This window comes from Vulpes lagopus, chromosome 17, assembly GCF_018345385.1.
Source record: "Vulpes lagopus strain Blue_001 chromosome 17, ASM1834538v1, whole genome shotgun sequence".
Classification (NCBI taxonomy): Eukaryota; Metazoa; Chordata; class Mammalia; order Carnivora; family Canidae; genus Vulpes; species Vulpes lagopus.
In genome coordinates this window covers 12,302,354-12,446,532 of record NC_054840.1, presented here as the reverse complement: position 1 = coordinate 12,446,532, position 144,179 = coordinate 12,302,354, and the positions used below count along the sequence as shown (strand labels likewise).

General features: G+C 33.3%; 1 non-coding gene across 1 annotated transcript; it reads left to right on the top strand.

Annotated features, from left to right (window-relative positions):
• The first annotated feature begins 6,309 nt into the window (after positions 1–6,309).
• Positions 6,310–6,416, top strand: LOC121477636. Its single transcript, XR_005984307.1, has one exon. It is a non-coding gene; the product is annotated as a U6 spliceosomal RNA (small nuclear RNA).
• Positions 6,417–144,179: the final 137,763 nt, after the last annotated feature.

Here is a 144,179-nt window from a genome sequence, read left to right as displayed (position 1 = left end):
GTAAGACCTGTTCTTGATCACAGCGTTGAATATTTGACATCTGACAACCCAATCAACTGGCCAGTGCAGGGTATAAGATGAAGAATGCTTGACCCATTTCTGAATCAAATAGTTATTTTATAAATGTCTGTTATTTTTCTACATTTTCTGCATTTACTTTTCTACATTTACTGCAAAACAACAACAACAACAACAACAACAACAAACCATAAGAATAGAATGAGGAAAAATGCTTAAGGAATTAAATAGGAGTATTAAGTGACTTCTATATCATTTTTCTGTTCCTTGTATAGAGACACTATATAGTACTGTTGTCTTAAGATATCACATTTTATATTGCAGTGACATCTAATGAGACTCAAATGTAACTTGAAAGCTCATAAAAGTTATATTTTAAAAGAGCAATGATAAGTTCATCTAAGCAATTTAATTATCATAATTTTTTTTCTGTTAAGAAGAAAATACATAAAATACATACTACAAAAAAAAAAATACATACTACATTTTTCTTTTTATCCTCCTAGATATCTTACACATCATTCTGTTTATAATTTTGGAGGTTGGTATCTAAATAAAAAGGCTATAAGGTTGGTGTGGATCTAATCTGGGATTTCTTAAATAAAAATTGTTGAGAATTTGCTAAATGTTAATTCTGAATAGCTTGCATAACTAGGCTTAAGTTAATTTTTTTTAAGTTCTTTAAGCTCTTCTGAGAAGGTATAATTTCAAGTTTAGTTTGGAAACTGATAATAATAAGAAGGTGTACTCCTATTTTGTGAAATGTTTAACCAAATGTAATTAAGCTACTATTAATGTAAATTTTAAGCCATGTGTAAACTGAGACTCAGGACCATACGTGTATGGTAGTTTTGCTGTTTACTTTCTATAAGGTGTCTTCAGGTTTTCAAATTGTTACTTTCAATGTGATTCTTGTCTATGTCTCATCTTGGTTTGTAATAGAACTCAATACTGAAATAGCCTTTTAGGGAAATGCAGGTCCATAGATTCTTAAATGTGAATAATTAGTGTATTTAAATACATAGTAATAATTCTCATATCTCATGATTTAAGGAATCACAATAAAGCTGTTTTGTGGTGGTGTTTATTTTTTTATTTTGCTAAGTTCAAAGTGTAATGCTGATTCAGCATTAGCATATTTAGATGCCTTAGGGCTTTTTCCATGAAGAATAAACACCGTTTGGCACTTTCTTTTCTTGTTTCTCCAAAATCTCAGTACTGATTTTCAGGGTCATGGGGTGAGGCCCATCTGTTTAATCAGGTTTTTGCCTGATGATGCAGGTAGATGGGAAAGTTGAAACTTAACTGTATGTTCCTTTAAGTATTGTAATTAGCCTCTTATATCTGCCCAGAAGCTAAGTAATGAGCACATTTTAAAATGCAGATAATAGCAGAATGTAAGTTTTGCTTGCTTAAGCTATTTCAAAATCCCCATGGGTTTAGTGTCTTCCTTCAGCCAAATTGGATCGGGTTTTTTTTTTTATTTGTTTTGTTTTAAGACTACGCTAATATATAACTAAAGGATGTGAGTCAATTTATCAACTTAGATGCCAGAATCATTATTCAAAGTCAATCTAATATACATATTGGATTATATGTATATTCCTTACTTAATTGTTTTTACGTAAGATATATGTATATATGTTTTACTTGATTGTTCAAAATCAGCGTGGATATTATCTCCCCTTCAAGAAAAGACTCTAGTGAAGTTGTGTTTCTTATATATTTTTTTCTTATGATTGTATGTAACATAGGGGCCCAGCTATATTGATTTGGCCATAAATATGTCTTTTAGGCAATAACTGGGTGATATAAATATTTATATAAGTATAAATACAAATACATGTATATTTGGGCCCCTGGGAGGGGAAAATAAGAACAAGTCTTACACAATAATTTCTTTGAGTTGACAATTCCTAAGGAACAGAATATTCAGTTAGATCCATAACTAATTCCAAAATCTGGATGGTTGAAATAGGTTGATTGAAAGGAGGTAATTTATTGATTTCTCTAGACCAGTGTTGTCCAATACTCTGTTAGCTACGTGTAGCTATTTAAATTCAAATTAGTTAAACTTATTTAAATTCAAATTAGTTAAACTTAAATTAAATTAAGAATTCTGTTCCTCAGTCATGCTAGCCAGCATTTCAAGTGCTCAGTAATCACATGTGTCTAGTGGCTAAGATACTGGGCAGCCCAGACATAGAAAATTTCTATTGCAGAAAGTTCTTTTGGAGTGAGCTGCTCTGGAATATGACACTAAACAAAATTTTTACCCTCTGTTTGGTTCCAGTGAGTCACAAATCCACACAGTAGCTGCCATCCTAATCTAAAAATTCTTGTCCATTTTGCTTGAAGCTGCCCTTAAAGAGAGTAATATTTTTAAATCACCTTGGTCCATTTTCAAGACTTCTCCATATTGGATAATTTTTCCCTATATATTTCCTATATCATAATCTAGTATTATTTATTTAAATTGTTCCCTTATCTATACTAACTACTGTATAAAGAGTAAATTTAATTGTAATACTACTTTTAACTCATCTTCGCATGGAAAAGCTTGGAATCTATGACATGCATGTGATAAATCAAGTTGGGTTGTTTTTTTTTTTGCATGTATTTCTTTAGGATCACCAATTCAGTTTATTTAATATATTTTGCTTACTTTCCATACATATTGCAATGTATAATTATTTTCTTTCACTTTTTAATCATCTGGGTTATCATTTATGACCAGAAACCTTCTCTATTACTTAAAATTATATTTCACTAGAAATCTTGTTTTTTTATCACCTGAATAATGATATAAGACTGGAAACATTCTTTCTCTATTACCTAACTTATTGTTTATGACTAGAAATCTTTCTCTAGCATCTGAGTTATCATTCATGACTTGAAACTTTCTCTAGAACCTGACTTATTATTTATGAATGCAAACCTTTTTTTCTATCATATAAGTTATTATTTATGACTGAAAACCTTTCTCTAGCAGATGAGTCGCTATTTATAATTGGAAACCCTTTTTCCCTATCATGTGAGTTATTATTTTTGTCTAGCAATCTTTTTCTCTATCATATGAGTTATCAAAAATAACTGGAAAAGTTCTTTCTCTATAACATGTCATCATTTATGATTGGAAACCTTTTGCTATCACCTGGCTTGTTTATGACTGGAAACCTTTCCCTATATCCTGAGTTATCATTAATGGCTGGAAACTGGTCTTTCTCTGGCACGTGACTTACCACTTGTGACTGAAAAACTCTTTTCTCTATTACTATGCACGGAAAACATTTTTTTATTAACTACATTATCATTTGTCATGGAAACTTTCATTCTCTATCACCTGAATTATCATTTATGACTGGAATTCCCCTATCTCTATGACATGAGTCACCATCTATCACTGTAAACAGTCTATCTCGGTCATCTGAGTCATTAGTTATAATTGAAAAGCCTCTATCATGTGAGTTTTCAGTAATGACTGGAAACCTTTCTCTATCACCTGTATTACCATTTATGACTGGAAACTCTTTTCTTTGTCACCTCACTTATTTATCATTGGAAACTTTTATTTCCTTATCTTCTAATTTATCATTTGTGATTGGAAAACTTTCATTCTCTACCACCTGAATTATCATTTATGACTGAGAGTCTTTCTGTCTCTATTATGTGATTTCTGTTTATGACTGAGAACTTTATTTCTACTTTACCTGAGCTATAACTGATGACTGGGAAACATTCTTTCCTATCTTGTGTGTTATCATTTATGACTGGAGACTTTTCATTCTTTATCAGCTGAGTTATTGTTAATTATTGGAAATTATCTTTCTCAATTGCCCGAGTTACCATTTATGATGGAAGTCTTTTTTCTCTACTCTCTGACTTTTCATGACTGGAAACCTTCTTTTTCTAGAACCTGAGTTATAATTCATGACTGAAAACTTTTTGTTTTCTCTCATCTGAGTTCTCATTTATGACAGGAAACAGTTTTTCTCTAACTCTTGCATTAGCAATTATGACTTGAAGTCATATTTTTTCTATCACCTATGTTAGCATTTGAGACTAGAAGCCATCTTTTTATTGTTTGTATTATTATTTAGGAATGGAAGCTATCTTTTTGTATTCTTTGAGTTGTCATTTATGACTAGATATGAATGTATAATCTATCTTCACTTTTTTTGATGATGGGAATTTATATACACACACACACTGGAATATTATATATCTTTCTTTTTATCACCTGAATAATGATGAAATCTCTTCATGAGATAGAGGAAAATCCTGACATTTGCAATAATGTGCATGGACTTTGAGGACATTATGTTATATCATTGATTTTTTTTCCTCATTTCTAAAACAACTACATGAAGTTAATCATAATGCCTATTACTGCTATCTCAGTCAACCTTACTTAATTTCTCTGGTTATATTCTATCTGGCTTTTTTCTTCTTCTTTTTTTCTTCTATCTAGCTTTTGACATTCCCAATTCTTTTTCTCTCTAATGTATTTTCCAACTTTAGACAGCATTCTTCTCCCTTTTTTTCTGTTCTAAATATCCTCTACTTAAATATTTTGTCTCTTCTTTAATAGCCCTTAATTTTTATTATGATCAAGGGAATATTAAAAGTATTTCAAAGTAGAGAATATAATGAACCCTTGTAGATTATCACCAAGCTTTGACAATTACCAACTCATGGTTAAATTTTTCATCTGTACTCCCACCCACTTCCACCAATTCCCAAGATTCTTTTGAAGTAATTAAAAAACATGGCATTATGTATGATTTCATTTATATAACATTTTCAAAAGGACAGAGCTATAGAGATAGAAAATAGATTAGTGGCTGCCATGGGACAGGAATGGAATACAACAGTTTTTTTGTAGTCATAAAACAGAACAGCTAATTTTTGTGGTGATTAAACAAATCATTACATGGAATGAAATTGTCTAGAACTGTACACATCCACGGACACAAATGTAAGTTAAAAACAGTAAAAATTGGATATGGTCTGTAGTCTAGTTAACAATGTTATACTAACATTATTTTTCTTGATTCCAGTGTTGTATTGCAGTTATAAAATGTGTCACCATTAGAGGAAGATGCACATGTTGCATTATTTCTTTTTTTTTGTTGCATTATTTCTGACATTTCCTGTGAGTTTATAATTATTTCAAAACAAAAACTTTAAAATTAATTTTAACACTATTGAATCAATAAAATACTTAGAAATACATTGAATAAAATAAGTGAAAGATGCAAAGCTACAAAATATTTCTGAGGAAAAGAAAGCTAAATATTAGAGATATATATGCCATACCTATGGTTTTGAGGGGACAATAGTGTGAAAATGTCAGTTTTTTTCTAAATTAATCTATAGATTCAAAGTAATCACAGTCATAATTCTATCAGAATTTCTCTAAAATTGACATCCTGTATGGAAGTACAAAGACTTAAAAAAGAAAAACCAATCTTAAAAAAATCTCACTTTACAAAACTATTACACAACTAGAATAGTAATACAATAGCCATATTGACATGAAGATAAAAAAAAAATCAAAAGCACAGAATAGACAGTCTGGAAATATACCCACTCTCATTTAGTCAATTATTTTTGACAGTTGCCAAAGCTATTCAGTAAATAAGGCCTTTCAACAAATATTTAGAATATTATATATCTGTGCCACAAAGAATATTAACCCTACCTCACACCATGTACAAAAGTTATGATAAATGATACACCTAAACATAAAAAGCAAAAACTATAAATCTCATAAAACAGAGGATAATATCTTCATGACTTGGAGACAGACAAATATTTCTTAGACAAGAGTCAAAAGCACCTTAAAAAATTTAAGCAAGTAAATAAAAAAATTAGACATAATTAATTTTTTTAAAAATGCTACTTGCCAAGTAACTGTTAAAAACAATCAGTAAATAAGCCACAACCTAGAAGAAATTATTTTTAAAATGTATAGCTTAAAAAATAAAAACAAATCAAATATATAAAAATCCCATGTGACAATAAAATGACAAGCCAATATATTTTTTTTTTTTTAAAGCAAGTGCTAGGGCACCTGGGTGGCTCACCCAGGTTGAGTGGATAAGAGTCTGACTCTTGATTTCAGCTCTGGTCATGATTTCAGGGTTGTGGGATGGAGCCCTCACATGGTGCTCTGTGCTCAGTGCAGAGTCTGCTTATCTCTCTTCCTCCTCCTCCAGTCACTTGCTCTCTGCCTCTAAAATAAATAGATAAAATCTTTAAAAAGAGAGAGAGAGAGAGAGAGAGCAAGTGCCCACTTTGGCAGCACATATATTAAAATTGGAACAATATACAGAAGATTAGCATGGCCTCTGTGCAAGGACGATATGCAAATTCATGAAACATTGCATATTAGAAAATGAGCAAAACTCTTGAATAGACATTTCACAAAGGGAGATATACAATGGGAGTTAAGAAAAAGAGAGAAAAACAAATAGGAAAATGAACATTTGTCATAAAGGAAATTCAGGTTAAAACCCTGATAAAATTGCTCTACAGAACTAGAAGTTTGGTGGAAATTTAAAAGTCTAGATATGAAAATGGTGCCAAGTAGGAAGAGTTTGTGTGTAATGGATTTGTAAATTGATATAGAACAATGGATAGTGCTTTGGCATTGTATTAAAAAGACAACCATATAGCTGTTCTATGGCATATAGATTCTACTTCTAGGTATTTATCCAAGAGAAATGAAAGTATATACCCATAAAAGTGTCATTATTAGTATATCTAATATATGGTAACTAATATGGTAAAAAACAACCCAGCAAACTGGTTGCTTTGGACATAAGAGCGTTGATTGGGAAGAGAATGAAAGAACGTTCTGCGATTATGGCTTTGTTCTATATCTTAATAGGGTCTGATTACACAGGTGTATGCATTTGTCAAAACGTATCAAACTGTAAAAATAATATTTGTACATTTCACTGTATATTTAAACTAAAACTACTATTAAAATACTGAATGTCACTTAGTTGATTTCCATGTATGGTGTCAGTGATTCTGAAACTACTTTATACATACATACATACATACACATACACAAATTTTATAGTGTGTGAACTATAGAAATGGATATTTCTATAAATATGGACATTTCTCTATATATATGAGATATAGATATCATACATGTATATATACACACAGAGTGAGAGAGAGAGATGGAAGGAGAGGGGGAGAGACCAGAAATGCCCCACCTGATGAAACATGCATAGTTTTGTATGTAGCATTCTGGAAAGTCTTTCCTAAATATATACCATTTTTATAAAGCCCTGGCAAAGGTTAAAGAATAAGACAAGCAGTAATCTAAAGGAAGGGTATTCTAGATCTGAGGAAAAACCATTGAAGTCAGTGGTGTGAAATGTCTGATGTGTTTAATGAGCAGGTAAGAAAGTCAGTGTGGGGGGAAAATCATCAGTGATAATTTTAGAATGTTAGTAGAGTGCAAAATATTATAAGGCCTTGTAGGTCTTTGTAAGAACTATGTATTTTACTCTGAGGGGAATAGAGAGATTATCATGTAGGTTAAAGCGAAGGATTGGTATGCGCTGTGGATAGGCTGTGGAAGGACATAGTGGAAGCACCGAGCCACTTCAGAGATGATGATAGCTTAGTGCAGGATGATGACTAAACAGAGGTGGTGAAAGTGGTTAGATTCTAGATTTTTGAAATGTAGTTTCATAGATATTAGGTGTATTTACTAGATATACAGTTTAGGTTTTAGATATTTAGATTTAGGTATATAGTTCACAAGATTTGCTCCTTTAAGAGATGTCAAATAAGCATATGGAAATGTGTCTGGATTTTATGTTCACAAGATTTGCTCCTTTAAGAGATGTCAAATAAGCATATGGAAATGTGTCTGGATTTTATGAGAGCAATCCAAACAGGAGAGATATTTTTGGGAAACATCATTATGAGGTTATATATAAAGGTATGAGCTTTAATGCAACCACCAGCAAAGTTGATGTAGATCAAGGTGATAAGAAAGTTAGGGCGGATCCCAGGGGCACTCCATGGTTTCGAGTTTGAGAGAAAAGGAGGAATATATAAAGAAGAATAAAAAGCACCAGACAGTGAGCCAGTAGTAGAAATAAGTGAGGTGGTGTCCCAGAAGTAAGAAGACAAGGTTTCAAACTAGAGGAAGCGATCACTGCTGTCAAAGATAGTGAAGAAATGTGAAGACTACAAAGTTTTGTCATTGGAGGTTGAGGCTGACACTAACCAAAACAATTTTAGTTAGTAGTGAAGTCAAAAGCCTAATGAGAGTGTCTATCAGAAATGACATACAGGAGGGTGTCATACAGAAATGACATACTTCTCTATTTTGAGAGAAGATAAGAGTAGAAAGACAGAATCATTTTTGAAGGGGGTGTAAAGTCAGGATAGAAGAAACTCCAGCTAATGAGAAAGATCAATTAAGGAAAAAATGTTTTAAAAGGCATGAAAGAGAGAGGAATTTCTGGGGGCAGTGTCTTTGAATCAGCAAGTTAGACAGAGTTAGTAGTGTTGGGGAATATCATTAAAAAAAAAACTTCAGCCAATTCAGAAAACCTTTCCACAAAAGTAGAAGAGAAAGAAAATAGCTTTGTTAAAGAATGGGCTTTAAACCAGAAAGAAATCTTACCTTTTTATGTTGTCAAGCAGATACAACCCCTATGGCATAGATGTTCTCATGATAAACAATAACTAGTCCTTAAATAAGAGGACTTGACAGCACCATTTGTCGCACTTCATTCTTCCTAGATTCACCTGATAATTGGGGTAGCCATCTGTGCTTGCTAATTGTTTCTTTCCAAAGAAAAAAATGAACTTTAATATTTTTATGATAAGAGGTAATTTGGCAACGTATTGGGTACCCACTGACTTAAGACACCTACCCTCCAACAGAAACCAGGAGAAAGGGATGCTGTCTTTCTTGATGATTACATTTCAGAGAGATGGCCCCCAGGTCCTTGAGAAAGACATTATAGTGTCATACAGCTGCTGGCAATTGGATTATTCAGCTTTTTAAAAGATTTACATACATTTTAAGAAAACAAAGAAAAAAGTTGCAAGTTTTCTACAGTAAGGCTTATAAGAAAATGTGAAAGGGTTAAGGGGTGCAGAGGTTTCTTCCCTTATTTTTAAAGGAAGAATTAAGCCTCTTATTTTTAGTTTATCTTTTCCTTATACTATACAAGAAGAACACAGATCTTATATACGGTCATAATTTCCTTCATAGAGATAGAATGTAATGTGGAAAGAAACAGAAGATCTATAATTATTATCCAAGACCTTTGTAGTCAGATAAGTCATAAAACATGAACTTTCTCAGTTATGGACAGGTAATACTGTCATATATTCTTTATGTATTAGGAAAAACCCCAGTAAGTCTTTTTTTTTTTAAGATTTATTTATCTGTTCATAATAGACACACAGAGAGAGAGAAAGAGAGAGAGAGAGAGAGAGAGGGACACAGGCAGAGGGAGAAGCAGGCTCCACGCAGGGAGCCCGACGCTGGACTCGATCCCAGGTCTCCAGGATCGCTGCACCACCGGGGATGCCCCAAAACCCCAGTGAGTCTTAACTAACACCTTGTAATCAAAACATTAATATACCTGTAGGGAAATAAAGGAATATTTGCACTAATCAGGATAAAAAAACATAAATAGCTATACATGTACGTCAATTTCAGGTAAAGTTTTAGCCAAATGAATTGGTCAGGTCAGGTCAAGTTACATAATCAGATGAGATAAAAATCTTCTGGTTTCCGCAGCCTTTTGACTTTGGCTTGTAGATAAAAGATTTGAGATTTAGAGGGGGAGTGGGGCTGTGAATGAATAAAGGACATGCAGTATGATTCATAAAAAACATTAAGAGGGCTCAGATGAAGCCCTTTAAATTTAAAGGGGCAATAGTCAATATAACTATATGTTTCTCTCCAACCACACTATCTGTGCATTAACATTGCAAAGAAAGCAGAAAGTTTGAAGAACCAGGCCCAGTTATTTCTAGGCAAATTGGGGAAGAAGGCAAAGGAATTGAGAACACCTGTCGGAGAACAATTATAATGAAGGGACCTGGACTTTCAGTTAGGTAAGAAGGGAAATAGGTTTCCGGATGGTGGGGAAAATTGGACTGAAATCCCTGCAGGCATAAAACTAGGGTGAGTATAGGCAGTGAGATGCAAAGAGATAGTATGTGGTATGGGATTAAAAATTAAGGTTATAGAGCTGTAGGTAATAATGAGAAGATCAGTGGAATATCCATGGAAATTAGTAACCAAGTCAAGATGGAGAATAAATTCATTGGAGGAGAGAAGCTTAAGGTCATTGGAAAGAACACCTGCAAGGAAATCAAAATTCTAATAATTATAGTAATCAGTAGGCTGGAGAGAGGAACAGTAAGTCAAGAACCAAAGTATTCACGGAATGAGGGGAATGATCTTTTGCAAATAATGCAACCAATTTTCTATTGTCCACATTGAAATGAAATATATTTTTTTCCTTTCTTAGATTTCTATTTTGGAAAACGAAGATATTTCTATGCTTTTAATTGGTACATTAGTAATTTGATTTTTACTGAAAATTAATATATCTTGTTGTAAATTTGTTTCATTAAACTAAGATAAACTGCAACTAGTAAAATTTTTATAACAAAAGAAAAATTAAGAAATTTTAATTTTAATTAAACCTATTTTCATACATACATTCTAATCCAATTTTTAAATATTCAAAGTGATGTAAATTATGCAGTATACATAAAATATGAGTTTGCATTTTCCAGGCTCTTTAAAAATGGATGCCATATATAAGTTATAAAAATATAACTTTTAAAGTTTTAAACAGTAGATATGGAGACTAATCAAGAAAGTTTAATGAACAAAGATTAATTAAATAAATTTAGTTTTAGAAATCTGTGTAAATTGTTAAGATTGGTGATAAGCTTTCCATTATGGATACTTGGTATAGAATTAAATGTTCATTGTTTTTTTTTGTTTACTTTTTTACTGAATAGGCTTGATGAAGGTAAGAAACCAGATCAGATATTAATCTTAGCTCTGTGATCTTATTGTCAAATAGTTAAATTATTTACCTTTCTTTCTTTGTTTCTTTCTTTTTCTTTCTTTCTTTTTCTTTTTCTTTCTTTTTTCTTTCTTTCCTTTTGACAGAGAGAGAGCATGTGAGTGGCAGGGAGGGGAACAGAGGAAGGTGGGAGAAGAGAAGAGGGAAAGAGAGAGAGAAAGAATCCTAAGCAGAGAAACCATGCCCAGTGTGGAGCCTAACGTGGGGCTCAATCTCACAACCCTGAGATCATTACCTGAATGGAAGTCAAGAGTTGGACACTTAATTGACTGAGCCACCCAGTTGCCCTATATTTACTTTTCTCTTATGACAAGGGTCCTCCACATACAATATTTCAAGCATTACATTGTCTAAAATTGTGGAATTAAAAAGCTACATTTTCTATCACAATGCAAATGTCATCAGACGTGCATGTTTGCATATTTTATGCTTCTTTAATAATGCATTCTTAAATTTGGTTTTAAGTTAAAGACAGTGTTTGCTTATTGATCATGATGCATTATCCACACCAGGGAAAGCACTTCGCAGTTTGCATCTTCTCAGTTAATTCTGAATAATTCAGGAAGTTCTATGAGTTGTATTTATTTTCATTAACTTTTTATCCATATATAGCTGACAGATAGTGACATATAATTTGCTACATCTAGTTACGAGCACGGTACTATTGTTTATCAGTTTACAAAGTTATAGTGGCTTTTGGGCACATATATGTCTAAATATATATAGATAGATTTTTTTTTAGTACATGCTTAGAATTCTCCTATAGCTATATTGTACCTTATATGGTTTATTACAGGATTTTTTTTTTTGTTAGAGATTTTATTTATTTATTTATTTAAGAGAGAGAGCAAGCAGAGGAAGTAGCAGTTAGAAGGGGACAGAGGAGCAGACTCACTGCTGAGCAGGAAGCCTGATGCAGGGCTCATCCCAGGCCCCTGGAATCATAACCTGAGCCAAAGACAAACACTTAACTGACTGAGCCACCGAGGCACTCCATTACAGTATTCTTTTATGGTGATTTTTCTTTTTTTCACACAAGGTAAAATTATAAACATGTACTATTGGGCATAAATTCTCTATAAAATAATTTCTCTTATAGAGAAAAAGATGCACATCTTTGGACAAATTAACTTTTCCCTGGTATATTATATTGTTGTCACTGTTATTTTAAAAGTATGAAGTCAAATTAAAAAAATATTTTTTGAATTTCATTGTGCTTTTAATAAAAAGCAATTTCAAAATGAACAGACCTGGGGAGTATTTAAGCATAATATTATGGAAAAAAGTCAAGAAATGGCATTATACTTTTTAAAGTAACACACCAAGCCCCAGGTTATCGCATGGATGTTAAGTAGACAAGCAAGTATAACAACCCTAAGGGAAAGCACATCTGACCCATTTATTTAGTTAGCAGAATCACACACAGGAATAAGAGGGTGATTTAATTATTGGCCTAGTAAGTATTTCTTGATTTCTAAACTTAAACATGCATTTAATTCAATGTGGCAAAAGTAGATGTTATATAATTTATATAATTTGAAGCTAATCCTCTCCAAATAATTTTTACTATACTGGAGCAAATAAAAATTATCATGGTGAAATATTAAAATAGAAGTTATAAAACCATATACTAACATTTTGTCATGGTTTGAAATAAGTGTATCTATTAAAAAGTATAAATTGCAGCATTAGGAGTAAGTTTAAGTTGTTAACTTGTACTAAAATAGAACTTTGATGAGCAGCTATATTTTTTCACCTTGCATGTCTTTTTCTATTCTTATGAAACTACTTAGAAACATAAAAACAAAAGTGCCGAAAATGTTGGAAATATATTTGAATTTGAATTATGACAGTAATAATTCAGATATTACTACTTTTTGTCTGAAATGTAATCTTGAGAGATGTTTACTGCCAAATTGCGAAGTCAAGAACCTCATTTTTCACTTATTTCTGTTCAGTTAAAGAATCAGCTAATATGCCATATTATAACAACACACTTTAAGCATGCTCTCTTTCATAAATAACTTTCAAGTTATTTTAATTGAAATCAATTTGTTTGAAGTTGTTCAGTGAAAAAGCAAAACAAACAGAAAGACAAACATCATCAATAAGATAAAATCTCATGCTCTGAGTTGGAATTATTCTTAAATTTCTGCAAAAGCAAACTATACCTATATCTATTGACCTTTCCTACATCTCCAGTCAACCTGTTCATTAACTTCTCACTACAGTATAGGGTGCATCCAGAATAATGTAAGAAGAAGAATTTATTTCTCTCAACAAATTGAGAAAAATCATCTGTTTCATTAAAGCCATTGAAACTAACATCTCTCATGTTTTATCTAATACATTAGTCATTCCCAAAAGTGAAATATGATCTAAGAGACCTGATTTCCTCACATTTTAGATACTTTTTCTGGTAGACTAGAGTAGCTTGCAACCTCTAGAACCAAAATTCTAAGAAAACTTAAGAATAATCCAAGTGCATTAAAATTATTAATCTTTATTTAGACATATCAGGTGATATATCTTCAAGTTCCAGATATTTTACATAAATTTTAAGAAGCACTTTTGCATATGAGGGAGAAAACTTTACAAATTGAAAATAAAGATCGGTCAAAATATCTTATCAGGATGAAACTTCTTATTCAGCATCTTCCACATTCATAACTTGACCATAAGAGTTTTAGAGGCTCTGTTTCTGTTTTTGGTTTCAGAAACTGCCATATGCACACCTTTGCGTTCTCAACATATTGTTAGAAGCAATGGGAAAAATAACAAGAAACAAAATTTTAATTAGTGACTTACAAATCCTGAGGACTTTACATTTCAGCCTTACTTACATATAAGCAGCCTTACTGAAACAGAAACAGTGAAAAGGAAAGTGAGCCACCTTGGCTCAAAAAGCTTATAGTTGTTGAACCAAGTGTGAACTGTTGACCTCAGTTTTCTAGTGCTTTAAAATCATAATTCTTAATTTAACAATGGATATATTTTGGTTGTAGTGATCTTAGAGTTATACTTATTCGACAAATGGAGAAAATATCTATATGTGTAATTTCTAAGTGTAGATACTTAACTGCAAATTGTTTTTTGAATGATAATTAGTAATATTTCCAGCTATTAAATGAAATGAGAGCCTTTTGCACTAAAGGAGAGACTTTGGTTACATAGATAAAAAGAATACATCTATATTTATACATATTTAAATAAAAATGTAATTGCAAGAAAGTAAAATACCCTCTTGAATTATACACACACAGCTAATTTCATCATCAAATTCATGTTAATTGTCATTAAAATTAATCAAAAGATTCTTAAAATATAACAAAAACAAGTCCTTTAAAATCTTATTTCTATCTAGGTGTTCTTTCTGTTACTTAAAAATAGGGAATGTTTCCTAAGAAAGTTACAAAACTAATGATGGCATCAATATGTATATATTCATATAACTTGTTTACATTATGAGTAATTTGTGTTACCAGCAGAAGAGAGAAATCAAAAGTAATGATTATTTCCTGTCTTTTCTCGTGGGAATATATTATTGTTATTATATTGCCATGGAGCCATTTACTACATACATGTGAAATATCACAATATAAAATTATTAACTTTAGCCCTCAACTATCTAAACTGAATGTTTTGGCATGGTGAGATTCAAAATATATTGAGTATTTTAATCTAAATTTAAATCGTTGAAAGCAAAATATAGTTTGAAGTGTTACTTACTAACATATTATTTCAAGCAAGCTTTACAAAATTATAATAGGGTAGTCATTTGGAAGTTCAGCATGGAACTTACTTCCTATTGAGGGACCTAATTACCAAACATTTTTGCTCACATTGCCTGAAGGTTATGATTAGAACACATTAAAAAATCAGCAGATTCAGATCTAAGTGAACAACAAGGTACATAAGGTGATGAAAGGTCTTCCGTGAAAGCACCAGGCCATAGCCATTAAGGATCTTCTATGAGAGTAAAATCATTTAAAAATCAATGCAAAATCTTTTAGAGAGTTTCTGTTCAGTAAAACAGGAATAAAATTGCCAGGAAGAATGAGAGCTCCTGAATTTTGTATGAAGTAAACTAGAAATTACATGGAAAATCATAGGGAGGAAAAAAACTTGAATATGTAGATTTTTAACGAATATAGTTGTCTCAACATTTTAAAGTTGTTACTGGACATTGCTGCAAACACTATTATTTTATTTCTAACACTAAAATTTCAATAGTATCTTATAAAGGTAATAGGCATACTTGATAAATTGGTAGAAACTATACAATGACTTTGCATATTTAAAATAGAGTATTTTAATTTTCTAGATGACATACTTAAGTCTGGTCTAGATGAATACGTCAATAGAACAAAATAGAGTCCAATAATAGACTTCTATAAGGACAAATGATTTTCATGAAGATGTGAAGTCAATTCAGTGTAGAAAAAAAATAGTCATTTCAACAAATAGTGCTGGAATAATTGGACATCCATGTAAAAAATAAACTTTGACATACACCTCATACTACATATGAATAATAAATAATTATTAAATGGATGATAAACCCAAATGTGAAATCCAAAGCTATAAAACTTTTGGAAGAAAACATTTTTTTGGCTTTTAGTCCAAGGAATCTTAGCTATGTCATCAAAAACATAGTCCACAAATGAAAATTTGATAATTTAACTTCATGAAAATTAAAAATATTGGCCTTCAAAAGAAAGACTGGGAAAAAATATTTGCAAGTCGTATCTTTTTTTTTTTTTAATTTTTTTATTTATTTATGATAGTCACAGAGAGAGAGAGAGAGAGAGAGGGGCAGAGACACAGGCAGAGGGAGAAGCAGGCTCCATGCACCAGGAGCCCGGATTCGATCCCGGGTCTCCAGGATCGCGCCCTAGGCCAGAAGGCAGGCGCCAAATCGCTGCGCCACCCAGGGATCCCTGCAAGTCGTATCTTATCCAAACTTGTATCTAGAATATACAGGGTACTCCCTAAACTCAGTAATAAGAAAACTCAAGTAAGTGGATAAAATTTGAACAATTTATGAAAGATGACAAACTCATAAAAATATATTCAACATTATTAGCATTAAGAAAATATAAATTAAAATCACAATATATCAACAGAAAATACCTTCTAGCTTGTCTTAAAGACTTCATCACAAGTACTGGCAGTACTGTGAAGTAACAGCTATTGCCATGTAATAGAGCAGGAATATAAAATGATACTACCACTTTGGGTAAAATTTCAAAAATCCACCTATCATAAAATCCATATGATTCCACACCTAGGGTTTCTCCAAAACAAATTAAAGCATATATCCATTCAAACACTTGTGTATGAGTGTTCATTGCAATTTCATTTGCATTAGCCCCAAACTGGAAACCAAAATGTTCATCTATCAGTAAAAATATAAACACAGGGTGATACACACACACACACACACACACACACAATGGGATACTGCACAGCAAAGAAATGAACTATTGATACATGAAACAACATGGATAAATCTCAGAATAATTACCCTGAGGAAAGTAGTTCAGCCTTCCCCCTTAAAAGAAAAAAGAAAAGGAGTACATACCATGTGATTCCATGTATATAAAACTCTAGAACACAAAACAATGTATAGTTACAGAAAGCACATCAGTGACTGTTGGTTATCTAGGGCTGGAGAGTTGAGAGGGGTTAAGAAGGATTACAGAAATGTGAGGGAACTTTGGGGGGTGTAGGACATATTTATTATAGTGAATTTAGCAATGGTTTCATGGTTTATACATATTTCAAAACATCAAATTTTACAGTTAGAATATTTACAGGGATTTGTATGTTTAATATAATCCAGTAAAGTTATTAAGCCAAAAGCTACCATCCCCATTAGCTTTGTGAGTAAAATTTAAGAAAAAGTAAAATAAGGCATTGAAAAATATAGCAGCAACAGTAGCAACAACAATAATAATAAAGAAGGAAGGGCCACAGCTATTTATAGGCTGCTTCAAACAAAACAAATAAAAAAACTACCAAATGTCTTGGTATAAGATGTTTCTTCAACCATGAAATGATTTTCCCTGTGTCTACTTCTCTACCTTCCACCGGAAATTGTTATTTTGTCCCCGGGGGATCAAAAACTGATGGTGGAGGTAGCACTTGGGACGATCTGAAGGAATAAATCATTCCCAAGTTTTATTTGGGAATGGTTCTTAAATTACTTTACATAATGTGTCTTAAAAGAAACCACCCAGGAAGCCAGTATAATGGATTTTGGAGAACTGGCTTCCTAATTGTTCAGGCTTTATGTCCCATGGGCAAGTAAACCTTGATTGAACAAACCAAAATTAGGTAAGTTTTGGTTGCCACTTTTTTTTTGGAGGATAAATATCTTGAATAAATTCACATAGAATTTTCTATTGTAATCCTAATAATGTACAAACATAGATCCTTGTACTCATTTGTACAAACAAATGAGTATATGGCCCGATGTTCATGAAAGAAACATGTTGACTTTGCGAAGCTTCTAGACTGGTATTTCCAGATGTCAGATTATAAATAGTACTTAGAATATTAACAAATTTTGCAAACAATGTGTGTAGAGTAGAAAAGTTAATAATTTTCTCAAACATTAAAATTTTTAATTTCTATTTAATCCTTTAATCTATAATCTTCCATTTATGCAGTGTCTACTCTATACCTGACTGATCTGAATTCTTTAAAGATAATCATCTCATTTACTCATTATAACAAAATTTTATGGAAAGTGTTATTAACCCTGTTTTAGATGAGGAAACAAACTCCAATAGGTTAATTTGTGTAGTAAGACATTTATAATACTAGAGCCTGAGTTTTGATAGTCTTCAAACTGGTCACCCTGTCATGATTCATTCCTCCCTGATGCCATTTCCACATTGAATCCTGAGCGATGCTACCATTCTTTCAAGATAAAGCACAAACCCCATAATTTTGTTTGTTATGCCCTTCATAATCTGGCCTTCCTCATGCCTGCAATTTTCTTTCTTACATTGTTCTAAACCTTTCTCTCCCATAGTAACCCCAATATCGGTTTTCCACAGGCTGCATGGCTTTGGTTGTACTTGCACATGGTTCCATCTGCCTGAATGTCTGTCTTTTCTCTTACCCCAGGCTAATTTCTACTTGGAATTCAGGATTTGCAAGGATCATGTCCTTTAAGAAGTGCTCTCTCACTTCTCCAAGTTCAAGTAGATGCCTTGTGTGTTCCCCTTTCCTTCTGTTCATATATGCCATTATCCTTCTCACACTACAATTTCTACTACTACTACTACTACTACTACTACTACTACTACTACTGTATTTTTCACAACTATTCTATAGTTTTCTCTTTGTTTTCTTTTCCTCCATTAATAGCTCATAATCCTCAAGGGAATTTTTTTTTTGAAAGGGGGAAAGAGAGAGATTGAGAGAGAAGAAGAGAGAGGAAGGGCAGATGAAGTGAGAGAGAGAGAATCTTAAGCAGGCTCCACACCTAGCACCCAACACAGGGCTCAATCCTACGAGCCCAAGATTATGACCAGAGTGGAAACCAAGAGTCTGAGCCTCAATCCACTGAACCACCCAGGCACCTCCTTAAGGGCATGTTCTATGTCCAGTGTCTAACACATTACCTGACATAATGAAATACTCAAATAGTATTTGTTAAATAGGTAAGTAAATAAATAAACAGAGCATAAGGAGAACATTTAGATAAATTGATAATTCTAGGAAGAAAATTCTAAAAAAAAATGGCAAATGCACATTGTAAAGATCTGTAATGGTAGTAAAAGTTAAACAGAAAATGTAAAAGTATTTGTACAAATGGACAAATTAAAAATTGTGTTTTTAAAATGACAAGAATTAAAGTTATTTTCTTTTTTTACTTTTTTTAAAAAGATTTTATTTATTTATTCATAAGAGACACACAGAGAGAGAGAGAGAGGCAGAGACACAGGCAGAGGGAAAGCAGGCTCCATGTAGGGAGTCTGCCACCACACTCGATCCTGGGTCTCCAGGATTAGGCCCTGGGCTGAGGGCAGCGCTAAACCTCTGAGCCACCTGAGCTGCCCAAGAATCTTACTTTTCTATTTCATTTTTTCCATACTTTTCCTCCACTAAGCATATTTAATTATAAGTAAAACTCTAAGCACGACACCTAATTAATAAATGGAAAATACAGTTGTGGGAAGCAGCAGAAGTTAAATAGCATGAGTATGAAATGTCTACACATTTTAAATATTAGTTTATCAAACAACTTCTGTGATTGTCACTCAGAGAAATATTGTGAATATAAAATCCAACTATTCAGAGTCCTTGTGTCTGTGTTTTTAGGGTCTAGTTGATTATACATGTATAGGAAGGATGATTATAAGACCATTAAATCATCAACCAACCTTATATTTTTTTCTAAATGTGCTAACAGAGCCACATCCATTTTGAAAAATAATAGCTATAGATATATCCTTTAAATACACAAGCATACATATAGAGAGCTCAGTGATCAAATAAACTATCCACAAAGGTTAGTATTAACCATCAAGAAAACACCAGGAAATGACAGATACACTCTGCCAATTAGGAAGAAAATGTTATTCTAGGTTATGTAAGGTGATCCTACTGTTTGCTCCCACAGAAAAGGATTCTGCATGGAATGCGGTATTATTCTGGCAACTGATTAGCATTTTGATATGCTCAAAATTTGTTCACATGGAAATGAAATATTAAAGCAGACAGCAATTCAAAGTAATAGATGAAACTATTGCACAAAAATGTTTTTCTGTATTTTTAGATAATTGGTTGCCAAGGAATATGCTCAAGATTATTTCTGCCTTTTCTGATTACCACAGAGATAAACATATAACAAGAAATATATGTGGCAAAGAGTATACCTTCTTTGATATAGTCTGTTAAAAATTAGTGCAAGACCAGAAGCTATTTTCCTGTTTAGTAAATGATGATAAAATATTATGTCTCAGGATTACTGGAGAGTGTTGAGATTCAGTTCTCTCTTTATATAGTGGAAATGAAGAGCTGAAAATATCATTAAACATATTTTATTATTATTGGAAGAGAATTTATCTCGAAATTGGTAAACTAGACTTCTATAAAACTTTTCCAGTTTGTAACATCTCATACTCTATTGGTTGCTATTAGAAGGTTACTTTAACTCTATAGTGATTGAAAACACCTGATCATTCTTGATTAAGTTCAAAATGGGAAATAAAAATGTTACATTCAGGTGATGAAGATGAATGCTCTTTCAAAAAAAAAAAGTGCAACATTAAAAGCAAATTTCAAGTAGTTGAAATGTGTCTAACCTGTTCTTGGTCCTAATTGTGAGAAGGGACTAGCAGCTTACATTTGGGATGTGCATTTACTCTTTCAGTTCACAGTCTATTTAGTAAATGACATATTCCAGCACAGGAAATGTTAATCACAGTGGTTCATAAATGCTAATGTACAGTCCAAAAATCACAAGCCCCCACTCCCAATGCCTAGAGCTTCGTTCACTTTTCAGCATATAAAAGCTAAATATCTTCAAGGTGTTGTTTTCATTTGGTTACAAAGGAGTTCAGTTTCTCCTTCATCACGCAAAAGGACTTTATTTGGGATCTCTTGGGAGGCACGTTGTAAAAATTTTGTCATCAGAGGAATTTTTATTCTTTTAAAATATGCTATGTAAGAAACGTCTTTGACTCCTAAACATATATTACAAAAATTAATTATAATATATTTCATTAATATTGTTGGTTTCCCTTTTCTTTTGACCTTCTTAATTCAATCCATTGACATTTGCTCATTTTTAAAATATTTCATACCCTCGAAATATATAGCGGACCAATTTCATCCTTATATTTCCTGAGACTAGCTATCCACAGTTTGAAAAGGATGCCACAAGAAGGTAGTGCAATCTCTTTTCAAAAATGTATATTTTATGAGCTTGTAAGATATTCTGTTGGCGAAGGTGGAGTGAATAATGCTTATTAAGACCAAAAATATAAAAACTCACATATAAATTGGAGCTGCTGCTGCCTGATGGAAATACAACCGAACATAAGGGAGCCCAATTTGCTGTGTAATGAACTTTGAAACAACCACCTACCATATACATTTATAGGCAACATTATTTGTATTTATTAAAAAGCATGCTTTGTTTCCCGTGTTGAGTTTTAGAATTTAATTAATTTTAGTAAATTCTTTCCTCTGAAGGATTTTAGTGTTTTCAAATTATCAGATCTTTGAAATTATCCTTAGAAAATTGCAGATTAAAAAAGCCCTATATTTAGCTAAGAGTTGTCAGGAAAAAGCATCCGAACAAAATAATTTGCAACCAAAACAAAATTCTCAATTTAAAGATTTTTTTATAATAATACGTGTTTTGTATAATTCCTAGAGGATTGGTGGTCATTAAAGTATTCAAATGCAGGCTAAAATAAAATGTTATATACTCACTGTTGAAAAATCCACAATGAGACAACATTTCAAAATATGACCTAGTTTGAAATTCATACTGACTTTTTTCTGAAACGTCAGTGGTGGTTTTGTATATTTAATTAGAAATTGCCGTATTTTATGGCTTTACAGTCCATATATGATTTTAAGCACCTTAGCAATAATATCATTGGTGTTCCAAAAAAGAAAAATGTGGTATATGGGAAAACCACAAATTTATTATTCAAGATTTGAGGTAGACTGTTTAAAATACTATTAAGCTGGATTAAAACTATTGATTTTGAAGATCTACAAGCAACTGCCTCAAATACATATATCATACATATTCACTTGATTTGATTATGAGTGATAATCTAGGCATGCTTTCTTTTTCTTTTTTTTTTTTCCCCAGTAGGCATGTTTTCTTATAAGGACAATGATTTGTGGTTTAATTCTAAATGCTCTCCCATCTTTTAATATGGCTTTACATATATAAGATACATATTAAATTATTAAACCATTCAATATCATGGTGAACTATGGTTAATAAAATTTTAAAAATAGGGATCCCTGGGTGGCTCCGCGGTTTAGCGCCTGCCTTTGGCCCAGGGCGCGATCCTGGAGACCCGGGATTGAGTCCCACGTCGGGCTCCCGGTGCATGGAGTCTGCTTCTCCCTCTGCCTGTGTCTCTGCCTCTCTCTCTCTATGTCTATCATGAATAAATAAATAAAATCTTTAAAAAAAAATTTTAAAAATAGTTTAAGAAATTACATTATTAGTTTATGGATTTATTTACTGTAGTTTCATAACTTTAAAAAGGGATCCAGCAATCAAGGTAAATAAATGCCTTTGTGAAAATACTGTGCATTTCAAAATACCTAAATGCATTTATTTTTAAAAAATATTTGTATATTTTACCTCTCTAGATTACATATAATGCTATTAAAATATATCATGGAACAATCATGGAACATGAATATTAACATAGCTAATTGTGTGAACCAATCACAAAGATATAATCACAAAGTGATAATATTTTCTGTGTACCACTAATATTTTTTTCAAGTTATCTGATTTCACATATATTACTTGCACCCTTCCCTCTAAAAAACCCAAAGAACTAATTTTGGGGACAGACAGAGTATTTAAAAAAATGTTCTTTTATCATTAGTAAAAAACTCAAGCTGATGTGTGGGTCCAAGTTTTATCTAAGGCAAAGTATTATTTAAACACACTTACTAGGTTTTTTTTAAGCATTTTATTTATTTATTCATGAGAGACACAGAGAGAGGCAGAGACACAGGCAGAGGGAGAAACAGGCTCCCTGCAGGGAACCTGATGAGGGACTCGATCCCAGGACCCCAGGATCACTACCTGAGCCAAAGGCAGATGCTCAACCACTGAGCCACCCAAGTGCCCCACACACTTACTAGTTTTATTTAAATGTGTAAAGTTTGCAAACACTTTTAACTAATATTATGTATTTCTTATTACTCCATCAATTTTGAGCTGGGATTCTCTGCACAATATCATTGAAGTATATATATTTCTAAATTTACTGAGTTTGGTCTCAAAAATGATATGCATTTTTCTTTTCTTGAATTTTTTTTTAAAGATTTAGAATTTCCATTTAAAAGACAAACTTCTAACACTGGTTCTCTGGCATCTAAACAATGAACTTTCTTGTAGCAATCAACAGTGTAGGACAAGCATACAGAATACAGGTGATTAAGAGAACATCAGACAGTAATGTATTGATTCTTTGACAAAAGCCACTTAGAAGGCAAAATTCTCCATAATCACATGAAAAATATCTTACTTCCTTTGATGACATGTATAATTTATGCATTACACTGATATGGAGAAAAATTCCTCATTTCTTCAGTAAAAAAGTGAAATTTGTTTTCTATTCAAGTATACTGGATGAACAACAATTAAAAAGTTGCAATTGCTGACTCCAACAACTATTTTCCCTTGAACATTTATGTAGAGGTTTAAACAATTGTGTGTACTGAAAAGGCTAGTAGGATATTCTGAACATATAAGCAGGACTTTTTATAGACAGGAAACTCAGGATTGGGAGTTAAAAAACAAAAATTCAGGCATTAAGAATGAGCATGATGAGCAACTTCTAAGATAATTAGAAATCTTGTAGTTTCCAGATATTCTTGCATTACTTGTAAACCTGCTGGAAAGTTCTAGCATGTGTATTTATTCATATAGAAAATTAACGATAATTTTTAAAATAGTAAATTACTTATATAGGAAATCCTCACATAAGAAAGAAACAGAATGAAATTAGAGACAAAAAATATTAGAGTAAAATGAAATCACAGAATGAAAAAGAGAAAATTTTGTTTTATAAACTAAAAAATGAATTTTTTGTTTCAAGTTTCTTTAATTCAAATTCTGATTTGTTTCATTACTACTTGCTTGATTTAGAGCAAGTTTTTTTGAACTGCACTGAGATATTTTTTATACACCTGATGACTGAGGTAATGATGCCTATGACTTATTAAATTGTCATCAGGATAAAATGAGATATATTTTTTTAGTGTTAAACACTAAAATGTAAGTTCTTGAGGTTTCTTAAAATTTTTATTGGTATATTTGAAAAAATTTTTACATAGGTTAGAATCCTAATGTTGAAAAAGAAATAAAAAATTACATTGTTCAGTTTCATTTTATAGAAGCCAACAACAAAAAAGCCAGGAAAACTTACATGTCCAATGACAGAAATGTTAACCAGAATCTAAGCTTCTTAAACTCAAGATGAATAGACATTGCCTGACACAATGTTGTTCCAAGTCAACACAGTAAGAGGAGGTTTATGTTGACTGGGTTTGAAATACAATTGAATTATTAGTCTAATAGAAATAAAGGTAATTTGTCATGGCAAGAAAAGAAAACAGTTTCACTTTAAAATTTTATTCCACTCCACTGCAGTATTTAATTATAAGCCTAAATGGTGAATTATGTGATTGCTAACTCATACATGTAACAAAAATAAAGTGATAATTTAATCTATTCATTTGTTTTTTAATTGAAATGAAAAACCTCTTGTTAAAATAACTTCATTTTTAAAAACACCAGTACTTATGTGTATACCATAATCTTTCTTGGTTCAGTTTTTATACAAATTGATGAAACATTGCTTCCTTATGATGACTTCAAATTCTTTGTGCTATAATCTTTTCTAGCACCTAGGGGAAAATGGAACACGGTTGCTTACCATTTTCGTCCTGGTAATGATCTCTTTATGTGAAGTCTGATAAATTTCTTTTGTTGGAACCTCTCTCAGGGTTTCTCCACCATAGACTGAAAGTAGATGAGTTCTTCTTTGGTTAAGCACTGATTTATAAGATCCACGTTAGCCTATCTGCTCTAAACATTCTCAACATTTCTACCAGTCCCATATGTGGAACTAACAGTAAATAAAATCAATATTATTGTAAACAGAATCAAGAGTTTTCACAGGAACCACTACTGAGATTGCCTTAGCAAACAAAGACATATTTGATTAAGTTACTCACTTTCTATTACCTAAAACATGCCAAGTGCAGAGTAACAGCACCAGAACACCTGAAAAATCTGAATAGTTAGCCCCTGAAATATCTGATTTTGACTGAAGTAATTTCTCAATGAACTTTTGAAATAGTTTTGGTGCAAATTATACACACATAAGTTTACCTAAAAGGAATCTGCTCTAAGGAGTTAATAGCTACAAGTTAACAAAATTTTGAAGGACATTGACAAAATAATAAACCTAAAATCAAAATGGTCAATATTCAACCTTTTTTTTCCAGTAGTTTAAAAAATTATACTCATCTCTGACTAGGGAAAATAAGCAATATTCATTAATCTCTGCATTGAACCACAAAAAGACTATGTATTCTCTGCCAACTACAATTTGAGATGATGAGGACACCAAACTGAATAAATATATGACATCAATGTGATAAATATATGATTATCAACATGATACTCCCTAAGATAAACGTAAGAGAGCATATTATGTGAGCAGAAAAGATCAGTGTTAACTCAATCTTGGAGTATTGTTATATTTAGTTCTGAGTCAACTAATAAGTATGTAAGTACTTATTATACCACCATTAATGAACTAATTAGGCACAAAGTTGGTGGGAGGGGAGCACTTCAGGGTGTAAAAAGGAATGTACAAAGATATAGAGAAGTAAAAATACAAGGATTCGAAGTAAGATAATAAGATGTACATAGAATGAGAATGGAATGGCAAGAATCAAAATTGGGGAAACAGGCAAAAACAAGATTCTGAAGAGCTTTACATGACATGCTGAAGAATTCAAACCTCATAAAGCAATGGGAAAATATGCATATAGAGCAATGGGAAAGTTGGAGGAAGACAGTAATTGTTTTTCAGGAAAATTGAGTTCATTTTTGAACAGGTACACAGAAGATCTATATGGAGCTAGTCTGGAAGCAGTTTGACTATTCACTGACATGTAGGTGGCAATAAAAGACAAGATGCTGGATAAAGTCACTCAAGGAGAGATTCTAGCATGCTAAGAACAGAGAAACAAACATGAAACCCATAATACTTGATTGAGAAGGGAAAGGATGCAAAAGAGAATGAGAATAGACATTCAGAATGGTAGAGGGAAACCAAGAAAGAATTATAACAGGATATAATTGAAGAGAGTAATAAATCCTGTAAAATTCTGAAATAAAAGACATAGATTAAATAAGAACTTATAAAACTATCATATAAGGGAAAAAATTCAAAGTGGAATGTTGAGTTAAAAATATAAAGTAATAATTATGTCTCTATGGGCTACAATTCCAGTTTCATAAAAGATATAGCTGGATGTGTAAAGATTAAGAACTGGAAAGAAGTATCACACTATGTTAAGGCCAGCTATATGTGGGTAACTTTAAATTTTGAAATTTAATAAATTGCCCCCAAAATGTCTTAAAAATAAGCAAAGACATTGTTGAATTTCCTATTTAAAGAGAGAATTTTAAGGTAGAAAAAGCCTATAGTTTAGAATCAGACTTGCCTAAACTCCAATATCAACTTCTCTACTAATAAATTTTGTTGAATTAAAAGCCAGCTGGGGGAGCCCAGGTGGCTCAGGGGTTTAGCGCAGCTGTCAGCCCAGGGTCTGACCCTGGAGACCCGGGATCGAGTTCCCCGTTGGGCTCCCTGCATGGAGCCTGCTTTTCCCTCTGCCTGTGTCTCTGCCTCTGTGTGTGTGTGTGTGTGTGTGTGTGTGTCTCATGAATAAATAAATAAAATCTTAGGAAAAAAAAAGCCAGTTGGTAAAGCATACTAATTTATGGAATAGTTCTTTTTTCACTAAATTGAAAATTTATCTTTATCATAATATAAATCCTGAGATATTTTATCATTTATTTTATTTCTCTACTTTTTTTCATTGTTCTGTGATCCAGTTCTGAGCAAATAACAAATTGACATTAAAGGTGAAATGAGCTCAGTAAGACATTAGGATCAATAAGCATCTTAATTAGCTCTTCACATTCCATGTATGTTAACAAAAATATACTGTATATCACTATTTCTGCTATATCCTCTTTCAGCAAAGTCTATATTTGAAAAACAAGCAAAGATAAAACTGGGGTCCTAGGACCTCAGGAAATTGTGATATATTCAATTCTTGGCCTACAAAATAGATTTGTGGGAAAAATAGCAGAGTAGGAACTCAGAAAGAAATGAAAGCCAGGGGTGTCTAGGTGGCTTAGTGAATTAACCGTCTGCTTTCAGCTCAGGTCATGATCCCAGGGTCCTGGCATTGAGCCCCAGGGTACATTAGGTACCCTGCTAGCAAGGAGTCTGCTTTTCCATCTCCCTCTGTTGCTCTGCTTGTTCTCTCTCTCTCTCTCTCTCTGGCTCTCTCAAATAAGTAAATAGAATCTTTTAAAAAATAATAGAAGAAAGAAATGAAAGCCATAGCCAGTTACCATAATAAGCATAATCAGAGATTAAAAATCATTATGAATAAGTGATAAGAAACAAAAAAACATACAAAAGCAAAAAGAATTCCAGTGGTTAGAATCTCTTTGAAATCTCTTTCCACAACCAAGCCTCCTCCTTTATTTCTCCCTCTTTTGATCCTCCTTGTCTTTTTTCTTTTCCTCTCTCCCTTTTTAAAAAAAAATCTCTATGGATCTTACCAATCATTTGTCAAATTTCCATCAGTCTATCTGTCTATCACTTCTCTAGGGTCATAAAATCACTTCCAGAGGTATATCTGTTAAAAATATTCATATTCCCTCATGGTTATGCATCCAGATGGCCACACACCTTTCTGGGTAAATTGTCAAAAATTATGAATTTGATTAGTTCCCATCCCTCTAAGTTACTAAGGTTGCATATGTGCCACTTAAGCCATTAACTGAGCTCTGGATCTATCTTAGACTTCCCATTATACCATGCAATTAAAGAAAACAATGTAGAAGTATTGCCTAACACTTAGGAATATTGTGGCTTTATAAACTTCAGAGACATATTTTCTTTCAAATTTTGAATCATAATTTGAAGAGTGGTTCTTTTTGAAATAGGAAAGATGTGTGCCGAGAGAGACAAAAACACTTGATCTCTTCTGTTATATTGTTCCTGAAGATAAGGCTACTTGTTTTTTTTTTTTTTTTTTTTTTTTTTTAATGAAAGAATGTAACTGACCAACATATATTATGATTTGCATACAGGTATTCAGGATGCTACCTACTATAGAGAATGCCCAACTAGATTGTTAGCTTTAATATCTATTTTTAAAACTTCAAAAATAAAGATGCTGATTGATTTGATTCATTCTGACTCTGCTCATAGAAATAATCACAAAAATTATATAGAGAATGTGTTCTCCTTTGTTTTTTTTCTGATAGAAAATATGATTTCGGTGGTATAGTGCTATACACTTGTAACATTATATAAAGCATACAAAGCATATTGGGGAAATAAAAAACTTTAGAAATTCAGGAAAACAGTAAGTGATATATTTTCCCTCTTCAGCATTTAGAAGAGATGTTGATTGCAAATACACAATTTTTAGCTGTTCCTATATAGCAAAGTTTCTATAATCTATTCCAGAATCTTGAATTCAGCTAAATGTACACAGGTACTTATCAAGTTAGGCAACCCATTTAATTGCAGAAATTATTTTTGTTGTTCCTGCAATCAGTGTGCATTTGAAATCAGTGAGGAAAGCTAAATATAACTTGACTACCCTAAGTCTTTGAAGTTCCTCATTTTAGGCTTTCTTAGGTATAACATAGAATCAAAAAAATAACATCTTTTCTAACAAGACAGATTTACACTAATGTAATTTTTAAATATTCATACTTCAAACACTAATATTCTTTAGCATTTTGAAACACAAATCCATCACTTCTCGGGCTACATTTCCATGTAATTACTTATACAATGAAGGCGTTTTATTTTAATGATATAGACAAAGGCAAGTACTTGAATCAAAAGCAAAATAATACCTACCATTTGAGTGTCTACAATGAAAGGCTTTGCATTTATTATCTAATTCACACAAGAGCCATGAAAGGTGGTGCAATTATTCTAACTCTTTGGATGACCAGTGAGATGAGAAATGCTAATTATACCCAAGGTCACAGAAATGGAATGAGTTCTTCTGGGTTTGAATGTTGGGTTTATCTAGGTCTGAAGACATAGTTTAAAAAGTGAACAATGCATGTTATATCTGCTTTATTTTATTTGGATATAATATAATAAGCTTTAACTGTGGAGAATATGGGAGGAACAGTTTTCTTATATGCAGTAAATATATTTAAGAACTTTAGAAAGAGGTCCATGAATTAGCACCTTTAAAATCAACTTCCTACATTTGTGGTCACAGCTCTCAGTCGTGTAATTACAAATAGGTAACTGACTCATTACACTTCCTGATATTAGGGACTCTGTCGTACTTATTAGACAAAAAAAAAAAAAAATCACCAGGAAATTCGCTCCTTTTCTGGCAGGTGTTTGTGACAGAACCTTCTCATACCCATTAATGGAAATAAAGAAGAAATGGAATTATTGCCAGGAGAAGATTGGCTTGATACATTTCATCATATAAGCTTAGTTAGACTAAGTTTGATTCTTCCCTTTTTAGGAACAGTTTGCTAAATTCATCAACAAAAGATATAAACATGTATTAAATGACCACTAGGCAGATCCAATTATACAGACTCTCACTATATTATTTAAATGCAAATAAATGAGATATGATTGCTTCACCAGGACTTTTACTTGGGCTTTGATATGATACATACTCTAAAAATAATATTCTACTATATAATAGTAAGGAGTTTGCATGTTTCAGGAATTTAAACAGTACTGATTAGGAGTCTCAACTAGAACTCTCTTTTTCTATAAACTTTGCTGTTCAGTTTTCATTTTGGGGCACTAGAAAAGGATGTCTTTTAAATGAACTTTCCAAGAGAAACATTTAAAATATCATATTAATGGAACCAATTTATTTCACCCTAAGTATTTTATAAGATATCTACTTTTCACAGGAAAAAAAAAAAAGCTTCTCTTAACATTGTTATTCTCTCACACAAAGGGAAACCTAGAATTTATTCCTAAAATTCTGTACAATGATTAATTTAGAGAAGACGTGATTTTGATCTTCAGTTACCCCAAAGAAACTGACAGTACTTTTCAGATGTGGGAAAAAAGAAATTGAAAGGTCAAAAACAGAATAAGAGATAAAACATAATTGCATAGAAATGGGAAATACTAACAGAATATACGTGTAATTAAACAATTCATTAAAACATTTTATAAACTTCAAGTCAGTTAATATTGTTTACATAATTTAAGAAACTATAACTTAAAATCATTGGGTGCAACTTTTATGTAATTTCTAGATCATTATTTTCGCCATTTCAGTGAATCAACGTAGTTACTGAATTAAAGTAGTTACTGAATTAATTCAGATTTGCAAAATTTAACAAGTCCTCTAGTCATTCTCTGGTTTAATATGTGTTGAACTAGATATATCTTTGTCTTTTAACTTAATTTACTTCATATCTTAAGAACATTAAAACATGTAGTTATTTATAACATAGTAAACATTAAAAAATATCACAAATATGTGTTCATAATATGATAGGAGAGCAAAATCAATAATTATAGGCAAATATACTCATGTGTTTCTTCACAGAACATTTCTACCTAACTAAGAAAAATGACCATATGAGGGCACCTGGGTGGCTCAATCAGTTAAGTGTCTGCCTTCACTTCAGATCATGATCTCAAGGTCCTGGATGGAGTTTCAAGTCCAGTTCCCTGCTCAATGGGGAGCCTGCTTGTCCTTCTCCTTCTGACTCTCATCCCTGCTCATGCTTTGTCTCTCTCTCTCTCTCTCTCTCTCACTCAAATAAATAAATACTTTTTAAAAAAGAAAACAAGAAAAATAACCATATAAATATTATCATTTCTTTTTATGCAATAGATTTTCCACGTATGATGCATTTCTATAAAAATTTCAATGTTGGCTCACCACTGCAGATCAAGCCTGAAAATAGAAGTGATCAAACCTTCATTTATTAATAGTAATAGCAATGATGGGACCTCAAAACGATAGAGATCAGGTGGAGAGTCTTAGCCACCAGAAGCCCAGCAGCCACAATGATCATAATGGCTGAAAAGGCTAGAAGGAGAGTCAAAGGATAATGACCTTCAGAAATTTGCAAAGATGCCTAATAAAACATAGTGTCCTTGGGAGCAAAAATAGACACTGAATGAACATAGTATATATAATTAAAGAAGGTATTAGGGGAAAACAGGAGAGTGGGGGGCTGAGCTCAATGAAAAGACATGACTACTTCTTCCATTTCCAAATATGAGTCAGTTTTCAATTCCGGAAGCCATTGATTATAGAGGTGGCTGTGCGTACAGTATTAAGAACCCTGTGACATACATCAGGTATATACTATAATTCTTTTCACTGCCCTTTCCCAAAGAACTCTCTCAATATTAACTCTGGGGGAAGGGTGTTCGGATATTTTGAGCAGCATTGAACACAGTGTCTGAGTTGACATTGATCAGCTTAGGCAGGACTATGACCCCTCTGTTAGTGTAAGTATATACATAACTGGTAAGAAATGGAGTGTTGGTTAAATTTCAGCTTATAGTAAGTCCATTGGATCTGCGGACCCATGTATCTGTCTTTTCTTTTGTCTCCAAGTGTGTAATTAGGGTTGACATATTTGGAAGTTGGAATAATCTCCATGTTGGGCCATTGGTTTCTGGGATAAAGAGTGTCCTAATAAGGAGGACCAAATAAAATCTTTTGGTCTTTTAAATGAAGATTTTGATTTTTGATTTGTCAAGACTTTTGTTCACTGATCATAAGACTGGTGCTTATCTAAGTCATAAGTGATGTCTTCTTGTTCTCAATTCCAACTTCTTACTAAAGTGACCAAAATTTTTAAAAAAGATTAAATATTAATGAAAATCAGAAAGAGAGACCACTTAAATCATTTTGAAGTGTTTATAGAAGAGATAGACGGTCTCTGTTTTGCTGTCTGTCCACTGCTCCCTTGTGGTATATTCAGTAAACTTCTCTCTCCTTTAACAAAATAAAATAATAGTGAAAGGGAATATAAGGGAAGGGAGAAGAAATGTGTGGGAAATATCAGGAAGGAAGACAGAACATAAAGACTCCTAACTCTGGAAAACTAACTAGGGGTGGTGGAAGGGGAGGAGGGCGGAGGGTCGGGGGGGAATGGGTGACGGGCACTGAGGAGGACACTTGACGGGATGAGCACTGGGTGTTTTTCTGTATATTGGTAAATTGAACACCAATAAAAATTAATTTATTTAAAAAAATTAAAAAAAATAAAGTAATAAAATAATAAAATAATAAAATAAAATGTTTGTAGAAGATACAAGGTTGGTGTGATTAGGAGAGAAGATAGTAACTGTAGCTAGAACATAGAAAATAATTTTATTTCATTTCATAAGAAAACAGAATAGACTTCAAATCCTTTCTAGTAAAATGTTAAATACAGAAATAAAATACCAAAAGAAAAATCAGTACATTAAAATTTTTATTTGAGTATAGTTAACACACATGTTACCCTAGTTTAAGGTGTACAGCATAGTAATTCACCTTCTCCATACATCATGCTATGTTCTCCACAAATATAGCTACCATCTGCCCCCATACAATGCTAAAAATAAATAAATTTAACTAAATTAATAAGACATTCAACAGAGCTGTTGAAATTGCCCCCCCTTTCGTTGCACAATTGACTAGTGGTTATGACTTTCATGCTTCCCTCCCACCCCCCATCCCCTCCAAATAAAGCCTAAGAACTATCTTTGAGCCAAAGTATATAATTTACCACCGAGGACCTTCTAGTCAGTATAGCATCATCATAGTAAAGGGTAGAGCATTCTGAGGGACTGACTGAAATACTTTACTCTTAGAATTAGGGTCTCCTGCCCTAGTCTTTTGTGAACATTCCCAGTTTGCTAATCTTATCCTCAATTAAGATACTGTGTAGGAAACACTACCCATCAAAACACCCTAACACATTTCCAGGACCCTTGGAATATGCTTGCATTCAAGAAGTCTGTTGAGATGCAAACTTAAGCAACCTATAATGAATGTTTTAGACTGATTAGATGCTCCCTCTGTATATTGGAATTAATCATACCAAGAGTTTAATCCTGAGCCTGTTGTTATAATGTCCTGATAGTTTGGGGGATCTTGGGGAAGGTGAATATATTTTGCTCATGAGAAGAGTATAAATAATTTGTGACCATTGGTTGGACTGTATGCAGGTAAAAAGTGGCCACAATTTACTTGTTACTTCTCCCATTTAGACATGGTATTTATTTGCCCAAACTCCTGAATCTTGTTAAGCCTTGAGGCTGGCTTTGACTGCCCATGTATAGAAATTTAAAAATCCAAAGATCAAAGTAAGGTTTGTAAGAAATGGAATTTCAGTAAGAAATCAAAGGAAAATATATTTTATTATTAATAATTTAATTTACTTTTTAAAAGATTTTGTTTATTTAAGAAAAAGAGAGAGCACAGGCAGGGGGAGCAGCAGGCAGAGGGAGAAGCAGGTCTCCTTATTGAGCAGGGAGGCTGATGTGGGGCTCGAACCCAGAACTCTGGGACTATGACCTAAGCTAAAAGTGTACGCTTAACTGACTGAGCCGCCCAGGTGCCCCTATTATTGATAATACTTAACTTGGATTTATATCAAACCCTGATATTTAAAATAACTATAAAAGAATGAGTTAAAAACAAACAAAAACCAAATAAGTATTCATAAAGTATGATAATTTATTTTTGGGACATGTTTACATTAATTTATTTAAATATCAAAAATCTTATGAGAATAAATAATATCAATTTAAAGAATTCCTTTTTGGGGAAGTATTTTATGGAAAGTAAAAATATTAGAAGTTTGTGTTACCACCTTGTCTAATACTATGTATACTTATTTATAATGCTATGAATGCTCTGCCCTTTACTAAGACTACACTATACTTACTGGAAGATCCTTGGTGGTAAATCACACGCTTTGGCTCAGAGATAGTTCTTAGGCTTTTATTTGGGGGTGGTGAGGAGGGAGGAGGCATGAAGGTCATAGCAGCAAGTCAATTAGTAATGAAGGGGGAGCTAAAAAAAATATATATATATATAAATATATATTTATATATTAAAATTATTTTAAATATATTTATATATTAAATACATATATATATATATATATTTACCAGCTTGTCTAACACTGCATACATTATTTATTTAACCTAGTTGATGTTAACTGAACATGACAAAGAGGATTCCGTGGAGGAATATAGAGTTCTAGGGTACTTTATATGATAATAACTATGTTAGGGCATATTAAAAACTAGTACAATAATCAATCAATATGTAGATTATAGAGCTTTGTGTTAGATGGATTTAAGGAGAAGAGAATTTAGGAATATTGTATGGAAGAAGATCTAGAGTAATACAAAAAAATTTAAGTTGGAGATAGGAAACTGGAGTTTAATTTTACAGTATAAGATTAGCAATAAATGCTTACAATGTTTAGAAAACAGTATATTCTCTATATTAATTATAGCATAGTGCTATAAATAAATAAAGCCAGAATGAGGAGCTTATTCTTAATTGATCAAAGGTTTTACATAATCAGAGCTGTTTTCAGAAAATTAATCTGCTAATGTTGTTGAAGGATGATTGAAATAAAGAAATAAAGATGGATTCGGTATAGGGTTCTTATAATAGTTCAGGTGAGAATTTTAAAAACTTGAATCTGAAGTGTGTCTATGGGAATGTATTTCATTCAAAGATCATGGGAAATACAAAATTTGTTCAATCTGGAGCTGATCAGAGAAGTAGTTTATAAGATTTAAGAAGAAAGAAAAGGTGCTCTTTAACACTATAATGTAAAGTTATACAATATGTTGCTATTTTAATGTTTCTGGAAAAAGACATTTGTTTTTATTTCTTCAGTTAAAAATATTTTCAGTGTACATGTTATTATCTTCATAGTCATTTACTAACTACCACAGTGAGAAAATATTTTGCTAATGACTAATGACTTATATTAATAATATGAATATAAAAGCTTTAGGAGTCTTAGAAAATCCTAATTAGCTATAGCAATAACTATTGATGGCTACCTCTGTTGTCTTTTCTAAATCAAAGTTTGATTACTTTGTGTAAAAACAGTCTCACTAGAATAAGGCTTTTCCTAAATCACTGGTATATTTAAAAATATCTTTCAAAGAACCCGTCTACGTGTATTAAATTATATACTTAGATTTGACTTTGGTCACTCCTCCACTAGTATTTTAACTAAAATAGAAGATATTGTGTGGAACTATTCTTTTAATTCAACCATTTATGAAATGGATCACAAATGCAATCCTACCTCACTCTTTTTTCTGTTTTTTAACTTAGGTATTCATTCACATTCAATTATTCTGTTATCTGTCTCTTTCCAATAACTTTTAGAGAAGTGCTCCATCCTTCAAATTCTTCACTGGTTAAAAAATATAAGGCATAATACTATCCTATTGTGCATTTAAAATATATTTCCAGTTCACTTGTTATATGAATACATATTCAAAACTTACATTTTCAAAGCACAAAGAAAAGTATTTCAGTAAAATAATATGCTTCCCATAACCCAGTTAAACCTAACGGTATTATATTACAAATATACTCTATAATTATAATCCATTTTTATATTTCATCTTAGTATTTTAGAAACAATATTAATATATTTTGTATGTGCTTCCATCAATGTGGGGGGGTTGGAGATTATTTGCTTACACAAATGAGTAAAGGAAAGGACATAAAGTATCTTTTTGAGAGTTTAAACAGTAAGTACTCAATAATGTCTCTCACTAGTTTGAGGGTGGGTGAGGGAGAATAAATTGGAGTAGTTTTATTATGGATTTTGCTCTGTCAAATCCTCTGGGCTCCCTCCAAACATTCTGCCCTAAATGTCTCCACATAACATTTCTTGCCGATTGAAATGTGATCTATATAAAAAATGTATTGTTGTCAAATAATTTCACAATGTTTACATATATCAAATCACCACATTGTACACTAAATATATACAATTTTCTCTGCCAGTTATGTCTCACTAAGACTGGGGAAAAGAAAAGAAAAGACAAATCAACAATTAAAATAACCTTTCCTGACATTCAGTAAGTGGTAATAGGAGGACCCGTGGAGTAAGAGGATTATTATGAATAACGAACGAACTAACTCTTGATATTTATTATTTAATTCCAATTCTCAAAATCATGGCTTAGTTTCCTTAGGGTTTGTTGTTGTTGTTAATCTTTATTTTATTTTTGATTAGAATAATACTTGAAACCTACAGTACATTTCTGAATAAGTCACTGTGGCTTCTTTATACAATTGGGTCATGAATGAGATCATCTGATCACAAAAAAGTTGTTGTTGTTGTTGTTGTTGTTGTTGTTGTTCTTCTTCTTCTTCTTCTTCTTCTTCTTCTTTCTTCTTCTTCCTCTTCCTCCTCCTCCTCCTCCTCTTCTTCCTCCTCCTCCCCCTCCTCCTCCTCCTCTTCTTATTTTGCCTGTGAAAAATACTTATTTTTATTTATTTACATAAAACTTTCCCCTTTAAGACAAGCAGATTTCTGATGGTGACCATATCACATAACATCAACCCATTCTTTAAGAGTACAAATTTCTGGGATCCCTGGGTGGCGCAGCGGTTTGGCGCCTGCCTTTGGCCTAGGGCGCGATCCTGGAGACCCGGGATCGAATCCCACATCAGGCTCCCGGTGCATGGAGCCTGCTTCTCCCTCTGCCTGTGTCTCTGCCTCTCTCTCTCTCTCTCTGTGACTATCATAAATAAATAAAAATTAAAAAAAAAGAGTACAAATTTCTTTCTTTCTCATCCTTAAATACTTATGATTGAGTACTCTTATTGAGAAAATCTGTGTGCATCTTCTCTCTTTCACATTGAAACTGGTCTAGAAACATTAGACACTGGAGAATGTATTACCTTCACAAAAAAATTCTTAATTATGCTAATAAATCCTCTTATGGGTTTTCAGTAAAGAGATTAACAGTAAAATTATGTAAAAGTATTTTCTATAATACAGTATTACTGAGACTATCTTCTGAATTATGTTCAAAATATGATCAATGTTTTCAGAGTAATACTGAACCCCAGGTTTTTTGTGGTTACAGTCAGTTGTCATTAAATATTTCCTAGTAATCAGTTATTTTCTGGAAGAGATAAGAAATTATCACTAAATTACTGCAAAACAATAAGACAAGTTTCTATGGCATTTGAAGACTTTAGCATTTGGGTGAGAATAAACACATATAACATGTGGTTTTGAAAATAATTATTAAATAATGTTACTCTGTATTAAATTTAAGAGCCTAACACTTGACAAAAATGTAAAAAATACTTGTCATGAAAAATTGGCTTTGTCAGTATAACTGTAGTCAGATCTTTCTAAACTTGATATTGTGCAACATTTCCATAAGCTTCTAAACAAGATTTACTAAAATTTATCAATATGTTTCCTAAATAATGGAAAAAAAGTAGTGAAGCACAATTTGATACCTAAACAAACAATAAATTGTCTTTTTTAAAAAGGGCTAAATAGTGCCCAACTTTCATAACTAACCCATTTACTATTTGAACTTTATGGGGTATTAGCTTAGGCATAATGGGTATGATTTTTTGTGTGTGTGTTATCAAGATATAGATTTTAGGGAAAATAGGGAAAGATTAAGATTGTCTGATGTTTTCAAAATTGTTTCAACCCTTATTATTCTCTGTGTTTATTTATGGTTATGACTAAAGACCATAATTAGCATATTGTTTGTTTCATGGCAAATTTTAGTGTATACATATTTCTCTACATAAGAAAATATCTGGGTTTGGCTAACCCCATTGTTTTATTATGTTTCATTAGCCATTTTGCATGGGTCTACCCCAGCTTACTACCATTGAACTTTTGCAGAGAAAGATGAATACAATAAAATTGCAATAATAAATTAATTGGTACTTTAGCAGTCATCCTTATTTTTAATATAGAATGATATCTGGTGTTGCTCCACAATCAAAATACAAATCCTATGCCACCCAGAGTAGAGTGAACATTTTTGATATAATGATTATCTTTTTTGTCTTATTCTTTTTTTCTGTTCTAATATCCTCTTTTGTCTCCTTTCTCTTCCTTCTCTTCTTCTTTCCTGCTAACAAGAATCTTTTCAGAACTTCCAGTGAATATCAGCTATAGCTACACTGTCAAACTGTGTACAATGTCAAATGTGTAACCTAAATTCAAAGCTTTAGCTGATATCTAATCTCAGAAAAACATTCAGAAATATGCAGACTTGCCTGGAGTTAACACCATTAGAGACAGCAATGTCTTATTTTTCAGTTATATGACTGACATCCATATAAGTCTCCTTAACAAACATAGCTTCTGTATTTATTTTTTCCCTAAATGAACATTACTCAAAATCTCTGAATGTGACTAGCTACAAAACTTTTATATTTGGCACACTAGAGTCACACTTAGTACTTGAAATCTAGAATTTGGTGAACTTATTTTGATAAGTAAAGAAAGGTGAATTTTCTTAGTAGCCAGTAATCACAGAAAAATATAACAATTGCTGTACTATTCTGAAGAGAAGAGAGCTTGAAATTATAGTCACTTTATGTCAAAAACAATGTCCAGTTGTCCTCATCTATTGTAAACTTCTGTATTTCTTATCCATTTTTCAATAATCAAATTTTAGGTATAAGTTCAAAATTGGAATGGTGCCTTTGCAGGCTCATACACGTATGCTTTCACTTTGATATCTCCATTGAATTTTTACCTTAGAAGAGGGTCTGCCTTCCATCCTCATCAGAAAGAAGTGTGGGAAAACTGAAATGTACAGATAGTAGAGTTTATTGGAAATATAGAAGTTAAAGAAAACTAGGCCTGTGTTTTAATTTTTTCCAGGTATAATGTTATTAGAACAAGTTACTTATGATCTCTTGGCTGCTTTTTGCATAAGGTTCATATCAGTGTCATTTCCCATGATTATTGAGAGGAACAAATGTAATGACATCTACAAATGTCTGACACAGAGTGAAGGTTCAAGAAATATTGCACACATTTTCCTCTTTTCATGCAAGAGTGGTCACTATCTTCAAACAATAGGAAACAAACGGTGTTCTTCAAAACTATTTCATCATTACTAAATTTCCTTTCTCCTTATATTTGAGAAGAACTAGAGGTCTTCGGTGTCTTGCTGGGAAACCAAATCACCTACTTCCTTTCCCCATTTATCCTTCTTTAAATTATTAATATATACAACCTTAGTTATTTGATTTACACATCTAGCTAAGATAGATTTCTCTTACCACCATTCATCACTCCTTCATCTTGGTACCTACCCAAACAAAGGAAATAAAATAATATTTTCCAACATAACTCAAAGAATGTAGTGCTATATTAGCATAAATTACAGAAGAAATTTTACGAGGAGGCTCATCTCTGTGCTAAGTGATAAGATTATTTTTTGGATTCTTCATTTTTAGACTAAGATTTCTTGGTCTTCCTTTTCATTCTTACTAAGGTCCAAATGGCACACCCCTTATGCTGTGAAACAGCCCCATCCATAAAAGTGACACTCTTAAACCCAAATTTGAATAATAAGTTATGCTGAAGAAAGGAGCCACATCCTTTTTTCCACACCCTCATCAATATTTATTGTATTTTGGTTTTTGGTAACAGCCTTCCTATCAGGTGTGAGGTGGTCTGATTGGCATTTCCTTCACAATAAGTAACTCACTGAGCATCTTTCCATATACTTGTTGGCCATTGCTATGTCTTCTTTGGAGAAATGTCTATTTTTGTCCTTAGCCTACTTTCAATTAGATTATTAGTTTTTTGCTTATAAATGGTAGGAGCCATAAATATTTTGGAAAGTAGTCACTTATATATTTTGGAAAATAACCCCATATCTGATATACAGTTTGCAAATATTTCCTGCCATTCTGTAGGTTTCTTTTCCCTCTCTTTTCTTTCAAAAGGTTTATAGGTTGGAGTTTTATGTTTAAGTCTTTTTAAGTCTTTAATTTCTTTTGAATTGATTTTTGTGTGTAGTGTAGGATAAGGGACCAATTTCATTCTTTTGCATGCGGATATCCCATTTTCTCAGCCCCATTTGTTGAAGAGACTTTCCCCATTGTGTATCCTTGGCATCCTTGTGGAAGATCAGTTGACTTCTATGTATGATTTATTTCTGAGCTCTCTATTCTGTTCCATTGGTCTATATATCTGTCTTTTTGTTATTACCATTCTGTTTTAATTACTGTAGCTTTATAAAATATTTTGAAATCAGGAAGCATGATGCCTCCAGCTTTGTTCTCCCTTCACAAAATTGTTTTGGCTGTTTGTGGTCCTTTGTCATTATACATGAATTTTAGAATTGGCCAACTCTCAATAACTAAGTTTTAGGGATGGCTGGGTGGCTCAGTTGTTGAGAGTCTGCCTTAGGCTCAGGGAGTGGTCTGGGGTCCTGGGATTGAGTCCCACATTGGGTTCAATGTGGACCCTTCTCCTTCTGCCTATGTCTCTGCCTCTCTCTCTCTCTGTCTGTGTCTCTCATGAATAAATAAATAAATAAATAAATAAATAAATAAATAAATAAAATCTTTAAAAAATAACTAAATTTTATTTCCTTTAAGATTCAAGTCATGGGATCTGTGTGGTTGCAATTAAGTGTAGAATGATCTAGCTAAACCTTTGATACTATTGTCCTAAAGTTATTTAGTTGAACTTGCCTGAGAATATCTAGTTTGGAAATGCAATCTGAAATTTGGTGATCATTTTACAGTCTCGTAAATTTTGCAAATTCTACCTGTAGGTTTTTTGCTTATTGTTTACTTCTTGTGAATGCACTCTCCTACCTTTATACTTCTTTCTGCAGAAATGTATGCCATTTTACAGAAGCTTAACATTTTCTTCTCTTTTTGACAAATAGAAAATATAATTTTTATCTATCTGATGTCAATGATCCTCAAAATAATAGAAAAGTAGAAGAATGTACATTGAGATCTCATGTTCATTCATATTATTCTTACTAGTCTCTTTTCCCTATTCCTCTTTTCATTCCTTCCTTCTTTCTTTCCCCCCTTCCCTCCCCTTTACTCCTCCTCCTTCTTTTCTTCCCCCATCCACCCCTCTCTCATTCTCCTTCTGGATCAAGGAAAAGGAAGGACTCTGTAGTGCTGCTTTATTCTGAAACATTCTTTTTCTAAGTGTGTCTCTGTGTGTCTTTAATGTGTGACTGTATACTTATATTTTCTTTTTTATACACTACAGATCAAATGCCTTCTTGAAAAATTAAAGTACTTGAAGTAAAGCAATTATTTTTCTTTATCACAGAGAAAAGAAAGAGACCCACAAATAACTTTTTCTTTATTTTCTGGTAGCCTGCTGCAGATGAAGTTTACACTAATTAGAAATCATCTGGGAACAGGAGAGCAGATTGAGCCTTCGGCTGGAAGTGCTTCCTGACAGGTGGTTCACCACAAAGCAACATTACAATTACCTAACACACTGTTTGATTTGTGTAAACCTCATTACTACTCACATTATTTAATGAACTATGAGCATTCCTTCACCTCCCCGCAGATTGCAGTGCTCCATTTCCATTTCAATTCAGGAAAGAAGATTGCATGGTTTAAACCCATTTGCTTTTAAGGCAAATATTGCCTTGAATTCAAAATTCTTAATTTGAATGTTAGTTTTAAAACATGTACCTAAAACTAATCTGTGAAACACGCAGGCTAAATTTTGTTCATAATATTAATAATGTTACTAAGATTTAACTTTTTGGTTATATTATATTTCTCCATGAATAAAAGAGAAAAACTGATTTTTCCCAGTATATAAGAATGTGCATGTTCAGTGTGTGTTCCCATGGGTAGCGAGGTGGAAAATTGAAGCAATTATCCAGATAATTCAAGCCTCAAACCACAAAATTGCCTCAATTCTTAAGTTTTCTTTTCTGTGTCTGCATGGTCTGAAAGTTCATTTGAATGAAACCAAATATTGTACTTCCTTTAAAAAAAGTCTGAATTTCTTTATAACTATCTTAGTCTAACAGTTCATGTTTTAATATCTCACAAATTTTCTGTTCTGAAAACAGAACAAAAGCTTATTTACAGTTTCCCAGAGAAGTGGTTCTGGGTAAAATAACCTGATAAAAATAGATATAACTTTCTATAATTTATTCTATTAAAATTGTTTTTCTAGTTTTCCCATATGTGCCTAGTATTGTTACATCTTTATATAAACAGATTCATGACTTTTTTATTTCCTGGAGCTAAAGTTCAGCAGTTTTAAAGTTGAACAAAATCTGACCTCAACCTACTTTCCAGCTCTTATCACTAATTATCCACATCCGGAAGCTTCCATTCCTATCAGATGGTTTATTTAATATCCCTAGACATTCCCCTACTCTAGCAATACCCTCCTAGAGGCATCCTTTATTCTTTTCTTCCCATGTTCACTCATCACAAGGAAGTAATGGAGCCTAGCTCTGCCTGACTTTGTCTATCTGGCCTTCCAAATTCAACAAAAATACTCCCTACCAGTCTTGATGATAACCTAATCATGCCGCCAGAGTTACCAACTACACCCCTAATCTGCGATTTGACAATACAAAACAATACTTAACAAAACAATACAATAAAACAAAACAAACAAGACAATACTTAAGTTGCTCACTTGTGATACATTTCCAAAGTCAGTTTCTAGAGGATCTGCTCAATGCAGACACTGAGGAACTTGGTCAAATGGAAAATTCATCCATATGTGTATTTCCATTATCACAAGAATAAGGTTTCTATTCTTTGAATCTGGCCTGGCTTTAGTGACTTGCTTGAATCAGAGAATAATTATCTGAACCTCTTGATTTCCCAGATCCTTGAAGTCTTTAATACATGAGATTTAACAACTTAATCCATTGTAATAGCTCAGTAATTCCTAATATTATGCACTTTCCTGTTACTAATATAATTATCCTAGGGACGACCCCATTTGAATAGATGACAAATGCTTTGAATGCATATATGTTTCTAATTCTGGAATGTTATTCATTTGCAAAAACGGCATAATTAGATGGATTAAGCCAGAGGGTTGTTTTTGTTTTTCTCTTGTTTTATTTTAATATGACGTTCTAGGTTACCAGCTTTTCTGAATATTCGTATTACTGTCCCCTCTTGTGATCCCACATTGTTTTCCTTTTCAATTTTCCTAAATTCATCATCACTAGTGGACCTTGTTGATATTATTGTTTTGAATAAAGTTTGTGTATACAGTGTCAAATATTTCTTTATGTTGCTCATTATCTCAATTCCCTTTAGGATGGGGTCACACCTGATATTTCTTTACACTAAGCACAATTCTTGGTCAATAGTACATTCATATTGTAAATCTGAATAAAAATAATAAAGGTAGTTTTAGGAATGTAGTTCTAACTACACTTCACATTCTTTAAAATAACATTGGCACATAGTCATAGTTAAATATGATTAGAGACATTGTCTCTGTGTGCAATGAATATAAACAGTCCAAAACCCAAAATACAAGAATATAATTTTTACATGTATATTCAAATTAATATACATAATTAATACACAATTATTATTATTTTTTTTTGCAAAATATACACAGTATAGCCAAGCAGGCAAATAGAGTCCTTTCTGAATTGATGAACTGACTTGCACTAACTTATTTTTCAAAGACACAAAAATCCTGTTGGCAAGGGGTAACTGAAATTAAAATGGTAAATGCTGATATTAAAAGGAACCTATTCAAATGTCACATTAATCATCCAGGAGGTAATAAAAAAACATAAGAACGTAAGCAATGGTTAAAATATATATTTTTCTCTGAATGAGGTGTATTAATATGAAGAAATTTGTAGTAAATGCCTATAGATCCTTAACTAGACTGAAAGAAGAAATACTGTAGATATAGATGAGCATATTCTAATATTTAATTATATTACACTGTAGATGGGGAATTTTTAAAAATACTGGGGTTAGGAACCCATTAAAGATGTAGAAAAATAAACATAATCAATACTAACAGCAAAGTCTCAATTATTAGATTTTCTTTCTTCTAATCTTTAGGGATTAAAAAATATATTAAAATGATGTAGTGAAAAGAATGAACACAGACTTTGGAAGAAATGCTCAGAAACACCAGTCAAATAGCACTGCTATCACACAGACACTACAGTCATAAATTTAAGAACATAGATAATATTAAAAATTAAGTTAAAAAATTAGGAAATGTTTGAGTGTATAATTATAAATGTATGTAATTTAATTTGAATTATGGCTTTGTTTAACAAGAAGTTCATGAAACCTCTAGAATTTAACAAATGTAATATTCCTTCATCTTAAAATAGGATATTTAATATGTATCTGTTTTCCATGAGAATAGATAATTGAATATTACATTTTTTGAGGTCTATGTGACTGCATCCTACAGCTTTTGATTTGTAATCCAATTATATCACGTTGTAACTATGGTATCAATAGGCACCTAGTGAGTATATTTGATGAGTTATTTCATACTGTGGATTTATAATTAACATTAAACATTATTGCTACTAAAGTACTTAAAATTGAACTCATCAATTAATATTTATAGCATATACATGATTTTAAATATAATTTTGATGCATTACAATTAAGGAACAAAACATAGGCTTTCCTGCCTTAGTGACAATTACTATGAATTTCTTTCATGAGATCCTATTCCAAGATTTACAAGTGAACAAAAAATATGAGTTTTATTTGTGTAACATTATAATACATTTTTTGAATAATTATATTTAGTTTGTCTTTTTAATGGAATGGCAATGACTGCTTTATTTTATTTTCTTACATAGTTCTAATCAGAAAATTGGGGAAATTAACGGTGCCTTTAATAATTCATGTAAATCAGTAACTCTTTCTGATATTATCATACAAAGATGTAGCAATAAACAACATTGTAATTGAGAGCTTTCATTTTTAAAGCTGGGTGAAAAACAAATTAGATATATTTTGCTCCTTCATTCTAGTCATTGGAAATCATTATATATCGTGACTTAATCTTCAGAGTACCTTAAACTTTCCCTTTTGGAAAAGGGTCAACCTACCTTTAAAAATGTTAGAGAAAGTCATATTATAACCCCTTTCTAGTATACGTGAGGAAGCTGAGACAGCAAACACCTGTAGTAAGCTGGAAAATGCCTCCCAAAGTTGTTATATCCTAATTTCCAGAACCTGTGAATATATTACCATATACAACAGAAGGGATTTTTCAGATACAATAAGTTAAAGATCTTGAAATGGTAAGATTATTATGGATTACTTGGGTGGGCCCAAGGTAATAGCCAAGGTCTTTATAAGAGGGACAGGAGAGTCAGTTAGAGAAGGCAAGATGACTATGGAGGGAGAGAGATTTGGGGTCAGAAGCTCTCAGGGAGAGAGATTTGAAGATGTTACTGATGGACTCAAAGACAAAGGGAGGGACAAGCCAAGGCGTGCAGATGGCCTATGGAAGCTGGCACAGGCAAGAAAAGTGACTCAACTTTAGACATCCATGAGGAATGCAGGCCTGATTACACCTTGATATTAGGATTCCAGACACTTAGAACAATAAGCTAATAAATGTATGTTGCAAAATTTGTGGTAATTTGTTATGGCAGCATCAAGAATTAATAATTATATGGGACTCCTGGGTGCTCAGCAGTTGAGTATCTGCCTTTGGCTCAGGGCATGATCCTGGAGTCCCGGGATCAGGTCCCACATCAGGCTCCTTGGGGGGAGTGCTTCTCCCTCTACCTATGTCTCTGCCTCTCTCTCTTCGTGTCTCTCATGAATAAATAAATAAAATATTTTAAAAAAGAATTAATACATTATATATATATATATGACTTTTCAACTATCCTATGTATAGATACTCCTACATGAGACTCTGCTCTAGTGAATGTTTTTATTCTGTACTATTCCTTTGCTTTCCAGTATTCAGCCCCCAATCCTAAAACAGATTTAACATATATCAAAAGTTCACTATGTCTAGATATCAAACTCTTAGTTGTATCACAGATAAAAATCAGCAGAAAAAAATCCTAATAAAGGGGGAAAAAGTAGGACATGGAACTAAAGTTTTTATCAGGGACTAATTTATTTTGAAAGAAGGTAGGCTAATTTATCTGAAATACAAATATATCAATATATATGAAGTAATGAGTAAGAATTTCATAACTAAGTTAAGAAAGCCAAAGTTTTTTAAAATCAACTACTTACGTGGGGTTATATGCTAACAGATCCACCATAAATTGAAAATATCGTAAGTCAGAAATACATTTAATTCACCTAACCTACTAAACATCATAGCTTAGCATAGTCTACCTAAAACGGCTCGTAACATGTCAGCCTAGAGTTGAATCATTGAACACAAAGTCTATTTGATACTTAAGTGTTGAAAAGCTTATGTAATGTATCGAATACTGTACTGAAAGCGAAAAACAGAATGGTTGTATGGGTAGAGAATAGCTCTAAGTGTACAGGTTGTTTATTCTCATGATTGCATGGCTGCCAGAGAGCTATGGGTTGTTGCCCCTGCCTGGCATCACAAGAGAGGATCAAACTGTATATCGTTAGCCTAGGAAAGATCAGAATCAAAGTCGAAGAACAGTTCTACTGAATGCATATCACTTTCACACCTTAACAAAGGTGAAAAATCATATATCAAACCATTGTAAGTCAGGGACTGTCTGTAGTAGGTTTATAAATGGAAAAGCTTTATTTTGCCTGTCAATTGCTATGTACCTGATACTCAGTGCACTGTTTGCCTTTAGTACTTGGCAATTATTTGTCAAGTAAATTTCATCTAAAAATTGAAAGATAAAAACAACAATTTAATATAATGATGTGCTCTAGGTAGTGTAAACCTTATTTTTAGGCAGAAAAAAATTGTTAGAACTGTCCATTTTTTTCTTTAATGCACAAATTTTCATTTTAACACAATTTGAAAATGCTAAATGTTTCCTGATACGGATTGCTGTTATCATCATTGAACCATTAGGTTCATTTTATGAAACATTAAGTCAGCCAATGTTCCATATATAGTGGAGTGGGAACCTTATGAAATTTTGGGGCCAAAAGGGAATTGATAGTTTTAAAAGGAGGTGATGACTGAGAAGCTGAAAGCATGGATGACACCAAAATTTAGTCAAAAAAGCAAAAGATGAGTCAAAGAATGATATGGATTAGATGATACTTTAATATAGCAGAAACACTATGTCTAGAAGGGCTAGCTAAAGGAATAAGAATCATTAAGCATATTTTAATACCAAATGCAAGTATTATTAAATGAAATATAGCTGGTTTAATTCATAGGGATCTTTGGTTTAAGAATTGCAGGGACTCTCAGAACATGATGTGATAAATTCTGTGAATTTTCTTGGTCTATGAGATTTGCAAAGTAATTGGCAATTCTAAAATAGGTTGTGAATCATAGGTCTAAATAAATTTTTATGGATAATACTTTTCTGCAAAAAGACCATTTTTGAAATTACAATGACCTGTTTCCACAATCATAAAAGGTCTCAACTTAGTTTCAACAAAAATGCCATATTAAGAAGTTAGGTAAGCTCATAAATTATTTTTGTCTCTTAAAACATCACATATTTTCATATTCTCACATTCCCACTTTTGGTATCATAATCTCACTTCCCTATCATCCTACATTCTGCTTTTAATCCTTTATAGTAGCAATGGAAACTAAATATCTAGGCAATGTAGTTATGACACTTTTTTGAAGTACCATAATATATGGTAAAGATTAACAGGTATTTTTGCATTATAACTTGATTTATATGCACACATGATATACAGTCTTTTAATTAGGCAATATTCAAGTAGACAGAATAATATAAACGTGCATATATTCATTACTCATCTTCAACTGTTATCAACTCAAGGCCAATCTTATTTCATTTACACTGTCTTATCTATAGCTCTCCCCTTTAGATTATTTTGAAGCAATCCCAGGGATATTATCTCATCTAGAAATATTTTCTTTATGTGTGTTGAAGAGATAACTTGTGTTATTTATTTTATCTCTTTTATGTGGATAATTTGGATAATAATTTGTATTATCCTTTGTTTTCCTTCTACTGATTTGTTTTTTTTTTTTGATTTGTTACTTATATACTTTTTATTATTCTTTTAGTGTTTATGCATCTTTAACTTCCTGATGTCTGATAAAAACTCTTAGTTTTACCAATTCTGCGAGAGTTGTAGAACTTTCATTTATATTAGATCCTTTAAAAGTCGTTTCCCCTCAAATCACGCTTTTCTTTATTACGGCATGCATTGTTTTTCGTAACAGAGTTTGAACTCTGCATTATAATTATTGTTTTGTTCAGGTGGCATTTATTTGATTGACTACGCATTATATTTACATTCTCTGATGGTCTTCTCCCTGAATAGTCATGTTTTTGTGTGAAAATATTTTCCTTCTACCAGAAAAACTGGGCTTACTTTTTTCTTTAAGTGCAGGCCTGCTGGTGATAAATTTCTTTGGTCATTGTTTGATAAGAGAAGTTTTTGTTTCAATTTCTCTTTTGAAGAATGTTTTCACTGGGTAAATATTTCTAGATTTGTGTTTACTTCCTTTCATCACCTTCAAGATGTCTTTCATTGCCTTCTAGCTTCCAGTGTTTCTGGTGAGGATTGTTGGCCCTTTGAAAGTAATGTGTCTTTTTGTTCTGACGGCTTTAAACTTTTTTTCTGATATTATTGAAAGGTTTACTTTATATGCCTATATGTGGCTTTACTTGCTTTTAAGGTTCACTAACTTCTCAAATTTGAGGGTTGATATAGCTTTTTAGTTTTGAAAATTCTCAGTCATGGTACCTTCTCTGCCATATTGTCTCTTGTCTCCTTTTGAGATTTCAGTAACATACAAGTTAGACATTTTTACTATAATTCATATGTCTCTTCATTTAAAATCTTTTCTGTGTTTTTTTTGCGGGGGGAGTACATTTTTAAAAATATTTTTTAAAATTTATTCACAAGAGACGAGAGAGAGGCAGAGGCACAGGCAGGGAGAGAAGCAGGCCCCCCTCAAGGAGCCTGTTGCAGGACTTGATCCCAGGCCCTGGGATCACATCCTGAGCCAAGGGCAGACGCTTAACCACTGAGCCCTCCAGGAGTCCCTTTTTGGAGTACTTTTTTAAATTGACCTGTCTGAGTTTAGTGATCCTATATTTGTTGTCAAGATCTTACATTTTTTTTCCAGTTTTTTTCCAGTTCTATAATGTTCATTTTATTTTTATTTATTTTTATTTAATTAATTAATTAATTAATTAATTAATTAATTTACTCATGAGAGAAACAAAGAGAGAGGCAGAGATATAGACAGAGGGAGAAGTAGGCTCCCTGCAGGGAGCCTGATGTGGGACATGATCCCAGGACCTTGGGATCAGCCTTGAGCTGAAGGCAGACACTCAACCACTGAACCATCCGGGGAGCCCCTCATTTAATTTTTTTCATAGGTTCCAGTTATCTTTTTTTCTAAGTTTTTATTTATTTATTTAAATATTTATTTATTTAAATATTTATTTATTTCTTCTTTGGCAGGGTGAGAGGCAGTTGGGGAGGAAGAGAATCTTAAGCAGGCTCCATACCCAGTGCTTGAGCTGGACGTGGTTCAATCTCACAACCTTGAGATCATGACCTGAGCAGAAACCAACAGTCAGATGCTTAACCCACTAAGGCACCCAGGTGCCCCTTTAAGTTCTTATTTAAATTCTAGTTAGGGGCAGCTCCAGTGGCGCAGCGGTTTAGCACTGCCTGCAGCCCGGGGCCTGATCCTGGAGACCCGGGATCGAATCCCACGTCAGGCTCCCGGCATGGAGCCTGCTTCTTCCTCTGCCTGTGTCTCTGCCTCTCTCTCTCTGTCTCTCTCTCTCTCTCTCTCTGTGTCTCTATGAATAAATAAATAAAATCTTTAAAAAAGAAACCTTAAAAAAAATTCTAGTTAGTGTACATATAGTATATAGTTCTACATAGAACAATCAGCACTCATCACAGGTGCCCTCCTTAATACCCATAACCCATTTAACCCAGCCCTTCACCCACCTCCCCTCCAACATTTAGGGTTTATTTGTTTCTTTTTTTTCCCCCATGTTCATCTATTTCATTTCTTAAATTCCACGTATGTGTGAAATCATATGCTATTTGTGTTTCTCTGACTGACTTATTTCACTTACTGTAAAAACTCTAGCTTCATCCATATTGTTGCAAGTGGGAAGATTTCATTCTTTCTGACAGCTGAGAAATATTCTAGTATATATCTACACTACAACTTCTCTAGCCATTCATCTGTTGATGGACATCTGGGCTCTTTCCATAATTTAGCTATTGTAGACTTTGTTGCTACAAACAGTGGGGTGTATTTGTCCTTTTGAATCAGTATTTTTGGATCTTTTGGGTAAATACCCAGTAGTACAGTTGCTGGATCATAGGATAGTTCTATTTTTTTTTATTTTTGATGAATTTAGGTTCCAATTATCTTTTGAAAATATTTATTCTACTATCTTTTTTCCATTTTCCTCTATTTTCTTTAATAAATTTATCATAGTTATTTCTAAGATTGTATCTGCTTCTTCAACCAATTGGATTATCTATTGCCTGCTTTTTCTCTTATTTATTAGCTATTTTGTCTCTTCACATGCTTCATCATTTTTTATTGCTAATGTTGTGCCCAAGATTGCAAATCCGAGAAACCACCGAGGAGCTGACACCGATGCAAACACACGAGGGTTTATTCGCAAGCTCCAGCTTGGGTCCAAGTATACCGGACACAGTGGAGCAGGGACTTGGACCCCGAGACTAAGAGGCTCAGCAGCTTTATAGGGGCCAGTGGCCAATGGGATAAGCAGAAAGTTGCAAGTCATGTCGGTCCACACGCAGGTGGCAGATTGAATTACATTTTACCTGTAGTATCCATTTGAACTGGCCTATCACAGAGCCGATTTCCGATTAGGGTGTGCCCTGGGCTTGACTAGGGTGGGGCAGCGCCCTAAGCAATAAGCACAGGAGGCACAGGGGCACAGGAGGTGGTGGGTGCAGCACAAAATGGAGTTAGTCCTGCTCTGCTTGTCCCTGGGGAGGGGATTTTTGTCAAATTTCCTGGGTCCCACACTATTATATGTTGAAAATTTGTGTAAAAAGTTTCCAGATGATATTTTCCACTAGAAATGAATCTCGCTTTATCTTTTTAGATAATGTAATCAGAAGTTGGGCTGGATTGGGCAATTTTGCAGTTTTAGTAAAATTCATTAAGTCCATCTTAATTTTATTCTTGTTCTTAAGGTATGACCCTCTTAGTATAAAGAAAAGTATTGTGCTTTAAGGCAAATATTCTCCCTAATGGGTCTTTTTTTTTTTTCCCCAGAAGCACTAGAAGATGAACATCTACTTTATCTTTTATAAATTTTAATGTAGTTCCCCAGTCTCCTGTACAGCATCAAAATTCAACAACTATCCAATGGAAAAAACTATGAGTTTTCTTTTTTTCTAGTTTCTAATTGTTCCTGTCTGCCTCACATTACCAGTAAATTATAGGTTGATTTCTTTCTCCTAACAGATGTTTTCAACCTGGAAAAATCTCAATATTTAACTTACTCTAAAAATTAAGGAACACCCCACAGAATGCATCAGTTTTTTTTTTGTTGTTGTTTTGTTTTTTTTTTTTTGGAAAAGTTCTCTTCTGTCTGGAATCTTTGCTTATCTAATCTTCATGGCATCACAACTCTCTACCATTACATTATTGTCTTTTTGGGTTAAACCATATGAAATGTCCTTTTTTTTTTAGATCAGAAACAAATTGCCACAAGAACCTTAGCCAGTCATGATCCATCATGTTTGTTCATAAGTAGAATCTTGACACAAAAATATATTTTTAATATATATTTAGTAAATTTGAGCCTGCAAAACAATATTTATGTTTTAAACCCAATAAAATGATTACTTTCTTTATACAATATAGCTAATACATACCTTTTATTATTTTCAGGTTAGTGTTACATGTTATATATACAATAATTGACAAAAGGGACTTGGTTCCTTTTTTTTTTTTAAGAAATTAGTTTATTTTTTTTAAATTTTTTTTTAAAATTTATTTATGATGGGACTTGGTTCCTACACTGATGAACTTAAAACCTCAATCAGGGAGACATCTTTGTACACAGATTCACATAAAGACATAATTTAAAAAATATGCTGAGGAAGAATTCTTTCAACTTTGAAAATATTTATAAAATATACCATATCTAGCCTGAGGAGTTTGTTTTCTTTCTTTTTTCTTTTCTTTTTTTTAAATTTTTACTTATTTATTCATGATAGACATAGAAAGAGAGAGAGACAGAGACACAGGCAGAGGGAGAAGCAGGCTTCGTGCTGGGAGCCCGATGCGGACTCGATCCCAGGACTCCAGGATCAGGCCCCGGGGCCAAACGCAGGCACTAAACTGCTAAGCCACCCAGGGATCCCCAAATAAGTTTTCTATAAGGAACTGGCTTTTAACCTCAGAGCTGAAGAATGAATTAAGGAAGATAAAACTAAGATTTAACATGTAGCAAATTGAAGTATTTACCGATAAAAAGACATGATGTTAAAGTTTTGCTTCAATACACTCAGTGGGATTTTTGGTGGAGTGGATGTGGTAATCAGAGGTGATACAGAGGAGACCTTGCTGGTAGGTGTGGAAGCTGCGTAATATGTATATCAAGATTTATACCTTATTTTCTCCATGGTCTGGACTTTCTATAGTAAAAAAAATAAATAAAAAGAGAATAATATATCTACCTTAGAGATTTATTTTGAATATTCAATTTAATACTACATATATGAAGGGCTTAACATAAACCACGATTGGCAAATGTTGGTAGCTGTTGAAGTGTGATAATAGGTATAGAGATTCATTATACTTCCCTCTTTACTTTTGTGTATATTTGAAGTTTTCCATAATAAAAATATTTTTAAAGAATATTTAACATGTAGGTAAGTGTAGATCAAAAATGGACATATATTTATAAAAAATGAAAGTACCTTAGTGGAACAATAATGTATAATCCTACAATAAAATAGGACACATAATGTTATGGGTACTTTGAGTGTCAACCTATCTGGCTTTGTTGGGCCAGAATATATTCCCATAGAATTTTCCATCTAAATTCACATAGCAAAGACAGAGTTGATGTCAGCCATGAAAAGATAGAGAAACTTTGTATTTTAGACTGAGGACTTACAGAGAAAAACATGACAATCCTTTAAGAGGTTTAGAAATAAAATGACATGGATAATAGGATAATAATTCAAGGATTTTCATCAAGAAGCTGACATGATCAGTTTGGTGTTTTACAAAGATGACTCTATACTTACTGTGGTGAAAGATTTGGAGAAGAAAAAATCGATGATCAAAAAGAGATGCCTATTCCAGGAATGGAATTGAATAACCAAAATTCCAGAAAGTATTGTGAATAGTAGCTATTCTGAAGAATTTTAGAGGATGATGAGTCATGGTTTTTCATTTGACTTTATTTGGGGTTTAATAGAGAAGGAAGAGAATATGGGAAGTAAGGGTAGAAACCAGGAAGCTTGTCATCTGAGAGGGATAGATTGGAATTTGATAATGATGAAGTCAATTTTTAATTAGCCTGAAACTCAAAACATAGCCTATGTGGGCAGTTGGTTGCAATTGTGTTGAAATAAAAATCATTAGTATTTAGAAGGGTAAAGTATCTAAGAGGTTAGGATATGTAAGATTAATCGAAGTGGATATTGACATCACTCAAGTGGATAAGACTTGGAAAGATGTACTAGGTAGAATGACATTGAGAAACTTTAGATGGTATAAACCTTTTAATATCAGAATGAGTGTGCTGAATTATCTGAATTAGTCATAATATGACATCAGACATCACTTTTACCACGTTAATTCCATTTCTAGTTATTCATATTTTGTTTTAATTGTATTTTACATGTATATACTGTCATTTTTGTTTAGATATTAGTATAAAGACAGAAAATGTGCTGAAATGTAGCCATGAAAGTAAATTACAAGAGCACAAGACTGTAATTCATTTGGAATACAGGTTCAGCTGTAGTAGCAATGTGATATTAACCTAGAGAGTAAATTAGCTTACATAAATATAGTAAATCGCTTTTGTGAAACAAATTTCAGTACAGCCATAAAGGAAAGAATAAGACTCTTTCATTTTACCTAGGGGAGGTAAATGAGTGAATATCAGCACTGACAAAAATGTTCCTTCTTGTGCTTATAAGATAGTTTTACTAAAGAAATCAGAAGAGTTGTTGATTTTAGTTAAATGGTGCTTCGCTCAAGAAACATAGGCTTTAAAAATGGCACAGAAAAGCAAAGAATGGTATATTGGGCAATCTTGAAAAAAATTAAAATCAGTTCTAACCCATATGTGCATATTGAAGGAAGATAAATTATTTTAGTTATTTCATCTTTGTTCAGAATTCAAATAAAAATTTGCATTGCTGTAGGAAAACAAAACCATTATTTTGTATGTCTGAAAATAAAAGATGAATAGGTTCTCTGGTTTTTTGCTTCCTCAGTCTTGTGCAAGTCATATTCCGATACATAACCCAGGAAAAAATATCCCTGATTGTGAAAGAGGCTAAGGAAACAGTGACATCTACAGCAGTAGTTAACATAACATTTATAGGTGATATTCATCACAAACCAAAAACATCCATTTCATCTCCAGTTTGGAGAGCAGGAGCCCAGCTGCCACTTATGTGCATGTATGCTATCTAAATGATGAGAGGTGAATCATTCAAATCCTCATTATTGTAATGAGAATGGAGAAACCTGCTGTAGCTAGCTCAGGAAAAAAAAATGATTGTCTCATATTCAAGTGATGTATAAAATGTAGACTGTGTAAAGCAGTCTCGCATGATGACATGAAGGAAGCTTCTGCATGTAGAAAATAATTTTGGAGTATTATGTCACAAAACAAATCAGAATGTGGAGGCTATTTATTTATTTGTGAGCAGAGAATATACATCATAAAAGGGAAAGACAGAAATGTTATCTGAAGGCTTGTTTCCCCCTGGCCCCGTAAATGTGTCTGTCATTTCCTATACATGACTCATTAGGTTCCATCTCTGTCTTTCTCATATCATTACCTTCTGTCTACCTACTGAATATCTATCTACCTCTTTATTCAAGTCTGATTATTTCCTAATTACCTTCGAGAGCTAGGTTCATGGCCACCTTTTTCAAAAAGCAGAGATGATACTGGCAATTTGTAGTAGTAGTTGTGGAAATTATTGCAAACAGTGATTGGGAAAGACTGGTTGAATAGAGTAAAATTCAGGTCAGGCCAGACATGGAACACTTCAAAACCCAAGGTATTCAAAATAAGAAAGGCAAAGTTCAAAGGCAGTAAATATAAAAATGGCGACACAAAGTCTCTGGTCTACTGAGTCAGACATGGCAAAGCGCTTACTCTGGCCTGCTCTGGGAAAGAAAGGTAGGGGACATTGGCAAACTCTCAGTTTACACTAAAGAACTCTATTCTCTGTTATCAATCAATGCTTTGCAAATTTTGTTCATTGATCTCTAAATAAGCTTTCACTGGTTAACCAGAGGAAAAAAAAATGTGAAAAATGTCCATTAATGTGATTAATTCTTTATATGGCAACTTTTATTCAAGTTAAAAACCTGTCCTATTACCCTCTAGATAAAATTATCTTTTCTGATAAGGGATATCGAAGAATTTAGTAACTTTAAAAGCTTCTCAATTCCTCAAGAGAGTTTTAAGCTTCATTCTTTCTCTAAAGCAACAACAACAACAACAACAAAAAAACATTATTAAGCCTTAGCTATGCCTCACACTATCTTAGGCACCTAGGATGTATGTGAAAAACCCATAGACCAGTTTCCTTCTCTAATGGAGCTTAAGTTCTACTTCAGGGACATAGATAATCAACAAGTGCGTTGATAAATCAATGTATACATACATAACTAAAAACATACAATGTGTGATATGCATAAAATCAAACTATAATTGTAGTATATATGTAATATTCGGTAGGTATTTATGTTTCGGTGATGATGGAAAGTCTCTAAGAGGTAACATTGAAACTCATATTGGATTAACAGGTAAGTTAGTCAACAAACTGCAGGTTTCAGAAGATGGAAGAACAACTGAAGGCCTAAAAGCGTATTCTAAGTAGGATAACTGACGCCCCCTGGAGTTGAGTAATGTAGCAGGGCTGATTGGAAAACAGAAAGAAGGCTGGTTCTCTGAAAAATATTAGGCAAGCCTAAGGAAAGAAACAGGTTAGGGTCAGAGAGATAGTGAGGATTAAGAAATCAGTTCCAATACATAAACGCTCCTCAAATTTAATCTTTCCTTCAATAATAGCTCTTATCTGTTGGATGCTCAATGTACTCTATGAATACCTTAACTCATTTAATTCTCACAATACGAATTTAACGTATTTATTTTTAAACTTCAGTTTTATAGAAACAAAAAACTGAGGCACAGTAACTTGTGCTTCATCACTCAGATAATAGGTAAGAAGCATTATTTAAGTGCATGCGATCTAACCCTAAACTTCAAATAGGATATTATAGGTTTTTTTTTTTTTAAGATTTTATTTATTTATGCATGAGAGACATAGAGAGAAAGAGGCAGAGACACAGGCAGAGGGAGAAGCAGGCTCCATGCAGGAAGCCCAACGTGGGACTCGATCCCGGGTCTCCAGGGTCAGGCCCTGGGCCGAAGGCGGTGCCAAACCACTGAGTCACCCGGGCTGCCCTATATATTATACTTATCTATATGTTGCTTGCATATATTTCATGACCATGCCATAAAAAGATAAATGCTCTTAACTTAGGGAATTTAAATTCTATTTGATGATAGTACATTTGTTCAAGAATACTATACAGTTATGGATTAAAAATGTGTTTATCAATGTGCTACAGACTAGAATTTCATGTTATACTCACTGTGTTATCTGTTTTGATGACATTGGTATCAGCATCATTTCATAGGAGTGGTTCTCAACCAGAACAATTTTGTCCTACCAGAAGACATTTGTTAAAAAATGGAGATACCTTTGGTTGTCACAACTGGGTGGGGGTGGGGGCAGCCATTGGCATCAGACGGGTAGACACTAGAGATGCTGTTCAACAACCTACAGTGCATACGATGGATCCTATAATAATCATCTGGCCCAAAATAGCAATACTGCCAAGATTGCATCTCTGCTTTATAGATATGAACAGGGAAAATAAGAAATTCTGTGGCAGTTAATTTCTTCTTGAAAATCCAGATGGTGTCCACACCATGAACAAAGCTTATAATAAATGCTTTCCTCTCCCTCCCCATCCTGGCCCCCTCCATTTATTTATTTATTTGTTTGTCTGTTTATTTCTGGTTGCCTAGTAGTGTCTGGACACCTTTTCTTTGGGGAAATTCCCACATTATAATTTTTCAGTGAAAAGCTGAGAAAGCGTGCAATTATAAGAACTTAAAAATGTCAGCTATTATCTTTTCATAACTAGTACATAGTCCTGTGGCGTGAGCTCAATGAAACAATGAAATACCCACCCAGAGTTTGAATTAGGACTTGGTGATGCAACCAAAGGCTTGGCCAAAATCCCCTTCGGGCAACAGCTACAGGAAGGCCAACTTCCTGGAGCAATGGAGCAGCAGTGATCAGGGCTGGTTGTGTTGGCAGTTCAAGCTGCTGTTTGGTGTTTGGCAGCTGCAAGGATTTCATCACTAAATCTGCTTCACGATGTGATTTGGAAGGTTGTTCCTGGAAGCACAACCTGATACTGTGACCCATCCAGCAATTACGAGAGTTTCCTAGTCTCCTCTAATAAATTTCATTCCATTTTTATTCAGCCAGAATGGGATTCAGCGGATTTCAAACAAACAAAACTCTGATGAGGAGCTAATTTTGTTCTTGCTCTATGGGTATATGGATATTTATATCTTTATGACGATATCTTGTTTCTCAAAGATTTTATCTATCTATCCACGAGAGACACAGAGGGAGAGAGGCAGAGGCAGAGGCAGAGGGAGAAGCAGGTTCCCTGTGAGAAGCCTGATGCAGGACTTGATCCCAGGACCGTGGGATCACACCCTGAGCCAAAAGCAGACGCTCAACCACTGAGCCACCCAGGCATCCCTCTTTATGACTGTGTCTTGAGAAAATGGAAAACCGTTCCATCAAGACCATGTACCATAACCCAGCTTGTGAAATTAATAAACAACCACAAAAATTCCAGGAAATGATGTGTTCTCTGTATGTTATGCATGCATTTGCCCCATCTCTCTCCACACAGAGTCAGCCACTACACTGCATTTTTATAATATTTATATATATGTGTATATATCAGAATATTTTGGTATGTATATTTACATATTCTGATATATATATATACACATAAATGCTGATTCTCAGTATATCTGAAAGATATATGAATAAATTTTGAAAGTTAACATAGACAGGGACACCTGGGTGGCTCAGTGGTTGAGTGCCTGCCTTTGGCCCAGGGTGTGATTCCAGGGTCCCAGGATCAAGTCCCACATTGGACTCCCCAGGGGGAGCCTGCTTCTCCCTCTGCCTGTGTCTCTGCCTCTCTCTCTCTCTGTATCTCTCATGAATAAATAAATAAAATCTTAAAAAAAAAAAGTTAACACAGATAAAGCTTCCTTACTGTCATTAATAATAAAAGTGAATTTGGATATTACAATTGTGTTCATTTTGAAAACTGATACCCCTTTTTGGGTTTAAATGCAGATTGCTCAAGTACAATCCAGAAATTATAAATTGGAATCTTTGTTATTGGGAACTGGCATTTTATTTTTCTTTTAAAGATTTATTTATTTATTTATTTATTTATTTATTTATTTATTTATTTATTGAGAGAGAACAAGCTCCTATGTGAGCAGTGGAAGGGGCAGAGGTAGAGAGAGAGAATCTCAGGCAGATTCAGAACTGAGCATGAGCCTGATGCAGAACTTGATCTCTAGGCCCCAAGATCACCACCAGAGCTGAAACCAAGAGTTGGCCATTCAACTGACTGAGCCACCAACGTGCCCTCAGCACTGGTATTTTTTTTTTTTTTAATTTTTTTGTTTATTTATGATAGTCAGAGAGAGAGAGAGGCAGAGACACAGGCAGAGGGAGAAGCAGGCTCCATGCACCGGGAGCCTGACGTGGGATTCGATCCCAGGTCTCCAGGATCGCGCCCTGGGCCAAAGGCAGGCGCCAAACCGCTGCGCCACCCAGGGATCCCTCAGCACTGGTATTTTAAACAAATCTTCCAGTGTGGTATTTTTAATATCTCTCTCTCTCCCTCCCCGCTCCTCCCTTTCTATCCTTTTTGCTACCTTCAATTCAGGCATCTTTAAACATGCTTAAATTTCTCCCACATTATAAAGTATCCCATCAGTTTTCTTCCTTTCCTTTTAACATCCAGGATGCTCAAGAAAAAAATCTGTGTACATATTTTTCCTTATCATTACTCACATTAATCACGCACCATAAAAGAATCTGCCCTCATTTCTCCCCAATCCCACTGACACCGCTCTTCCTAAATAACTTCTAGTTATAAAATCCGAAATCCTTTTTTAAGCTTTCTATTTCCTATAAGCCAATTTTAGAAAGTTTGTTCTTTTTTATATTGCAATATTTTTTCTCTTTCTCTAAACAGTTTCCTATTTTTAAACTGGTTTATTACTTTTTTTTCATATTAAGTTGTATGAGTTCCTTATATATTTTGCATATTAACCCCTTATAAGATATATGGTTTTCAAATGTTTTCTCCCATCCCATAGGTTGCCTTTTCATTTTGTTGGACGTTACTTTTGCTGTACAGAAACTTTTTAATTCGATATAATCCTGCTCATTTGTGTTTGCCTTTGTTGCCTTGGCTTTTGCTGTCAAATCTAATGTTTCATTGCTGAGACCAAAGTCAATGAGTTTGTCCCCTATGTTTTCTTCCAGGTGTTTTATCCCCTCAGGTCTTACATTTAGGTCTTTAATGCATTTTGAGTTGATTTTTGTGTATGGTATAAGACAGCTGTCCTTTACATTCTTTTTTTTTTAAAGATTTTATTTATTTATTTATGAGAGACAAAGAGAGAGAGGCAGAGACATAGAGAGAGAGAGGGAAGAAGGCTCCTTGCAGGGAGCCCAATGTGGGACTTGATCCTAGGACCCCGAGATCATGCCCTGAGCTGAAGGCAGACACTCAACCACTGAGCCACCCAGGCATCCCATAACACTATGTTAGTAAGTGTTATATATATGCTCATTATATATATATATATATATATATTATGTATTATGTGTTATATATAATATATATATATATATATTGTATTACTGTGCTAATGTTATTTTAGCTGACAAAAGTAGGGTTAAAAGAATAAATAATTTACCTAATATTACACAATTGGGATGTAGTAAAGAGAATAATGTTTAAACTTTTTTCTGACTTCAGAAACTGATTTCAGACTGTCACAGTCTGCCATACAACCTGGATCTATAATACCATTTCTGTACTTTCCATGTTCATTTATTATTACAATACCACATAAAACCATATAATACCACATGTATTTATTTATTTAAATATATATTATCTGTATATCATCCATGCAGGAATGAATATTCCTTGACAATATAGATTGTAAGATATTTGTGATTTTATGTTGAATATATCTATATATATCTGTATCTGTATCTATTTCTATATATCTAGAACTTGGTGAAGTTTCTGGTACTCTATAGGTATATCATATGTAAGCATAAAAACATAGAAAATAAGAATAAATATTACAAATGTATGGAAGCCGTATATGATATGAAAAACATAAAACAATCACTATCTCCAAAATTAATTTTGGTTCTGGTTAATTTTAATAAGATAATTTTGGAGATAATCTTTTAACCTGACGAATACTAAGAACCTTACATAGAAAACAAGTGGAAAGTATTCCCAAAATATTGATAAAATAAAAAATAGATATTTTTCTTACAAGTATTAGAACATGCTATTAGAAACCAGAATAAAGAATATTATGTAATACCAACAAAAAATAGATTAGAGAAACAGGAAATTCACCATACCTAATTATTCCATTAATTTTTTATCTTAAACTCATAAAAAAGTGATTTTTAAAATTGATTTTGGGAATACTGATTATGAATATTAAAAACATAAATATCCTTGCTTTATATCATATGCACCATATTATAGTTTAAAAAATACAATACTTAAAAAATAAGATACAAAGATAAAGTTTAAATATTGAGACAATTCAAATATAGCAAAACGAGGCACAAATGTGCCTGGATGGCCAGTTAAGCATCTACCTTTAGCTCAGATCATGATCCCAGGGTCTTGGGATAAGTCCCAAGTGGCTCCCCGCTCAGAAGAGTCTGCTTCTCCCCCGGCCCCTCCCGCACTGCTCATGCTCACTCTCAGATAAATAAATAAATGAAATCTTTAAAAAAACAGCAGAACTATACAAAATTTTGCTAAATAAAAATGAAAACCTACTGTATATTAAAAATAATAAGATAAAAATGCCAATTAGAATGGAGAGAAATTGCAGAGAATGTGATAACAAAAGGATTGATATTTTTGTCTCATATAAAATGCTTGAATAATGATGTGAAGATACTATAGACTCTATGACAAAACACATAACCAGACATATCTAAGTATGGAAGTAAAATAGTTAATGAATAATTTGTTACATCTCAGAATTAAAAAAATATATTAATATGAGAAACCATTTATTTCCTCAAACATTGGAAAAATTAAAACTTTCTGATGTTTGTTTAGTACCTTAGTACAATGCTGATGAAGGTATAATTTGGTAAAGTTTTTCTGAAAAACAAATTGGTATCATATTTCTAGAGCCTTAATTTATATATTTTGACCCACAATTTCCCCTTCTTAAAATTATTGAGATGAAATAATCATAATTATAAGCAAACGTTTATATGCAGAAATGTTAATCTCCACATTATTCTTTATTAAAATAAAATTGCAATAATGTATATATGTAAATATGTAAATATATCATGTCTTAATAAAGAAATACTATAGGATTACTAAAATATAGCTTTAAGAGATGAGTATCATGATGATAGGCTCGTGATGTAGAATTGAACAAGCAAGTAGATTTCAAAAATATTTGACATTCATTAAATTATACTGTTTGCACTCATATACCAAATTTAATATTAACTGGACCTAAATTTATCATTATTTATTTTTATTTCAGTATAGTTAACATAGAATATAAATCGGTTCCAGTTGTATGATATAGTGATTCAATAATTTTGTACATTACACATTAATCAGTCCTCATTATGATAAATTCATCCCTTAATCCCCTTCACTAATTTCACCCATCATCCCATGAACCTCCCCTCTGGTAACCATCAGTTTGTTCTCTATAGTTAAGAGTCTTTGGTGTGTCTCTTTTTTTCTTTGTTCATTTATTTTGTTTCTTAAATTCCACATATGAATGAAATCATACATATTTATTGTTCTGTAACTGAATTATTTCATTTAGCACTGTACTCTCTCGCTCCATCCATGTTGTTGCAAATGGCAAGATTTCATTATTTTTTATGGCTAAATAATATTCCATTACATATATGTACTAACATCTTTATCCATTCATCTACTGATGGATGCTTGGACTGGTTCCAGAATTTGACTATGTAAAACAAGTACTATAAATAATGTAAATAATGCTGCAATAAATATAGGGGTGCATATATTCTTTGAATTAGTGTTTTTGTATTCGTTGGATAAATACCCAGTAGTGTGATTACTGGATCATGTGAGCAGTTCTGTTTTTAATTTTTTGAGGAATCTCCATACTGTTTTCCACAGTGGCTGCACCAATTTGCATTCCCACCCACTAACAGTGCATGGGAGTTCATTTTTCTCAACATCCTTGCTAATCTTGTTTCTTATGCAAATTTAGAGATTGTTAGTAATTTTGTTTTCATTTTTGTATTTCTCTAGTTTTTATAATAATTATATAGTTTTCTAATTTTCACTAATAGAATGTTCCATTGGAAATTATCTTTTTAAAGAATATTTATCTTAAAAAATGCTGAGATTCTGATAAATAGAATAAAAAGAACTGTATAAAACAATTGTAAAAATAACAGAAATAAAAATTTAAAAATAAAAACTTTAAGAATATTCAACAGATGCCACAATGACTATGTTAATCTGATGTGATGTTCAGGTATCCTTCTACTTTCCAAATGTTTTATATATTGTTATAACTTAAATAAAGATGTCACAAAAATGTATCTTTATATTAAATTCATAAGTATGTCCAAAGATGATATATCCTAGTTTAGGGTCCTGTAACTAATTACCATAGATTGAGCTTTTTAAACAAACTGATTTTTACAGATCTAAAGGCTGTGAAGTCCAGGATCAAGGTACCAGCAAACTTGGTGTCTGATTGTGGCCCTCTTCCTGATTTGCAGATGGCCACTCTCTCATTTCATCCTCACCTGTCAGAGAGCAAAGAGTTCTCTCTTGGGCCCCTCTTATTAGGACATTAATCTCATTTATGAGAGCTCCACACTCATGACCTAATTATCTCTTAAAGGCCCCACCTTCTAATACCATTGCACTGGAAATTAGAATTTCAACATGAATTTAGGGGTGGAACACAAATTCTCAGCCCATAACAGTATGCAAACTAACAATGGAAGTAAAAAAAAAAAAAATCCAGTAAAACTTTACTGTTGTACGCAATTACAATTTTTCAAGGTATTGTTTTTATGAATATGAACTTATTCAATAATTACATAATGATGTTTTTAAATATGAAAGAGCTACCTTAGTAGTTCAGACTTGTCGTTATAACAATCACTCATCTTACCAAACCTAACTGAATAACTATCATAAACTAACTTTTAGATGTAGAGGGACATGGAAATTCGAGACTGGGAGACTCAAAAGTTGTCAATACTTTACGATGTTCAATGTCAAAATTTTATAAGTGCCTTTGGTACCTACACAGTGTTCATACTTTTATATAAAATAAACATTTACTTTTTCGATCCTTTTAAGTTAATTTAAAGCTATTGGAAACCCTCTTCTGTGTAAAAAGAGTGATTCTAAAGTATAAGAGAACTTATTAATATTTTAAAATAAATAAAAACAATACATAATTTTCTTGGGTATCCACAATAGCTGGGTATGACAGATGGTTTACCTGAAACTAAATTCTATCTAACAGAATCAGATACTGAGGACATCTCCTGTTATTATTCCCCTCATCTTTCTCAGTGTTCAACTGAAATGCATTCTTTTAACTTTATTGCAATTTTAAAATAATTTATAGTCCATTTTACTCATTTCAAAGGCAGATGATTAAAATGTAAACTGTCTAAATGTCTAAATTATTTTTTCCCTTATCAGTACCATGACTGTTTTTATTTGAAATCTGAACAGAAAACAAACACACAAACATGTTGCTTGTACCTGATTGTATTGTTTGAAATTGAATGAAGAAACTACAAAATGGAGGAAAATAAAAATTAGCCACATAAACATTAGAATAACTCTAGTTACCAGAAACATTTTCAAAAATCAGCTTCCCCATATCAACCCACATCTCCTTTTTGACTTGGGAATAATATTTTTATAATATTGGAAATGTTCACAGACCTAGCGTACTGCAGCTGCAACTACCATTCAAATTTTCACACTGATTATCCTCGCTAATTACAACTGGGATGTAAAACAGATTTCATATTAAGCTACGTTAAAATGGAAGGAATTAAAAAAGGAGCTATTTTTTGGAAGTATTATATTCTTTGGGAGACTGCAGATTTTAGGGCTGCATTAGCCAATTAAAAACACCAGGCTAGTTCTTGAATAAAGCATTAAAGCAAAAGGTTACTTTCACACTTGAGTGGTATATGTCAAAACAGACATTTTGCCTGGTGGCCACCCTTGTGACAAATTAAATGAAATGCTAGGCTATACAATAAAAGATGACCATTTGATAGCTCCATATTAAATAATGCATTTTGAGAAGCCTTTTCTGTCTCCTTGGGAAGCTGTCTATTCTCAGCTCGGTCTGCATTTCAGCAAATACATATTTCACTTTATTTATCCTTGTATATTCATCAGGCATTTGTGTTTCTAGTGCAAGTGTTCTCTCCATGGCTAACTTTATCCTTTTAGGAATGAGCTTGCTGGAGTGTGACATATACAACACCATGTAATTTAAAAATCTAATATATTCCTATATAAAGTGTGGATTTAATACTCCTTCCTCAGGACACAGTATTGTTTACAAATGAAGGAAGACAAACTGCCCTGGCATTAAGTTCTGAAACCATATGCTGGGTGAAAGTAATTTGTCTGCTCTGAAAGTAATTCTGGACCTGATAGGCCGATTGGATAAAGGTTTAGCATTGATTCTGAGATGAACAAATCTGGGGTGGAATGATTCGATCAGACTTTTGCACTTGATTTTTCCTGTGTTGGTAACAGACCGGGCTAACATTTATCTCCATGCCTTTGCTCATACTGTTCTGTACCTAGAATGCCTATCTTCCTAATTCCCAGTCTCAGTTGCATCCACTTTTTAAAGCCTAAGTCAAGATGCATGTCTTTGGTGAAGTCTTCTCTGCCACACTAGTAAATAAATAAGCTTAATTCCTTCTGAGCTTTCCATGCACCTTTTTCCTTCTACACAGTTAATTACATGACACATTTGTAGTTAGATAAAAGTCTGAATTTTATCTCTTCCATTTACTAGCTGGTGTCATTATCTCAGCTTAAAAAGAAATAATAATGGTACATCAGAAGATAATGAGGACCAAACATCCTATACCAAAAGCAAATATGTGGTAAACTGAAAATTAAAAAAAAAAAGCTTTTATATTTAAAAATATATTTGTAATTCATTATGTGCTTTCCTTTTTCACATAATTGTTTTATGTGTCTTTATGCTTTTCAATATTGTTTAGATTATAAATCCCTATAGAGTAGGTATAGGATAGTCCATATGCACAAATGTTGCTTTACATTTTGGAGATTTTGGTACATTTATACAATGAATAAATCTACCTGTCTGTCTGCCTATCTTAGGTCCAGAATGGATTAAAGACCCAAGACATCATAGGCCAGTGCAAAAGAAATAATTGACCTTACATTGATCTAGGTTAAAATATTTACTATACTAGGAGAGATCTGAAAACTTCTCATCAAAAGAAACAAATCTGTAAATACGCATGGTGATAGATGCAAATTAAATATGTTGTGGTGACCATTCCACAATATGTACATATATCAAATGGTTATGCTGTACACCTAAAGCCCAGTAGAGCAAGTAAAAGTGTATTTGTTTAAGAAAAAAAAAAGAGAATTGAATTGATAAGCAAATATATGACATCATGTAAGGAGAAGCAATAAGAATAAACTGCTCACCAGTCAGAGCAACAAGTAGAGGACTAGAAAAGAGGAGATAGTAAATATATACAGTTCATAAAATGTGAAAAATGTAGTTAACATCGGGAACAAACATCAGGAATTGCTGAAATAAGAGATCACCTAAGAATAATGAATATGCAAATACTAAAAGTCTTTTTTAAATTTTTTAAAAAAGATTTTATTTATTTATTCATGAGAGATACAGAGAGAAAGGCAGAGACACAGGCAGAGGGAGAGGCAGGCTTTCTGTGGGGAGCCAAATGTGGGACTCAATCCCAGGACACCAGGATCACGCCGTAGGCTGAAGGCAGACGCTCAACCACTGAGCCACCCAGGCGTCCCCAAAATATAAACCACCTAATATAGCTGACCAACAAACAAAAAGTGATCAGAATAGGTAAAATTCCCAAATTGGACAGCCTAGAAAAAAAATTGCAAACATCTATTTTATCTGAATAAACATTGTCCTAGCACTATAAGAGAAAATTAAGATGAAAAAAGGCTTGGTTACTGTTTTGGAAGGTATAATTTGTAAACAAAATAAATAAACAACCAATAATAATATTAACTATTCCATGCTCAATATGGAATTATTGCTGAAGATACTAGTTACTGCCTTTTATTCTCAGAAGATCCCCTCTTTTAAATATTCCCAATCCACCACTCAGACTACTTGAATTAGCCGCAGTTTACTTCTGTCTCTCAAAAGTATTCAATTTAAGCAGAAGGAAGTTAATTAACTTTTACTCAGCACTCAGGATGCAGCCGTCAGTGTAGGCTGCTAGACTTGTTCTGACTTAGGGATCTCACTTTTCACATTTGGGTTTTTACTTTTTCCATTTTCCCAAACTGTACTCTCCCATCTAGAAAATAAAAACCCTTCTACTACAGACACTGTTTTGATTGCCTATCAGTAACCCACTTTCTCTAGAACTTTCAGCTTCCTCTAATTTTCCCCAACCATGGACCAGATTATGATCCATAGATCTTGCTAAGAGCAAATAAGTATCTCTGATGCAACTGCCTGTCAGGCTTGGATTGAATCTCTTAACATTTTTGGTCTTGACTTTCAAATCACACACCATGATTTTTATGGAGACACCCAATTTCTCTCAGTTGGGCCTCCTCACGTTGCCCGATGGTGTACACATGCCGGTGATCTCTTGTTACATGGCAAGTATCATATTTTTCCTACTAGATCTTCCTATAATTTACTGACTCATACCTAGTGTGTGACTGACTATTTTTCATTCTTGTTTCTCTGCAAAACATTCCCACCCCTAACTTGGAAATACCTTATTATGTGTACTAAGATGTATCAAAGCAATATTGTAGAATGAATAATAGTTATTATATCCCATATCTCACCAGGCTATGGATATATTTTCACATGAAGTATATCTAGATCAAAGGCCTGCCAAGGAACAGAATCAGGTTAGTCACTCCTAAGACATGGGGAAGTGCTCAGCAGGGGCAACCTAAACACTCAATTAGGCTATCAGCTTGCTCACATTATTATTGAAAGCAGAATAGGGATGCCTGGGTGGCTCTGGTTGAGCGTCTGCTTTCGGCTCAGGGTGTGATCCCAGGGTGCCGGGAGTCCCACATCGGGCTCCCCACAGGGAGACTGCTCCTCCCTCTGCCTATGTCTCTGCCTCTCTCTCTGTGTTTCTCATGAATAAATAAATAAAATCTTTAAAAAATGAAAGCAGAATAAAAAACAAAACAAAACAATTCCTGGAGAATATACTGTAATAGGCAAAATAATGTTTCCTCAAATATGTCCATGTTCCAATCCCAGAAACCTTTGAATAAAGTTGTGTTACATGACAGGGAAGATTTAAGGTTGCCCATAGAATTAAGTTTCCTAATGAGATAATCAGATGACCTTGTTACAATAAGGAGAGTATCCTGGATTATCCAGGCTGGCATGATGCAATTGCAAGCGTCCTTTTAAAAGTGGGAGAGAAAGGCAGGTTGTGAAAGTTAGAGTGTTGTGATATGAGAAAATCTCAACTGGCCATGGGTGGCTTTGAAGATGAAAGAAATAGCCATGTGCCAAGAAATGCAGGCAGCCCCTAGAACCTGGGAGTGGCAAGGAAATGGCTTCTCCTCCAGGCAGCCCTTAAACGTGGGAAATCCAAGGAAATGGAAAAAGAAAGAGGAAGTGGAAGAAGGGATCCAGAAGGAATACAGCCCTGCCAACATCTTGATTTTGGTCCAGTGCGACCTGTGTCTGAATTCTGACTTCCAGAAGTATAAGATAATACATCTGAGTTGTTTTAAGCTAGTAAATGTTTGGTAATTTGTTACAGCAGCAATAAGAAAATTATGCAGCAATAATCCAGCATTTCTGAAGAAACATCCTCAAGTGAGGACTTATAATTCTATTACATATAATGCTTCTTTTAATAATCATAGCTTGGGTAGAAACACTGAGCCTTATTAAAGCAGAATGAATACCCAGGATTAGACCAGAGATCCCCAAAGCGAATGTAAACTTTGAGACACAAAATGCCTCAGCCAAACCTGTTGCAACTGATGAAGATAAGCAAAAGAAGGTTTCCACATAGTTTCTTCAGATTTAAGTCTGTGACTTCTTTTTTCACTCCAATTTACACTTATAATCTATTCCGTAAAGCTTAAACATTATTCATGAATTTGTTCATGTTCTTGCAAAAAGAGCTGAAGGGCATCATAATCTAAAATAGACTGAAATCTGACACAAGTAGAGTCAGTTGAAGAAAGTCAATACTCATAGCTAATCCTGCTGGACTTATTTACATTCTTTCCCTGACCACAAAACATCTCAAATAAAGGGAAAATTTATTTTGCCTTTCTTTTCTGCAGCCTGATTTTGTTTGTTTTGTTCTGTTTATTATCTCTAGAGCTATCTCTGGTTACATTTCTGAAACACTCACTTTCTTTTAGTGACTTAGGCAAATTAGATGGAGAAAAGGAAACTAAAAGTTTTTTGCAGAACTCTTAGGCTCAAGCTACACATTTCCAGTTAGGTTGTGATTGATAGCATGCCCATAACCCCAACCAGTGAGGCTATTACCAAATTTCACCTTGAAAGATTTATGAGTTGAGTGCTGTATGTGAAGTACTGGGGTTCTTCCCCCAAATTAGGAGGCACTGCATGTATGTCATGATCATGACCTTTTCTGATGCCTTAAAAAGGAATGTTGATTCATCCTCTATATTTTAATAAGAACAATGTCAATGCAATAAATTTAAAAGTATAACCAAAACTTTTGTCCAACCTCTATCTCTTAAGATTATTATTTGAATCTTCTTCAGAAACATTAAAAACCTACTAAACCTATGAAGAAGCAGAATTGGGGGTGGCAAGGATTCTAATTATTACAGAGATCAGAATATTCTTGAATATTCAAGAAACTGTTACATTTAATTAAAACAACAGCTCAAAACAGAAAGAATTACAACATTAAAGTGATGTTTAAACACTTTTATATAAGATATTTCAAAGCATTTTTATTACTCTAATTTAATGTTCCTGTTAGTGGGTGGAAACGTTTGTTCCTAAATGGATATACATTAGTGTCTTCACAAATCTAAACAGCATCTTTGTGCTAAAACATACAAAGTATCAGGCTAAAGCTAACAGTCTTAGGGGTTTGGGTTCAGAAACTCTTTGCATGATATCTCTTATAAAGGGGCTGGAAAGATTCATTAAATGTCTTTTAAAATCACTCCAGATTATATATTGGTTTTATCAAAGAGTTTCACTTGTGTCTGAGGAAATAGAAATGCTACATCACTCTTGTCTTGATCACTTGTTTATGTATCTTGAACTATATTTTTCCATGGCGCAATCTCCATTTACGTCTTCAATTTGAAGATGAATATAAGCTCTTCCATTTATTTGAATAATATTCAATATATAATGTCATTAGAAGATAAGTTCTTGGGGCACCTGGGTGGCTCAGTTGGTTGAGCATCTGCCTTTGGCTCAGGTCGAGATCCCAGGGTCCTGGGATCAAGTCCCACACCCGGCTTCCTGCACGGAGCCTGATTTTCCCTCTGCCTATGTCTCTGCCTCTCTGTGTCTTTCATGAATAAATAAATAAAATCTTAAAAAAAAAAAGATAAGTTCTTGTAGATTGTGTGTATATGTGAGTGAGAGAGAAATTCTTACAACTACGAGTTTATAACAATTACAATATCCTCGTCAATTAGAAGTTTACATATCATCCAGATGATTAGTGTTCTGACTTTTTATCCAATTGAATATTTGGCATAGTTTTTTTAGTAATGATTAAATTGTAATAACTGGCAGTTATCACTTGTTTGCTCTGGAAAGGTACTGAGTTAAATACAGGCACTGTATTATTTTCTCTCACAACAATGTCATGTAGTAGTTATGGCAATTATCCACATTTTAAGGTAAGGAGACTGAACTTAAAGAAATTAAACAAACCCTTGGGATCCCTGGGTGGCGCAGTGGTTTGGCGCTTGCCTTTGGCCCAGGGCGCGATCCTGGAGACCCGGGATCGAATCCCACATCAGGCTCCCGGTGCATGGAGCCTGTTTCTCCCTCTGCCTATGTCTCTGCCTCTCTCTCTGTCTCTCTGTGACTATCATAAATAAATAAAAATTAAAAAAAAATAAAAAAATAAAAAAAAGAAATTAAACAAACCCTATGGAGAGCATATCACCCCAACCAGCACATGTTTGAGAGAAAAAGAGAAACTATTAATAATGATCTGACTCTATTGCTGTACATCAGCATTGTGGCAGGTAAACCAAGATATATGGCCACTTCACACATATAGTAAATAGCAGAAATAAGACTCAGCCCTAAAGGAACCCAGGCTATTTTACAAATATATGATTTCACTGTATAGTAAATCTGCACGATCCAGACAGATAGAATTTTAAATATTCCATGGCTGGTTTGGCATCATGAGCCAACGTCTTAATCAAAATTAAGCATTTCTCTTTGCCATCCATATACCTTCTTTCACTTTTATATACCCAATATCAAATCTAACTGGTGCATCTCCGAAGGAGTGACGATTCATTTAATATCTCTTCAATACTATCCTCCATCTCAAATGTCAAATTTCTGCCCATATATACATGATTCCTAATTTGATGCTCACGTTAAAATTCCCTCCTCCAAGATGCCTTTCCAGATTCATCCCTGAAAATTTCAAAATCTGTTACTTGTATTGTCATAATGACAATTAGTACAACAGTCAGCATATTCATCATACTTTTGTGTACAGTTTCCCCTACACAAAATCTCAATTTTTACACACAATTGAAAGTTTTAATATGATTAATAACATGCATGTACATGAGTCATCTTCATTTTTAATTTTTTCTCTTCAGAATTAACAAATTCTTATTCTTTAAGAAAGATTTTTACTCTTTAGTTTATTCTAAATAGGAGGATAACCCAAATTGCATGAAATCTTATATTCATAATCTAGAGAGGCGCTGTAGAGCGATTCATGTTGGCTACAAATGTGAGTTTTTAAATAATTATTTGATGTAAATAGAAATTTCAATATGATTGTGTTTATTTTACTATTTATTTCAAACCTCTATCAGGTTATCTAGTTTTGTCTAGCAAATATTAATTATTAATTATTAAGCTGTGCAAGCCATGCTTCCTCTTATCAGAAACTTTCTATCATGCACATTTTCATCTCATTGATACTTCTGTGAGTATTGTGCAGGAAAATCACTTTGCAATATGATTTTGCTTGAGAAGATGCACACCATCTACCTTTACTCTGACTGGAATTTGAAATTGAAAAGTAATATTGGAAATTGTTTTAACACGAGTTTCTTCTGAATGCCATGGACAGAAAGAAACTATTTAATTGTTCCACATGGAAGCTATTTAGTGCCTATGTAAGATGGAATGATAGCTATCCATGTGGTCAGGAACCTTAAAAGAATCACCTGGCCTAAATAATATGCCTCACTATATTTCCACAGTGCCTACATTTCTGTCAACTAATGTCACTTCTTAAGGGTGTTTCCAAGAAATGGCCTTTTAATGCATTACCTTAGAGGGGAAACACATTGGTACAGATTTATCTTTACTGCAAATGGGCTTTGGCAAATAGCAGGATCCAGCAGTAATAAGACAGTAAACAAGTACATTTCAAGTCAGGAGTAAGCAGGAAAAAGAATTCTAAACTGGTGAGTTTTCCCCAAAGGTATACAGTCCCAATGACCTATGTTTTTATAGACACAGATAGCCTGGACTTACCAAGAAAGATTCTTAAGATTCAGCAAATTTCAAGTGAATCTCAAAAAAATCTTCTTGTGCATCCAAGTGAAGCCACTGAGGGAAATTATTCAGTGTTGCTCTGTACCTCAGGGAGGACCTTGAGACCTGAAGAAAGCGCTCCAAATCCAGGGGGTACAGAGATGATAAAGTAGGCAGAGAGGAAATAGACAATTTAGACTCAATCACATGTTCATTTTAGAGTCCTGGGTTAAATATTTCCCATGTTCACTCTGAGTGCCTCTGTTGAATTATAGAAAACATTTTCTTTCTCAGAGAAATTATCCAGAACAAAGCATCCAGGCTGTTTGAATCACTATAAAAAAGTTAGTCATCAGACTTTCTGACTTATGAGAGTTTGGTTTGATTTTTAACACTACATATCTAGTTAGGTAATGCAGTACTGTGAAAAGAGAATTTCATTACTTCTATAGAAAAGGAGAAGAGATGTATCTTCCCAGCAATGGGTCTCAGGAGGAATTTCCTATAAAGTGACCACATATGGATTTAATGACTAACGCTGCTGGACCCTGGTGAGGAAGATATTACAGTGTTGTCACTGTGGGTCTTGATGCAAAGAAACCTGCTGGTCAAGATAAAAAGAAAAAGAAACCAAAAGGTGGATAATATTGGAATAACAAGAGGAAAAAATAGACACCTGCTCAGTCTGGCAGCATTTTTATCTTTTCTTACCAAACAAAAATTTCTACTACTTTTCAAAATAGCCTAATTGAGTCTCAATTATATATCATACTCTTTACATATATTTTATTAAGTCCATATTTTCTTTTCCATGGAAGGTATTGTTTATTCATTATAATCCCTTTTGAAAATGTTGAAGCACCTTACATGCATATACATGTGTATCCTGCAAACTCCTGTTAAAGATTTTTTTTCAAATGACAGTTCCTATAAGAAATCTTCTCAAATATACCTAAACACAATTAGTTTCTCTTTCTGCATATCCATAATATAAGACTTTAATTTATGAAGTAACTGTTTTAGTCACCTTCATTCCCATTTTAGATGACACTTCCAGTGGTTCCCATTATATATTGTATCTGCAATATATTCATAGTGGGATTTAATTGAAAATGATCTGTTTGGTTTAAATTTTATTCTGGAAACTTAGAAATATGATCTCAAATCATTAGTCACACGCAAAAAAAAAAAAAAGGTTGTTAAGGGGCACCTGGGTGGCTCAGTTGGTTAAGCAACCCACTCTCAATTCAGCTTAGGTCATGATCTCAGAGTCGTGGGATTGAGTCCCTTGTCAGGCTCCCTGCCCAGCAGGGAGTCTGCTTGAGATTCTTTCTCTCTCTCCCTCTGCCTCTTCCTCCACTTGCATGAGTTCTCTCTCTCTCAAATAAATAAATCTTTTAAAAAATAGTTAAAATGGGGCCAATTCTGAAGGAATGTACACACTTCTATATGAAGAATTCAGCTAAAAAGTCAACTTACTTTTTAAATCACTACAGACATATGTTACCCTATACTTTAAACTCAGTATGAATCCTAGCACACTCCATTAAAATCAGCTCTTTTTTTTTTCCTTTTGATCAATTATTTAAAATTCCTTTCTTAAGTGTTATCTCTCCCTCTCTCTCTCTCTTTTTCTCTCTCTCTCTCTCTCTCTGTCATTCACATATACAGAAACACAAAAATCCTTTATCATTTTTACTTTTGTCTTTGTTTCTGTGTTTTATTTTATGTTTTTTTATTCACAAATCTCTTTTCTCTACAATTTTATTCTTCCTCAATCAATTTATCATCTAAAAGTGAAATACTTTGCTGGAGAAAGAAATTGGTCTCTGGAACCAGCCTCTTTTCCTATAGCTATTGAAATTTGATGGTAAAGAAGAGGATTTGTAAGTCCTTGTTAGGCTATATTTTATTTTATTCAATTATATACCCTGGGGCCAGGCAAAATCATGGATAGACTTAGCACTCGGTTTCTTGAATGAACAAAATGAGAAAAAGGCCTTGCCACAGTATTAAAATATGATTTAAGCAATTCTTCTCTTTTTCTGGGCAATATTTATGTTAAATCAAGATGGAGAAAATAGTTGAATAAAATTAACAAATTTTAAATGTATAATTAAATGAATTTTAACAAATATAGGATAACCACCACCATATTCATGATATACAACATTTTCATCCCTCCAAAAGAGTACCCTCATGCTATTTTACAGCCAATCTCACTCCTTCACCATAGGTCCTGGTGACCACTCATCTGCTTTTTGTCACTGTAGTTTTGTGATAATACGGTATATGGTGTTTGTGTCTTGCTTCTTGAGGTGGCAGCGATGTTCCCAGAGGCAAGGGCAGTGGTCTCTTCCTTCTGGTTCTGCATTAAATTATGATCTATGTAGTTTACATGTATTTTTGTAGATCAATATATATTTGTTAAAACAATTCTTTCCATGTAAAATTTAAAAACAATTCTTCTAATAAAACTATTTTGAGGGGCTCCCTGGGTGGCACAGCGGTTTGGTGCCTGCCTTTGGCCCAGGGAGCGATCCTGGAGTCCCGGGATCGAGTCCCACGTCAGGCTCCCAGTGCATGGAGCCTGCTTCTCCCTCTGCCTATGTCTCTGCCTCTCTCTCTCTCTCTATGTCTATCATAAATAAATAAATCTTAAAAAAAATACTATTTTGAGTAAATGGAGAAATACAAAGAGACATTAAAGAATTTCTTTTAAAAATAATAATAATGCAAACACTACATATTAGCTTCTATGGCATGCTTTTAAATAGTGACCAAAAAGAAAAATACAGCCTTAAGGAGAAACAGAACTAGTGGGACATGATAGATAGATAGATGATAGATAGATGAGAAGAGATATTTATTTTAAGGAATTGACTCATGTGATTGTAAAGGCTAGCAAGTCTAAAATCTCTAAGGTAGACCAGCAGACTAGCGATCTAGGGAAGAGTTGATATTGTAACTTGAGTTGCAAGGAAGTGACCTGACAGGATTCCCCTTCTTTCAGAGATGTCAAGGTTTTTGTTGTTGTTGTTGTTTTCTATTAAGGCCTTTAACTGATGGGATGAGGCCTAATCAGTTGAGGGTGGTAATATGCTTTAAAAATTATCTAAAAATCTACTGACTTAAATGTTAACCTCATTTTAAAAAGCAGCTCCACAGAAACACCTAGAATAATGTTTGATCAAATATCTGGATACCATGGCATAGTCAACTGACACAGAAAAAGTAATCATCTTAATTTATAGTAATTACAAAAATTAATGTCCAACAAGACAGAGAAGTTAAGAAAATCACTAAGAAGAAATGATAAAGATAAAAGGATAAATTAATAAGATAGAGAAAATAAGAATAATAATTCTGATTAATAAATCTAAGTCAAAAATTGTTATCTTTAGTGAATTAACAAAATAGACAAACCACAAGCCATCATAAGTCTGAAAAAGGTTATCTTGATTGATCTATGTTATATTTATGAATAAGATGTTTAGATTTTGGAAAGTGGACTTGTATTATTACTAGTTTATTTTATTTTCTAGCTTTATTGAAGGATATGAAAATTTTAAATTATATATATTTAGGGTATAAACTTAATGATTTGATATATATGTACATTGTGAAATAATCACTGTATTTAAGCTACTTAATATATGTCACCTCACTAGTTGTATTGTTTTGTTTTTTCTTTTTCTCCTTCCTTCCTTCCTTCCTTCCTTCCTTCCTTCCTTCCTTCCTTCCTTCCTTCCTTTATTCGTGTGTGTGTGTGTGTGCGTGTGTGTGTGTGGTGAGGACATTTAAGATCTACCTTTTATTCAAATATCAAGTATATAATACAGAATTTTTAACACATTGTTGTACATTAGGTCTTCAAAACTTATTTATATTGTTGCACAGCAAACTTTGTACCCCTTGACCACATCTCCCCTTTCCCTACTTCCCTTGTTCTTCCTTAACTGCCATTCTTTTTTTTTGCTTCTATGATTAGATTCTTTTCAATTCCACATATAAGTGAGGTCATGCAGTATTTGTCTTTCTACATATGGTTTATTTCACTTAGCATGATATTCTCTGGATTTATCCATGTTGTTACAAGTGGCTGTATTTCTTCCTTTTTAAAGGTTTCTCTACATTCATCCACTGATGGACATTTAGTTTACTTCTATACAGTGGCTATTATGAATAATGCTAAGATAAACATGGAAGTGCAGATAATCTCTCTGAGATCTGATTTCATTTCCTTTCATTTCATTTCCCAGAAGAGGGATTGGTAAATCATAAAGTAATTTTATTTTTATTTTGGGGGGAACTTCCATACTGTTGTTTTCCATATGGCTGTACCAAATAACCTGATTTAAAAATGAACAAAAGACCTGAATAGGCATTTCTCAAAAGAAGAAATGCAAATGTCTAACAGATATATGAAAAGATTCTCAACATCATTAATCATTAGGGAAATCCAAATCAAAACCACAATGAGATATCACCTCATATCTGGTAGAATGGCTATTATCAGAAAGACAAAAGATAGTGCTGATGAGGATGTGGAGAAAGGGATATGCCTGCATACTGTTAATCGGAATATAAATTGGTACAGCATTACTACTAATTTGGAAAAAAAGTGCAACTAACATAAAGCACAAACTACGTTACTGCAGAAACAACTAAAACATATTTTCACATTTTAGATCTATGGAATTATGTATCTTAATTGCAACGGGAAATCAAAATGTCTATTGTCAATATGCTGCATCAAAGCTATAACACTATTCATTGTGGAACAGAATATTAAGTAAATTCATGAGTTTATGTAATATGAAGTATCAAAAAATATGTAAGGTTACTATGAAGATTTTAGAGGTTTTCCTTGTGATTAGTTTTTTTCATTTTATTTTAAAGCTTTCAAACATTAATTTATATAATATCTATGTTATTTACATATATAAAAAATCAGGTTGAAACTCTTACTAAATCATGTGGTTCTCTACCACTTTGGTGAAGGAAAAATTGATTAGATAAACTGAAAGAAAAGTTTAAGTAACATGTCAATAAGGAATCAAATTTACGAAAAGTGATCTCTAAAAGAGCTTCTGTGCTGACTAATCTAATTTAAGATGTCTGATGTTAAATCAATATGGTTGTCACAATTCATTTTTTAAATATTGCATCATTGTCACCTAGGCACCATATGGTATATCAAATGACAAGGTAAAAGAGTCCATCAGCATAAAAGTGAAAACTGCCATCATTAAATCAAATCCATTACAGAAGAAATGAGAAATAAAAATATGATTTTAGTATAGCAAACCAGATGTTCTTTCATGAGTTCATGAAATTAAGAACCGTATAAACCCGCAATGTAATTAAATTATATCATCAGGCTGTATAGAATCTAAGATTATGTTTGATTTAGGGAGAAGTTCCCAAAAATTTGACTCAGAGTATGCTTTTCACCTTTATTCCATCACACTGGTTCTGCTGATAGTTTAATAGTGATTCAGAGTACAAATCTGGTTTACAAACGATCTAAATGAAAAACTAGCACAGCTATTTTGAAAGAAAAATTTTAAATGGACTGATTGACATCATTTTGTCTCCTGAGATACTTCAAATAGATATGCTTAAAAAAAAAAACTCTACATTAATTCTTTTTTTCATATTTTTTTATTGGAGTTCAATTTGCCAACATATAGCATAACACCCAGTGCTCATCCCACCAAGTGTCCCCCTCAGTGCCCATCACCCAGTCACCCCAACCCTCCCCCCACCTCCCCTTCCACTACCCCTTGTTCGTTTCCCAGAGTTAGGAGTCTCTCGTGTTTTGTCACCCTCATTGATATTTCCCACTCATTTTCTCTCCTTTCCCCTTTATTCCCTTTCACTAATTTTTATATTCCCCAAATGAATGAGACCATATATCTACATTAATTCTAACATAGATATAAACAAGTATAATCAGGGAAAGAGTTATCATCGTTAATTTATAACTTAGTTGATATCAATATGATAAATATTCAGAGTGAACTGAACTTCATACATATTGATCTTAAATGAACTTTATTTTCAATGAGGATTCTAATAACATCTTTTGTACACGGTATTGAAACTAACTGAAAAATATGAAAAATTAAACTTGTTATTTCCTACATACAAAACCTGATTCCACCAAGAAAGTAAGATATTCTAATAGTGTAAAAATATTCATATGAACTCCCATATCTATCCAAATATTTACATTAAACAAGCATTAGCCTCATTCTTGGATGTTGTAGAAGTTATTAATTGTAACAGACCACAATTTTGTAGTGTGTGCACTGGCCTGTATTTTGTACGTGTATTTGTAAGGATGTAGGAAATACTTTTCCTAAACATACTATAGCATTTTAAATTTATATGCAGATGATATAGATATTATAAAGAAAAATAATATAAAGTGATTCACAAAGTTAGAATATTTTACTGTATGAAGAATAATTTTCAAAATAAAATCCATGAGAATTTTATTTATTTACCACTTTTCATATAGCTTAATACTGGGGTTTAAATTCCCACTGTCAAAAGTTCAAATAAAGTATTTCTCTTGGACTATTCTTTAGAAATTAGTGAATTAAACAGAATTGTATGTACATATAAAATAGTCTGGTGCAATCCTACACATCATATTTTGTTGGATGCAAGAGACTATAAAATTGAATAATGGATACTTTAACTTCATTCACTGAGAGAAAACCTATATGAGGAGATTTAACATTCCTATGTGGATTACAAAACATTTACTAAGGAGTAGGCGAAAAAAGTATCCATGCATTACTTTTTTTTCAACTCTCGCAATTCTCAAAAGTTACAAGAAAGTTTTTCTTACTTCAGCAAACTCCACTTTAATCAACTAATAATTTGAAATAAAATCATGTATTTTTTGTAAAATGCTGTAAAGCATCTATGAACACACAGGTTTCTTTAAATTAGTACTAAAAGATATAATTTAAGTATATTAACCAAAATGTTTTTAAAAGGTATGTCTTTTTAAAAAGGAGGTATGAATCCAATTTCGGTCTATGTACCAGAAAAAAACAAAGTGTGCCCACTCTGTGTTAATCGTCATACCCCACTTCCTTACTCTAGCTTCAGCCTCCAGATAAGCAGGGCTTATCCAGCCTGTAGTTTCAGATGCAAGCAGTTCCTGAGATCATTTTGATGAAGACGGACAAATTATTAGGAGCCAGGCATCACCAGTTTTCCAGAAATCCAATTTGTTGTGCAGCCAAAATATGACATATGGAGAGAGAAATTTACAAGACACACAATCTTTCACATGCAATTCGTCAACCAATGTTGTTGGCTCTAATTTCAAATATTCAGGGATCCCTGGGTGGCGCAGTGGTTTGGCGCCTGCCTTTGGCCCAGGGCGCGATCCTGGAGACCCGGGATCGAATCCCACATCAGGCTCCCAGTGCATGGAGCCTGCTTCTCCCTCTACCTATGTCTCTGCCTCTCACTCTTTCTCTCTCTGTGACTATCATAAATAATTAAAAAAAAATAATTTCAAATATTTATAGAATTTGAACCCTCTCATCACTTTCATCTTAAACTAAGTCACCATCATCTTTTGCTTTCTAGCAAGTCTCTCTGCATCTGCTGATAGCCCCACAGAGTAAACAAAGTTACAAAGCCTTGCACATATAATGCATATTAATCACCATGTGATCAAGCCCAAAAGTGCTGCCTTTTTATTAGCATAGAGCTTTGGCATAATGAGGAAATAGACCATAACATGTTTCATGCACCCATATGTCATTCTCTCTTTGGATTTTCTATTAGGAACTTGACGTTGGCTTGTTACTTAAATTATTTACATTTTTAAAAAATATTTTATTTATTAATTCATGAGAGACACAGAGAGAGAGAGGCAGAAACATAGGAAGAGAGAAAAGCAGGCTCCATGCAGGGAGCCCGCTGTGGGACTCGATCCGGGGACTCCAGAATCACACCCTGGGCAGAAGGCAGACACTCAAACCACTGACCCACCCAAGCATCCCAAATTATTTACATTTTTAAAATTCTTGTTGCATCTCCTTTTATTTTTATGAGATTGCTTCTTTATTTAAGTACGTTTTTATGGCTGTTGAAGTATGATTTGCATCAGGAAGTGACCCATATGCCGTGAGTCCTCCCAGGTGTTTGAATGGGTCATGCTGCTTGAGACTGGAAAAGGGTAAAGGAATCCTATTGTTCAAAACAGGAGTATAATAGTTTTTCATATCACTAAGGCAAGAATTGAAGGTTCCATTAATAGGGCTTTTGGCTACCTCAAAGGAATCATCTCTTATTCTCTCTGCTTTGATTGCTCCTTTCCACCACTTTAGCCTCCTTGATATTTTTTAAACATATCAAGTATGTCACTGCTTCAGGCCTTTTCTTCTTGATGTTTCCTCTGCCAGGAATATTCTTCAAGTTTCCACATATTCAGAACTACTCAAAAATCAGATTATCTAAGAAGACTTCGAAGAATATCCTATCTCACTGTCACCTCCTGTCCCTTTCCATTCTCTTACACAGTTTGGGTTTTCTTCCTACCATCTATTAACTATAGTTAGAAAAGTGTTTTTTTTTTAAATACATAATAGTGAAGGATTATATCATATATAAAATAATCTTGGACAATGGTTACTCACCAGTTTGCCCTGGTTCCTGTTCTTTATCCCTCTCCATTGTGGGTCTTGGATCTGACTTTATGTGTAAAAGAAAAAAAGAATGACTTTGAATTTGCAAAGTATAGACTCTCACAATATGTAGTCCTTGGATTCCTGCAATGGAATGACTGTGTTTCTTGGCAGATTGTTGGGTTTTACGACTCACAAATGCCAAAAGTCAACTGAATCATCTCACCATTTGTGGTGGTCAGCTGAAACATTCATTTTATAGAGGCATACAAGGAGATTTGTATGCACACTGCAAATCCAGAACCACTAGCTTAATGACATTATTTCTGTTCCTGTCATTTATATTAAATTCTTTTAGATGATCCCCTTTTCCTGAAGAACCTCTGATAAGAGTATGGTATTATAAATAGGCAAAATTTTTATACCTCAGGGTCTTTACAACACAATGTTCAATGCATTACTGTTGTGGATCTTTGAATATCAAAAAATAGAATTCTCTGGAACAGTTAGTATCATAAATATTTTCTATTTCTTTTGTTACTGGGTTTATCCTGATGATAGAATGATAGTAGATTTGGAAGGAGATTGGGAAAATATTTTGTTATTTCCATTCTTATATTTACTGTGATAGTTTCTCTGTGTTGTGTCATTTTTTAATTTACTTAAACCTCATTTTATTGCTGTCACCATGTCATCAACAAAGTATCCCAAGATTATTCATTGCAAATAGTTGCTATTCTCATTTAAATGTCTCCAGGACTCCACTGGGTGAAGTTACCTCAATATTACATATTGTATTTATTACAATTATTAATATGTGCTTTTTTCAGAGTTACTCTTTTAAAGTGCACTTTGCATGCATTTGACATTGACACTTTTTTTTTTTAAATCAAGCTTCTATCTTTTGATGCCTATATGAAGCAAGGTAGTATTATGAGTAACTCTGCATAAGACAAAACAAATACATACTTATATATGTATATATAAATGCACATGCATACATATAAATACACATAAATTTAAATATACATATAAATATATGTGGATATGTTATAATACATATATAATATATATAAATATATGTATGCACTATGCATACAAATATACATCATCAAGTTAACATTATTTTTCAAATAAAAAAAAAGAAATTCTAGACCTGACTCTGGACCAATAAAAACAAGAAAATGAGGGAATGAGTATAAACGCACAGGTACATACTCTAGTGTTGCCATATAAACTTCCTAAATTCTTTCATTTATTTATAAAATTTATTTTAATGAGGGATGCCTAGGTAGTTAGTCATCCAACTCTTGGTTTCAGCTCAGGTATAATCTCAGGGTTGTGAGATTGGGCCCCATGAGGGGGGTCTGTGCTAGGCATAGCACCTGCTTGAAATTCTCTCCCATCTTCTCCCTCTGCCTGCCCCCCACCACTCACACATAACATGAGTGCACACTCTTTCTCTTTCTTAAGAAAATTAAATTAAATATTGTGTTTATTAATTTGAGAGAGAGAGAGAGCACGAGCAGGGTGAGTGAGGAGGGGCAGAGGGACAGGGAGAAGGTGACTCCCTCCTGAATAGGGAGCCAGACTCAGGTCTCGAACCCAGGATCCTGAGCCGAAGGTAGACACTTAACTAAGTGAGCCACCCAGACACCCTAAAAAGATTGATTTTAATAAATCTTAAACTGGTAAGGAAAAAAAATCAGTAAAATATTTTAGATACATAATATGGAATGAAAATACAACAGAAAAGTTATTTAAGACATGTTCTTAAGAAATGAATCTATAACTATTTAGCCACGTGGTAACAAAATCTATAAAATTCTGCTAATAAAGAATTAAGGCGAAATATTAGGTTGCTTCTCTATAACTTTTCAAGTGGTCCTCAGTCTTTGAGAGATTATTATTTCTAAACCTTTATTTCTATAGTAAATGAAATGGATTTTATTTTATTTCTCATTAATGTGCAAACTTTTACATTATTATTTATATGGCTGAGTAGAACTGTTGATTCTGAATTTGGGATTATTAATACAATGATAATAATTCTTTATATTTAGGTAGCACTTTACAATCTACCAAACACTTCTAGTTCAGTTCCTATAAGAAAATTTCTGTAGCAACATTATCCTCCAGTTTATACCATGCAGTACAATGACTAAAGCAGGATCCCTGAAGTTAGACTTTGTATCAGGCCTGCTGACAATGCAGGAATATTGCCATATTAAGTTAGAGGGAAACTTACACAATTCCCAGTATGTTAATGTGCATATATTGTGGATTTATTTTTTTTTTCTCTTATTTTTGTTTTTGCTCCCTGACCACCTTTTAAGAAACAGAAGAGCACTGGGTGTTTTTCTGTATGTTGGTAAATTGAACACCAATAAAAATTAATTGAAAAAAAAAAAAAAAAGAAACAGAAGAAAAAGACCTATCTTGGATGTGTTGATAAAAAAGAAGAGTGCTGGGTGACTGGGTGGCTCAGTCGGTTAAACTACTACCTTTGGCTCAGGTCATGATCTCAGGGGCCTGGGATCAAGCCCGATGTTGGGCTCCCTGATTGATAGGGAATCTCAGCTTCTCCCTCTGGCTCTGTCTATCCCTCTGCTTCTGTGCTCTCTCTCCCTCACTCACTCTCTCAAACAAATAAATAAAAATCTTTTAAAAAGCAAAAAAAAAAAAGAGAAGAATGTCAAAAGAAGTATGAAAAAAAAAATGTTACCATCACATGAAGATAGAAAATCTATAATCACTCTGCCTATTTGGTAACCCTGCTTTGAGATAGAGACTGCCTGTATCAACAATATGGACAATAGAGAAGTGCTTTACTGTTACTGTTAAATATTCTGCACCCCAAATATGTGTTTTTAGTGTTTAGGAATCCTTATTAAACCTAAAAAATTAGATATGGATAAGTCCAAACTAAACTATTCTGTGAAAATCTTTTAAAAAGTAATTGGGATATAAATAGTTCCAAATCACAGATTACCTAAAATAGCATATGCCTGGTGGGGTAAGCTTTTTCATTTTCATTTGAATACTTGCAAATGGTTTAGAAACATTGCTATCAGATGACCTGTGTGTTAGCCCTTTGATATTGAATACCAAACTGCTTCAGTTTTCTGTTTGCAAAAATCAGAGCCTGGGCAATTATTGCTTAAGATCTCATATTAACTCTTTCAATTCCATGACCTTAGGAAGGAGATTTTAGTAATCCAGTAGATAGGATGATCCTTTCTGTGGATAACAGCTTCTTTCTACAGCCGCTCTCATTATCACCTAATGGGCTCGTGAACAAATTGCCATGGTGACAGGGTTGGAAATTATTTGTGGGCTCAGTAACATGGACTTCTACTTATTACAATTGACCTGGCTATGACCACCACAGAGTGCTCAATCCGTCAGTAGCTGAAGCCAACACTGAGACTCTGATATGGTACTATTCCCTGGGATGATCAACCATCTTGGAAGGAGTAGTGATTTGTCCTTACTGGAACAGACACTTTGGATATAATTTGCCTTCCTTGGGCAGCCTGGATGGCTCAGTGGTTTAGCGTCTGCCTTCAGTCCAGGGCCTGATCCTAGAGACCCGGGATCGAGTCCCACGTTGGGGTCCCTGCATGGAGCCTGCTTCTCCCTCTGCCTGTGTCTCTGTCTGTGTGTATCTCTCTTTCTGTGTGTCTCTAATGAATAAATAAATAAAATCTTTTAAAAATAATAATAATAATTTGCCTTCCTTACATGCAGTGCTTCTGCCAAAACTGTCGTCTGTGAACTTACAGAATGCCTTATCCACCATTATGGTATTCCATTCATCCTTGTTCTGATCAAGGAACTTTACAGCAAATGAAGTGTGGCAATGGGTTCATGAAGACAGAAATTATTCACTGGTCTTACCAGGTTCTGCACTCTCCTGAAGCAGTTGGCATCAAGAATAGTGGAATGGCTTTTTGAACACTCAGTTATAGGGCCAGCTGGGTGGCAATACCTTGCAGGGCTGGGGCAGAGTTACTCAGAAGGCTTTTTTATGTTCTGAATCAGAATCCAATATATGGTGCTATTTCTTCCATAGTCAGGATTCATGGTCTAGGAGAAAAGAGGTGGAAACGGGAATGGCATTACTCACTATTACACCTCATGACCCACTAGCAAAATTTTTGCCTTCTGTTCCTATGATTTTATGTTCTATTGGCCTAACGGTCTTAGTTCCAGAGAAAGGAATGCTTCCATCAAGACGCAATTCCATTCTATTGAATTACAAATTAAGACTGTCAGTTGGACACTTTGGGCTCCTGATATGCCTCTAAATCACATGCAAGGAAGAGAGGAAGTAATGATGCAGCTGGAGTGATTGATCCTAAATACCAAAAGAAAAGTAGATTACTACTCCACAGCGGAGTAAGGACGAATATATCCAGAATACAAGAGATCCCTTAGGATGTCTCTAACTATTACCATGCCCTGTGATTAAGGTCAATGGGAAACTACAACATTCCAATTCACGCATGATTAGTAATGGCTTAGACCTTTCGGAAATAAAGGTTTGAGTCACCCCAGGTAAAGAACCATGACCAGCAGAGGTTTTTGCTGAAGGCAAAGGCCACAGAGTGGGTGGTATAAGAAGATAGTTATAAAACCAGCTATGGCTGTTTGACCAGTTACAGAAAGGAGAGCTGCAATTTTCATCAGTATTTGTTTTTTATTGTGTTATAAATTTGTTTATGTGTGTGTACATGTAGATGCACATACCAGATATCTTCACTTTCTGTTTTCTTTCCTTTTATTCCCTCATTGTGTGATATATGATGTACTGACTTTATACTGTAGTATTTAAGTATTGTGACTTTTATACTATATTATTTAAGTTACAGGCTATCAGGAAGAGTTTACATCACTTAAGAAGTTTATTTCCTCTTTTGGGGAAAGTGTTAGTACATTTTTTGTTATATATAGGATAGTTGTTAACATGTTAAGTGAAATTACAACCTTGTTATTGTCTTTATTTCGAGATTAAGTCTGGCTTAAAGAGATGTGTATATGTGGCAAGTTTGCAAGGGCTGGATTTAGAATGGTTAATTTTACATGTCAATTTGGACCACAGAGGCCCAAGTTAAGCATTATTTCTGGGTGTCTCTGTGAGGGCTTTTCCAGATGAGATTGGCATTTGAATGGTAGACTCAGTAAAGTAGATTGCCCTCCTCTAGGTGGCTGAGCATTTTCTGTTGAAAGCTTAAGCAGAACAACAGTCAAATAAAAAAGAGGGGATTCTTTCTCTTTCTGCTTGCCTATTTGAACCATAACTTTGGTCTTCCCCTGCTCTTAATACCTGAACTTCAGATATAGGAATTTGTCAATTCTCATTTGTAAATTCTCTATTTATAATAGCCTTGCTTTCCTCAATTATATAACTCATCTTTATATATAATCAGAACGTCTTAATGGAATTCATGCAATTGTATTCTTTTATCTGAAAAACTCACATGCTTAAAAAATTAATTGGATGCTTTTGTGTCATTGTTTATTCACATGAATTAAGAGTTTAGTTTTTTTAAGTTTATAAGAATATAATATACAATTTCAGATATGTGTTTTCTAATTATTTCTTCTGATGAGCTGAAACATTGATCTTCTGTCCTCTGATAGACTTATACCATTGGCTTTCCTGCTTCTCAGCCTTTAGACTAGGACTGGAACTACACCACTAGCTGTCTCTGGTCTCCAGTTTATAGATGGCAGATCATGAAAATCTCAGCTTCTGCAGTCAAGAGAGCCAAATCCTTATCTTAAATCTGTGTATGCACATAGGTATATATCTATTATATATACACACATATTTATGCACATATATACATGTAATAATAATAATAATATAATATACGTGTAATGTATGTTATTTACATGAATTAAGAAGTTAAATTTTAAAAGTTTCACAATGTGTTTTTCTAGTTTCCTTTTAAAATGAGAATATAAAGGCATAGACAGATGAATACATATATGCTAATGGTTCTGTTTCTTTGAAGAACCCTGACTAATAAGCAGTTAAATATCTAATATACCCAAGTATTGAATATAAGCAAACATTCTGCTGGATAGAGTTGGCCTTGCACAATTGCTGCCATGTGATCTTAGGCAACATATATCACTTTTTTGTTTTGTTCATCTGAAAAATGGAGATACTATTACCTATCTCACAGGTGTTTTTTTTGGGGGGAGGGTGTGTGAAACATTTTGTAAATTATAAAACTGAAAAACATATGTAATGCTCACAATAAGGTGTCTGGCATATATTAAGAGTTCAATAGCTATTATTGTTAAGCTTCTAAATCTCCTTTTTACAAAAAAAATTCCCCCTGTGTCTTTCCTTTATCAATTTTTTTGAGAAATTTAGTGGCTTAGTTTTCAGAAAAACATTGAATTCACTGAATAATATTCTTATAAATCATATGCTTGACCTATTTTTTAAATATATAAACAATTTAGTCTGATAATAATAAATGCAATAATGATATGTGGATGTGTATAATAACTGGCACACTTTTAACTGAAACTTTCCATTGACATTAATGTTCAAAAATATTAACCGAATATATGCTTAAAGTGAATGTTTTTGTTATATTTTACATAAAAGTAACTTCATTGGATACATGAAGCTTTCCAGATTTGTAAATTGAATGGATTATGAACTTTAGGATACATTATCTTGGTAACATAATTGCCAACAAAGAAAAAGGAGAATATTTTAAACTATATATGTCTCTGATTCCATAGTTTAAAAATATCTGAAATAGCATTTCCAGAGAAGAAATACTGCTATAAACCTTATCAATGAATATGACCGTATAAAAGGACAAAAATATCATAAAGAATCACGATAAAACTGTAGCTCAAGTGTGTCAAATATGATACAGGTGTTTCATGAGAAAAGTAACTAAACACTTAAAATCCATAAGCAGTGAGATAGCCCTTTACCCAAATATCTCTAGAAACACATGTTTAGTTGCATAAATGCCAATTTTTTTGGTTTGAGCATCTTTATAAAGAAAGCACAATGAAAGTTTGAATTTGAAAAATATATACAGAAGAAAATAGAAGAAATCTATAAAGGAGGAAAAAAAAATATATATATATATTTTTATGATAGTCACAGAGAGAGAGAGAGAGGCAGAGACACAGACAGAGGGAGAAGCAGGCTCCATGCACCGGGAGCCTGACGTGGGATTCGATCCCGGGTCTCCAGGATCGCGCCCTGGGCCAAAGGCAGGCGCCAAACCGCTGCGCCACCCAGGGATCCCGGAAAAAATATATTTTAGTAAAAGATACACTTAATATATTTCATTGCTAATATCACTACAACTCCCCTAATAATATATAGGTTTTTAAAAATAACAAAAATCTATTCCTGAAAATAATGTATTGCACATCATAGGTAAAAACACAGTGTTTTATCAGTTTTTCTTTTTTAAATAAATAAAACATAAATGTTTGAAAAATGTCTAAAAGTTAATAAGTGAAACCCAGAAGGTATTTGGGTGTTTTTGTTTGTTTTTTTTTTTGTTTATTTTTTGTATTTGTATTTTTAAAGGTTTGATTTAATATTATGCTGGGACCTTATCTGTTATTAGTTTCTCTGCTACTTGTCAGGTAACATCAATCTGGAATTAATTTGTAAGCCATAGGTTATTGGTCACAAATGTTGACTCCTATAAAGTATAAGTCTATAAGAGGGTTTAATTACAAGTGCTATTTTTTTCTTACTTTCAGTGACTACAGTAGTTAATATTTATTCATAATACTATGACTTTATGCGTATAGAAAATATTTAGCAAATATATGGAATTTTTAACTGTTGATAAACACAGCAGACCTCTATATACCATAAAAATGAGCTCTTTTTATTTTTAAAATTAATGTAAATGAAAATGCTAACTGTACAATTCTTAGAATATTCTCATTGACATCTTTCTGATAAATATTCTATGAATAAACTCCTCTGTAATTTCTTAGTAAAAGATTCAGGAGAACTGATAATCAAAAGGTTTCATTAAAAAATGCACTCACATTTCTCTTTGGAAACCAGAACTTACCCTTTTACTCATGGGAACACTATTAGTAATAGCTAAAGATGTGACTAAAAAGCATGGCTGAATAACTTAGAGCAAATGTGGCAAAATATTAATATTTTTATATCTATAGGATATGGTACATTTACATGATATGGTACATATCATTCTTTAAAACTTTCTCATTTTGACATTTTATGTAATATATTTGGAAAATAGATAGGAAAAAAAGTCATTCAGCTCTAAAATGGTTCATCACTCACATTACTCTGCAAGTTTATACATTTCCAACCTACTTTAAGAAAACTCATTAGTTACTATAGCTATTGAAAAAAAAGATGATGGCTTAACAGCAGAAAAATCTATCAGTAAACCCATATGTAATTAAATGCCTTGCCCCTTTAACCTATAGGGCCTATAGCAAAAGTTGCCAAATAAATGTTTATTATAAACTATTATGTATACTTAAGGAAAATAAATAAATAACGTCAAAACTTTAATAAACTGTGAATGAAATATTCCTGTCATGTAGAGTGATGTGTATTAGGTTTTCTTTATGTATAAGATGCCTTCAGTATAATTTAAATATGCCTTTTCATAGTTTAAACATTATAACATTTACTTAGCTATATTCTTTCTGTGAAAAATTTCTTTTTCATGAAGTAAAAGTGATATTGATATTGATATATATATTAAAATAAAACCCTCATATAGTTTGTACTTTATAGTAGTCAACATTTATGGCCAGGGAATCCCTGGGTGGCGCAGCGGTTTAGCGCCTGCTTTTGGCTCAGGGCACGTTCCTGGAGACCCGGGATCGAGTCCCACATGGGGCTCCCGGTGCATGGAGCCTGCTTCTCCCTCTGCCTGTGTCTCTGCCTCTCTGTGTGTGTGTGTGTGACTATCATAAATAAATAAAAATTTTAAAAAAATTCATGACCAATAATCTGTTATTTATAACATATACACCATAAGTGTATATTGATACTGAAATATTTTTATTTTATTTTTATTTTATTTTTTAAAATATTTTATTCATTTATTCATGAGAGACACACAGAGAAAGAGAGGCAGAGACACAGGCAGAGGCAGAAGCAGGTTCCACGCAGGCAGCCGGACAGGGGATCTCCAGGATCCTGGGTCTCCAGGATCACTCCCTGGGCTGAAGGCGGCGCTAAACCACTGAGCCACCCGGGCTGCCCTGTTAGCTTTTTTGTTAGCCCTGTTGCTTTGTGATTCAAAGACACTTGAGTATATTATTTGAAAATGTTCATAAGCTTTTATTTTCAGGGCTTTCCTCTTTGTGTATTTCTTTTAGAGAGAAGTTTGGATGGAGTTTTGATTGCCTACTTAATTGTATGTCACTGCTTCTGAAAGGTTTCACTGACTCTGAAATCCAGGATCCAGAGTTGAACTTTGATCTTTGTGATAAATGAAAGATCTGTAGTTCTCACTCTGTCTGAAGATTGTAGAATCAGCCTAGTTTGAAAATGCTGACTTTATTCTGAACTATATTTTATAATTTGAGTAATTATTAAGCACTTACAACCTAAAAACTGGGGGATAAATTTGGGGATCCATATTTTCCAAATTCTTTTAGAAGATATGTAAGGAGGGACACCTGGGTGGCTCAATGGTTTAGCATCTGCCTTTGGCTCAGGATGTGATCCCAGAGCTCTGGGATCAAGTCCCACATTGGGATCTTTCTCCTCCCTCTGCCTATGTCTCTGCCTCTCTCTGTGTCTCTCATGAATAAATAAAAATAAAATCTTAAAAAAAAAAGAAGATATGTGAGGAGAAAAAAAATTAAAAGCTTCCTTTGGCAAATTGTACTCTTGTTCATAATTATTGTTTCCTCTTCTGATAAGAGTAATATACTTTCCGTTTCTGGCTATACATCTTTCTATACTTCTCCATATCATTAGCAGATTTGGCCTGTGATGTATCTTTCTGGATGTGACTTTTGCAAGGTCTGAGAAGAAGCTTCAGAATGTTTGCATGGGTCAGCTTAGTGTCTTACGCTCTGCCACCTCTCACTGGAATGAAATACTCAAAAACAGTACTTTTTCAGTCTGTGTCTTAGAATGAGAGGATAGTCTGGAGCAGAGCCACAGTCAAACGTTGACCTATGTGTGCACAAGAAATCAGTGTTTACTGTTATGAATGCACAAGATCTTAGGAGTAAGCCATACCACAACATAACTTAGTAAAAGCTGACTGAGTATAGCTGAGGCTCATAGGCACTATTGCCATTCTACTGATGTTTGCTTCCATTTTGCATTGCTATATCTCTTGGGAAATATAACCTCTTCCAGTGCTTAGCACTGCGTCTTCTAAGCACATGGACTCCCATTATTCCCTGCCATATTCCATTAGGTAATAACATCACTTCAACAAGATTTTCTCATTTCCTAATAAACACAGGCAATGTGCTACTTCCAATTCCACTGGGCATAGTCATATCTGATTGACAGCATCATCATTTTCAACAAATTTCCTCAACTCATTCAACACCAGAATCTCAAATGTACCTCCAATAACATAGCTTCTATTCCATATGCTAAATGATCTGTGAACATCTCTGTGTACCAAAGCTGTGTCAATTGCTTTGCAGATTTGGAGATAAATGTCTTTCCCTTAGTATTCACTTTCAACCTTTCTGTTGTATCTATTTTTATTGACACTTTCTTTATCATTTCTATCTTCCTTCTGGAGGAATTATAACTCAGATTTGAATAGTAAAACATGATTCTGTGCTCAGAATTGCCCCTTACATTGAAATATTTAAAATATTGATTTCAATATTGATAAAGTGTGATAGTTGTTTCATGCTGTTCTTGGTATTTGAATATTATTTCTTGCATACATTATTATTATACAAGGAAAAAGTGCTGACTCTAATTTGCTTCTTTTTCATATTGAGAAACTCCATGTAAGAAGAATTATAACTCATAATTGAATAGTAAAACATCATTCTGTGCTCAGAATTGCTCCAGACAATTGGGAGTGAAAGGCCATGTAAATGACTTCATTTTGTCATCTTTTATAACATATGGTCAATAATTATTTTCTAAATGTTAATTAAAATTTTATGCACAAATTTAATGTATTGCTTTTAATCATATAAACTTATAGAAATATTTACTGAGAAAATTATGAAATAATTACCCTTTTTGTTCCCCGCTAATATTTTTAAAAGTATTATTAGTTTTAAAAAGATTAAAACTTCACATGAATTGACTTCATCCAGATCACTAGACATATATGAATTCCAAGGAAAGTCACAAGTGAGGTTAATATTAGGACCTGATCATGGTAAAATTTGTCTCTATAATGTATAACATGGAATATCCAACCCAGGTATAAAATATTTCATAGTTCATAGTAACCTTATTTTTTCCATTTGCATATAATTATATGAGAAGTCTAACCCATATATATGTACATATATATATATGGTATGTATGTGTGTGTATATATATATATATATACACACATGCACAATCTGTGATATGTATACTCAAATTCTGACATTTTTGGTTCAAATATCTTAAATTTAGTGACATTCTGTTGAGTTTAATTACAAAAAGGGAAATGGAATTCAGAAATAAAAATAACAGTAAATTGGTTCTATACCATACTTAAAGGATCTATCCAACAAGAGGACCTAACAGTCTTGAATATCTATGCCCCTAAGGTGGGAGCTGCCAAGTATATCAATCAATTAATAACCAAAGTTAAGACATACTTAGATAATAATACACTTATATTGGGAGACTTCAACAAGACACTTTCAGTAAATGACAGACCTTCAAAGCACAACATCTCCAAAGACACACAAGCTTTAAATGATACACTGGACCAGATGGATTTCAGATATTTGCAGAACTTTACATCCAAACACAACTCAATACACATTCTTCTCAAGTGCACATGGAACTTTCTCCAGAATAGACCACATACTGGGTCACAAATCAGGTCTTAACCAGTATCAAAAGATTGGGATTGTCCCCTGCATACTTTCAGACCATAATGCTTTGAAACTAGAACTCAATCACAAGAAGAAATTTGGAAGAAATTCAAACACGTGGAGGTTAAAGACCATCCTGCTAAAAGATGAAAGGGTCAACCAGGAAATTAGAGAAGAATTAAAAAAAGATTCATGGAAACTAATGAGAATGAAGATACAACCGTTCAAAATCTTTGGGATACAGCAAAAGCAGTCCTGAGAGGGAAATACATTGCAATGCAAGCATCCCTCAAAATATTGGAAAAAACTCAAATGCAAAAGCTAACCTTGGAAATACATTGCAATGCAAGCATCCCTCAAAATATTGGAAAAAACTCAAATACAAAAGCTAACCTTGCACTTAAAGGAACTGGAAAAAGAACAGCAAATAAAACCTACACCCAGCAGAAGAGAGTTAATAAAGATTCGAGCAGAACTCAATGAAAACCAGACAAAGACCCCACCAAAAAGGAGGATTATAGACCAATATCCCCAATGAACACAGATACAAAATTCTCAACAAGATACTAGCCAATAGGATCCAATAGTACATTAAGAAGATTATTCACCATGACCAAGTGGGATTTATCCCTGGGATGCAAAGCTGGTTCAACACTTGTAAAACAATCAATGTGATAGATCATATCAACAAGAGAAAAAACAAGAACCATATGATCCTCTCAATAGATGCAGAGAAAGCATTTGAAAAAATATAGCATCCATTCCTGATCAAAACTCTTCAGAGTGTATGGATAGAGGGAACATTCTTCAGCATCTTAAAAGCCATCTATGAAAAGCCAACAGCAAATATCACTCTCAATGGGGAAACACTGGGATCCTTTCCCCTAAGATCAGGAACACGACAAAGATGTCCACTTTCATTGCTGCTATTCAACATAGTACTAAAAGTCCTAGCCTCAGCAATCAGGCAACAAAAAGAAATAAAAGGCATTCAAATTGGCAAAGAAGGAGTCAAACTCTCCCTTTTCGCCAATGACATGATACTCTACATAGAAAACCCAAAAGACTCCACCCCAAGATTGCTAGAACTCATTCAGCAATTCGGCAGCGTGGCAGGATACAAAATCCATGCCCAGAAGTCAGTGGCATTTCTATACACTAACAATGAGACTGAAGAAAGAGAAATTAAGGAGTCAGTCCCATTTACAATTGCACCCAAAAGCATAAGATACGTAGGAATAAACCTAACCAAAGAGGTAAAGGATCTATACCCTAAAACCTACAGAACACTTCTGAAAGAAATTGAGGAAGACACAAAGAGATGGAAAAATATTCCATGCTCATGGATTACAAGAATTAATATTGTGAAAATGTCTATGCTACCCAGGGCAATGTACACGTTTAATGCAATCCCTATCAAAATACCATGGACTTTCTTCAGAGAGTTGGAACAAATCATCTTAAGATTTTGGTGGAATTAGAAAAGACCCCAAATAGCCAGGGGAATTTTCAAAATATTCAATATCACAATGCCAGATTTCAGGTTGTACTACCAAGCTGTGATCATCAAGACAGTGTGGTGCTGGCACAAAAACAGACACATAGATCAATGGAACAGAATAGAGAATCTAGAAATGGGCCTTCAACTCTATGCTCAACAAATGTTTGACAAAGCAGAAAAGACTATCCATTGGAAAAAAGACAGTCTCTTCAATAAATGCTGTTGGGAAAATTGGACAGCCACGTGCAGAAGAATGAAACTAGACCATTCTCTTCCACCATACACAAAGATAAACTCAAAATGGATAAAAGATCTAAATGTGAGACAAGAATCCATCAAAATCCTAGAGTAGAACACTGGCAACACCCTTTTTGAACTTGGCCACAGCAACTTCTTGCAAGATACATCTATGAAGGCAAGAGAAGCAAAAGCAAAAATGAACTATTAGGACTTAATCAAGATAAAGAGCTTCTGCACAGCAAAAGAAACAGTCAACAAAACTAAGAGACAACCTACAGAATGGGAGAAAATATTTGCAAATGACATATTAGATAAGGGCTAGTATGCAAGATCTATAAAGAACTTATTAAACTCAACAGCAAAGAAACAAACAATCTAATCGTGAAATGGGCAAAAGACATGAACAGGAATTTCACAGAGGAAGACATAGACATGGCCAACAAGCACATGAGAAAATGCTCCGCATCACTTGCCATCAGGGAAATACAAGGCAAAACCACAATGAGATACCTTCCTCAAAGAGTTAAAATAGAACTGCCCTATGACCCAGCAATTGCACTTCTGGGGATTTACCCCAAAGATACAGATGCAGTGAAACACCGAGACACCTGCACCCCGATGTTTATAGCAGCAATGTCCACAATAGCCAAACTGTGGAAGGAGCCTCAATGTCCATTGAAAGATGAATGGATGAAGAAGATGTGGTCTATGTATACAATGGAATATAACTCAGCCATCAGAAATGACAAATACCCACCATTTGCTTCAACATGGATGGAACTGAAGGTATTATGCTGAGTGAAATAAGTCAATCAGAGGAGGACAAACAGTATATGATCTCATTCATTTGGGGAATATAAAAAATAGTGAATGGGAATAAAGGGGAAAGGAGAAAAGTTGAGCGGGAAATATCAGAGAGGGAGACAGAACATGAGAGACTCCTAACTCTGGGAAACGAACTAGGGGTGGTGGAAGGGGAGGTGGGCAGGGGGTTGGGGTGACTGGGTGACGGTGGGGGACCCTTGATGGGATGAGCACTGGGTGATATGCTATATGTTGGCACACTGAATTCCAATAAAAAATAATTTAAAAAAGCAAATTGGTTAAAATATATATATTAGGATATTTTTTGTTTTTACACTAAAATTTTTAAAAATACAGAATACACTAAAAAAAATAACTGTAGACTTCTGAACTTAACTCTCCTTTATTTACATAAAATATGTTGATACATTGGCTTTATCCTGAAGTTATAAGGAGTGGTATTGTAGGCATATACCCCCCCTTTTTTTAATGGAGATGATGATTTTAAAATAACTAAAGAGTCCAAATAAAGATTACTCTCCCACTGTTGCCCCTTATATCTCCCCTCCCACAAAAAAAGATATTTAAACTCTTAAATGTTTCTCTTTCTTGGAAAGGTCCAAGAAAAATGGATTCAAAAGTATCTGAAGTATATAAATAAAAAGACTTTGAGTATATAATTAGAAATAAAGAAAAAATTAGTTTGCCATATATTATAAACACCTTTAATACAAGTTTGTAAATGTGTTGACTAATTTTGTTTTAAAATATAGTTGGTAGGATACAAAAGCAAGTTTTTATAAGTAAATGATAGCAGATGAAAACTGATACAATACCTATTATCATTGATTTATTGACATTATAAAATCTTATTTAATAACCTTTCTCTATAATTGTCAGTCCCAGTCATTTTCAAAGTATATAACAATAACTTGTTTATAAGAGATTTTGCAAGTAACCCTAATTATTCTTTTATGAGAAAGGCATACTATATATTGATAGTTTAATTTTTTGTTTGCTTTTTTCTTTGTTTTAATAAATTAAAAAAAATGTACGTTTTGGAATCCGTTCTCCCTTTTTGTTAATTTTATCTTTATACTAGTATATAACAAGTTTGATGTTTATCTTTTATGATCTTTTATCTTTTATAATCTTAGAAATTTTATTCAAAAAATGTTTATATTCTAATAGCATGAATACACTCTATGAACATGAAAAATACTGACCATTTTATTTCTAACACAAATCTGAAATTTTCCAGTGAGATGAAATAGAAGAGCATAACCATCAAGGAACTCCCCATACTAAATATTCTCTTATTTTAATAAATATCTCTGGTTTTTCCATTGCTATCAGAGATGAATGGAAGTGGCATCATCACAGTCCCCACGATATTATGCATTTTGCAGCAACTATAGCATAACACAGTGGGAGAAGCACAGGCTTTATTGATAGAATTTAAATTTTGATTCTGCCAATTACTTACTATGGGACCTTGGGTGAATTACTTAATTTTTATAAGCCTTAGGGTCCTCATTAGTAAAGTAGTGGTGATCATATGTAATCCAACATACTGTGAAACTTAAATGACAAGTGGTAGGTTAAAGAGATTAGCACTGGGAGCACCAGTAAATGTGAGCTATTCTATTGAACTCATTACCGTTATTACTGCTATTACAGAAGTGACAGGTGGTCCAAAAACAGTTCCGGGGTTACAAATGGCACCTCCTCCCAAATCACCTCTCACAAGATTCAAGATTCGTTGAGAAAAAAAGCAGAAAGACTATTTGGCTACATAGTATTAAACCTGCCATTGTCTCCTCTATTCCTTTAGTCTAATACATGTCAAGGCTGAAATGAATTGCTTTCAAAAGAGACCCCTAAAGAGTACAAGAGAGGGCATCTGGGTGGCTCCATTAGTTAAGTATCTGACTCTGGATATCAACACAGTTGTGAGTTCAAGCCCCACACTGGGATCCACACTCAGTGTGGACTTCAGACAGACAAACAAACAAAAGAGCAAGACAGAACTGTGCCCCGACTTAGGAACAGTAGCTGATGCAACTATTTTTCCTGATACAGAAAATTTAAAATGTGTGTTTAATTATGCATAGCTATAATATTTGAGTATTAAATTCTAAAGCTATAACATAAATTTTTCATTATACAGATGAATGACATATGTTTAATTTAGAGATACTGAAATGCTTTTTAATTTGCATATTGTGAGAAAAAATTTTAGAAATACTATTCTAGTATATTCATCTATTAAAATAGCCATAGTCATATATATTCCTATACTTTTCCTAAGATAACTTCTTAAGAATTCTTTTCTTCTTTTTTGTTTTGCTTATGATTTTGTAAACTATTTGGAACCCTATCAGCACTATGATCTGTGTATCTCAAATAATAAGAGCTAATATTTGTTGAGCGCTTATCCAGATGGACTGTTCTATTCAATCATTTAAAAACCCTGTGACAATAATAATAATAATAATAATAATAAATAAAATAAAAAATAAAAACCCTGTGACATTATTATTAATCTAATTTTTAGTTAGGAACACTAAGATATAGAGGTTGTTACTATAATTATTTCTATAATAAAAATGTTAAAGTAATAACTTACTGAGAAATCACTAAAGACAATAACTCTCAGGTATATTTTATATTTTCAGCTCCTGAAATGTGAATTCTTGTTTTGGTTAGTGTCTTCTTGTTCGGATGCCTCTGTAAACAGCCCATGTCTATTTTTTGAATGACATAAAGAGTTGGTTAGAGAAAGTGCTAAATGTCAGGTACATAATTACAGACTTCCTCCCTCATTTAAGGGTCTTAAAAATCACTCCACATAGAGCAGCAATATTATCTGTTTAAAAACAAAAGAAAACATAATATTCCCTATTTCTCTCATATATCATCCCATGCTTCTTTTATTTCCTTTTAGATGATATCTAAAATAATAGCTATTTGAAGTATATTCACATTTTTAGATATCAAGAGAGTATCTCTTATTTCTTCAATCAGCGTTTTTCCTATTTCTCCTTCTGTATCTTTTGCATTCCACATTGAATCAATTATTACAGCCGTGGTTGATAATATGTTTAATACCCAAGTCCAGTGCTGATTGTGACATTATTATTCATTAGGAAATTAAACTATCAAAAGCCTTTAGTGAAGGATGCCTGAGTATCTCAGCTGTTGAGTGTCGGCATCTGCCTCAGCACGTGATCCCAGGATCCAGGATCGAGTCCCACATCAGGCTCCTAGCATGGAGCCTACTTCTCCCCTCTGCCTATGTACTCTGCCTCTCTCTCTCCATGCCTCTCATGAATAAATAATTAAAATCTTTTTAAAAAGCCTTTAGTAAATATTTATAAAGTTGGATATTACTGGATATATTAAATCTATTTCCACTGGTTAAAATAAGGAAGAAGATAGAAGAAGGTAAGGGAAAAATTATAAGGGGAGTATCTGAAAACCAAATTTGCCTGAAGATATATATGTGTTGTTGCATGCATATGTATATGTATATGGAAGACAATGCTCTCTCAAAAGCTAATGGACTTAGAAGCGCACCTCATCTATATCAAGATTATCTTAAGCAGCTTATGGAACAAAAATTGATCTGGGAAATCATCGCTTCAATAAGACCAGGCCAATTCTGTCAACACTGATGAAAGTGGATACTCAACCCCAGATCAAATATATCCTGAGCTTTCAAGACATTCATTTTGGTCAAGAAAATGGAGAGTAAGTATGGATGTCTGAGAAGCTTCCAGGATTTGATACAAAACATTATTTAAAACAGAACTCCAAGGAAGACTTCATTGGAACTGTGATGATGCTGTTAATGCATCAAATGACTCTGTCTCTGAAACACCATTAGGTCTAATTATCCCTGTGTGTGCTGACCATGCAATGGCCAATAAGTCTGACAAAGGAGACATATGAATGTAAGTCTTCACATCATCAAATGTTGCTATAGCTGATAGGTATGGGAAAACAAGAGAACAAAGCTTTTGTTACTGTTGTTTTAGAGTTTAAGCATCCAACAAATCTCAAAATTCCGTGTCTTCCATTCTGACTAATTTGTGCAAATTCTTCCCATATATTTATTTTATGTTTACGTTCTACTTTAAAAAGTAATATGTGCATTTTTGGAAATTACCTATGAATACACAAATAAAAAAATATCTTTAATGCCAATATTCAGATGTAACAAGTAGTAATAAGTCTAGGCTTCCCCCCACACCTCCTTGAATGTACATGTAGATTTGGGGGACAGGTAGAGATATGTACTGGGAAGTTGTTTCCTGCCTGAACTGGGATATAAGAACTCTTCTTCATGTACTGCCAGTACTAATATATAAATGCACACTAGGAACGGAGACAGAAATAGTGACTAGGACCATAGGCTAGATGAATAAGAAGAACACTAAGATGTTGAAATCCCTTCTCTCTCTAGCTCCTTTGAATTTTTATCTTCATATTTAAAATTATGAGATTAAAAGCTTACTATTTTAATGGAAACATAGTAAGCAACTCAGTGAATGAATATGTACCTGAAGGAGGAGGAATACTTTAATAATGTAGACTCTGAAATTCTTGGCAGTTTGTGGCACAGTTTCAGAGAAAGGCATTATTCCCTTTGCAGGTGAGAAATAACAATGGAAGTTTGGGAAGATTCTAGAGAAACCCTTTTGGCACAGATATTGACTGGTATTCTACTGGCATGGTCTTGATCTAATTGTTATGCATTGTTGTCACATGGCAGCAAGAATAAGAAAGGGAGAATAAGAAAAGATGCTGTTTTTTATTTCTTCTGGGGTCCCAGAAATAGCCAGGGAATATCTTGTGGAGATCTAAACCCCGGCTAGATCAAAGATCAGGACACTAAAGATATTAGAATACATTTAGATATGCATAGTTTTTGTGAATGGATTTCATAACCCAGGATGCTTAAGGTGGAGCACACCAGTGATAGATGATGATAATGATAGATAATTTTCATTTATTTTGGTAGTAGCCTTTACTTGTCCCTAATTTATAAAAATAACACTCTATTGCTAAATACCACTAATTCTCTGTTTTTTTCCTGTTAAGCCATAGAGACCACATTATTTATAAGATGGAAAAATTAAAAGTAAATAACATTTTCATTCTTATTACATCATTTTCATTTTTAAGTGGTAATTGGACAGTTTCACCGTGAATGAAAATGTCACTATTACAATTGATATCTCAATTTCAAATGTGGTCTTATAAAGACCAATTTCTTAGGATGCCTGGGTAGCTCAGTAGGTTAAGTGCCCAACTCTTGATTTGAGCTCAGATTATAATCTCAGGGTCCTGAGATCAAGTCCTGCATTCAGCTCCACACTCAGGTTGGAGTCTGCTTTCCCTCTCCCTCTTCCCACTCACACTCTAAATAAATATAAATAAATAAATGAATAAATAAATAAATAAATAAATAAACAAATAAATAAATAATGAAGGCTGATTTCTTATGTGTGGAGTTAGGATTTAGTAGGTTGTCATTTGGCGTACACTTGTGATAAAACGAATGTGTTATATGAGCCCCCCTACTACTGCTTATACATAAACTCATTTCCCAAAAATCTGTCTTTTTTTTATAAGAAGAGATGAAAGTAGAATATATATCTTTGTATGAGGCAGAATAATAGATCCCCAAAGGTGCATACATCCTAATCTCCCCAAACTGAATATGTTAGATGACATTGCAAAGGGGACTTAAGTTTGGCAATAGAAAGTTAGAATTAAATTGCCAATCAACTGATCGTGAGATGAGAAAATTATCCTGCTTTATCCAGGCAGGCCCAGTGTTATCACAAAGCTCTTGGACGTGGAAGGCAGAGGCAGAAGAGAGAGAGAACCCTAGAGATAATAGCATAAGAAAGACTTGGTCCAACATTGTTGCTTTAAAAGGAGGAATGGGACCATGAAACAAGGAATATGGTGGCCCCTAGAGAATCGGAAAAGCAAGAAAACAATATTTTTGTAAAGATTCTAGAAGAAATTTAGCCATCCCGACACCTTGATTTGGTCACAATAAGACCTATTTTAGAATTCTGACCTCAGAACTGTAAGATTATGAATTTGTGTTGTTTTAAGTCACTAAGTTTTTAGTAAATTGTTACAACAGCCAGAAAACTAACACAACTTAAAATGATCAGTTTAAAAAAAATAAAATAAAATAAAAATAAAATGATCAGTTTTAAAGAAAGTGAGTCAATGTAGTGAAAATGTATGACTCATGAATTAAAATATTTGATTATAGGTTTAAGAACTGGAAATAGCGAATACTGTTACTTTATAGAAATAGATAACTACAACTTTAGAATTGCTGACTACCTCTCAGCAGAAATCATTCTATAACGTTTCATGTCACCTAAAAAAGCATAGTTGACTATTACAATAATATAAACAGTAAATGCAGTAAGTTACATGGATTTCTTTACCAATCCTGAAATATGCATGGTATTGTGCATTTGGATCTATTTATTTATGGAGTTAATGTTCTTTATTGTACGGGTTCTTAAGAAATATTAGCCGGAACATCTTCTACCTCTACACTGCTTCTTTATAAGAAAATAAGAGAAAAAAAAAGAAAATAAGAAAAATAAGCATGGATAGATATTAAGGCCCTGTAAATTAAGATCTGAACTTACTTAAATTCAACCTCATAAATGTAAATTTAATTACCGTATATCTATGTTTTGGCGTAATTTTCCCTTTGAGACCTGTTAAATAGGTTGAGGTTGATGTGGAAGAAAAACAATGTTATGACCAATATTGTCCTTTAACATTCAATATTGTCCTTTCAATATTGACAATAAACTTAGTGTTGGTCTGTGACTGCCTTTAGAACTTATTGATAAGCTAAACTCAAAGGCCTCTCAATCCCAGTTTCCAGAGAGATGTACTCTTTCTCATCTCTGAGCTTCTATAAAAATTTAGGTGAACAGGGTGATTTATGGATTTTTTTCCCCATGACTAGATTCTAAGTCCTTAAGGAAGAGCCTGTTTCCTACCAATGGGTGACTGCCTACTCTGGTAACTTCTATGACTCTTAGCATAATAAACTGACAATGCTTTATAAAGAAGATAATAAAATGGAGCACTAGACAGATTTCAAGTCCTCTATATGCTCCATATTCTTTATATTTCGAGTCCCTAAATGTTTGCTAGTGCAATAAATAATCTCTGCCCACTCTGATGACTATTATAGGAGCTCACTAAGGAATATTTCCAGCAAGCCACCATATGCTACTCTCTTTTATATTATACACTGGAGCATACAAGCAGTATATTCTATTCTGTTAAAGAATATATGAAGATTTATTGGAGTAGAATTTACTATATCATTTGGTTTAAATCAAATTCATGAGATTTGCCAACTTTGCTAATTACTTTGGGAAATATGAGGGGGAAAATCCTCATTTTTTATTCTGAAGAGGTCAACCTATTCCAGCTTGAGATATCTCTCAAGCTTTTTCTTAGCAACAGGGACTTGATGTTCCATTAGCATAATTGCATGCATCCTTCAAGCCTCAAGGAGGACTTCGATGCACTGAAATTTTAACTGTGTCTGACTCCTCATTTGAAAAAAAAAAAAAGTAATTTCTCAGAAAAAAATCCTACAGGATCAACAAAGTTATGTGTCATACTGAGGATTAAGGACATTGAAAATGTCTGTTCTATGATAATAAATTTCTTCATTCCTTTAAAATAGAAACCTCAGAGGAAGCAATTTTGAAGTGAGAAATTAAGGCTTAGAAATGAGGGGTTATACATAGTTAACCTCTATTATCACCAACAACTCACAAATCATATTAGTCTTGAGAACAATCAGATAAAATTTAGCAAATTACATGAATATTGGATAAGAAAGACAATATCCATTGCTAATATAAATAGAAACCTAACTGTATTTTAACACAGATTTTCTTTATTAATGCCTGTTGTTTTGGATTTCTATGTGAAAAAGTTGAATTTTTAAAATAGCAAAAATAATCACCATATTGATAAATGTGGAGATCTTACTGCCCTAAGTTAACATAATGAGTTACAATTTTAACTCTATCTACCTTGATGGAAAATAATCCACTGAGTTTTGTACTTTCTTTTAAAAAAATATGAATATGGAAAAGATGAATTTCAAGATTTCTTTACCATTTGCATTCTTGATTTTAAATTATGTGTATTCATGTATATTATCTCCTACCTGGTATCTAAAAGTCCAGTGTTGAATGCTTTTCCAAAATCATGTCAAAGGATGGAATTAATTTTAAGAATTATGGGAGTGCCTGGGTGGCCCAGTCAGTTAAGCATCTGCCTTTGGCCCATCTCAAGATCCCAGGGTCCTGGGTCCAGTCTCTTGGGGGGAGGAGTTGCTGCTCACCAGGGAGCCTACTTCTGCCTCTCTCTGTGCCCCTCCCTCTGGCTTGTGCTCTCTCAAATTAATAAATAAAATCTTTTTTTTAAATTTAAAAATTATGTCAATTTTTAGCAAATATAGTAGTCCTTCCTTACTCAGAGGGAATATATTACAAGACTCTGAATAGATGCCTGAAACCACAAATAGTACCAAGCTATATATATATACATATATATATATACATTCCCTATACATGCACACCTATGATAAATGTTCATTTATAAATTAGGCACAATAAGAGATTAACAGTAATTACTAATGATTGAATAATATAATAATGCACTGTAATAATAGTTATGTGAATATGGTCTCTCTCTCCCAAAATATCTTATTATACTGTACTCATCCTTCTCCTGATGGTGTGAGATAATAAAACGCCTACCTGGGGAGATGAAGTAAGGGGAATGACACAGGCTTTGTGATGTAGCATTAGGCTATTACTGACCTTCTGGCAATAAGTCAGAAGGAGAATCATCTGCTTCTGGGACTGGGTTGACAGGAGGTAATGAAAACCCATGGAAAGCAAAACTGCAGGTAAGAGTGGGCTACTTCCTGTATCTAAATAAGCATACTAATGTAGAATATCAGATGTGATATATAATTGACGATTAGTATAAAATACTGTCATATATTTGGGATACAGTAATCAATATGCGTGTTAAACGAATGCATAATCAAAGGATAAAATAGAGAAAATGCAAACATGTTCAGGTAGAACAAATTTAAAAGAGCTTTAAAGTTGTGGGAGGTCAGCCTGTGTAGCTCAGCGGTTTAGTGCTGCCTTCAGCCCAGGGCCTGATCCTGGAGACCCCGGGATTGATTACCACATCGGGATCCCTGCATGGAGCCTGCTTCTCCCTCTGCCGTGTCCCTACCTCTCTGTCTCTCTGTTTCTCATGAATAAATAAATAATAAAATCTTTAAAAAAAAATAAAGTTGTGGGGAAAGAAACATTTAAGATGGGAAAAGCAGGAAAGAGGAAAACAGAAAATATATATTAAAAAGGGTAGACTGTGATTTCTTGTGTAATAACCTTGAGAAGGACAGCCTTTTCAACTTGTATAACGCCTCCTTCTTGCTCTCTTTCAAAAATGAAAATTTCCCTCTGAAAAGGCAACCTGGAAAACAGTAGTAAAAAGAAACAGGCACACAGATGAGTTCCAGTAGTTAAGGGGGAACCTAGATGCTTTAAATGAAGTAAAAAGCATTGCTGCAGCCAGGATATGTTCCAAGGTACGTGGTGACCCTATGTTCTGACCCCAATTGCTGTGAACCAACAACCAGTACCTACTCATGGACCCTGAGTAGAAGCAAATCATCTACATCAGGGGTTGGCCAACTGTGGCTCACGAGCCAAACCCAGAATTCAGCGTGTTTTGTAAATAAAGCTTTACTGGAACACAATTACAACCATTGTGGATAGCTGCTTTTGCTCCACAAGGGCAGATTTAGGTAATTAAGGCAGAGACCATGAGGCCAACTAGGGTGAAAATATTTACTATCTGGCCACTTAGAGAAAACATTTGCCAGTTTTACTATAGATGGTTACTTGGATGTCCCTTTTCTCTGATTCTTTACCCATTACAGTTCATAAGACTGTCAATGTAGAAACACATAATCATTGCCTTTTTGAAATAGTTTTTTTTTTTTAATTTTGGAAAATTACCTTGAAAGATAGATTTTCTTTTAAAGCAAAGTTTTTATCTAACTCTATTTACCCATTGTTGTTCTCATAGCACAACAAACAAAAAAAATCTTACTAGTAACCCCCAAAATATTTTACTGAACTTGAAATTACCCCAAAGAAAAATCTCAAATGTTACAAATATTTTTGTTAAGAAATGTTTACTTATGCTTCATAGCAGCGTAACAACAGAGCTTGTATCACCATAGAGTCTTGATTATTACATTGTATAAGCAAGATAAATTCACTTATGCTGTACCTTACATAGAGAACCTCCAGAAAGGATATTGATGCAAATATAAAGATGGGTCTCAAATTCAGAATCTTTCTAATAATAAAGAAGAGATGATAACTTCTGAAAGTGTTAAAGTTGGAGCTGTCTATTGTTTATGTTTTAAACTAGAATCATTATCAAAGCAAGTAGGCAAAGAAACTCATTATTAGTAGTAGTAATAGTATTACTATGATTACTATTGCAAATGGAAGTGGTGGAAGTGTCTGAGGATCTTTATCCAGATTCTAATTATTGCCATGTTTTTTATTTTGGATCTGAGATGCAATTTGTTGCTATTGGTGGTAGTTTCTGATATCACTAAAATAGATTTACATTTAAGAGATCAAAGTCAGAGGCACCTGGGTGGCTCAGTGGTTGAGCATCTGCCTTCAGCTCAGGGTGTGATCCCGGGGTCCTGGGATCGAGTCCCACAGCAGGCTCCTCATGGGGAGGCTGCTTTTCCCTCTGCCTATGTCTTTGCCTCTCTTTGTGTTTCTCATGAATAAATAAATAAAATCTTTAAAAAATAAGTTAATAAAAAAGAAATCAAAATCAATCCAACACTGAACATAACTTTTCCTTTGATATTGAAGAAAAAATGGCTCAAAAACTCTTTTGATCAAATTCACACATTCAGTTAAAATTATTACAACCAGTACGTATCAATAGCTGACAATTCTGTTGGTGAAGATGATATAAGTGATCACACTGTATACATTCAATCAATGATGAACTGCAAAATATCAACTGTATGTATTCCAGATGCCTAGTCTTTAGAGAAAGATTGAATGATAATTAAATCACAGTTGGTTCCCATGTATTAATTTTGGGAAGAGGGCAAGGTATTTAACATGTCTGGGAGTCAAATACTGTGTTTTTAAAATATTTTATTGAATTACCTTTGTAAAATCAGTACTCTAGTCTTTAAAACCTTAAATTTTAAATTATAATTGGATGACAGTTATACTCATTTATTAATTCTGTGTATTAGGTGAGACATTTGACGTGTCTGAGCCTCTAATCTAGTTTACCTTCAAAACTGAGATGCCAATATCTAATAAGAAGAATATTATGTTTAAATGATAAACTGTTCTTAGTACATGGTAGCCTAAAATAAATACTCAGCATATTCATCATCACCTTTATCATCATCTTTACGATAGAGGTTTGAAGAAGCTTACTTTCTCTGGCTCTTTTACATGTGTAGGTCACCGTTTAATAAAGTCCTAAATGGAAGAAATCAGAAATATACTACATTTATATTTTCTGTTTCCTATCCTGATAAAAGTGACAGGTATGCTGGTACCTTGCCTTCCTATTCTTTGTTTTAGAATTGCAGTATTATGCCCAGAGCTTCAGCTATTATCTTAAGACTTTAACATGAAATATGTAAAGGGAAGACCAAGAGAATTTCTGAGTCCAAAACCAAATTTTGTATATTTGTGTATATTCAGACACATTTTTATGGAATATCAGGATGTGTATTTATGATTATGTTAATAAATATCTGTGCTTAAATATATGCACATGAATTAGACATATAAAAGGAAATAAATTTCATATATACATTATTTAGAGATGTTCAATGCATATTTTTAAGTAGAAATAACAAGTTGCAGATTTATGAGATTACCTTTAAACAATAACACATCTTGTAACCAACTAGTCAAAAGAAAACAACAAAAAACCCAGAAGCCTATATTTGAGCTAGAATGAATATGTGAGATTGTATGTGTACACAGAATTATATATATATACTGGAGTGTTAAAATTTTGTATTTGATATATGGCTGCAGGAGAGTGTTACACTTGCTAAAATGCGAATATTTGGATGGTTATATGAATAGCATAAGCTTTTATGGATTATGTTGAACTTCATATTAAATAAAAACATTGAGAACTTATGAAGGAAACTACATGGAAGAGAAGCAAATGTTCATTTATTTATATTAAATCCATTTTAATTGAGCTTAAGTAATGTCAGGCTTAATGATCCTCTATTCAACATATATATACAATATATATTGAATATATTCAATAATATCTGTGTTTTATAACTTACTATCAATTACATTTTTTTGTTTATTGATATTATCATGACAAATACTAACTTTTAAAGTGTTAAAGCTAAGGAATAAGGCACAGATAAGGTTGTTTCCAGTTCTCTGTTTAAAATAATCTTATTAGTGAAAGGTATCAGTTTAAGACCGAATTAACAGATTATTTAGTGTACATAAATTCCTTAGCATCTCTTATAGATGAAGTTGACTTCAATATTTGAATCTTCCTGACTTCGTTTATGACAGTAAATTCCATTATGTAAATTGACCTCCTATTTCCATTGAGTTGAATTAAATCTTCAAAATGTGATAGTTTATTTCTAATATGTTTTTCGAAATGCAAGAATATTTTTAAAAAAATCAAATCTTGTAAAACCATTCTGTTGGAGTGCTTTTGAATTGAGATCAAGTGATATTGGTAATGTAGACTTACACTCTTAGAAAATATAGTTATTAAAAGAATATGCACACCATTTTAAGTGTTAATGAAAGTAAAACTGGCTTTTTGAAAATATTTGATTCAACTTTTCTATGGAAAAAAATCAAATAAACAGGAAGTTTTGTATAAACCTGTGTTATATTTGTTTCAGAGATTTGTCCCAATATGTGCACATAGCAATACTTGTACTTAGAAGCCATAGAACTTGATAATAGAAAAGTAAGATTTTTGTGATTATGTTAAGTATTAATGTAATGTCTAAAAATGAGCTGTCAGTTTTAACTTGTAAAGGTAACTTTGAGCTTCAAATGTTGTTTAATATGGAGAAAAATGTGACAGACTTTTGCTCTTTGGAATACACAAACTAACCATCCAGTCATATTTTCTACAGTACTAATCAAAATGGTAGTTCTTAATTATGGAAGCCTTAGTTAATTGAATTACAAAAAACTGCACAATTTTCTAGCTTAATGGTGACAAAAGCTGAGGAAAAATACATTCAGGATGTTTAGGATGTAAATAGGTTTAAGAGTGTGTCCACGATAGGACAAAGGTCTTTGTGTGAGTGAAATCAGGATACTTATAACTGTAGACAAGGCAAGCTGAAATCTAATAGTGCTGTGAACACAAGAAAACATCATTATTTTTCCAAATTTTTCATCCTTTCCAATTTAGGAATTTATGGAATAATTGGATGCATAGAGAGAATGGAAAGATTTATTCAATCTTCACATTATCACATTATTATGGTGCTTGGATTTTTGGTCACTTCCAGAGACGAAGCTAAATGTACAGCAAAAACATGAGGAACTACTGCCAAATACCTTCCAGCTTAAACACTATCACGATCACAGGAGGTATCTGAGAGTTAATACAAGTAGAAGAAAACTCCATATGACCAAAGATGCAGGCCAGCCTCCAACTCAGCTGGATTCTGACCTGTGCCAACTACCAAGAAAATGAAAGACTTTACATGATGTGCGAAAAACAAGCAAACAAAATTTTAGTTTAAACTTCATTGTTTTCTACACATGTCTGAATGCAATAAAAATAAAATCATGACATATGTAAAAGAAACAAGAAAATGTGTCCAAAAGGTGAGAGGAGAAAGGCAACCCAGAGATAAAACTCACAAATGATCCAGCTCTATCATAAAAAACTAGAAAAAGATAAATTAAACTGAAAGTAAGTTAAATACAGAAAATAATACAGATAAGAATAGAAATCAATGAAATAAAAAACAAGCCAAATATAGAGCAAGTTAACAAAGCCAAAAGTTGTTTATTTATAAAGATCATTAAATGCTTTAATATCTGGTGAGAATTAACAAGAAAAAAAGAAAATGCAAATTATCAACATCATGAATGAGAAGATTCCACTGCACATTTAAAAAGAATAATTAAGTGATATTATGAGCAACTTTATACCAATAAATTCAACATTTAGGACTAAATCAGACAGGAGACAACATAATCAGAAAAGCCCTATATCTAAAAATGTAAATTAAAATCATTATCGTAAAGCATTCCATGCAGAAAATTAAAGGTTCTAATATGTATTTGATTAACACTATCAAGCGTGAAAGAAAAAATAATATTAATTTTGATAAAATTATTCCAGAATATAGAGGAAGAAATACCACTACCCAATTCATTTCAGGAAGTCAAATTAACCTACAGAATAAAACTTGGCAAAGGCATTAAAAGAAAAATATATCACAGATTAATATCCCTCATGAACAGAAAAGCCAAAAAATTTTCAAAATATTAGGAAATATAACCCAGCTAAACACAAAATATATAAAACAACATAATTAACTGTGGTTGCATCACAGAATGCAAATTTGGATTATCAGTTGAAAATCAATCAACGTGGGACACCAGGGTGGCTCAGTGGTTGAGCATCTGCCTTTGGCTCAGGGCATGATCCCAGGTCCTGGGATCAAGCCCCACATCGAACTCCCAGCGAGGGAGCTGTTTCTCCCTCTGCTTGTGTCTGCTTCTCTCTCTGTGTCTCTCATGCAAAATACATAAAACCTTAAAAAAAAAATCAATCAATGCAATTCACCTTACAAAGGAGAAAAATAAAACCAAAAATTTGACATCTCAATAGATTTTTAAACACTGTCTGATAAAATGTAACACTCATTTATTTAAATTCCTAAAAAAGAGAAATAAAAAAATAACAATTTGTCTCCCAATGAACATCTAACAAAAGCCTATAGAGCTATTATAATTAATAACAGAATATTAAATACTTTTCCATGAGATTTATTAGTCAAGCATCTCTGGCCTCACCTTTAAAATTTTAAAGAAGATTATAGCCAGTAAAATAAGTCAAGAAAAAACATAAAAGTTATAAAAATAGAAAAAAAAATAGGTACTCTTTTTATTTACAGAAAGCATGATTATTTATACAGAAAAAAATCCTACCTAAAGCACTACAGATTAAAAATAATAAGTTAATTTACCAAAGCCTCAGCATACAGAGTCAAGAAACAAAAATCAAATGTATTAATTGATAATAGTTAGATAGATATATGATAAAAAAGCAGGAAACAATTGGAAAATAAAACTTTAAAATTTTGTTTTAAAAACACTGAGGAAACCATAAAATTAGCGATGAATCTAAGCAAACATGGATAAGGCATATTCTCTAAAAATTTCAAAACATTTCTGGAATATCAAAGAATTTTAATATATCTTGTTCATGAGTTGGAAGCTTTATTTTTTTTCACAGTTTGCACTTGTTAAATGTACATAGAGACTCCGTATAATCCCAATAACAGTAGGGTTTTTTAAAAAAAATGAAATTCACAATTCTAAAATGCATGCAGTAATGAATCTGGGCAATGCAAATATTAAGAAGCCAAATGAAATGTCACTATTTACTATATGTTTTAAAAATATTTAGATCTACCAACGTTAAATGTTGATGAAGATATGGAGAAATAGGAACTTTAATGTACTGCTGTAAGAATGTAAAATAGCATCACTATGGCAAAACTGATTGTGGTTTATTCCTTTAGTTTTGTATTGGTGTATAATTAGCATCTAACAAAATGACAGGTCTTACCCAGAAGCAAACACGTTCTGATTTCTCTCTCCATAGCTTGTATTATACTACCCGTTCTCTTATTGAAAAAAATAAATAAATAAAGGAATAATAAAGAATGTGATCTTTTGTTTCTGGCTTCTAGTGCTTAGTATAATGTATTTGAAATTCCCTCACGTTATTGAGTGCAATGGTAGTTTGATTTTTTTTGGGGGGGTGTGAAGTATTCCACTGAATTAACGTGATTTATTTGGCCACTGTGCTGTTGGATGTTATCTGTATTGTTTTCAGGTGTTGGCTATTAGGACTATGGCTGCAATGAATGAACCTCCTGTGAGGTTTCTTGTCATATGTATTCATTATTAATAGGAAAATACATGTTTTTAAGTTCTTGGAATATTTTACACCTCCAACAACAACGATTTTTTTTGTCCTTTCAGCCTTGTAGCTTCTCTCTGTATAATAACTCATTTTTCTTTAGCTGCTTACATGACGTTTTTTTCTTTCTCTCTAATTTTCAGTAGTTTAATCATGATGCTTCTGTGGGTGATTTTCTTTGACGTTATCCTGTTTGAGAGTCACTTAGGTTTTTAGCTCTAAAATGATATTTTTGACCAAACTTTGGAAGTTTTCAAATATCTCTTTAAATATTTTTTTTTTTTTGCTCCCACTTCTTTGTTCTCCCCTTAAGGAACTCTAAAGACATAAGTATTAAATCTATAAATAATCATTCTAAAGTCCCTGGAGCACTATTTTTTCCTCAATTTCTATTGATATATCTTCAAATTCACTGCCTCCTTTCTCAATCATCTCTGTTCCACTGTTATTATTTTTATTTTAAAAATTCTATCTATTAAGTTCTAAAATTTCCCTTTGGTTATTTTTTTATAGTTTATATTTCCTTGTTGAGAAATTGTACCTTGGCATATTTTTCAATGCATTTACTTTTACCTCCTAGAACACAGGTCTGACAGCTGCTTTAAAGTATATGTCTGATAGTTCCAACAGGTGCATCGTCTTAGAATTGACATCTATTGATTGTCTTTCCCCTTGAGAAGTGTCTACATGTTTCAAATAGTGCATGTTGAGTGGTTTTGGATTGTGTCTTGGAAATTTGAATGTCATATTGTATAGACTCTGAGTCATTAAATAATACTCTGAACGTGCTTCGTTTTAGCTGGCGATCAGGGTGGTTAGTTTCCGACTGTAAGTTGTGTTCATTCTCCTACATTTGCACTACATTACTCTTGTTCTGCCCATGCATGGGACACTCAGAATTTACTCTGAGAATTGGGCAGTGATTGAAATCAGAGTCCAATCTTCAAAGCCTTTGCTATACTAATTTAGGTCTGTCCCACACATGCACACCTCAGGACTGTGCCTGGGACTTGTGTGGATTCATGAAGGGATCCCCTTCATTCAGTTTTCTCTTCTCTGGGCATGCCCTCCCACACTCTTTGACCCACATAATTATCTTTTTCATAGTTTCTAAGGCTAAAATATGATTATCTTGAAGCTTTTGCGATTGCACTGCTGCTGCTATGCAGCTTTCTGATAGAGTCCATGGCTAGAAAGATGGAGTTTATATCAGAGTTTTAATCACCCCTAACCCTGCCACCCTATAGCCCTGCAACTTTGTTTTTCCCTGCAAAATCATGAGGGAAAAATAAAAAATAAAATTAGAAGTTAACTGTCATACAGATCACTTTTTCAAGTGCTATCTTCCTTCTACCATCTGACTTTTGTTTACTTTCTGAATCTTCAGACAGATGCTTTTTCATTTTGTCCAGTTTTTAGTTGTAACTCTTTTATTATAGCACCTGACGTCAGCAGATAAGATAGACTGTAAGAAGGTTCCTCCATCATAGCCAGAACCAGAAGCCCCATGTATGTATATTTTATCTCAAAAATATTAAATAAAATTTTGAATTCGATTTATTAGTTTTTCTCTTTACTGTCGTACAGTTTAGAAACTCTGAAACCACTTTCTGCATCTTCTGTGTTTGAATGATTATAAAACATACAGAGGATAATAGGAGATGGGCTTTTTGCTATTAAAGATGGGAATTTAAACTTTTGAAAGGGAAAATGAATATATATCTGTAATTGCAGTATTAGTAAGAATCATAGTTACACATATATTATATAATGTATGTGTATTATATGCATGTCTGTATTTATCTTCTAGCTTTTTCCATTGAGTGGGTTTAGAACAGCATTATCTAATAGAATTTCCTGTGATGATGGAAATGTTCTGTCTGTGTTGTCCATTATGTCACTAGACACATTTGGATACTGAACACTTGAAATGTGGCAAAGATGATTAAGAAACAGACTTTTACAATTGTATTTATTTGTAATTAATATGTATTTAGGTTAAAATAGCCATGTGTTGTTAATGGCTATTATATATGACAACACAGAATTAGAAGCAAGACTATACCATTAGCATTGACTACACAGAGCATCTAGATTTTTATTTTTAAATTCCAGTTGTTACTGAAAACAACAGGACTCCTCAGGGAAAAGGTTAATTCCAGAGCTGGCTAGAGAAAGAATGAGACGAGTCTGGAAACTCCTACTGCAACAAAAAGTAAAGAAGTGTTTAAAGAAGGAAGAGTTTTATCAAAATAACATGCAATCCAGCTTAGAGAGTTCCTGCTAGTCAAACAGGATACATTTGGACATCAAAACACATAGTAATTATAATGAATTATAATCCATTACATTAAAAAATCCATGAGTCTATTTGAGTATGAATTAATAAATGTATAAATAAACAGCAAAAGAAAGAAAAAAAAACTGTTTCTAAAGCTGAATGTTGGGACACCTGTGTGGCTCAGAGCATGATCCTGGAGACCCAGGATCGAGTCCCAAGTCGGGCTGGAGCCTGCTTCTCCCTCAGCCTGTGTCTCTGCCTCTCTCTGTGTCTCTAGTGAATAAATAAATAAAATCTTAAAAAAAAAAAAAACTGAATGTCAAATGGTGGAAAGAATAATCAAGTTAGAAAGTTATCAGTTGATCTTTAAAAATCCAGTGGATGATAAAAATAGGACATAAAATAGGAGATTTACATACTTTCCAAATATTTCATATTTATTCTTTAAATATCTCAAAACATAATATATAAATTACCAGGGAAAATAATATTAACTTTACAGTAAAGAGACTTGGCAGACATCATCTTAAACAGGTAATCTAATTTTACCTATACCAACACAACTACAAGCCATCTTGATACCGTGTTCTGAGAAAATAATATCATTTATGTAGTATTTCTGTAATTTACATAGCCTGAATTCAATCATAAGGAGTTACCAAAGAAAACAAAAATGAAGGCCACCTATTAGAAACATTAAAAAAAAAAAAAACCTGTCCTGTTAAAATGTCAAGATCAAGAAATACAGATAATATTCCAGATTAAATGAGACTAAAACTAAATAGCAACTAAATGTAATGCATGATCCTGACTAGGAAAACAAATAGCCATTAAGCACATTAGTGGAACAATGGACAATATGTGCAAATGCGCTGAATTCAGATAATAGCATTGTATCTATGCTTAATTCCTAATTTTGATAATTGCTCTGCAGCCACGTCAAAGAAAGCCCTTGTTTTAAGGAAGTACACACTGAACCATTTTAAAGCAAAGTGGTAAGTTAATGCCAATTTACTCTCAAATGGTTTGGAAAAAATTCATAAAACATATTGGGGGGAAATGTAAAGCATTGGTGAGTCTGAATAAAGAACTCTTAACATGATTCTTGCAACTGTTCTGTAAATTTGAAATCACATAAAATAAAGATATAAAATTCAAAACAATTATATTTCTAAAAAAAAGCAAAAGATAAAAAGAAGAATGATATAAAAAAACTGTAAAACACTTAAAAATACATTAAATAAAAGATGTGTTAAGTCTCCTATAAAACATGGCAGACTCAGTATCTTAAAATGTCAGTTCACTTCAAAGTAATCTATTGAAGCAACTCAAACCCAGTCAAAATTCTGACAGGCTTTTTTGTAGAACTTGACAAGTTAATTTTTAAATTTATATGGGGATGCAAAGGACCTAGAATAGTCACCAAAACTTCTTTAAAAAGGAACAATATTGGAGAAAGTACATGAAGTGACTTCAGGACTTACTGAAATGCTATACTAGTTGAGACATTTGCAAAGGATAGATAAATAAATCAAAGGAAGAAAAGAAAGAATCTAGAAAACAACCCACACATACATATTAAGTTGATTTTCTACAGAAATACCAATGCTAATAAATGGATACTGGGAGGTGAGTTTCTCTCCCTCAAGAAAGAGAAAGTGACCTGAAGGATATATGTATTTTAATGAGTGCTATTATGTTCATAATATGCTAAAAAAAAAAAGATTCCTTTTATTGCAAGTCATGCTAGCTTGCCTTTAAATATTATTTTCATGGCTTTTTGGTAAGTAATGTGCCTAAATGTGACTTTAAATTCTGAATGTGCTTGCACCGAATCAGAATTCATAGGAATTAAAAAAAAAAAAAAAAGAATTCATAGGAATTAAAGTTTCCATAACTGTTACTTTGTCAGGAGATGGTCATGACTTCCAGCAGACGTTACTCCTAAAAGGCCAAAAATGAAGAGTAAGCATAAGTGATAGAACTATAGAGTGATACATAACACTCATTCATTAGTGGAATTGTTCTTACTACGAGCATGTGACTGTAGTCACATGTAGCATGCATGCAGGATGTATTACTATAGACCAACTATAACATTAAATCAGTTAATATATTAGCAGTGAGAAACAGTTTTACGGAAACAGTAAGCATAAATGACTCTAATTAAAACTACAACACACTGATTTTTCTGATAGTTATGACTTTAAGACATCAGTTTCCCTATCTATTCTGAAAATTTTGAAGCCAGCGTGTTGCATCCCAGCTGCATCCACCTAGCATCTCATGAATGCAAACTGAGCATACCCGTGAGGGTTTCTAGTGATTTGTTCCCAAACTCATGCTACTATGAATGATCTCACTTTGATTTGGTCGGAGGATTTTAGTCCCATCATTCAATCATTATCCATTCTGCACAGAATTAATTTAGTTTCTCTGTCTCTTGGCTATTGGCTTATCTAGAAACTTTCCTTATTTTGGATCAGTTTGGGCAATCCTTTGTGGGGAACAGGAGGCATGCTGCTGATTAAATAAATAAATAAATAAATAAATAAATAAATAAATAAATAAATAAAAACCCTGATGAGAGAGTAGTAAAATTGGAACAATCGCTGTCAACTTTGTCCCATCATTTGCTAGAAATGTTTGGGAGTTATGGGGTAAAAAGGAAAAATTGAAAAGAAAGGGATGAGAGGGTAACTAGTTTAGAGATAGGTTCTTGATCCTGAGCTCTACTGATTAGTTAAGGAAAACTAATCTTTTTAAGCAAAAGTAATATTTTCCCTCATTCAGTGAGAAAAATATTAGCTGGAAAGATAAGAATAATCACTTGAAAGGACCGCAGTTAAGACCACTAAGTACATGAAAATATTAACTATGATATTTAAAAAAGTCAAAAAGATAAAAAAAGGCAATTTATTTTCTTCTATCAAATTGACAGTCATTTTATGAGTTATGCAGTTGTTGGCAAAGATTTAGTCAAATATACAGCCTCCTGAATTGTTGGTGGAGTGTAAATTGGTAGAAGTATCCTGAAAAGCAATTTGGCAATGTGCCTTAAGATTTTTATAAATTGCTGACTCATAATATTCGATCCACAAATTCCACTTCTAAGAATTGCTATAAGGAAATAATCATAGAGGTGGAGACATATCTGTGTAAAAGAACATTCATTATGATTTGTGTAGCAGTGAATCATAACAACCTATTGATTCATCTATAAAGAACTAATGGTTGAGAAAATATACCATAACTTTCTAATAAAACACAGTAGTTATTAGAGCCTTCATTTTTTGAAGAAGATTCAGTTACATAAAGAGTTGCCCATGATAAAATATCAGATAATATCAGGATATAATGCTATGTATTTTGTTAAGATAGGAGAAAAAAAGACTTGTAGTCAATATTCTGAAAATTAGGAGTAGTCATTTTATACTTTATGTATTTTTTGAAACTTTATCTTAATTTACTTGGCAAAGATTGCCTGTTTCTATTTATACCAATTCTGCCTTTCTTTATCACTCCTGAATTTTGGCTTTGCATTATGACCTTTCATAAAGAGACATTTCTCAGCTTTAATGTAATCCATTGCCCCCTGATTCTGTCCAATAGATTGTTAGGCATGCTTCTATTTAGAAAGGCATGTGCTCCCACTGAGCTTTTCTCCCTTCCAACTGCCTGGATGTAAAGAGATCTAGGGCAGCTATCCTAGATGGAGAAAACCTTGAACTAATGATGTAGACCCCCCTACTTATGGGATTACTTATGTCTGGACTGTTAAAGAAAGAAAAAAAAATGTCTTATTAAAACCCCCATATTTTAAGCCTTTCTGTTATAGCATATAGCAGGTGCCATAATTAATAAATACATATATTTTACAATATTTATCAAATTTTATAATAAAAGAATCAAATAAATGAGTAAACAATGTTATTATATAAAATGCATTATAGTATGTAGAAGCCATGAGCTACCCCTAGTATGCTTTTAGCTTAGTTTCCTCAAGGCCTGATGTATAAAATTTGGTTAAGTTTTCATATGAAACATACATTCAAAAATATGACAATGAGACATAATTCTTGATCTACAGGAAAGTTTTTCAACTTCAGCATTATTGGCACATTGAAACAGATAATTCTTTGTTGTGGGGGACTGTCGTGGATGTTTAGCAGCATCCTTGGCCTCTACCCACTAGATGCCAGCAGCACTCCCTGAGTTGTGACAACCAAAAATAATACAGATATTCTCAAATGTCCACTGGGGGGCAAAATTGTCCCCTATTGGGAATCACTGACCTGTCTTAACTCTTGCCAAGATGAAGACCGCATATAATAAAATCATTGAGAGTAATACAATGGGAGCAATATTAATAAAGTGCCATGGGCTTAAAATTGTCTCCTTGACCAAACGGTTAGGCTTCTCTGAATCTTCTCTCCAAGTAGACCTTGAGCTTTGGAGCTCTCTGTGTTTCTCTTTATATTGTTCAATTTTGGCAAAGATCCTGCTAATTGCATTTAGCCAACCAAATTCCCAACCTATCTCAGTATTCAATAGCCTCAATACTTAATCAAATTCCCCATTTTCCACCATTCTCCAGGTCATATCTCATTACTCTGGCCTGTCTTCAGCAGGAATTCTGTTATATTAGTTTAGCTGGAAATTTTTCATCCACTGACCACCCAAAACTGCACTTTGTCTTGTATTCAAAACTGAGCCCAGTTCTCAACAGAGGTCTTTCCCCTCTATTATAATAGTTTCTAGAATAAAATCTGTTTTTATCACTTTACTGTCCAGCTCTGATTTTCTTTGGCAGGTCCATAGAGAGTTTCAATCCATTAGAAAAAAATCAGAAGATCAACTGGGGATTCCAGAGCATTTGAGCTAAAACCCAAAACATGGTAGGATTTGGGGGTTATATAATTAGTTCAATTTGAGGTGCCTTATGTTTTAGATGCCTAAATACATATATTTTTTTTTCTTAACTTCTTGAATCATTCGTAAAATTCCTGCCATACCAAACATTTAGGTAGTCATCCCCTGAAGAAAAAGAAATGAACCCCACTCCAGCCCAGTGGGTAAAGTAGTTTCTTCTGCAATTCTTTTTGATGTTAAAAAAGAAATATACCAAAGATTATACAGGCACATTCACATTAAGGTCGGAGTAGAATAAATATCACCAATAAAAACAAAACAAAACAAAAACAAAAAAACCCCTCTATGTTGGATAATGCTTCATCATCTATCTTCTTCTAATGTGGTTATACTGTAGAGTACGTAATGAACTTTCATCAATGAACTGCTATTTTGACTACAATTCCGACGTACTGTTACAAGCTCATATTTCTAAAGGTGACGTTATGTATTAAAAAGAAAAGAAAAGGAAACTTATACTGAGTTTGTAGCAACAGTCATTTTCTCTAAAGTGTGAAATAATCTAATCATTAACAATGTCTATTTTGATTCACTCGGAATATTTGTTCTTGTAACTCAATATATTTGCAAATATTTGGATATGGGCTACTTAGTTCATATTATTTTGTGCTAATACTTTTTGGTGAAGCTAGTATATTTTAGTATTTTTAAAATAATCCAATTTAAAGCAAAATTAAAATGATCAGAGATAATATCTTTTAAATAAATAATGAGATTCAATGAAAAGAACAGTGAAAAGAACAATAATTGCTAGATATTGTTGCCTTTAACTGATTCCAAAGTGATGCTTTCATTTAATTTAGTAAGAATAAAATTAAGATATAGCTTAATTAAAATATGTAATTTATTTATCTACAAGTATATACAATATGTCATGTATTAATATATGTACATACTGTATTGTATGCTTATGATATATTAATATTACATATTTTAATATAATATGTAGTTAGAGAACATCTGCCAAGCTTAATAAATAGAAATTAAAAATACCAAAGACACTAACTACATAGGTGATTTTGTAAGATTAAAATTTTAATGTGAAGTCAGCTGGCAGATATTATTTATATACTTAAATAATGTGATTTATGTGACTAATCTAAGACACATCTGGATTTATGTAGTATGGATTTTATTTATGTCCATATTTAGGTTATCATCCCCAGAAGATAATTCAATGGTTGATGTGCAGAATTCAATCTCTAGTGTTCTCTTAAGTAATGGTCAGTAAACCTCCAGAATACAGTTGGTTTTGCAAAAGTGTAAATGGTCCTGTTTCTGCTGATAACTTGTGTTGTGGTAGAAATTTCCAAGTAGGCAAGGCCTTCTGGTTGAGTCAGAATTCATTTCACTAGTGCCGTGTTAGTGTGGTGGTGAATAATGATGCACTTGGTGTAATCCTTATTCATATTTAGAGCTACATCATACAGGCCAGCTTTGCTTCAGAGACAGATTTTAAATGCATAGTTTAATTCATTTAACATCAAATTTATTATATGATTATGAGACATAAGATGAAACAATGTAATAAAAATAATTTGTATCCTATAGGAATATCCTTTAACTGTATTTGTGCATTTCTACAGTTTAAAACCATAGCATTATTGCACATCAAATAAATTCAAGCAATAATCTAGACACAGATATTATATTACCATCTTTCCTAAATAAACTAAAGTCACCCTAAATAAATCAATCAAAACTCCTAAGATGTTTTTATATGGAGTCTTCCTGAAGCAAAGTTCTTTGTATCAAAAAAAATTGCCAGAGGCTTTTGGCTAATAACTGTTAAATACTTAATGACTCTTAAAAGCCTGAGTCTCCAGCTTTGGTTTATTCTTAAGCATCCAAAGCTTTGTTTGACCTTGAATCCAAATCCTTAATGGCCTCAAAATTGGTTGTTTTGTCCTCTCTTCCTTTGTATTACTTCAGATGTTAGCTCTTCAAAATATATGACATGATGTCATGATTAAGAATTTAAGAAATACACACCTAGCTTCTTGTTTTCTTATAACTATAAAAATAAATTAATCTCTATGTATCATCTTATATTTAAATGATGGCTTGGTAATAGATAATGGGTACTTATCAATATGCATGATCCTATAAAAGACATCAAAACATTAAAATAAGACATTAATTTCCCTATTTTTAAATAAGCATTGTGCTTATTAAAATATTTATAAAGAAGTCATGCTTTTGGGGGCACCTGGGTGGTTCAGTTGGTTAAACATCTGCCTTCACTCTGGTCCTGATCCTGGGGTCCTGGGATCCAGCCTTGCATCAGACTCTGCTCAGCAGGGAGCCTGCTTCTCCCTCTCTCTCTCTCTTTCTCTCTCTCTCTCTCTGCCTGTCCCCCCACCCTCGTGCTCTCTCTCAAATAAATAATAAAATATTTAAAAAAATGGTTTTACTTCATTGTAATTATATTTATCACTGTACCTAATTCCAATGATATAAAGAAATCAATGTAATTTAGGCAGAAGTGTATTATCTGCAAGCTTAAATGCCATCTTATTCTTTTACATTCTTATTTAACTTTTAGCCTCCATTTTACTTTACAGAAAAAAGTTATCATAAATTCTGAATCTGCTTTCTGAGACTCATGATTTTAGGCTGTCCTTGGTAAGTGATGCAGGAGATCTACATTGCAACACAAAGGCCATTCTTAGAGTATCATTTACCATGCAATCTGAATTAGTAGCCCTTTACAAACCTCTCATAGAATATCTAAAAATCTATGTGATTGCTTCAAACATCAGTTCTAACAACAAAATTCTTTTTAATTACTGTGACAAAAAGGTCTCAAGTACATCTGTATTGCAAATTACTCCAAACCTCCTTGATTCACAGGCTTAACATTTTAATATCAGGCTAGATGATACTCAAATACGTAGGTTATAATGAGTAAATGTTCAATTATTGAGATATATAAAAGGTATCATTTTAAAAAAGATATATCATGTATTTTATTTTTTTTAAGTTTTTATTTTGATTCCAGTTAGTTAACATACAGTGCTATATTAGTTTCCGGGATACAGCATAGTGATTCAGCAATTCTTATACCATGTGTTTTAAAAGTGGACTATAAAAGGAAAGTAATATTTACCAAAATTTACAATGTCTAGAACTCAATTTACATCAAACCCAAAGTGATTTTTACTTTTTACAAAAGGTTACCTAAGGTTATAAAAGGTTAGGTATACCGCATTATCTCAGTAAAATTCTGGAAAAAAATCTTGTCTGTCACCCATGTTATAGATAGAAAAGGGTCAGAAAATTGTAAATCTAAGACATAGATGCTATTGAAATAAAAACAGTGCAGAGATCTCCTGACTTCTAAGTCAACATAACAAAAATTACACATGTCCCTTGCATATGAGGAATAATCAGAAATAGAAATAACAGTTAAAAAATACAAATAGGAGTAGATATAGATCTAGTTATGTATAGACTTCTAGCTATAATCTGAAGATTATATGTTCATATATTTAATTATATATTATATATTATATATATAACTTATTTGCATCATTACAAAGGGTAGCAGAATGTGCCATCTCAAAATATGCTTCTTTGGCATATTTTGAGTTGATTATTTTGAGAAAACGCAGAGACAGAGGAAACATAAAAATAGAGTTGAAGTTTTCCTTTTATAAGGAAAATCTGCATTAGAAAGGGGGCCTATAGCAGGAAAAGAGCTATTACCAGAGATATATTTCTCATCTGAGAGACTTATTTGCAGGGCACCCTTTGTTTATGAAACATTTCCCCTTCTTCCTTTCCCTTGAATTACCTATTGTTTGAGGCCCCAGTCCCCTATCTGTTCCTTTCATTAGCTTGGAATGGTATATAAGCCTCAATCATCTGGCTGTCTTATGAGTCTCCTATCTCTGTGGGTCTTGTGTATGTCTGTACTTACATCACTAAAATTGCTTTTTTCCCCCCTCCTGTTAACCTTTTATTACATTGCTGTGTGGAAGGGTGCCTCAGCCAAGACCCTAGAAGGATAAAGGGACAATTATTTTTCCTCCCCTAAACTTAGGGCAAAATATAAAATACTATTGAACTACCCAGTTACCTATCAATAAACTCTTGCTACTGTAATGCACTTAATTCATTAAATCAGTATTTAATGCAACACCTGAGATATGGTGTATGGCTTGGAAAAGAATAAAAAGTATAAGATCTGACTGCTGTTCTTAAGGAGCTCATAATCTACAGGAGAATTTTAGATACAGACACATTAACATTTGAATTTCTGGCAAAGTACATATATAATAAAAATAAGAATATAGAATAACAGAACTTCCTATAATTAAACTTCTTTGTGTGGTATGTTGACTAATCCAAAATACATCAAATCTCATAATAAAAAAAGTTTTTCATTAAGTAGTATCATTTTTTCTAAATCAACATAGAATTCAAAAGTAGTGCATGTTCAGGTCTACTCTATGCCTCACTGAAAACTTGTTTGAAATATAGAACTGAATGAACAGAAGGAGAATCTCATAAATGCAAACATAATTAAGGGAATAAAAACATCTCCAGCAGTTAAGATATTGCAACTATTTTTTCAGAAGCACAGAGGATGAGGGTTGTTTTCTGATGATTGCATAGTACAAAATTTAATAAGTTTAGTGCATGTGTACTGAATATAGAGGAATTCAATTTATAATCCCTAAGTAAAATACAGGATACTCCCTTTGGAAAAAAAAAAAGAATTTTCTGGGAAAGGTAAATCTTTCATTGTAGGATTTAGTTCCACCAAATAACATCTCCTTTAGGCATTGAAGGAATCTCATCCAGACAATCCACTAACTCTCAACTCTACCTAATGTGAAATTTGTCCTGACAAAACACACACTTCTCACAGTAATAACTGCCACTCAAGATATTAAAGGGGAGCAGAATATGCCACCCCAATCCACCCCATGTGGATTATTTTGAGCTGAAAGGAATCAAGATCCAGAAGACTCAAGTAAAAATTTTCCCTCGCCTTTAACCACCTTAAAGAATTTAGATAGGGTGCCTATACTATAAAGAAAGCTATTACTGGAAGTAACTTTTTTTTTTTAATCTGAAAGACTTATTTGCATGGCAGAGCAAAGATTTCATTACCAAACATCTGTTGTTCTCAACTACCTGTGACTCACCTTCCTCCCCTTTGAAGCACAGACCCCTGCTATTCCTTTCCTTAGCTATTAAACCTCAATTGCCTGACTGTCTTTGAGTCTTACACTTTTATAAGGTTCTCATATGTAGGAAATTAAACATTTTCTCTTATTAATCAGTCTTATGTCCATTTAATTATTAGATGAGCCAACGAACCTAGAAGGGGAAATCTTTTACCCCTACAGTATCTAGTGGAGAAGTCCTATCTATAATATGACATAGGACAGCTGCTAGCTCTTTTATTTTTCCCTCTTAACAATGAAAGATCAAATAATGATCAACAAATGAATAGAATAATATGTAAGAAAAAGACCAAGGCAAATTAACAGAAAAATTACACTATAAGAAAAAATAATTTAGCAAAGAACTTTAAAAAAAGTTTAATGAACATACTCAAAATATTGAGAAATACAGTATTTATATAGTATTTTTGTGCTATAAAAGCAAGTAGAAAACTCAACAGGGCTCTTGGAGATTCAAAATTAGGCAAGGAAACAAAGTCTTTAAAGTTTTGAGGAAATATTTATAATATAGAAGTGTGTATCTAGGTAAAGTGTTGAGAGAATATAAAATAAAATTAGGAAACATGTAAGTTCTCAAAATATTTCCCTTCTTTATAACCTTTCTGAGGCAATTGCTGAAAGCTCTATCTTTAGCCAAATGAAGAAGTAAACAGAAAAGTAGGAAGGCATGAGATCCAGAAAACAGCAACCCTACCCAGGAGAACATGGACTTTCAGCAATGGGAGGATAAAGTTCCCGGGAGAGTCTTGATGTGTCCCACACACACAAAAAAAGTGTCTATTTTTTAAAAAAACAATAAAAATATAATATTTAATGAAAAATGTAAAATTCAAGAGAGACAAATATTTTAAAATAAATTCATAATTCAAACATAAAGCTAATTATAATGTAGCCTTACTATAAAAATTTTAAAAGTTTAAAAAAAAAAGGAGAGAGGAAAAGGGAATATTTCGTCTTGATTCTAGAAAAATTCTCCTTCAAGTTCCCCAGATAAACTATCCAAAGAGAAAAAAAAAAAATCCTCAAACTCTACTTGATCAATAATGAAAAATAGTAACATAGTCACAGCAAGATAACTGTCATTTATTTCTCTTTCAACATTTAGAATTAACCCAGGGGAAAAGTACAGAAACCTTCGTAGTAGGAGAGAGCTTAATAACTTAGGAATAATTTAGTAAATAGAAGGTAGGCCACAGACATTTATGCAAGGTAGTAGTAGAAAAAGTTTCAAGTATGTGGACATTAGTATGGGGATTCTAACAGCATCATTTCACAATATGGTTTCCTGAAAGACCATGAAATAGAATGTACTGTTCATAATTTCTAACTGAAAACTTAAAAATATTATCAATGTCTGACATTGGGAGACACATAGGGAAGGATAGTTCTACCTTCCAAGGAACAGTCTTTAGATACAAGCTAGCTCGGAAAATTAAAGTACATCTTGAAAGTACTCTATTAATTACCATAAATTGAATCTCCAAGGTACCTTCTGCTTCTGGGATAACTAAAATTATCCCAAATAATCCCCACTCTTCAAAATCTGAATTTCCATTTTCTTTGCCAGAGTCACTGTGTTATGCTCATTTCAAATGCATCTCAAATGCAAGGATACGTTCCTCCCTGTTGATATGCTGAGCCTGTGATGGCAAATGTTTCTTTATTCAGATCCTCAAATGTAAGCTCAGATTCATTTTGAAATCACCATGTGGAATAGAAATCATTTAAGTATTGATGGCCTCATTTGTCTCAGCTTTCAAACAGATTAAATAGTTCACAAAAGATTCAATAATAATGATATTTAGAATTTTAAGCTCTAATGTCAAGGGTCATTAAAAAGACCCAGAGTGACAGAAAATAACTGAATTTAAAAATACCAAAGATTTTCTTGCTATGTTGTGTTTTTGTTCTGAACAGTTCTGTCATCTGGGCTGAAAAAAAACGGGGCATTGGAATAGTCCAAGGAGACTTTGCTACCCATTGTCATTTTTCATTTTCAAGAACTCAGTATATTATTTTCTTACTGGAATTTACAAAGCATCACTTTTCAAAAGATCTCTATAGGTACAAGAATAGACATAGAGAAGATAATGTATTTATAAAAATTATGTTAGAAAAAGCTAAATATAGATATATAAAGCCTTTTTGGAATGAATTTTACACACATGCATGTGCACACATACACACAGATACATGTCTCTAGATTCTTCCAATATCCATTTTAAACATTTCCCATTGTGAATAATTCTGCCTATAGTAAAAGAGAAGGGGAATTGAAATAGTCAATGGATGTTATTTTTAAAAAATAAAACTGGAGTATTAAGTGTTTACTCTGGCCTGAAGTTATCATTTAAAAAGTTTCAAAACTGGGGATCCCTGGGTGGCGCAGTGGTTTGGCGCCTGCCTTTGGCCCAGGGCGCGATCCTGGAGACCCGGGATCGAATCCCATATCAGGCTCCTGGTGCATGGAGCCTGCTTCTCCCTCCACCTGTGTCTCTGCCTCTCTCTCTCTCTCTGTGACTATCATAAATAAAAAATAAAATTAAAAAAAAAAAAAAAGTTTCAAAACTCCTAGAACTGAACAACACAAAGAGTAAGTCCTAATGTAAATTCTGAGAGTTTTTGTCACTACTGGTTCAACAAATATATGTAACACAATAATGCAGGATGTTAATAATAGGAAAATTCGTGCAAAGAAGGGAGGAAATATATAGGAATTCTCTGTACTTTCTGCTTGATTTTTATGTAAAACGAAAACTTTTATTTGCAAACAAGTTAATAATTATTTTAAAGTGTGGAGAAATGATCTTCCAAAATAATCACACTAATAACTATCTTTGGCTTTATTATAATTAGCTGATACTAATTCTGTCTTTTCTAAGCCACTCCTATCACTAAACAAATGTCTTTTTTTTTTTTTTTTTTTTTTTTTTTATTTATTTATGATAGTCACAGAGAGAGAGAGAGGCAGAGACACAGGCAGAGGGAGAAGCAGGCTCCATGCACCGGGAGCCTGACGTGGGATTCGATCCCGGGTCTCCAGGATCGCGCCCTGGGCCAAAGCCAGGCGCCAAACCGCTGCGCCACCCAGGGATCCCAAAACAAATGTCTTATTTAGTGTTAGGCAATGTGATGTCTAAACTATTTAGTGTCCCAAGGTTGTACATCTTACAGGTAATAGAAAGAGCAGCAATTGAACCTCGTCTTATTTGCTTTATTTAACATAAAGATTATCATTTACTATTAAAGATAGTTTAAGGAAATATAATCATGTCCCATACTCAAATCGAGAAGTCACAGACTCCTGTTGGGGTAGGAACCTACAAAAAGAGAGAGAATAGGAATTTCATAAAAAAGATTCATTAGTTCCTTACCCAGTTGTAATTAAATTTATCCTGTTTTTCATCCTTCCGATCTACTACTGTGTAATGCTAATAGATTTTGATACCTAAGTCAATCTTAACATTAGTTGGATTTTTTTTTTTGCAACAATGTAAACCGTCGTAAGTAGCGTAAATAGTTGAGATAAAGGGAGAACTGAATCTAAAAATGCGTATGTTCCTCTCAGATACTGAGGTTTCCAGTTAGCAAGACTTGAGACTGGAATTATGAACTGGAAGGTTGTCACCATCTGCTTTCTGTTTCTCTCTACAGACTTACTTTCTCTGCCTCCTTGAATTAATAGGGAAATATAAGTATCTCATAACACCTCAGGTTCTCCCCTGTCCCCCACAAAGTTCCCTGCCACAAACTCAATTCTTCCATTAGCCACAAATTCTCATTAAAAATTTCAGAGAGAATAATTCCGGCTGGTGTAGTTTCCTAATGAGTATAAACCCAACTCCCAAATCCATTTACCCATGGTCAAAGTTGGGGGTGAGGAATGGATTATATAATATGAACATGGCTAACAGGCAGCTCCCCTGTGAATCAGGTGCCAGTTTCCTGAAAAGGAATTATTAATATTGGTTTTGATCAATGTTTACCATCTGTCATTTTACTAGGTAATATATATATATATATTTATACATTAAATTCACTTTATATATATATATATATATAATGATACATTAAATTCACTTTTAGATTTTAAGGAACTCAACATGTGACTGGAATAATAGGCATATATGTCACTAAAATACTATAAAGTCTTGTTTATATATAGGGATTCTCTGCTTAGAAATCTTTGATAGATTAAAATTTTTTAATAGTTTTAATGTCTTTGAATATTTCGAAGTCTCTAATTTGTCTTTTAATCTCTCTTCCAAACAGACAATATAATACATAGTAGATGTGACTCTATATATTGCTCACTAAATTATAGATTCCCTTTGTGACAGTTTAACTTTTAATGACTTTATAACCCAATTTAAGGGTAGTAACTGTATCTTAAAATTATTTTGTAATACTCAAATAGCACATACTTAGATACTTGATGTGTCTGTTTACTTGGGTGTAAAATTAATTGAATAGTTGTGGGGAGAAGGTAGTGTGGATTTACATGGTAGCTTTACCAGCAATACATTCATGTTGGTAAATCCTAATATATGGATTGTGCCTTCTGTTTCTGGCCTGGTAGAAATTAAAGTCATCCTTTTCCCTTGTGTTAATTAACTGAAAAGAATCCTTCATGGTTTATTGGTATGTGTTTTAGTTAATAAAAATATGTAACCTAATGACCTGGTCTACTAGAATGTCTACAAAGAATTCATTGCCTTAGGGTATCCATTAAAAAGAATAAGACTGCTGGTGAGCTGATGAGTAGAAAGATAAAGGTTATTTATTTATTATGTAAAATCTGGAAAATTCACCCAATATGAGTAGAATATTGTCAATGAAACATTATAGAATGAGTTTTATTTTGTTTTATTTAAAGAATATAATCTAAACCCCCCAAATAATTTCTCACTGATTAAAAGTGTTTACTGTTAGAACAATTGTTTTCAATATACTTTCCTAGTAATCCCTGTACTTAAAATATATGTAGACTTGTTTTCATGTGTAGAGAGAACAATAGAGAACTAATTATAAAAATGAAAATATTTATTTCCAAGTTTAATATGTAAATTTTTTTAAAAGTTGCATTGTATTGAGTATCAACATTTACTTATTATTGAAAAAAGACTTTGTAACTCCCTGCATGTATTACTTAAGTCCTTCCTGTGAAGATGTTTTTTTATATATTCAATTAAAATGATTTCTGTTTTATTTCTTGTAATTGGTTTGATCTTATCTCAAAAAGGTGGAGGTGTGACACACTAATAGCATTGCATTGCTTTAATATGATGTGTGCATTGGTAAACCATTTTATTTATACTATACAAAACCATAAGGTATTATGTATTTGTCACTGAAGAAAATGGCTCTTGGGCCATGTTACTTTGTGATTAGGACATGAATTGTATCAAGAAGCATGGAGTCTGCTCAAGATACTTAGAAATGAGAGAAGTTTAATGGTACTGTGGGTAAAATATTTGAGTTTTTACTTTCTAGCCATGTTGGCAAAATCATATAACTGCTTTAAAATATACATAACAAGTTAATCAATTACTGAAAATAATGCGGTGCCAATACATCCTGTTGTTAATAACAGGTCATTGGTTTTAGTTTTATTAAATACCTGCTCTGCTATTTTTAAAACATTAGAAATTCTTTCTCTTCTTTCTTCATTGAGAACATCATGTGTGTATCTATACACACACGTATATCTTCAGCAGCAAACATGAAAATTCTGAGTTAGGCTGCAAATATATATATTTTTATAATATTTACATATTATAATATATTCATATAATATTTACATTATATAAATATACATATATATGACCTAGTTGCTAATTTCCATCTTCTTCTGATTATTCATCCACACTAGAAGTCAAACTGTACTCTGAAGTAAATGGTAGCATGCTAGCCCTATTATAAGTTCATTTTAAAAAAATAGTTCTCTGATGCTCAAATGCCTCTCCTGGCAAAGAAAATATGAATAGAAAGATAGAGAACCTTCAGTTTATTTAAATTATGAGTTTTCTCATTTTTCAATGTGTGCCTTCCAATTTCCAAGTATTGGAAATCCTATTTGCTTCTCCTTCAGAAATTCTTAACACAGGACTCCTAGTAGCACTTCTGCTTATGGATGATCATCTACGAAAACATATCACAAAGGAAAATGTAAAATTGCTTAATTTAAGATGTATGCAGTGAAACCAATGCAAAAGTAGAAATAAAAATACATATATATATAGGGGATCCCTGGATGGCTCAGTGGTTTAGTGCCTGCCTTTGGCCCAGGCAGTGGTCCTGGGGTCCTGGGATCTAGTCCCGCATTGGGCTCCCTGCATGGAGCCTGCTTCTCTCTCTGCCTATGTCTCTGCCTCTCTCTGTGTGTATCTCTCATGAATAAATAAATAAATAAAATCTTAAAAAATACATATGTAGAAAAAAAAGGTAAATTGTTTTGAAAATAGATGCAAAGCTAAAACAAAACAAAACAAAACAAAAACTCAACCCAATCTTTTCTTTTCGAATAGTGAGAGTTTCCCAAGGAATATTATTATATAGAAACTGCTTTATTTTTCTGAGGAGACTGAAACATTATTTATATTGCACTGAATAGAAAAATTCATTAACCCTTTCTCTTTAGCTAGGATACTTCTTTAGATGGATTTCCTTTTTGCTTCAGTAATATTTTTAGTCTTGAGATATATTTATTTCTTCAATATATAGGTGGCACAATTACCTGAGAGCTCTTTCAGCCCCCCTGTATATTTTTATTAAAGGCTAGATGAAAAACGTGCATTTTTGGAAATAATTAATGCCTTAATCTATAAGCCCTTATATCATCTTCATGGAGGTGCTCATAGGATAGAAATTGAAAGTTAAATCTTTCTTGATATAGGAATTTATTTCCCCTCAGAAGAAACAAACTTATAATGAATGGGGGGGAAAAAGCAATTTAGAACATAATATTAATGAACAGTTACTTCATTAAGTAACCAAAGAGAAGAAAACCAAAATTATAGAACCGCTGGCATGTAAGTGGATCCCATGAAAACAAACAACTGACTATGAGCTAAGAATGATCTGTTTAAATCTGGGGGGGGGGGTGAAATTACCTTCTCTATCCTGAACTAGAAATTGCAACATGACATGTTGCCTCCCTCTGTATTTCTGCTTTGGAATAATTTTTGCAATTCACCCATCTGACCTGTGAAAGTACCAGCAAAATACCCACTAGAGCTTTTTGCACTGCCTAAACTGAGAGTAAAGACTCCCATGTGAATACTATTAAGTGAGTTCTCTTTTGCATGGGTGCAAACCTCAGCAGCTTGGCAAGACTTGGCAGTGGAGATTAGAGCATTTTGGAGTTTCCACAGGCTCATTTATTTAATACCTTGTAGTTACTTGTGGTATAAACGTTGATTTAATGCAGTCTGGAGAAGCCTTATCACCTCATAAATGGTTAACAATTAGAAATGACCACACTACTTGCTCATAGATTCTGAATAAAATGTTGACGGTTTCTGCCAGCTGTATCATTAAAGTCAATAATAGTTCATCATTTATGCCCTTACCTGACAGGATTATTATAGTATCACTATTAATATGTAGCAATTACTTGGGAAACATCTTTATAGAAGGCTATCAATCAATGAATTTTAATGTAATGCACACACTTTATAGATAAACTTCAGCATGAAAATGAAGCTGCTTCAAGGAAAACAGAGAAGTGATAATGTCGTATGTCCTCTTCCTCAGAGAATTTGTTGTTCATGGCCAGGAAACTGGTCTTCACGGCACATTCCCCATGCAGTTGATTGAAGCACTTTTTAAGGTGGTGTTCCTGCAATTGCAAGGGGCACAGAAGTTAAAACTATGAAATTGAGTCTTAACCCAGTTAAGTTGAGTCTTAGCCTTCAGGATCCTTAGAGATCCTGCTTCAAGTCCTGCACACTTTCTGTATATGCCACTTGTGAGAAGGCAGCCACACGCCTGGCGGTGGAGTTGCATTTCTAGTAACTGTCTACTTGGGGTTAAATTCCTGTCAATGACAGGTGACAGCAGCATGCGTAGGCAATCTCTTATCAGGTGTGCAAAAACAGGGCAGGCAAAATGCAGAGTCCTCGAAGGACAGCAGAGGACAAACTGAGGCAATGGAGCAAAGCTATTTCACATTAGGAAATAGCAGCAATAGACTGAATCCTTCAAGTCTGGAAATATCACACAAGGTGGAGCATTTTTGAACAAAAGTGTCATTTAGTTTCTCGGCCAAGTATTAAAACTTTCCTTGATGTTAGCTCTATTTATTAATTAAGGGAAAACCAAGCCATTTTGAAAAGCAGAATGGCTCAATATTGAACTTTTCGGTCACATTAACATGCTTCACAGCCTCAAATGACTTCGGATTGGCCGTATCTCACCTGTAGAGAATTTTGAGATACTCTCGATCATGAGAGGTTGCAGGGAACATTTTTATTTGATCCGTTTGTATATTTCATATATTTTTGGGGGGGCATATATTGGAATGCTGTCCTCCATGAATCAGCATTTAAAATTTCAAACGAACAAAGTTTCATGCTTTAGATCTTAATAGTTCATGTTTTATAAATAGAAACTTTATTATTTGTCTCCTTATGATGATTTTCGTGAATCTGTTATTCTCTGGAAAGTGTCGATGCTATTGCCTATTTCTTGTTACTGTGTTGTGCTTCTGTCTCTCTCTCTCTCTCAATTGCTGTGTCCCTCCAAAGTGTGTTCTTCTAACTTGATAAAATCACTGACTTCCTTGGCCAGTAGAGTATCCTTCCGAATGAGCCGACTCAGAAAATGTCTCCTTCCTTATTAGAATCATGAGCTGACTGGTCCTAATTTATCCCAGTTTACTATTTTACTGTTACAAGCACATTTTTTAAGGTCTACAAATGCCTCACATCCCACTAGTTTTAAGTCACTTTAGATTTTTTTTTTTTAAACAAACAGGCATTGTATAAACAATGAACCTAGAAATTCTTTTATCTGACAAAGCTTTATTACTAGGTGAAAGCCTAAATTTCTGGCCTATTTTTATCTTAGGATAAGGTTTCGTCCCAGAAGACACATCAGCACCATGCCGAGTACTCAACTGCTCATTCAAATCTGCCATCCAGTCCGCAAAACACAATTCCCAGCAGGAAAGAAGAGCACAGGTTTAAGTCAAGGTCATTTACTTCCAGAGGCCACCTTCTTTTGTGTGAATTGGATTTTTGTGGCATACTTTGGGCCAAATTGTGTAAGTTTAAGAATGTCAAATTTTGTGTAGCCCTTGCAGTATTTACTGTAAGAAGCAGAATTGAGAGCTCATTCTATCTGAATTCAGAGAGATGCTTGTTGGCAGTTGGAGCCAGGTGACTGAAATTTTCTCAGAATTTGTAATCCGTACAACACAGAAATAATGCAAGCATTGGACACTTTCCTAATATGCGAAGTCCATATTTCAAGTTCCGGTCGAAGCAAATGTTACCAGAGAGGTCCTCACAAATGCTCTCATTTGAATTTTGCCTTTATAAAACCTGAATAGATGTATAAGGCACAATTTCAATACTGGATTCTTGTCTAAGAATTGCCTAAGATTTACTTGTAAACTTGAACTATAAAGCTGTAAATATAACATCACTTGAGTGTTTACTAGGCTGCAAGAAAATTTCTAAGTGCTTGACATGCATTTGCTCATTTAATCATTATATCACACCCTGAAGTAATTACCATGACAGCACTAATTTATTACTGAGAAAACAGAGACACAAGGCGGTTATCGTAATGTCCAAAGCACACAGGAACAAAATGTGGTAGCCAAGATTTCAATTCTCAGATTACTACTCTTAAACACTGAACTGATCTACATTGATTCTGGACAAAATTTTGTCTATCACCTATCTATCTATCTATTATCTATCTATCTATCTATCTATCTATCTATCTATCATCTATCTATCATCTATTGAGAGTCACCATAGTATGGTGACAAGCTGGCAAGATTTGAATTGAATCCCAGTATTACTATTTATAAGTTATCTATCATAAAATAATGAAATACATTACTTACCCTCTATGCTTGCATTTCCTTATCCATGAAACATATACTAATAGAGCTTAACTCATAGGTTTATTGTGGGAATAAATGAGTTAGTACATGTAAAGCGCTTAAAAGGCATGTGTGTTTGAGTATAGCTATTTGCTTATATGTATATATTTATATACAAACTCTCATGTACACCTAGATGTACATTTATAGATATTGAAGTTAAATAAACATCTTCTGTGTTTTCATATCCATCACATTTTGTGAGTTAGGCTTAAATTTGCTCTCTCCTCAGTGTTTATGGCTTAGGAAGTATTTTGTTTATTTATCTACAAAAAAAAAAAAACAATATCTCTGACTCGAATGTTCTTGTTGGCACTAAAGAATAGTAGCAAATGTCTGTTGTCATTAAATTTCACTGGCCAGTGATCAAATCAAGTAGCATCTGTGGTTTGCCAGGACTAAATGTCCCACCTTTGGAGGTTCATCAGATTGATTTTCTTCCCATATATCTCTCTAAAAGGGAGATATGAGTTAGCAAAGTGATTCAGGATCTTCTGAATTATCTTCTGTGTCATCATGATGCAATAAAATAATTAGTGGAATTATAGTTTCTTTGAGCCATGGGCAAACCCAAAACAATATTGTATAGTGATAGTTCTCGGTATCTTTCCCATCCTCTAAACAGTGACATGGAAAAGACATTCCTCAGATCACATATGCCAACTGTTCTGTTTGGGTGGTCTCCAAAACCATAGTCAGGCTCTACAATTCACTGAAAGGAGTCACAGAACTCAGAAAAGTCATTGCATTCACAATTACATTTTTTTTTTTTTAGAAAAAGAATACACATTACATCAGTCAATGGGAAGATATACATAACGCAGAGTCTATAAGAAATAAAGCATGGACTTACCTATTGTTCTCTCCCGGTGGAATGGATAGAAAGTACTTACTTCTCTAACTGCCATGTTTGGCAACATGCAATGATCATTGCCAACCAAGAGAGCTTACCCAAGTCTTGGGTCCTGGCTTTTCATTAGGTTTTGATCACTTAGGGCTGACTACCCATGTGGCTAATCTTACGTGTAGTAGGGAATCTGATATTCAAAGAGAGGTCTTGCCTTTTTCCAAGCTTCTAGGAGGTAACCTTGAAACCCTTGGAATATCCTGAGTTTTAGGAGTGTCTTTGTTACTCACATTGTCTTCTTGGGCCACACCTGACTGTGATTCAGATGAGTCAGAGTGGGTGCTGGCCAGGCAAGAAAAACCAACTATGTGATGAGACAGCTGGGGCTTTGGGCCAGGTGAAATCAGTCTGACCTCTGTGGGGAGGTAGGGTGAACTCTAGACCAAATTTAACAATGTGGACAAATCAATCAATCAACCAATCTATCAATCATGTCTAAGTAATGAAGTCTTAATAAAAACTGGATACTGAAGCTTGGGTGAGTTTCCCGAGTTGGTAATACTCTATGTGTATTGCTACACATTGATTTTGGAAAATAATCATTCCTAAGGAAAGTGGATATTACATTAGGAAACTTTGCACTTTCCAAAGTGTCTCCTTTGTGTTTCCTTTGACTGATTCTAATTTGTATCTTTTCCCTGTAATAAATATGACCATGAGTATAAGAGCTTTCAGTGAATTCTGTTGAGTCTAGCAAATTATTAAACCTGAATGTGGTTTTGGGAAAGCCCCAAACATATAGTTTGTGGCAGAAGACTTGGATGGACTTGGCGGTTTGTAGGACTGTGCTCTTAATCTCAAGTTTGGCTAAACCTCTTTGTATCTTAGATCTCTAACCCCTCTAGAGGTATCCAAAGCTGGATACCACATGGCCAAAGGCCCCCACCATAGATCACACTGCCGCATCCCAAGATCCTCTGGTAAACAAAGACATTCTTAGTATACAGGGCATTAGAATGGCTTAGAAGTCACCTCTTAAGATCTGATCAAGCATCACTTTTCCTTGACCAAGGATAATTCTTACTGCACATCTACTCGTTAGCATTTGAAAATGCAATTATTTCCCCCTTCCCTAGTGTTATGGACTGAATTGTGCACCCCCCACAATTAATATGTCAAAGCACTAACCCCAAAGCTGACTCTATTTGGAGGTAGGGCTTTTAAAAAGCTAATTAAAGTGGAATGAGGTTATAAGGGTGGGGTCCCAATCCTGTATGACTGATATCCTTATCAGAAGAAGAAGAGACCCCAGGGATGAGTGAACACAGAAAAAAGACCACATAAGAACATTGTAAGAAGGTGACCATCTATGAGCTAAGGAGAGAGGCCTTAGAAGAAATTAACTTTGCCAGCTCTTGATCTTGAACTTCTAGCCTCCAGAATTTCTGGAAAATAAATTTCTGTTATTCAAACTACTCAGTCTGGTATTTTAGTATGCAAGCCCTAGTAAACTAATCTACCTACTGAAACCCATAAATCTCTAGGAGAATAAATATTAAATACTGCTTACCTTTTTTTAAGAAATAAAATTAAGCAATCTATACTTCATGACAGAAAAATAGCTACAAATATTATTATATAAACATGCTACAACAGATACAACATTTCTACCCACTGGAAGCTCAAGATTCACTAGAAGAATAAATGCTATCGGGCAGCCCTGGTGGCGCAGCGGTTTTTGGAAATGAAGGATTTCCAAAGCAAACAGGTCTAAGATGTCATCTCCAGTGTGTGGTCCTGGAGACCTGGGATGGAGTCCCATGTCAGGCTTCCTGCATGGAGCCTGCTTCTTCCTCTGCCTGGGTCTCTGCCTCTCTCTCTCTCTCTCTCTCTCTGAATAAACAGATAAAAAATCTTAAAAAAAAAAAAAAAAGAATAGTAGATCCCTGAGTGGCACAGTGGTTTGGCGCCTGCCTTTGGCCCAGGGCGTGATCCTGGAGACCTGGGATCGAATCCCACGTCGGGCTCCCGGTGCATGGAGCCTGCTTCTCCCTCTGCCTGGGTCTCTGCCTCTCTCTCTCTCTCTCTGTGTGACTATCATAAATAAATTAAGAAAAAAAAAATTTTTTAAAAAGAATAAATTCTATCCAGTCTCAATATTGACATATTTGTAAAGGAGTATTCTATTACCTTTGTTTAATTGAAATAAACTACCTTGTCATAAAATTGAAATACTCTTTGAAGAGCAGGTCATTATTTTTTTGTTATATTATATATACAAATTTCATTTTTATTTTTTATGTGCCCTTTGATTTATTGAAATAGAAACTATCACATTTTTCTTTATTCTATATTTTAAAATAGCTTGCAAAACATTTAAACTGCTATGCTTGTATCCCTGCTTTCTTACTGAGAATTAGTCATGTTTTCTGCACATAGTATAACCTATGAAAATATTTTGCTTTTGGTTAGAATTTGACCTAAACTGTGAAGATTGGTGTTTTCTCTTTCCTTAAGTGATTCTACTCCCCCTGCTTTGAAATTTTATAGCATGATGAATCAAATTTGTTCTTAAGAGTTAGGTAGAAAACTCGCCAACATTTAAGGATAAAAGAAAATTTTAACGTTCTAACATAAAATTGCACACTACATAGGAGTCATTGGTCTTTTACATATCCTGTCTTCATTTTAACTTCATGGCCAATTCTGTTCCCCAAGAATTTACAATAGCAAAGGTATAAGGGTTAGAAAAGTAGGTTAAAACATACAAACAAAAACAAATTGAAATACTGAAAAGGTATGCAGTAGGTGCATGTTTTTAAAGCTGCTTTTTTTCTTAACAGATTCTAATTACTAATATTATTTATTCTATCAAAGAATTTCAGGCTCATTGTTAAATCAAGTAAACATCAATGTAAACATTTCTTACTACTAGATTTTCCAGTGTTGGTGAATCCTTTATACACAGTGTTTTGCTCATTGTTTTTCTTCCCTTGTCTTATTTGCAAGAGATAATACGAGATTTTAGGCAATATCGAAATGTTTTAACCAGCTGTATGTCTTCTTTTTTTAATGTGAATCAAGTAGGGACTCTGCTCTTACATGTGTTGTCCTTTAATTAAACCAGCTGTAAACTAATCACTGGGTTCTATAAGGCATCGTGTCTATACATGCAAAATTAACTGAGCACAGCATGGGTGATCTCTTTATTTTGACTGTCTTAAAAATCGATGAGTGCTGCCACAAGGACAATTTGACAGCAGTGATTCGTATCCTTTGCGAAGACAGCTGTGCTAAGATATAAACTTTATTTCTCCCCACATTATAGAGGCAGCACAGGGGTGTCCTAGAGGCTTAAAAGAATAAATGTACCTGTTTGGAAGCCTAAATCATATACTCAGTGAATTAACAGAATGTTAAAAAAACACACTAAGGCTTGCATTATTGGTTTATGGTGTGGTAAAAAGCCTACTATGTCAGGAATGAGGGGGAATGGGCCTCAGCCACAAGCTGCCATGGCTAGATGTCCTTAGCACAATAGCCGGAAGTGCCCTCACTGGAACAAATGAAGAAATAAATTGGACAGTGCATTTTGACTGAAATCTTCACAATACTAGGTAGAGAAGGAGCATGATATCTGGGTAGGTTTAAAACAAAAAACACCTGAGACATTGAGGACATGCAATAAATATGTGTTGGACAAATGAAGGATTTCCAAAGCAAACAGGTCTAAGATTCAAATTATGCTTCTGTCTTTTATACACTGCGTGCTCCTGGAAAGAGGTCTTCACTTACTTAACATCCACTGCCTAATCTATGACAACATCTGTCTTCTACAGATGAATTGACAATTATAGGCTAATATAGAGACACAGAGATGGATATAGATAGGTAGGTATAAATATAATATAGAGATTCGGATTTCCATGTAGGTAGCATAGTGTGAGCATTTAATACATAGCTGCTTCCATAATATTAGAGTGCTATGAGCCTTTAATTGAATAAGATCATAAACTTTTATCCATGAATATAGAAATCAAGCAGTTTTTTTCAACTACTCATGACAAATTATGCCGCACCCTAAAGCTATTTAATTTTTCATGACATATACAATTCTATAACGCACCTCATATTTAATTTTTTTTGTCAAAAGTCAAGCCTGTAATTTGATTTTCAGATTTAATTTTCTCTAGACACTAAATCCTTACCTAAGTAGCTAGGGAAGGTTTTAGAGGATATATAGATTCAGTAATATATATATATTAAAGATTTCTCATGAGATTTTTTCCTTAATAAATGAAATTAATCTTTCAAAATAAAGGAATTTCTGGGTTTTAAGAATTCCTTCTTGTAAAATTTCATTTTTCTTTTCATAAAAATATAAACAATTTCTTTTGTCCTTTGGAATGCTCATAATCTTTGAATGCACTTATATGACAAATAGTAACAATCCTCTACGGAAATACAAAATCAAACATTCATATTACTAAGTACTGTCCTTTTTATAAAAATTTTATTTATTTATTCATGAGATACAGAGAGAGAGAGAGAGAGGCAGAGACAGGCAGAGGAGAAGCAGGCTCCATGCAGGGAGCCCCACATGGGACTCGATCCTGGGTCTCCAGGGTCACGCCCTGGGCCGAAGGCAGGCACTAAACCGCTGAGCCACCCAGGGATCCCCTGTCCTAATAGTTATTCTTTAAATATCTTTATGTACTAAATCCTCCAGTCCTTAGCAATCTAAAAATCTCTACTTATTTTGTGAAACCTTTTATATTTTAAGTAGATTATTGCAAACATTCTTATGTGAACCTATAATGCAGGATAGTTCACTTGCAAGTTGTCCAAAACATTACCTCCTGGTCTTTTTCTTTACTTCTAACCATACCATGAACACCTACCCGTTAGGTTAACAATCTTCACACAACAGCACATGGCTTTTTCTGCATTAAAAAATGCAATCACGTAGTAAAGTTATTGTCTTCAAAACAAAGTTTCATATTAAAACATTCTTTTAATATTATGTTTCATTGATGTAATGTTAATAATGAAGTAGACAATTTAAAGGTCTTGTGATCAGTAATGAGCCCTAATCCTGGTAACTAACATTTGGAGTCAACAAAAATCCTTGCAGCCTTGGGCTAAGCTGATCCTTCAAAAAGGCAGGTAGTAGTAAGATGCATTTCACTTTTTTCAGTTAGCAGAACGAATGAGGTAGAAAAGAAAAGAAAATGTAATTTGTGAAAAAACTATCAAATGGCTTGCTTATGAAGGCACAACTGTGTGATCTAAGCTCATCACAAAACCTAGGCTACCACATTCCTAATCCCTTGGCTTTTTTTACTCTGACAAATTATATTTATTATTTAAACATATTGCAGTCAGAATTAGTGAACATATAATTTAATTGATTACTTGGTTCCAACATGCAAAAAAAAGATTGTCTTTTTATGGGAATACAAAAATAGACAATTTCTTCATATTGTTGTTCCTTTAATAACAGGGCTGAGCAGAGTACTAGGAACTGATGAATATTAAGCTGACAATCTCAGGAATGATGACAAAAATATACTTCCATAACTTTTGTTTCTAATAAATTATAAACATTTGACCTTTTAGTAACTATTAGTTCTGCCTATGTGTAATTGTTAAATATTTATGTTTAAATGAATAAACATAATATTGGGAGAACCAGGCTGAAATGAAGTTTTAGCTATTGCAGAAACTTTTTTTTTTCTTTTTGCCAATGCATTTCTCTCCAATTTCAGCAGTCATTTTAGACAAGACTAAGTTTCTTTGTTTTGTTTTGTTCAGTTCTATAGGTAATTGGATACAGTAGCAGATACTTTAAAGCTTTATGACTTCTATTCAAAAGGAAACATGTTTTCTCTAACCTGGGCATGTGAGTACATATTTTGCCAATTTACACTGATGGTTTCCAAATGGATATTCAGTGTCAACCACCAGGAAATTTGTTTTTGACAGATTATTAAAGAGAGCTCTAAACAAATGAAATAGTTTATAGCTCCTATTGTGGACTTTGATTAGTAAAAAATATACTTACAAAGTAAGCAAGGTAAAGCATTCTTCTTCCTTGCTCTCCTATAGTTCTGTTATACAACTTCCATGAGATAAACACTGTAGGTCCGCTTGTTTATATGTTCGCTTTTTAGGAAGGAAAAGAGAGAAAAATAACATCACCAGGATTACAATGCTGCCAGCTGAAAGACGGAGAAACATCTTTCTAACAATGACGATAGGCTGGAGAGATGGAGCAGTATCTCAAAAATAGGCAAGGAATTGAAATGCATGTGAAGAAATTGCACAATATAAAGTAATTTTTTTTACTATGTTTTCTTCCATTAGAAAGAAAGGGAAAAAGAAGAAAGAAAAGGAAAGAGGAAGAGAAAAAAGAAAGAGAAAAAGAGAAAGAGTAAGAAATAAAGAAGAAAAAGAGAAAGACAAAATGAGAGAAAGAAAGAGCAAGCAAGCAACAGGAAAAAAAAAAAAAAAAGAAAGAAACCTGTACCCCAGTCAGATTACATGCATGATCTAATTATCAGCCACCTGGAACTACTAAAAATCTCTTTAACAGTTACCCTTTTAGATAATCCCCCCCCATTTAATTTTAAAGACATTCATTACACTGATCAAATTCTTGAGAAATTATGAATCTGTTCTCCACCTGAGTGGCTCAGTGGTTGAGTGTCTGCCTTTTGCTTGGGTTGTGATCCCGGGGTCTAGGGATCGAGTCCCATGTCAAGCTCCCTGCATGGAACCTGCTTCTCCCTCTGCCTGTGTCTCTGCCTCTCCCTCTCTCTCTCTATATCTATCATAAGTAAGTAAGTAAGTAAGTAAGTAAGTAAGTAAGTAAGTAAATAAATAAATAAGTAAGTAAATAAATAAATAAATAAATAAATTTGAAAAATTAAATAAAATCTTTAAAATAAATAAATAAAGTTTAAAAAAAACAGGGGCATCGGCATGGTTTAGCAGGTTAAGTGTACAACTCTTGATTTTGGCTCAGGTCATGAACTCAGGGTTGTGATCTCAGGGTCATGAGATTAGAGCCCGGTTTTTGGGCCCTGCACTCAGCAGGGTGTCTGCTTTTCTCTCTCTCTCTGTGTCTCATTCTCCCCTTTTCCCCTCCCCCCCCGCTGACACACTCTCTAAAATAAATAAATTATTTTTAAAGTTTAAAAAAACTATTAAACAAAAGTCTCTAATTCTCTTGTAAAGTTCTTACAAAAGAAAAATTTCAGTTGATTTTTATTTTTTAAAAAATATGAAAATGCTAACTTTCTATTTAGTTGGTGATGCTGACTGATTCAAAGCCATAGACTCTAAACATTACTAGCTAAAATCCAATAAAAATTGTTAAATAATTTATGGATCAGATCGAAAATTAAAGATTATGATTAAATAAACACAGACAATAATAGGATTCTTCTCTTTAGATCTGTTCCTTTTTTTGTGAACCATCTTTTGTATCTGAAGAAGTCCCAAATATTGAAATAAAAAATGTTAAAAGGTTGTCAGAAAAAAATGGTAAAATCATGATTCCTATATAGATATAAAAATGAACACGTGTTAAGGAATTTCTTTTACTCACTTGTTATAGAGAAACCAGGCAGATGTAATAACCAGTTCAAAAGAAAAGTCAAAACAGCACACACACAAAATAAAGGAATTTTGGACATCTTGCAAATGGATACAAAACTGATTTTCCACAGAAAAGTAGGATTGAGGAAGGGAGGTGGGCTCAGTTAATTCATATGATACGGGATAGAATTGCCAAGATAAGCAACACAGTTGGAATCTGATAATCCACTGCATATGCTACAGAAAACACATTCTTTTCATTGAAAAGCAATTTTCTTTCTACAAAAGTAATCAAGTGTATGGAATCAAAGGATTCACAAAAACAAGCACACATATAGATTCACACACCATTTCTAAGAGTTTTGTAACACAAATAGATGTTGAGTCACCGAGTGGTACACCTGAAACTAATATTGTATGTCATTTTGGTATGATGTCAAGTATTTTTCATTAAAAAAAAAAACAAAAAAACAAAAAATGAAGTTAGAGTGATCAAAACCCTGCACCTGCTCCATCTTGATATTGAGAAATAGAGGTTCAGTTTCAGCTTTGGGGTGGTGTTAATTCTGAGCTCAAAGTTTTCTCATATGTAATTCCACAGTTTTGCAAAATGTGGTAGATTAGTTGCATTGAAATTTTCTAGGATACTGGTACGATCAAGT